The sequence below is a fragment of the Argentina silus genome, assembly GCF_951799395.1.
Source record: "Argentina silus genome assembly, chromosome: 6".
Lineage (NCBI taxonomy): Eukaryota > Metazoa > Chordata > Actinopteri > Argentiniformes > Argentinidae > Argentina > Argentina silus.
Window position 1 is genome coordinate 21,212,164 of NC_139660.1, and position 126,735 is coordinate 21,338,898.

At 43.2% G+C, this 126,735-nt stretch overlaps 8 protein-coding genes across 8 annotated transcripts; 5 read left to right on the top strand and 3 right to left on the bottom strand.

The window, feature by feature from the left end:
• Positions 1–6,363: 6,363 nt before the first annotated feature.
• LOC310806241 (transmembrane protein 26-like) lies at positions 6,364–10,541 on the bottom strand. The gene is made up of 6 exons (XM_083672284.1): positions 10,337–10,541; positions 9,789–9,885; positions 9,576–9,665; positions 8,616–8,824; positions 8,105–8,184; positions 6,364–7,179 (listed from the first exon to the last, which is right to left on the bottom strand). Exons 1-6 carry the CDS (start codon positions 10,528–10,530, stop codon positions 6,902–6,904), a joined length of 948 nt encoding a protein of 315 aa, XP_083528410.1. The 5' UTR covers positions 10,531–10,541; the 3' UTR covers positions 6,364–6,901.
• Positions 10,542–20,799: 10,258 nt separating this feature from the next.
• On the top strand, positions 20,800–69,621 carry LOC310805570 (AT-rich interactive domain-containing protein 5B-like; the record flags this gene model as incomplete). Its single annotated transcript, XM_083671309.1, has 10 exons — positions 20,800–20,820; positions 21,150–21,404; positions 27,624–27,858; positions 40,031–40,261; positions 52,686–52,840; positions 53,048–53,324; positions 56,478–56,530; positions 57,569–57,666; positions 65,301–65,496; positions 65,614–69,621. 10 exons carry the CDS (start codon positions 20,800–20,802, stop codon positions 67,612–67,614), a joined length of 3,522 nt encoding a protein of 1,173 aa, XP_083527435.1. The 3' UTR covers positions 67,615–69,621.
• A 1,333-nt stretch (positions 69,622–70,954) lies between these two features.
• On the bottom strand, positions 70,955–78,388 carry rtkn2 (rhotekin 2; the record flags this gene model as incomplete). The annotated part of the gene is made up of 12 exons (XM_083671676.1): positions 70,955–72,610; positions 72,853–72,960; positions 73,193–73,358; positions 73,829–73,960; positions 74,448–74,554; positions 74,792–74,886; positions 75,292–75,492; positions 75,832–75,949; positions 76,160–76,213; positions 76,378–76,436; positions 76,556–76,758; positions 78,239–78,388. 12 exons carry the CDS (start codon positions 78,386–78,388, stop codon positions 72,006–72,008), a joined length of 1,998 nt encoding a protein of 665 aa, XP_083527802.1. The 3' UTR covers positions 70,955–72,005.
• Positions 78,389–79,726: 1,338 nt separating this feature from the next.
• Positions 79,727–84,613, top strand: znf365 (zinc finger protein 365). The gene is made up of 4 exons (XM_083671351.1): positions 79,727–80,532; positions 80,882–81,053; positions 81,563–81,606; positions 81,929–84,613. The coding sequence occupies exons 1-4, from the start codon at positions 79,736–79,738 to the stop codon at positions 82,113–82,115; spliced, it is 1,200 nt and encodes a 399-aa protein (XP_083527477.1). The 5' UTR covers positions 79,727–79,735; the 3' UTR covers positions 82,116–84,613.
• Positions 84,614–90,041: 5,428 nt separating this feature from the next.
• On the top strand, positions 90,042–92,481 carry adob (2-aminoethanethiol (cysteamine) dioxygenase b). Its single transcript, XM_083671240.1, has one exon. It carries the CDS (start codon positions 90,299–90,301, stop codon positions 91,061–91,063), a length of 765 nt encoding a protein of 254 aa, XP_083527366.1. The 5' UTR covers positions 90,042–90,298; the 3' UTR covers positions 91,064–92,481.
• An 859-nt stretch (positions 92,482–93,340) lies between these two features.
• Positions 93,341–97,993, bottom strand: egr2a (early growth response 2a; the record flags this gene model as incomplete). The annotated part of the gene is made up of 3 exons (XM_083672371.1): positions 93,341–94,472; positions 97,587–97,692; positions 97,961–97,993. 3 exons carry the CDS (start codon positions 97,991–97,993, stop codon positions 93,493–93,495), a joined length of 1,119 nt encoding a protein of 372 aa, XP_083528497.1. The 3' UTR covers positions 93,341–93,492.
• Positions 97,994–100,377: 2,384 nt separating this feature from the next.
• On the top strand, positions 100,378–110,246 carry kif11 (kinesin family member 11). The gene is made up of 23 exons (XM_083671398.1): positions 100,378–100,493; positions 100,698–100,813; positions 100,917–101,049; positions 101,157–101,254; positions 101,361–101,439; positions 101,547–101,732; positions 102,148–102,272; positions 102,392–102,482; positions 102,665–102,907; positions 103,112–103,207; positions 103,325–103,413; positions 103,909–103,996; positions 104,214–104,402; positions 104,541–104,748; positions 105,154–105,326; positions 105,685–105,798; positions 106,301–106,459; positions 107,117–107,256; positions 107,657–107,924; positions 108,125–108,347; positions 108,725–108,891; positions 109,270–109,380; positions 109,948–110,246. Exons 2-23 carry the CDS (start codon positions 100,731–100,733, stop codon positions 110,056–110,058), a joined length of 3,174 nt encoding a protein of 1,057 aa, XP_083527524.1. The 5' UTR covers positions 100,378–100,493; positions 100,698–100,730; the 3' UTR covers positions 110,059–110,246.
• A 3,434-nt stretch (positions 110,247–113,680) lies between these two features.
• Positions 113,681–121,622, top strand: slc22a15 (solute carrier family 22 member 15). Its single transcript, XM_083671718.1, has 12 exons — positions 113,681–113,837; positions 114,317–114,463; positions 114,877–115,009; positions 115,260–115,424; positions 116,097–116,226; positions 116,973–117,197; positions 117,668–117,808; positions 118,477–118,562; positions 118,663–118,771; positions 119,026–119,098; positions 119,449–119,607; positions 119,988–121,622. The coding sequence occupies exons 1-12, from the start codon at positions 113,754–113,756 to the stop codon at positions 120,039–120,041; spliced, it is 1,506 nt and encodes a 501-aa protein (XP_083527844.1). The 5' UTR covers positions 113,681–113,753; the 3' UTR covers positions 120,042–121,622.
• Positions 121,623–126,735: the final 5,113 nt, after the last annotated feature.

Here is a 126,735-nt window from a genome sequence, read left to right on the forward strand (position 1 = left end):
ACTGTATACTCTATTTCTATTTGCTCTCAATTGCCTGTGGGGAACTCCAAGTTATTGTGTGACTTTGTAATTTCATAGTAATAGTTGAGTGATTATTAAATTAACTATTATTAACTATTATTATTATCAATGTTTCATTTAAATATTTTACCCCCCACATACTTGCTTTAGTGCAGTGGTTCTCAAACCTTTTCTGCTAGTGTACCCCCTTTAAAATATTTTTTCAGCTGAGTACCCCCTTCACCAGCACAAAACATTTTGTTAGGCACTGAACGGGGGAACCAGGCGCGAATACAGAGTCGGACAAGCATAGCAGGTTTGGGTATTTAATGAGGGGATAAGGGTAGGGGGTAGTCTGGCAGTGGACAGGCGGCTGGAAGGCAGGCAGCACCGGCAGCGTGGAAGGGTAGGCCGGTGGGCGGACAGGCAGGCTGGTGGGTAGGTAGGCAGGCCGACGGGTAGGTGGAATCTGATACGAGGAACAGGGAGATCAGAGTTAGAACAGGTACAAAACACCAGTAGCTAATACGACAAAACGTAGTAACAAGCCTCAACGTAGTAAGGCTAGAAACTACCATAGGAACTAGTACAATCTAGCGATGAGTAGTTGGAAAGCCAGGGTAGATAACTGCATGGTGATGAGGTGATGGCCAAAAGGTGTGTATTGAGCAGGTGGAGAGAGAGAGAGAGAGACAGTGGAACCGGAGCCTGGTCACGCCCACATAGAACACCAACCCAACAGACAAGATGGACAAGGACAAGGTGCACTGGCGCCCCTAGAGGGGCTGGGGGGTGTGACACATTTTTGGGAGAAAATGAACATAAATAATGTATGTGCGTTCTATTTGGCAGTGTAAACATGAACATTAAAAGGGTGCATATACTCACAATTTAGTGGGAAACATGGGCCTGTGCTTCATTGATGAGTTTAGTCATTCTGGGTGGCAGGGAGGCAACTGCAGTGATCAGGCTCTTTTCCAGGCATAGCTTGTTTCTTTGCTTTGTTTTAATTTGGGTCATTGCCGAAAAGGAGGTTTCACACAAACAAGTCGATCCAAATGGTAGTAGCTGCTCCAAAGCTTTCTTTCCCAGCTCAGGGTGTTCCTTCTTCACACACACCCAAAACTGTGTGAGAGTGGAGCTCTCAAACTTCATCTGTAGGCTACGGTCAGATGACACATCAATGAGATTTTCCTGAAGACTGGCAGGAAGCTTGATTCTCTTGCTTTCAGCCAAGAGAAATGGGTTTCTCACCCAGTCCAGCTGTGCAGATTTCTCTTGAATATCAGGGAAGTAAGATTACTTACTTTTTACCCTCTATTATTGCCTTCACTGGAGCTCTATCCACATCCTCATTGGAAAGGAAAGCATCCACCTGAGGAAAGCAGGTGAAATCCCCTTCTGCACATGCCTTCTTCCACAGCTCTGCTTTCTTGAGAAAACCCCCCACCTTGTCATACAGGTTCAGAACGATAGTGTCCTTTCCCTGCAGAGACACATTCAGTTCGTTGAGTTTGCTGAATATATCTGCAAGATAGGATAGCTTTGCAAGCCAGTGCAGGTCCTCAAACAAGGTGACATGGGGAGATCTATGGTCTCTCAGAAAGGTGCGCACTTCCGAGCGTAACTCAAACAGCCTGTTAAGTATTTTTGCCTCGGGAAAGCCAGCGCACTTCTGTGTGGAGCAGCAGTTGCGTGTGTTCAGCGCCCATATGTTCACAGAGGCTGCGAAACAGTCGCGCATTAAGTGGCCTTCACTTGATGAAGTTAATGATCTTGACAGCGTCGTTCAAAACTTCGTGTAACTCAGGACTCATTCTCTTTGATGCCAATGCTTCCCTGTGTATGATGCAGTGATTCCACAGCACATCAGGGTTCTTCTCCCTCACCCGCGCAACCAGCCCTTTGACGCGACCTGTCATTGATGCGGCCGCAACAGTGCAGACACTTGTGCATGATCTCCAGTTCAGACCGTTTTCACCGAAGAATGCATTAACAACATATAAAAAAAAACATACAAAATATCCTCTCCAGTTGTTTCCCCCTCCAAACTCTTGCAGAAAAGCACATGTTCACAAATGTCGTCAGTATCGACGTATCTCACAAAAGCAAGAAGCTGTGCCTGTCCACTGACATCAGTTGATTCATCCAGCTGGAGTGAAAATGAAAATGATTCGCCAAGTTTTCCCACTACTTGATCAACGATGTCTGTGCACATCGTATCAATTCTGCGGCTAACTGTGTCATTTGACAAAGGCACAGTTTTTAATTTGTCTGCTGCGGTTTTATCCAGCATAGTCTCCGCCAATACAATAGCGGCTGGAAGCAGCAGGTCTTCAGCTATGGTGAATGGCTTTTTAGCTTTAGCTACAAGCAAAGACACTGCATAAGAAGCCTCGAGTGCTTTGGCTGATGTTGTGGAGGCTTTTCGCATCACTTCTTGGGATGATCTGAAGTCGGAAAGTGTTCTCTTAAAAAACTCTGGTGGCTTACCGACATCACATTGATGCTTTGTGCTTAGGTGTCTTTGGAGGTGGGCTGGCTTCATGCAACTGTTGGCTAGTTTCTCCCCACAAAAGAAGCACAACGCCAGGGGAGTGTCAGAGCATGTGGAGGTGAATCCCATTAAAATATATTCTTTTTTATATTGACGGAATTTTTGCGTTTCTGGATGAGCTTTCTTTTTCACTGGTTCTCCTTTCTCATTGCTGTCAGATTTGCGTTTTAACCACTTGTCCATTTTCTATTATCTAGCTTTCAGAATTAGTCAGGGTGAAAAAAAATGTATACAGTTAGCTAGCTGGCGCGAAAGTATTTTTTTGATTGGCATACGTCAATCAATGTTGACATACGTCATTGTCTCGAACGTGATATGCTCATTGCTTTTTTAAATAAATTTAGGCTATCAAACTTTTATGTTGGTACCCAGATTTAACTGATTTTATTAACGTGGGATTATTTTAGAATTGTCTACAACCAATACCTTAAAAAGTACCAAATGTTTCTGAGCACCCCCTGCAGTACTCCAAAGTACCCCTAGGGGTACGCGTACCCCCATTTGAGAACCACTGCTTTAGTGGACCGAAGTGGCATTCAAAGTGACTCATTCAAAGTGACCAGCAGGAGATCTGTGCAAAGTTAACATTTAGTCTTGAATCTAGTACATTGTGTACTGTTTGTCTATGCCTTTGTGTACTAGGCCTATGCCTGTTTAGATACACTGTGAATTCCCACCTGCATAAAGGTTATAGTTTGTGGTAGGGGAGGCTAGTGGAGGTGAGGTAGGGCTCATCGTAATTCATGGAATGGGATAAGATGCGGTCATGCTAACAGTTTATTCAACTTGCTAGGGCTAAGTGAGAGTGATGGATATTAACCATGCGTTACCTCCGACCCTAACAATATGCATCATAAAGTTGGATATTCAAGTAAACGTCCTCAAATAAAGTGACTGGTCTGTATGTTACTGTATGAAGTCCCTGTAGTGCTTTACATGAATTATAATCATCAGTATGCATGTTTACTGTATGTAATAAACCACTGATAACACAGGTTCAATATGTTTTCCATCAACAACAATTTCTAAATCTGAGCTCTCTTTAGTACAAATGAGTATTTCTGAAAATTATTGTAGTTTAATGTATTCAAAGACACATTTCAATATCAAAGAGCTCCGTAGTAAATCATGTACTGCTTTCAAATCTAAAGCACACGGGGTAGGTCGCTTACGTTCTTTCTGCCTGTTCGGCTGCAGAGCTGATTTTAATTCAAACCAATTCTCTGACAGGCAGGAGGAAACAGTAGCGACCTTGGATAAGGGATTTTTCCTGTCTTTGTTCCAAAATGTCCGCCATCTCTAGCCTGCGTTATATGAACTAACAATGATAGTATCAGTATCATGAGGATGACACACCTAGTTATTCAGATATTCAATGTCAGGGGAGGCTGGTGGAGGTCGAAATCGGAGGATGGGCTCATTGGAATGGATTCCATTTATTCTGCCTCCACCAGGCTCCGCTGTTCAGTATTCAGATTCACTGGGAGAGAATAAACTACAAAGTAACATATTGTAGCGAACGGCGGGACAGAGCAGCTTGCCTTAAGCGGGTATCGAACTCGCAACCTTCCGCTTACAAACCGGCCGCGCTAGCCACAACACCAAGAGAGTTAACTCACTTGGCGGAGCTGCTAACGGGCCTTTTCGGGGCGGGACTTTTGGATGCACTTTGGACAATGAGAGCACACAGAAAAGATTATTGACAAAGAGAGATCTGACACTGGATATCGCATATGACATCGCCGTGTCAATGGAAACTGTTGCATAAGACGCAATTCAATTGCAAAGGAAAAATATGGGAGAATGCTCTGTGAATAAATTCCACACAAAACCGAATGACAGAACACAGTCATGCTTTCGGTGTGGGAAAAATTCACATGACCCAGCTGAGTGCTGGTTCAAAGATAAAGACTAGACAGTGCAACAAAAGAGGACACATACAGAAAATGTGCAAGTCAAAGCAAAGTGATAATAAATCATACCAAAGGAAAATAGGAAAGAGAGACAGAAATGTACATCAGGTCAGTGAAACTGATTCAAGCGATTCAAATGCAGATTTGTCATGTCTGGATGACAAATCTCTTAAAGAGACAGATCGTAAAATCATATGGGTGACACCTGAGGTAGAGGGAGTGAAATTAAAGATGGAGTTGGATACTGGATCTGCCCTCTCATTCATCTCCCACAAAGACTATGTGAGTACATTTCCAAATGTGAAACTGAAACCAACCTCAATAATGCTGAAAACATACACAGGGGAGAAAATCTCTCCTATGGGAAAATTGAAAGTCAAAGTGAAACATGAGAATGACAACCAAAAGTTGGAGTTGTATGTGCTGCAAAGTGAGGGTGTACCTTTATTTGGATGTGAAGGGCTGAGAAGTATTAATCTTAACTGGCAGTCAATAAAGGCAATGCAGATCACATCAAAGCAAAACAGAAGCACTACAGATGAAAGACTAAGACGGATACTGACACAGTCTGCACAAGTTTTCCAAGATGGAATAGGCACCCTGAAGCACCTGAAAGCACAGGTTGTTCTCGAGGACAATGCGACACCCAAGTTCCACAAGGCTCGCCCTGTGCCCTACACCATTCGCCCAAAGGTGGAGGCGGAGCTACAGCACTTGGAGGATCAAGGTATTCTCTCCAAAGTTGACTGGTGTGAATGGGCAACACCAATTGTGCCCGTGGTCAAGAGGACTGGTGCTGTACGCATCTGCGGTGACTTCAAGGTCACAGTAAATCCTGTCCTGCATGCAGACCAGTATCCCCTCCCACGCATAGATGATATATTTGCATCCCTGGCAGGTGGAGAGCGTTTCTCAAAGATAGACCTTGCTCAGGCATACTTACAGATGGAAATGGAGGAGTCTTCACGGAAGTATCTGACGATAAATACCACAAAAGGCCTTTACCAATACAACAGATTGGTCTTTGGTATATCTAGTGCCCCAGCGATATGGCAACGCGCCATGGACCAAGTACTCCAAGGGATATCGGGAACCCAATGCTATCTGGACGACATCATTGTCACTGGAGTTGATGACGAGACACACTTGACAAACCTACAGACAGTTCTGTCCAGATTGGAGGAGTATGGACTGAGAGCCAACAAGGACAAATGTGAGTTCTTCAAAGACTCAGTTGAGTATTGTGGTCACATCATTGACAGACATGGACTCCACAAATCTCAGGACAAAATCGATGCTGTTCTGAGAGCACCAAAACCGGAAAACGTGAGCCAGATGCGCTCATTCTTGGGCCTCATCAATTACTACCATAAATTTCTGCCAAACCTCTCCACTGTGTTACACCCCCTACACTGTTTGTTACAATTGGGCAAGAAATGGAAGTGGTCGAAAGACTGAACGAGCGTTTAAGACTGCTAAACAGCTCATCACATCAGAGGAGGTCTTAACACACTTTGACCCCAGTCTCCCTCTGCGCCTTGCCTGCGATGCTTCCCCGTATGGTATCGGCGCTGTGCTCTCACACAGAATGCACTACTTTATGTTGTCAGTGTTACCTGGGTGCGATGTGTGCGCAGTGTTATGTTACATGTATGTTGAACAGTAAAGCCACGTTGACTGCATCTCCTGGTTTAGACATTCTTATTAATGTTATTAGTAAAGCTAATACATAACAGTGGGATTTTACAGGGGAGGCTGTTTTTTAAAATGTGTTATTTAACCTTTATTTCCCATTTATTTGAGTCCCATTGAGACCAAAGTCTCTTTTACAAGGGAGCCCTGCATACACATAGTTTAGATAGATAGATAGATAGATAGATAGATAGATAGATAGATAGATAAATAGGTACTTTATTGATCTCCGAGGGGAAATTAAGGCGTTACAGCAGCTCACATCACAAACAACCAAACAACAACAACAAAATAAAATGACAATAGAATAAAAAAATAAAATAGACATTTGAAACATTATATACAGTAGGAACAGTCCAGTATGATTTAACATCCCCCCTGACTCTGATAACCCCGATCGAGCCAGCCAGTTTACAATAATAATAATAATAATACAATAATACAGAATATGCATAAAAAATTACAACATAATAAAACCCAATCAAGAAAAACAATTTGGTGGAGACCCGAAGAACCTCAAGAGTTAACCAGCTCTGAGAACGAGTTAGGTAATTGATGTTTTTGAATTTCAATAATGAGATTAGGTACCTGGGAGTTTATGCCGCAAGGGTTTATACACAAAAATGGGGGTAATGAAGAGATCTATGGGACTTTAACAAGGTCCAGCCAGCTTTTAGATAAATTTCTGCCTCCACCAGCCTCCCCTGACTTCCACCCTATCCCCCCTTTCCTCCCCCAATCAGAGTACGGCACTGCTTCTGCTGGAAGGTCTGAAGTCCTGACATATGATGACCAAGCGGTATAAGTTCAGCATGACCACCAGGAAGTTTTTAATGGCAAAAAACCCCAACATCTGGTGGTAGGTGTTGATGTAGGTCAAGACGGTCAGTCGCACCACGAGGAAGGGTCCGTCCTGGATGAACAGGCTCTCCATGATGCTCCATATGTTCGTGCTGTGTTTGGCCAACAGGGACTGCCCTTGACCCTCGATCTCACTCTCCGTTTTCGAGTTCACCACTATGGACAGAGACACACACAAACGTGCACACACACACACACACGTTAATTAGACATTGTCATGTGTTCTTGTATATACTGTGTTGTTGTCTTGTGACATTTTGCTTTGGTGAAGGAGCTTGCTCCGAAAAAACGTTAGCTTTGAGTAAGTCCTTATGTATGCTGTTTTCCTCTTATGGTTATCCTTATTGATGATAATACCATCAGGGTTAAATAAAGGGTGCTTTTTATCTTTGGTGAGATCACTGTGGTTCAAGTTCAGAGAGTGAAAACAGATTTTTGGATTAATAAATTCAACAGTGATAAAATAATTTTAGAAAGTCAGCTCAGATCATTTTCATTGTTTATGTACTGCTGCATCTTGACCAAGATGCTGCTAGTTTTTCTCATTTCTCATGATGTGAGAAATTCTTAACATATCCCATATCAAGTAAGGTAATGCAAAACATTATCAATGCTCCACCAACTATTTTCTGACCACGGTAATGCTTAAAAGAGTTCATACAGTAAAGTTGATAGTAGACATTGATCAGGAGAGGCTGGTGGAGGCAGGAATCGGAGGACGGGCTCATTGTAATGCATGGAACAGGAATGAGGAATGGTATCATACGTTTCATACCATTCCTCTTTCCAGTCCATGCATTACAATGAGCCCATCCTCCGATTTCTACCTCCACCAGCCTCCACTGATCTACATCATATCCTAAATAAGGCCCAAAAAGTTAATTTTGACACATTCCCAAACAGATTCCCAAACCGATTTGATTTTCTACAATATACTTTCCCACAATTCAATGTCCAGTTAATTTATTAAAATGAAAATGGATTTGAAACTGTCTGTTGGCCAAAATCAAAAATAGTTATAGATTACGTTCCAATTCACGGTGGATTAGGATTATTATGAGATTGAGAAATAGACACTCACCAGACAGATGGAGGGGGAACTGTATCATGCTCCAGGTCCACACAGCTAGGATTATATACACCATATGAGGATTTTTCTCCCTGGAGTGGTCCGGAAAAGGACAGAACAAGAACAGAACACAGCCAAATGCGTCAATACAGGTCAAGTGGAGTAGATATACACATCAGTGGAGGCTGGTGGAGGTAGAAATCAGAGGACGGGCTCATTGTAATGCATGAAACAGAATGAGGAACGGTTAGATACGATTCCTCATTACATTCCATGCATTACAACAAGCTCGTCCTCCAATGTCTACCTCCACCACCCTCCCCTGATCCACATTTGTCTTCCATTACACTTTAGAAAGACATTTGAGGCAATAAGATGAAGTTAGTGATAATGAGTTCAGTTAGTTTTAGTAATGATGGTGATTTGTAATGCAATAGCATGGTAGTGTGTAACCACTTTTTAGAATTTCCTCAATATGCAGAAATTGGGATTTAGTCACGCAGAATGCTTAATCTAGACGCACTTGACATCCGACAGAGTTTCGCTGGTGAACTCCAGGATGTCCGCTGCCGTGCCCACGAAGATGAGGAGGAGTTGGGACAGCTCGTCTCGGGTGACTCCGCCCCCTCGGGGGAGGAGCCACTTCCCCACGATGACGAGGATGAGCAGGACCTGGTGGAGGCCCATAATCCAGTCGTTGGGGCACACGGTGGACAGTAGTTGGTCAAGACCCTGACAATTAAAAAGAGGTCAAACACAACAGAAAGCAGGGTTCTGCTCTGTGCTGTTCCCTAGCCTTCTCAACAAAGTGTGCATTTGTTCCCTCTCTTTTATGGAGGTAAAAGCATTGCCTTGCTGTGTAAGAAAATATACACCCAGAAAAGGAACATGAACAGCAGGGGGAAATACTTCTCCCAACCCCTTGAGGACTCGGTTACTGGCGTATTGGAGCTTTTAGAGGCTTTTAAAGTAGGCCTATGTCAAATCATGGGAAGAAGAACACTTTGGATAATGACCCTCAATCTCAAACTGACTGTGAATCAGGGGAGGCTGGTGGAGGTAGAAATCGGAGGATGGGCTCAGTTAGCATGCATGTAAGCAGTTTTGTTTCTGGATAGAGATCAAAACAGATGGTTTCCTCTTTATTGGTTGACCTTATTTACCCAGAAGGAATTGCCCCACTTTAGTCAAGTATTTCCTAGAACGTCAGATCGGAGAAGTGAAACTCACACACTATATCAATAAGTAGGTTATGTAAGACATGATGATGATTCAATGGCATGATTCAATGGCATCACAGCATCACAGCAGTCAACATCATGACACTTTGGTCAGGTGATTAACAGTATAGTACTATGAGTGACAGGACATACACTACCTGAAGTCCACAAGTAGAAATATACATTTAAAATAAAAATAGAAATTCTAATAACATGTAAACTTGTAACAAAAGGGAAACTATGATGACATGTGCTATACTCACCTTTAGGTAGGTTTCATACGATTGATTCCCAAAAGTTACATTTGGAGAAATCATGCTTCTCAAATTTTCCCACGAGTCCAGTTTCTTGCACTGAAACGAGACAAGTGAGGTTAACAAAGTCAAGCCTGCATGAAGCTCTACTTCCATCAGTACTGGAATTGCAAGTATTTTCTAATACTGGCATACATGTTGCAGCATGCCTAGTGTTTCTACCTGAGGGTTGCTGCGTTTGTTCTGCTGATGATCCAACTCCAGAATCCAGATGGAAGGAATGATGCTGATCAGAAACAACAGGATGGCTGGAGAGAACCTGGGAGAGGAGATTAAATGCAAATGTATCGATCAATATTATGATGACTCTCCATTCATTTCATATTATACAGTGCTGCTTGAAAGTATGTGAACCCCTTGTGAAATCTTTATTTATTCAGAACCAGTCTTTTTTTAATCTGACATAACAGGTTTGTTACCATTTGCACAAGAATGGGATAAACAAGATGTGGATTCTCTACTAGGGGAGGGGTGCAGTTTCAGTACAGTAAGAAAGAAAGGGAGAAAAATAAAAAAAATAAAGAAAACTGTGAAAACAATGAAAAATAACAGCCTAGAGTATGCAACATATACAGTTCATTTAATTTCTGACATAATGCCAGATTTATGTGAAATAAGACAAAATAACGGACAGTATATTACCGATGAACTGCCATTAGAGTACTGTGAGATAAAATCCCAAACGACAACATAAATGTATAATAACTTACCATTTATAATCCTCTCCTTTTCTTATTTTTAAGATAATGATCATTTCGACAACGAGAGGTAGAAATAAAAACGTCAGAAACCAGTACATGTAATCATCTTTAACCAATGTCACTCTCCAGACTCCGATGAGGGAGACCAGAATGAATAGCAGTCTAGTAATAATTGCGGATACAAATTTCACCAAAGTTATCATGTTGCTTATTGATCAAGTTCTGCACGAGTTGCACACCAAAGTTAACAGTCGACCGGCGACAATCAATGATTAACTTCTATTTTCTCACACAAGTCACCAAAGTTTTCGCTCCGCCCCTAAAAAGCGGGGCTGTCTGACGTCGTCTGACGACAACATTTTCTTTCTACAGTATTTGCATTGAGGAAACTTCGATAACGTGTTGCTCACACAACTACCAAAAGCAGTTTGATTTGATGCGATTTGATTTGATTTGCACTTTAAAAACAAGACAGAAAAGAAAACCAAGATGAATAGATGAAAAACAAAAACACATTTTGCAGATTGAAGCTAAAAGGCCTCTTGAAAAGCAAGGTACTTCCATAAAATTAGATTAGATTCGATTAGATTCAACTTTATTGTCATTGTGCAGAGTACAAGTACAGAGACAACGAAATGCAGTTGGCAACGAAGTGCAGTATATGAGCAGTATAAGTAGTGCAGTATAAGTATAAGTATAAGTAGTGCAGTGTAAGCAGTATATGTATTTGCAGTAAAATTATAAGCAGAATAAATAGAATGCAGTATGAACAGTATAAGCAGCATATGTGCTGTATAGGCAGTGCAGTATAAGCAGTATATATGTATTAACAGTAACATTACAACATCTTACAAAAGTCTCTTCATTGTTAGCCCGACTGTATACTCTATTTCTATTTGCTCTCAATTGCCTGTGGGGAACTCCAAGTTATAGTGTGACTTTGTAATTTCATAGTAATAGTTGAGTGATTATTAAATTAACTATTATTAACTATTATTTTATCAATGTTTCATTTAAATATTTTACCCCCCACATACTTGCTTAGTAGACCGAAGTGGCATTCAAAGTGACTCATTCAAAGTGACCAGCAGGAGATCTGTGCAAAGTTAACATTTAGTCTTGAATCTAGTACATTGTACACTGTTTAGATACACTGTGAATTCCCACCTGCATAAAGGTTATAGTTTGTGGTAGGGGAGGCTAGTGGAGGTGAGGTAGGGCTCATCGTAATTCATGGAATGGGATCAGGAATGGTATCAAACCAGTGTGTTTCATACCATTCCTCATTCAATTCCATTCAGTGCATTATAATGATCCCGTCCTCAGTTTATTCAACTTGCTAGGGCTAAGTGAGAGTGATGGATATTAACCATGCGTTACCTCCAACCCTAACAATATGCATCATAAAGTTGGATATTCAAGTAAACGTCCTCAAATAAAGTGACTGGTCTGTATGTGATAATCATCAGTATGCATGTTTACTGTATGTAATAAACCACTGATAACACAGGTTCAATATGTTTTCCATCAACAACTTCATAATTTCTAAATCTGAGCTCTCTTTAGTTCATGCTGTGTTTGAATATTATTTACAAATGGGTATTTCTGAAATTATTGTAGTTTAATGTATTCAAAGACACATTTCAATATCAAAGAGCTCCGCAGTAAATCATGCACTGCTTTCAAATCTAAATCACACGGGGTAGGTCGCTTACGTTCTTTCTGCCTGTTCGGCTGCAGAGCTGATTTTAATTCAAACCAATTCTCTGACAGACAGGAGGAAACAGTAGCGACCTTGGATAAGGGATTTTTCCTGTCTTTGTTCCAAAATGTCTGCCATCTCTAGCCTGCGTTATATGAAATAACAATGATAGTATCAGTATCATGAGGATGACACACCTAGTTATTCAGATATTCAATGTCTGGGGAGGCTGGTGGAGGTAGAAATCGGAGGATGGGCTTATTGGAATGGGTTACAATGAACACTTGTGTTTGATACCATTCCTCATTCCATTTATTCTGCCTCTACCAGCCTCCGCTGTTCAGTATTCAGATTCACTGGGAGAGAATAAAATACAAAGTAACATATTCTCTATCATGTGATTATAGATAATTGTGAGTCTCAATCCTGTGTAGGCCTAGTGTGTGGTCAGACTGGGCCGGTTAAATTCGTATAAACGGGAACATGAGCGAAAACATAAACGGGAACATGAGCTGCTATGTCGTTTTACTTCCCCATATGAAGAGTGGTATACATACTGTATGTTTCCCACATTTGGTTGTGTGGGATTTTATAGGGGAGGCTGTTTTTTAAAATGTGTTATTTAACCTTTATTTTAGTAGGGAGTCCCATTCCCTGGGAGTCCCAGTCCCTGCATACACATAGTTTAGATAGATAGATAGATAGATAGATAGATAGATAGATAGATAGATAGATAGATAGATAGATAGATAGATAGATAGATAGAATAAAAGAATAAAAGAATAAAATAGACATCTGAAACATTATATACAGTCGGAACAGTCCAGTATGATTTAACATCCCCCTGACTCTGATAACCCCGATCGAGCCAGCCAGTTTACAATAATAATAATAATAATAATAATAATAATAATAATACAATAATACAGAATATGCATAAAAAATTACAACATAATAAAACCCATAATGAAACGTTCTCTGCAGATTGTTCCAGGAGTGCGGATTTACCCAATTCGGTGGAGACCCGAAGAACCTCAAGAGTTAACCAGCTCTGAGAACGAGTTAGGTAATTGATGTTTTTGAATTTCAATAATGAGATTAGGTACCTGGGAGTTTATGCCGCAAGGGTTTATACACAAAAATGGGGGTAATGAAGAGATCTATGGGACTTTAACAAGGTCCAGCCAGCTTTTAGATAAAGTATGCAATGATGAGTATTATACCTGTGATGAAGCGAAGGGTGCTATGGTAGATGGCATCCAAAAGTTTAAGAGTAGTGGCTGCTACACTTCGGTAGATGACATCACCATAATCAAGCACTAGCATGAAGGTTGATTGTGCAATCCGCTGTCCGCTGTTCAGAGAAAGGATCTATTCCCGTAAAATAAGCCCACCTTAAATCTTAGCTTTTTAACAAGCTCCTCTGTATGTTTTCTGAATGTCAAGTCTTTGTCAAACCAAATACACAGGTATTTATAAGTGGGGACACGCTCAATGGGGGCTCCACCATCTACATGTATATAAATCAGATAAATGTTTATGTGATTTGGTAAATAACATATATTTTGTTTTTCCAGCATTAAGCACCAACCTTAGCCCAATAAATGCTTTCTGCAGGACAGCAAATGCAGACTGTACCTCAGAAAGTGCCTGGTCAATCGTGGGGGCAATAGCATATACAGCAGTATAATCGACATAAAGATGCAGGTACAATTATTTACAGATAATCCAATATTGTTGATGTAAATAGTAAAAGGAACTGGACCAAGAATTGATCCTTGACACCCTTTGTTATGTCCAGAATTGTGGTGATTTAACAGCATCAGTTAAGACACATTGCCTTCTGTCTGTTAAATAATTTTCAAATCATCTACATGTAGCCTGACCCAGGCCTATTTCGGACAACCTCTAAATGAGTAGGTAATGGTCGACCGTATCAAAATGGAGAGATCTGTAAATAAGGCAGCACAATGTTTTTTCTGATCTAGGCAATTTAACACATCATCTAAGACAAGCATACCAGCTGAGACTGTGCTATGATCAGGTCTAAAGCCAGATTGGTGCACATTTAGAATAGAAAGGGGAGATAAAAAGGTTTTTAGCTGGAAGTTGACCAGGGACTCTAATACTTTGGAAAGATAGCTGGGATATTGGACGGTAGTTATCTAGGTCGGAGGGGTCACCACCTTTATGGAGAGGGAACACATGTTCTGACTTTCAAACCTTGGGGATAGCACCTCAGACAACAGTCAGATTAAAGATATTTGTCAAATCAAGCAGATCAGCCCCCATGGATATTTGACATCAATTTTAAGCAGGGCATCTAGTACATCACAAGTAGAAAATTGTTTAAATTAAAACAAAGATTCACTAGGAGTTGACTGATCTCCCTTCGAGCCACCTGGGGGCTGGGGGATGGGAGCACCGTATGACCAGGGTTGGCCAAACCACGTTTCTCTCAAATAAAAAGCCTACCAAGATAAAATGTTGGTTAAATATATTACTTATCTACATTTTCTCTGTAATGAGGCCAGAGTCTGACTAAACTTCTTTCGGTAGGGATGAAGAGGAATTTCCACACTTAAATGCTCTAAATGTTTTCCAAAATGTTGTCGGATTACCAGCAGAATCCAAGATAGCATTTAAGAAGTAGCTTGATTTTGCTTTCTTAATTGATGAGGTGCATCGATTTCTCAGTTGTCTGAAAATCTGCCAATCAGCTACTGAGTCTGTTTTTCTAGCTTTGGCCTAGGCCTGGTTTCTCAACAAGAGGAGATCTGAAATTCTGTGGAATATCAAGGACTATTTCTATTGTTAATTCTAAGGCATTTAAAGGGGGCTTGTTTGTCTGCCAGACATGTAAATATAGATGAGAAATGTTCTAGAGCCAAATCGGGGTCAGGTATGCATCTGATAAGGGAAAGATTCGACCAATGATCATGTAAAAAACCTTGCCTGCTAAAATAGGCTAGTTAGGATAAACATCTGACTGTTCAAATACTGTCTTATGTAAACGTCAGTTGGAATTTTTTAACACCACTGAAAAATCAAAAGAGACAATGAACTAAGTGAAGGGGTGACATAAGGTGACATCAGCCATAAGGTACCTAAAGTGAATTGGTTACATGCAATTTCAACTGTCAGCCAGCAGGTGGCAGTCAATTCCATGTCTTCCAGGGTCTGCAAGGTGAGAAATGGGAATTGTTCCATATCACGGTTCTTGTCTGTCATTTTAGAGTCAACAATGCACACTGGTACAAGAGAATAGTGAATTGCGCCATCATTGACCAATATCTCTTCTCATTGAAGAATATTAGCAGCATCTGTTGTCCAAAGGCACATATATATATATATTGTTTGTCATTATGGTACTCATTTTATGGTGAACCATGTCTGCCTTTGTCTGTTCATTAATTGTACTATATCAGTGGAGGACAGGCTCATTGTAATGCATGGAATGGAATCAGGAATGGCATGAAACCTCATTCCGTTCCATGCATGACAATGAGTCCATCCTCCGATTTCTACCTCCACCAGCCTCCCTGGTCATAGATGACCCTGAATGAACATTCTGTGGACTGCTTGGCTCCAAATATTAACTGTCTTTCAAAAAGCAGTTTTAGGGGTGAGCAGGTGGTATTAACGCTTTAATTGCATTGGCCTTAGTCTCACTCTCTCCTCCCTGTTACAAAGGGCTTCATTTCAACTGTAAGTCACACATGTCAAGCATTTGCATGGGGATAAATTGGACACAAATGGGTAACACATGACTCACTGGCTGAGCCTGACTCCAACAGCTGCGCAGACTCCACAGTTATTGGACAAATATGATTTCCCTCAGAGGGAATCTTCAAAGCATTTCAAATGTGGAATTTTGTATGTAAGCTGAAATAAAGAGATATAGATAGAACAACATTGGGGTCGCATGTATTATATTTATGGGCATTTGACAACTCGTATGTTCAGAACTAAAAACAAAGACTGAGGATCATGTTCCCTTATAGTCAACAGCTCACAGATGTTTTACATTGATACCAATGACCTACATTTGCAGGATCATTATTTGAGAGATAATTCTCAAACATATTCCAGACAGCGGTACCACTTATTTAATTTAGTCTGAGTGAAGTTTACAGCGTGTTTTTTTCTGCGTAGGTCATAGCTGTCTCAAAATACCCTGTCACCATAGCAACTTCAAGTGACTTCTAAATTGCCATATAAAATGAGATCAATTATTAATACAGAGAGGTTTTCTTAGGGCACTGACTGCATTCCGAATACAAAGTTGTATTTCCTTGTTCACTGCATTGGCTATTTTTCCAAACTGAGCTAGATTCTGTGTCAGCTGAGATTCTGTGTTATTGTGTTACCACCACCAGGGTAGTGTTTGATACCATTCCTGATTCCCTTCCATGCTTTACCATGAGCCCCGTCCTCCGAATTTCTGCATCCACCAGCCTCCCCTGACTACCACTGACCAAATGACTGTTTAATTAAACATGCAATGAAAATGCATGACACTAATGCAGCAAAAAGAGGTCAGCCTTGATAGTATTTGCTGCCCCGAACTGATCTAGTGACCTCACTAATGCTGTTTTCAAAGTAAAGGTTTAATAATCACTATAAGGTTCACTGTAAAATGATTAATTCACCCACAGCTTTTAAACCAATCTAACAACATGCCTCTCCAATCGCCCTCATCTCTTAGAGGAGAGACCATCTATTAACATAAATACATTATTCATTATTCTGATCCCAGTTTTAGATGGAAGGACGCTGTGACAGTGCAGAAGCATTTTGTTGGTGGTTTGCAAATCCAGATTCTTGCAGTGCTTTCATTCAATATGCAGTTTTGCATTTGATATGGCTGCAGGCTTCAGCACAGCCGTGCTGCATGATTACATTACTGTGATGTTTGATAAATGAAATCACTTGACATTATCAAACAATTCAGCATTACAGTAATATGAACTGAGAATATCAAACTGCATTTTGCAGTCAGCTAATTAATTACTATGGCAGCCATTCAGACTGTGTGTACTAATGTTTGTGTTATAAATTATGACAACTAACATGCATAAAAACATAATGGTATTATGCATGCTCACTAACCCCAGCCCCTAATGGAGAGAGTAGTGGCCTTTTAGTGAATATGACGGTGGTGTAGTTTCATAATAAACCAGTATTTTGATTGTAAGGGGAGATTGAATGAGAGCCATTAGGCTAAATCCATTATCATTAAAGAGAGGAACTGAAAGCACAAATAGTGTAATCTTGTTTGAGAGGGAAATGGTACATTGAGATGTTTGAGTCTGTGGACTGAGGTAACACCGTAATACCAAGGTTAAAAGCCTGAACTACAAGCTCAGAAAAACATCTAAAAATGGCCAAACATCATTCAACTTGACATTAACATTGGATTCATCCGTTTATCGTGAGCAGGGGGGTGATTTTATGTTCAAGGACTTGGTAAAACTGATAACACAGTACACTGACTGGGCAATGTGTGACTCTCCTAAGACCCCACTCAATCTTTATAACAGGGGATTGTAAAATGAGACTCAGTGTGCATGGGTCCTGTATGATTGAGAATGAAATTCTAGTCACTTAAGCTCTAAGGTGGCTTAACTTAGCCTTAAACGCCATTCACGTCTCCTCCTGTTACCATTATTGAATGCATCTTGCTGGCCCTGCCATTGTCATGTAATTATGTGAGCGCCAAGTCAAGTGTTAGGTTACAGCAGAAACGTGTGGGGAGGACAAATTCACCTGATGGATTTTCTATGGCAGAGTCCTTCAGCAGGCTTTCCATTGTTACTGGATATCTAATCACATGTGGGTTTCTGAATGAGGCTAAATGTAAAGGAGACATGATGATATAACCCACACGATAAAACAAACAAGTGTTTGATACCATTCCTTATTCCGTTCCATGCATTACAATGAGCCTGTCCTCCGATTTCTACCTCCACCAGCCTCCCCATATATAACACACATTAGTTTCCAACACCAGTCTATTCTCACAGTTTGGTCATATCATAGTTAAACATGTATGCCTCACAATACACCAACCTCATTGTACCCCTCATAATTTAAATGCGTATACATCAGGGGAGGCTGGTGGAGGTAGAAATCGGAGGATGAGCTCATTGTAATGCGTGGAATGGAATGAGGAATGATATCAAACACGCTTGTCCTCTGATTTCTGCCTCCACCAGATAGGGCACAGTGCCACATTCCATAGTTGTTGACATAAGTGATTATGAAGGTGTTATGTTCTGACTGTGAAAATGCTAGCAACGTAATCATTATGTAGGGCCCTACATTCTCAGCCTACGAAGCAACAACAGTAGTATCAGCCCTAACAGATGACATATCAAGTAGCAAATCATGTTTATAAAGTACTTCAAAACCCCATGTAAACCCGGTTACGGGTGCATTGGTGCTATTGGTGCTATTGCAGTGCTACATGTTGGAGATAGGATCTGCTGCAGTGTGGTGGACAACACACAAATTAGGATGTAGACTGTCCCACTATAGTGAAGCCAGGGGAGGCTGGTGGAGGTAAACATCGGAGGACAAGCTCATTTCAATGCATGGAATGGAATGAGCAATGGTATCAAAGACACATTTTTGATAATATTCCTAATTCCATTCCATGCATTACAATGAGCCCGTCCTCGGATTTCTGCCTCCACCAGCCTCCCCTTTAATGAAAGTGTTGAAGTAAGCAGTGTCTTTGCGTCATACGTGCCTTGCCTCTCATTGAATTATGCATAACTGGTGTCAATAAAGATGCGCATGTGGCTAAATTCATCATCAGCAAACTGAGACTTGTTGGTGACCACAGTCAAGTCATGCCTATCGACAACAGGCACATTCCATTACTAGATAAGGGTTTAAGTAGTCCTATTGATTCACTAGAAACTTCATTATGTCCTCTGTCATTACCACAGGTCCATTGATTTGGTCATTTCAATGGGTCGGGGGATTCTGAAAAGATAGCAGTATGACTTACAGTGGGATTCAATCAAACTCGCACCGCAGGAAAACCACAATGCAGAAGAGAAGCCAATAACATCGTCATGTCTTTTCATGCAAATTAAATGAAACTTCGTTGTTTTTGTTTACCGTATAAACATTGTGAATGTTATCTGGTTAATTACAACATTTAAAATATGCCTTTAAGGCTTTGGAACAATTTATTGTTCTGCAGTGTAGGGTACTGCAATGCAGGTGTGTAGGTGTATAGCATGCACATATTGTCCGCATTTAACTTCCAATCCCCTGTCAGTATAATATGTGTGAATATATAATGGAAAAATGTCCTATGGTGACAATGAGATTTAGTGTTTTCTGTTCCATAGCAGCCTAGGTAAGGTGAAACATATGAAAACATATTGTATGACAAATAGGCCGGATTTATCGGGTCAGGTCTTTCTTGGAAAAATATATGCTTATCTCAATGAGACTAACCTGGATAAGAAAGTAAATAAATAATTAAATAAATAAAGGTTAAATAAATAATTGATTCATGGTTTCAATGTCTTGCTGTGTTTTGTTTTTTTATCCATGTAATGATGCTCTAAGATAAAGCGATCAGCCACATGGGTGAAATGTCAATTTCTCAGGAAAGAAAACACTTAGAACATGATTGAGATCAATGCGCCCTGCCCCCAGTAATTTCAAAAGGCATATTGCGTAATACTGTACTTAAAATAGCCGATGTCATAAGTATGTCGCTGTTGCTCTGATCTTTTCCCCCGGATAGGGCAGGGCAAGGGTGGAAGAGACGACACAGTGGGGCACTGGGAGTAGACTACATTCATTCCAATCGATGAATGACCTGAATAAAGCACATCAAATTATACATGTTAAGTTTGGGGGCATTAAGCTTCCAGGCTTTTATGCGACAATTTGTGTCAGATACTCTCGAATCGGTGTTGTTTTGGTTGAGTGATTGCTTGCACAAATTTCATCACACACTTTGTAACAGTGTGAAGCGAATGACATGTTTTTCATATTTCCAAAATATCTCTTGATCACATTGCACTCTTTCTATATTGGCCCTATAACGATGGAGAACAAAATAGACTACATCGGGTTCGATCATTTGGTTTTTAGCGATTGTGTGCTGCCTGATATCGCTCTATTTATAATGCCTACCTTGTTACAGAGCACAACAGAACGTCTCGTTTCCAACATTGCCTTTTGAGGAAACATTTGCCTATTAACTAGTTCATGTTACATTGTTTCTTGAAGGCGTCCGTACAGCGAGGAGCTCCCTGCTATCATTACTGGGAGAAATGTGCTTTCATACACACCGTCTTTACATAGGTCCTTACAGACATATATCGCGGAAGCGATAAAAAAACGATTAAAAAACTCATTCAATATGAGCTACATGCACATGGGTGAGAGCAGCCTACGAGGAGCTCTCCGCTATTGATAACGATCCTCTTTGATATGTAATTCGTATATTTAACATAGTTATGTGCCTGGATGTGTTTTCCTGAGAAATAACGGACGTTTATGGATACATTAGGATTAATGAGGCGTTTTTCATGAACTGGATTAATACACAGCGTCAAATACCTACAACATTTGGTTATTTCAGAGGAGTATTTTTTTTTTTTTAGAGTTGCCCTATATTTGCCAAAGACATATTGTAAACTTGAGGTGCTGTAGCGCTCTTGCAGGACCTTCAGCAATCCATTCAAGCCAACAAGTTTGGATAGCGTGTTGAGTTTAATCAATTCACAACGTCGAGATGGAGCCCAACTCAGTCAAGGTAACATTGGAGCCTAATGATTCATCGATAGGTTTATTTTCCCAATTTAATGTTAAGTATTTGGCAGACAAATAGGTGTGTCTGTAGATCATTCGTAAAACTTTGATATGTTGCCTTGGTTTTTACAAATCTTTTTTATTTATTTTTTTAGGAATTATTAAAAAATAGTTACACGATGGTGCTAATGTGTCCTAAAAGCGTACGCAGGTGGTATTTTGTTTGGACTGGTACCTGTGTCCATGATTGCCCATACAAAGATTACTGTATTTAGTGCGTCTTAAAATGTAATGTGAAAAATTCATTTATTAACTTGCTGTTTTTTTCCACAGTGGGTAGGCTCGTCTTGCGGTTTACACGGACCATATATATTCTACAAGGCTTTTAAATTTCACCGGGAGGGTAAATCAAGGATTCTGTCCCTCGGAGACTTTTTCTTCGTGAGATGTAAACCAGAGGAACCAATTTGCATAGCGGAGGTACAGCTGTTGTGGGAGGAAAGAACAACTAAGCAACTTTTATCAAGCTCTAAACTTTATTTCTTGCCCGAAGATACTCCCCAGGGAAGGACAGTGGGCCACGGAGAGGTAATAACTTTAATTTTCTCATATGCATTATTGCTTTTCGCCCCCTATGAAACACAACTTTATTTAAAACATAGATCGGGTAGCCTATGGCATTGTCTTTATCATGTTGTCATTGTCGCATAGCATAATGCATGCATTGACATTGATCCATTACAACAGCGCAAGCTTGAGCTATTGCTGTATTTTTGTCTGCTAAGCTCATTTGTTCATTGTGTCGACTGCTGAATGTGCAACTCAATCTTATCCAGCTGTGCGCAATAAGGTTCGTGCGCTCTGAGTTTAATTGTATTGTGGAGGGGGAAATCCGTAACCAGAGCACAGGCTATTTCTTCATGATGCGTGTCAAATGCTGACATATGGGCGATAATTGCGAAATGGCAATGCTTGAGATCAACCCCCCTCTCTATTGAACAACACAATGAATATTTGTTAACCATGATGGTGCTGAACTCGGAGCAAAACCTGGTTTTGAAAGCAGGTGGTAACACGTCTAACTTTGCATAATTTAATTTCCATAAAATCTTCCGCATTCCTACCCATATGATATTGTCAGCTCAAGTTGACTGCGTTCACGGTTATCCTGGAATTTGAAAGGTCGAATTGGAAGAGCCCCACTCGTATACGGACAGTTTAGTCTGATATGTTATTGACATTGGTAATAAACGTTGGTATTTTGTTAAGTGGACAAATAGGACGCTTGATTATCCGGCTTGAGGGCTGCCACATTTCACAAGCGTGTGCCAGAGAGCTTGATTTACTAGTTGATGAAAAATTGCTACTCCATCGTTTGCCATAAACCAAAAACTATCTAGATATGTGCTACCATATGCGACTATTTCCGGAATATGATGATGATATAGATTTAAATGTTCTATTGAATCACTGCATTACTAGGTCACATTAAATATGCCTGCGGTTGCAATTGTTATTAGCGAAGGACAAAGCCTGGTTTGTATTTGACTATTCTGCTGATGGGTTACATTCTTTCCCCTTGAGTAGCCTAATACAGTAGAGCTATCACGTTTCCTTCTCATGAGAAAAGGTAGGCTATTTATGCACTAGCCCGTAATAGGCTGCATGTCACTTTTACTTGCATCTCTTAACTTCTATCAACCACTAACGTCCTCGAAGCTCTTGCTTTAGCCTTTAACACAATGTAATTACTTAGTCATTACTTAGAAGTGCACGCATCGTCGATCATTTAGGAGGAACCTGCTCGAGCAATAAGGACAAGTCAAACCCCGCCCCTTGAGAGAGGGCTGATTTGCATTTCAAAGCGGTAACATCCACTCGTTTGGATATTTGGACAATATTCCAAGATCAAAGGGACAATATAACTCCCAAGTGTTTTCATTGGCAAATGAATATAGCAATAGCCCTGAGTGCCTCTGAAATGGAGAATGACATAACAAACCTATATCTTATTATCTTAATACCGATGACCCCATTGGATGCGATTTTAAGCCTCAAGCCCTCAGCAAATCGCCCTAAAATTAGATCACAAAGGAACTTACTCAAATAGCTACAGTCACTGTGATTACTATCAGGCAGTTTATGATCCTCAATGGCTTTAGCCCCAATGTCGTAATCTTGAGTCAGCTTTCAAGCCCATTGAATAGGCTTACTATTCTGTAATGGGTATGTAATAGTCTTAATCGTATATGATGTTTACGGTGCAAGTGTGAGCATGAGTTTAATAACAAGTAATTCTCTCTGTGTGATAAAAAGAAGGCTGTAAATCTCTCTGGAAATCCCTGCTTCTGCTCTCTGTGCTAATGTATGATGTCATTAGTGTTTATACTGTATGCTCTTTGGCCCTCCTTCACAGTACATGTAGTGACACGAGGAACATGTCCTACGGAGCTCATTTAGCCACAGCTGACAACACTCAACCACACCTGTTCAAAGCGGCGTCCTATCTGTGCTCAAAGGCATTGTGGTGGCACTCCCTGTTGTAACACAGCCTTGATTTGTGCGTCTGCGTTTTTAGCTTCAGCAGAGGTGCCTTCTTCCTAAATGGTCACATGAGTTAAACTAGTCATTGAGTGACACAGGATTAAGCCTGGCCCTGGACGCCCCCCCCCCCCCTCCAGTACACGCTGGCTTAATACTGTACTGTACACGCTGTCTTTTTTGGCTCATGTTTCAGAGGAGCTGTTTTAGATAACACTCACCGTGCTATAAGCACTTCAGCGCTGCCACAGCTAATTGCTTAGCCTTATCTTTGCCCTGTTTTAGGTACCCCTGTTGTAGGAATAGAAAATTGGCTAATAGTCTGGTATCATCTATCAGCTCTGATTTCACCTCCTTCTTTTCCTTCCTATCCCAGTGAATGCTATCCCAGTGAATGCTATCCCAGTGAGTCCTATCCCAGTGAATGACAAACCATTGAGGCAGTGTATCAACAACTGCAGCAGCAGTATTGATTAACTGTGGAGAGAACTGTGGCATCTACTGTTTCCAGACCCATTTTTTGTTCATAGCAAATATACACACTTGGGTTTTAGTGCTTGAGACCGGTTCACCTGGGTAGTAATTTGCTTCTCTTCTCTGATTTTTTCCCCTAGAGGGAATATAAGTTTGAATGGATAATTCTGGCCTCAGGAAAGGTATGTGGACATACCAGTAGTCCAGATATACAACCAGTAATTACAAATAAATGCACACATGGCATGTTCCATAGGCCTACAGTGACTTAAAATGAGACTCATACTGTTCACTTGGGCAGTAAGCATTACACCAAATCACCCTATTCACTCTATTCAGGCAACAATGGCAGGAATTTGAGACAGGGGGGCGGCATGCTATCCCTGCGCTGCAGAACAAGCCATTAAGTCTGAAGATTGCCCTCAAGTGAATTCCTTCTGCAGTTTGAAAATCCATGCAAATTGTTGTCAGGCTTTTAGGGGTAGTACAGACTCATTTTGAAAGATGTTATACGGAATACCCTGCAGTTCAAAGACCCCCAAAATACATCCCGTCACTGTGTTATTGCCAAATGTATAACATTATGTAGCATTGTGTACTATTCCATGTTATATTTATATTCTTTATAACATATCATCACATATAAATATTATAACAGCGAGTCTTCCCTCAACACATAAGAGACTAGCGCTCCTTGGCTTGGTTTACATCATGTCATTGAGAAACCACTTTAACATCAAACATTTAACATGATGCATGGCTGGAAGCCCAGGCAACAGAGGATCATTATAACCTCTGAAGGAATGAAAGCTCACATGAGCCTGTTCTTACTGACTGTGTCTGCCATCGTTTTCATTCCTGAGTGAATGTTCACGGCATAGTTTAAGCACCACTGCACAGCTTAAGCCTGGTATGATTTGCACCCTGATTATACACCTCATAGTGAAAATAATTGAGCTAATGTATGGTTATGAGTTTGTTCTCAGTGCTCTACAGTTTCCAAATTACACGCTATACAAAACAACTCTAAATAATTCAAGGATTGCTTGTGTTTTTTTCCCCCTCCCTTTTACAAATATGAAAAACAGTCTCACGAGATTAAAAAAAAGCCCTCTCTGGCTCTTTGTTTTATAGATAAGTTGCGTTTGTTTTGAGACCGTAGCCAAGGTCAGTCCTGAGGAGGACGGATAATGAACTCGTACTGCGTTTCACTCTCCCTACGGAGTGCACCAAGGAGCATTGTTCATGTCACCATGTCTATTACTCAATTACTAATCTCCTTTGGCCCAAGGAATTCCTGGCTTGACCCCCCTGAGCCACCAGGCTGAAACCCTCACAGCGTGACAGGGGCTATCTGTGGGACGCTGACTCTGACACTGAAAGGCCTGTCCAACCAATGTGCCACCGTGCCGTATAATGGTGACATAGAGGAATGCCCCGTACTGTTCCTATACCGTGCTGGAATAATATGGATGATATGGAGCTTTTTGAGATCATGAAATTCATTGTGTGATTTAATTTCAACGGTTATTGAAATGTTAACAGTTTTAACACTCTCTGTTTGACCGAATGATACAGTTGACTTTCTATACACACAATATGAGCAGTCATGTTAATCTCTGCAACAGTTTGTGATTGTGTAAAAGTGGGGTTGTCTTTCGAAACTGTGTATCCTGGCCTTCGGTAGAGTTGATAACACATTGTAATATATCAATGCTTCATAATTAGCAGCTGTGGTTGCTCTTAGTTAGATGTTGGTTTTCACCTGAATGACTCACTTTGACTTAATCCTCTTGGCCCCCTTGGGAGCCTAGGGCGTCCACCATGGCTCTCCACCTCCCTCTTTTCTGTGCGAGGGATTTTGCCTCTTGCCAGAAGATCCCCATTTTACTAAGTTCCTTCACCTCAATTCTGAACACATTTTCGACACCATTTAAATGTACTAAGTAATCACATCATTACCACACAAGTATAAGGGCAGCCATGGATGACTCGAATGTGTCTATATGGAATTAACAAAGAATTAACAAACGTTTTATATAAATAAATGATATAAACATTAATTAAAGTCGTCCACGGCTAGCAAAAGAGCAACTGTCTGTAATATAGTTTTACTCTGCCTGTTATGTTCATATATGTTGAGGTACCAAGCTGAGCATAAAACAAGAGCACCAGCCAGGCTATGTATGTCAACAACCTCTCTTTGGATCGGTTCGTTTGGAGTGTCGCCCTTTGTCATTGGCTCACAGCCCTCTGACCTACGTGTTTCAAGGTGGTTTTAAATTGCACTTCCTTTTTGTAAACCATCAGGACCTTAACTCGCCATGACAACTGGGTTTGGATTTCTTATTTATTTAACCTCCTTTATTTAGGCAGGGAGTCACATTGAGACTAATGTCTCTCTTACAAGGGAGCCCTCCCTGCATACACACATTTTCCAACATCCATAAATGACTAATTAAAAAAACACAATCAAGGGAAAACAACCACGTCCGTCAAATCCACTCGCTGCGTCTAAATGTGGTCTGTTCATGAATTGATGATTTAACAACATGGCAGCTGTTGAGTGGTGCTCACCTGTTGTTGCACAGCTTAAGCAAATCAAGTTTCGAAATAGGATAGTTAGTTACATGGTCACACACACACACACACACACACACACACACTCTCACAGCCTACACAGTGAGTGACTGTGTGGCAGAATCAAGTGAATAATGTAGAGGAAAGATGCTGTTCAATCAATACATGCTCCCTGTGAGGGAAAACTGTTTTGTTCTACTCTGTTATCAGAGTGCTCCGTTAAGAAATCTTTTTGAGTGACTGCTATCAAATTGCATATATCCTCTAAGAATGACCCATTTTGGATGTTTATGTACTATGCAATTACATCAAAGCATGCATGAAAATTTCTGAGGAAATGTATTTGGCTGCAGGCATCAAGTTATGTGCAGTTCACTGGTACAAATCTGCAGTGCTCCATTATTCAGATGTCCTCCTTTTTTCAAGGAAAGAAAGAAAAGCCGTCAGTGTTTTTCATGCATTGAGCCAGGACAGCAACCAGTTTCAACCACCAGCTACCACTTGACATCTCATGATAGCTCATTATAGAGGGAGGCTTGAAATCGCAGGCTTGATGTTTCTACTCACTGAAAAGACACAGATATAATAAGCTGTTTTAGAGCTTATTTTTTATGGATGACGTAGGAGTGTGTGTGTGTGTGTGTGTGTGTGTGTGTGTGTGTGTGTGTGTGTGTGTGTGTGTGTGTGTGTGTGTGTGTGTGTGTGTGTGTGTGTGTATTTAAAGGTTGCTTCAGGGGAGAGAGGTGTACAGACACATGCAAGGTAAACGGTGGAAAGCTCGTTTCTCCAGATGGACACATCTGTCCTCCAGATTATACAGTTTAATAATAATCTCCTACGACTCCAGCCTGATCACAAGCACTGCAACCATTATTCCTCCGATTGGAACCACATTTCGACATTTTTATGCCACACTTTTTTCCATTGGAGTTGCAGTTTCTCACAAATGAAAGTTATTTTTAAGTTGCCCTCGATGGGGTTGAAACAACCTCCGGTCTGACTACCCCGTTCAAGAGCTGGGAAGACTTAACTCGACTAAAAAGTGCTGAATTTGAACAAATTCTCTGATTACTCCGGCCACCCTATCTAAGTCATCTCTGATAGCAGCTCCATATCTCTGACTGGTGTCGTAACAGTTGTAATTTACTGCCTCACTATCGGTTCGCTTTCTCGTTCCCCTCACACACGGCCTCCTCTCCTCTCCCCCACTAGCACGAGGTCATCGCCGTGTCAGAGAAGGTCATCGTCCGGTTGCAGGACCTAGTGAAGTGGACCGTGCCAGACTTCTCAGGATGGGCCCACGGGCTGCGGGCGGCGGCCCTGAAGCCCTCTGTCCTGAGGGAGCTGGGTACCAACGGGGGCAGGGAGGCCCTGCACCGATACAGGGAGAGCACCCTGACCAGCGGCCTCAACTTCCGAGACATCCAGAGGGAGAGGGCACAACTAGGTGAGGACCACTGCCTTTTTCTCTCTCTCTCTCTCTTTCAAAGCTGTTGGTTTGATTGTCCATCAATTTGAATAAGTACTAGGATTTTGACAATACAGTTTCAGTTATGACTGTATTTCCACAGATTTAACAGTACTAGGATTTTGACAATACAGTTTCAGTTATGACTGTATTTCCACAGATTTAAAAGTACTAGGATTTTTTTTTTTACGATGCTTTTTTTCTTTTTTATCTTCAGTTATGACTGACTATACCAGTTATTAGTGACAGTGATTTGTCATATGGGGTCTTTAGTGATTTGCAGGCTTTATTTGCTATTTGGACTATTTACTGTTGTTATAAACCCCTTCAAGATGGCGGCTTGATGTAGAAGAGTTAGCCACCAGTTTGGATAATACATTTGTATGAGAACCCCCTAAAGAACCGCATAAAGTGTTTATAAACTAATCGTTACATTATGGTTTTATTATGCGTGTATGTTTGTTCATGTTATATGAGTCAGAATCAGATGGGCACATGCCGGAATAATCCACCCAGACCTCTGCTTTTCATCATTTGATGTCATTCAGGTATTTTATTTCTGCAGTTGAACATGAATCAAAGTTATTATTAAGGCAACAGTCAGGGATGAGTCACACTACGCCTTGCAGATATAACAAAATGTTTCAGTTTATTCAAATGGGAGAATTGTGAAGAACTAAACGTTTGAAGGCCTGTTTTTCCCGACTTCAAATGGTAGTGAAGTAAAGCTTTTCATAATTGCTGTGTGACTTTTATGACACATTAGCCTGATGTCACGTTGTCTTCTTTTGGTGGTCATCATTCTATCATTCTATTTTCGATTGATTCTACTATAATTGCTTTTACATTATTAAAAATGTTTCCTTTGTCAACGACTAAAGCGATAAGGCACGAGGGAACACAGTAGTTTTAGAACATGTAGACAGATAATTGATGTTTTGGGGTTTGTGTTTTATGATCCTACTGCAGCGGGAGAGCTTGCTTGTTTTGTCCTTTTTGAATGTTCTATTGCCCTTGAATACACTCCATGTTGTTACAGTCTCATACAAAGTGGATGGCAGAATCAATAATGGACGCTTTGTCGCTCTATTGCAGGAGCAATCAATAGTGCGTGTGTGTGTGTGTGTGTGTGTGTGTGTGTGTGGGTGTATGTGCTTGCTTGTTTGTGTTTTTGCGTGCGTCCGTGCTTCCCGATGTGGGTCTGTGCTGACTGTGTACGAGGGATACTGTACAGATAGATTGATTTGATGCCAGCCATGTGACCTGATGGTGATATTGTTTGACTCTGGGATGCTAATGAGCGCTGTAGCCGTTAATGACTCCATTAGCCTGTTTATAAATGCACTTGTCACTCCAAAAGAGGCTCTGCCAATGAATGTGGCTGGTCAGCAGCATCAGCCTGGCAGGACGCCAGCAGCCCTCTCTTTGTAGTGTTGGGGTCTCTCTGTAGTGTTGGGGTCTCTCTGTTGTGATGGGTCTGTAGTGTTGGGGTCTCTGTAGTGTTGGGGTCTCTGTCTCTGTAGTGTTGGGTCTCTAGTGTTGGGGTCTCTGTAGTGTTGGGGTCTCTGTAGTGTTGGGTCTCTGTAGTCTTGGGGTCTCTCTGTAGTGTTGGGGTCGGTCTGTAGTGTTGGGGTCTGTAGTGTTGGGGTCTCTGTAGTGTTGGGGTCTCTCTGTAGTGTTGGGGTCTCTGTAGTGTTGGGGTCTCTCTATAGTGTTGGGGTCTCTCTGTAGTGTTGGGTCTCTGTAGTGTTGGGGTCTCTGTAGTGTTGGGGTCTCTCTGTAGTGTTGGGGTCTCTGTAGTGTTGGGGTCTCTCTGTAGTGTTGGGGTCTCTGTAGTGTTGGGGTCTCTCTGTAGTGTTGGGGTCTCTCTGTAGTGTTGGGTCCCTGTGTAGTGTTCAGCCTCTCAATAGTGCGTGTTCCCTAGGTAGCGTTTGGCCACTCTGTTGTCTGTTAACGATAAGAGAGGAATCATTAACGAGCAGAAAGGGCCCCCTGCACCAACGAGTAGATGTTTGGATAGAAATACAGCCCTGCTGACAATTGCAATGAAGTACTGTGCTAATGGAGAATAGTTATTGCACATGTCCTTCAAGAGTCCTCCCACTGTTCTCGTGGTCGTTTTGATAGCATCATGTAGAGTTATTATTATGTGGGAAATGATAAATCATAACATAATATGTCTCGTTCATCGGCTCTCACTGTGTAAATACAGTAAGTGCTTTCCTGCCCGCTGTGCTGCTCACAACATGGATGGTCTCTTAAGCCAAGTGTTCTCATGGCACGGTTCTCTCTAAAGGTACATTTATGCTTTGTCCATCCACACTGCCGACAAATGTCGATCGACAGAAATGACGTCTAGTCAAGTCTAGTTTTGACTTCTGAACTTCCTTTTTACCTCCTGAACTTTCTTTTTTTCCGCCATAGATTGTCAACGACGTGTTTTGTGGAGCGACAGTATATATCGATTGACACATATTAAAAACCATAAAACAGCCTTTAGTTGTGACTATTGCTGTGTCCTAATTCTCTACCCTGCTGTGCACCCCCCCCCCCCCCACACACACACACACATGGGTGTAAAAGATGTGGACTGTTGTACAAGATGTGGTGGAAAGTCCCTCAAGCCCACTGAGTCCTCCTGCTTTTAAATCCGTGTTGCAGACTGCCGAAGTCCACACTTCAGGGAAACTGGGACGCAGCAAAAAAAGAAATGTCGAAGCATTCGGGTTGTTCAACAAAACAGGATACTGTCATCCTGTATCGGAACACAATTGTGGGCTCAAAGGTAATAAAGTGTGCCATTGTTATGGAGGGAAACATTTTTTTCAGCAAGCATATCCTAATGTTTCCTGGCACACTTCCAGCCAGAGACACAGTGCGTGGTGAGGGGAAAAAAAATGAAAGAAAAAAAAAGACTACTAATTTATCCTCAATAGCAGGACCACAATGGTATTCTTCCTGATCTGAAGTATATGTTGCGTTCGATTCTGGCAATTGAGCAAAAGCTGAGGGAAGTGGAGGTCCACCACAGTAATAGGTTTGAGAAAGAGTGACCTTGTCTGCCGTGCGCTACCGACCACAGTTTTTCTTTTTATGGGGAATCAGAGTGGAGTTTGGTACTCTTATTCAAAAACCATCTTAAGGAAGACATTTTAAAGGCACTCTCCACACAGAGAGCCGTGGCAGGGTCAACAGTAATATTAGACGTATCTGGACCGGCAGCTGCAAGGAAACCAACCGTTAGCGTTAGAAAGGAACGTTTACATTTTGTCCATCAGGGGAGGCTGGTAGAGGTAGACATCGGAGGACGGGGCTCCTTGTAATGCATGGAATGGATTGAGGAATGGTATGTTTGATACACACGTTTGATATCCTTCCTCATTCCATTCCATGCGTTACAATGAGCCCGTCCTCCGATTTCTGCCTCCACCGGCCTCCCCTGCTGTCCATCCGTCCCAAGAGAACTGTCCCAATTTCTCCCTGTCAAAATTGGTTTCTTGTTTTATCCAACTGGATTGGGGCGTGAGGCTGCAATATGTCAGGTTATGCAGTATGAGAACAGAAGGACTCAAAAGAGAATCTAGTGTCGGTAACACTTTTCTACACCCGTATTACGCCTGTAGGTTGGAACAGCAGGGTACGGAGAGGTTCATACAATGTTGTCACCAGAGTAATTAGTGTTACCGTACAGTTAGCATCACAGGATGATACGATCGGACACATCAACTATATCTCCATCTACTGCATGTTGAGAGAGAGAGAGAGAGAGATTGAGAGAGAGAGAGAGAGAGAGAGAGAGAACACACCATATGGGCACCATTAGAGTCCTGACTCACCCTTCGCAAGTGCAGTTCCACGACCGACCAGATCTCCACAGTGAGATGACGACGGTGACTGTGCAAGGTCACCCTCCACCACCTGACACGTAGCTTGAGGACGAAGATGACACAGTCGTAGAGTAAGCCGCCCACACCAATGCCTTCTAGACAAGTGTGCTGACACACACACATTCCTATCTAAACCGTACACCCAAAAAAACAATCATAATAACAAACCAAACATTTTTTTTCTTCCTAGAAATGGTATTAAGCCAGAGCACGGCATGTCGTCTGTCTGTCTGTCCAGGTATGCAAACAGTGCCGCCACGTTGATACCGCCGATGGATTCTGTCCTTTTGCAGAATCGCTCGGAATATTTATGTTGACACAGACAGGCAGAGTAATAAGAGAATATAAAGCAGATCATCTATCTTCGCCTGACTGATTTATCCCGTTGTATATTCTGTATATCCTACGTGGAGTTGATATATTGCTTTTCTATTGCACCAGTTCCCTAGGAAAGACCTATGAAATAATGCAATGCTACTGTAAAGAGACAATAACGTGAGTTTGAAAGGGAAAAGGATGTCTTGTGTAGTTGTGAAAAGCAGACTTTTCATTCCCGTCTGTGCGAGATTGTATCCATACGCTTTCCCCATTTGACTTCTTTCTTTTTTTCTTTTTTTTTTGCCTAATTCCATAACTGTGCCGTATTGATTATTCGCCTCTCCACCCTCCACTCTGGTAGCAGTGGCTTTGGTTTATGGCCATGTCCTCTTCATTATTCTCAGACCTGTTGGAGAGCGCATCACAAGCTGTTTTTCCTCACTGATCTGCTCATATCATTAATTCCCTTATGACTGAGGTCTGGCCGGAAGCCAAAGAATTCTAAATCTGTAAGCAGTAAATTGTGTGGCGGGGTGGAAAAATCTATTAGATGTGGGGAGCGTTTGAGCATGCCTCGAATTTGAATGTGGGACTCGGAAAAGAAATTCTGTGTCCTGTTCTGGCATGTGCTTTGTAATCAAATTTGGAATCCAACGGCTGTGTATTAATTTATTTTTTTTGTTGTTAAATGTCACATTCTGTTTCCAGCTATTTTCACTGTGAGCCCGGGGGCAGATAGGCCTGTCTGGTGGCCTGTTTAACAATGAGAGTGGAACACAAGGGGTGGACCTCTGAGGAAATGAAGGGATCTGTCTCTCCATTAGCACACTCTGAAACAACAGACCTGCTATTGATGTGACCTCTCCAGTAACACGCAAGACATCTCAAACAGACTGCCAAACACCCACACTGAATAGTAACGAGAAAGAGAATGCCAGGTCGCTCAAATATTTCCTAATCTATTTTTCGTTATTTGATTTGTTTTTTATTGAAGTCAAGACAATTCAATAGAAAGTTACATTTACTGAACTTTCACAGAAGATCGCTTTCCTGAGTGCACATCAAAATGCACACACACACACACACACACACACACACACACACAGGCACACACACACGCACGAACTTCTCTTAGCGAATCCATTATTCACGGCATTATTAAATTCAACCTGAGGGTGTGCACTTCGTTTAAATATTTGTGAGTATTTACAAATGTGGCTTGTATTTCGTTGTCAAGCTTTACAGAGTTGGCACACTCCCCCGTAAGTTGTTATTGTAAGCTGATCATCTATTAAAAGGTGCATTCGGGCTGTAGTAACCACTCTCAATTTCATAGTATGAGCTATGGATGTTAGGACTGACCATCCATGAGATGAAAAGTAGAATTTTAACCATGTTTGCTATACAGTGTTTTTTTTACCAGTTGCATTGTTTACAAACAATGGAGTAAAACAAGTTTATATTTTGGGTTCTGATGGGGTAAGACAGTTGATCTAAGCTCATGAGGCATTTATAAGTTATATCCTTCAAGAATCATTGACTTTACATCATTCATTTACAAGTCACAAAAAAAAAAAATATATCAATTCCAGATTGCCCCTTTTAACATCTGTGAATATTTCATGAGAACATGTATCAGTCCATCTGTGTTAGAGATGCGTTTCTAACTCTGTTATACCAGCTGCAGGCTGCTTGTGCACATCCCTGTTACAAGCAGGAATTCAATCAACGCAACTCTAAAGGGAACTAGCACTGCCAGACAACACTGCCTTACACTACTACATGTTCATAACACAACTTTGAAAACGGACTTAAAACAAACTGCACAAGAACATACCTTGTGCCTTTTGGAAAACGTTGTTTTGACTCCCTGAACCATTTTATTGTGGCCTTTCTTGGGTCAGAATTGTCACAGGGAGTGGGAAGAAAGACAAATTGCACAATAAGTTCATTGATTGTTTTCTATCCTGTTGTTCAGGCAGCCGTTTCATTTCCGCCTTTTTATGTGGGGGCCGTTTGGCCAATCAGGTTTATTCTGCAACACGGCTATTGTCCTCCGTTTCCTCCTGTAGTACTAGGATATCTTGTGATAATGTCTTTACCGTTGAGAAGTAGGAGTGAACAAAGTGTTTTGACCTTGTACAGAATGGACCTTTTTATGGAAGTTGTATCTGTTCTGATGTATTATATGCAAGAATATGAACAGATGGACCGATAAGATATATTGGTATCTCATGCTTGGTATCTTAAGCCAGAATGAAAGCTTTTCTCCTTTGGGAACTCAATTATTTTGTTTTCTCATATGCTACTGATGCCATTACCCGCATTGTAAAATGAGGCGATTCAGAAGCTTGTCTTAATCCATGCAAATTGCACATTGTACTGTATGTCATTATTGAAACAGTTGGCTAACTTGGCTGGGTTATCTGCTGTTTATATGAAGCTTCCCTGTACAAATCTACTGATATGAAGGGCTTCTTATATAATGACAAGAATTCACAATGGACTCCTGTGACTGACAACCCCCCCCCCCTCCCCCCACACTCTCTAATTATACTAACTTAGAATGGGAAACACGCTTGTCCTAAATAGCCTGTAGTATTTTACCCTTTCCTCTTTGTCCCTTTGCTGAAAACATTAAATCATGTTTCTTTTTATACTGTGCGTCCCCCTAGATATCTGTCATGATTTGTAATGGGGGGCCTTTGAGGATATACACAGCAAGTTTCATCAAGACTGACATGTAATTCCCTCCCTGACCCAATTCCCCAATCTTCAGATAAGATGTTTTTTTTACCCCTTCCCGGGGAATTCTCTGCCTCAAATAGGAACTCTGTATCCCATTAAGGATCCATTTAAAAGAAACATCTCATCCATTTCATTCCAGAACGCACGGAAAATGCACAGGCCTGGGACTCTGTCACGATCTTTATGATCCTGGATCGCAGCTGCTCAATTGAGTTTGTGTCGAACTATATATGGCGCTGCGTGACAAATGGGAGAGGCCGTCTGAGGAGATAGAATATCATCACCTGGGTGAAGAAAGCCGTTAGACTAAGCAGGCAAGTAGTAGTGGACAGAAATGACTCAGAAACCTCCCCAGCTTGTCCTTGTTGTCAGAACGGGTCTTTCCCCATAGAGCCTCGATGTTTAATAACAGCGTGGCCATTGTTGATAGTTAGTGAATGACTAATAGCACTACAATGTCAGTGTTGTTGTTGTAGCTGTATCGCAAAAGGCAAATGGTGGCATTTTAAACCGCACTGAATTGAATCAGCCAAAAGGCACACTTTTGGGGACAGCTGATCAAAAGACATTTCTTTAAAAAAAACACAATGTTTTTTGTCTTAGGATACCGTACATGCTTGTTTATATCAATGATGCCTCTTTGCTACAGGCAATTATAGCCTTAGGTTTTACTATATGATTGGGTTGATGCCGAAACTATAATTTAGTTTCGGGCATGGAAAGACACCCCACCGGAACGTTCCGATGGCTCGTTTGTAACAGCTATCGTCTTTGATAGTCAAAGGAACCAATTTGGCTCGAGAAGCTCTGAATAATTTCAACATGTATTACAGAGCCTATTAAATGCAAACTTTTCAATCTAGCAATCAATAACGCCGACAGCTTACACTGGCGCCATGCCAGCCACATTAGAGCTGCTGGCGCTTGTTGCTAGGGAGCGGAGCCCGCTTAGGGGATGGAATGTTTAATGTAATAGAATCACATAAATCAACTCAGGGAAAGTGGTGTTTTTTTTCCCTCTCTCTCTCTCTCTCTCTCTCTCTCAAAACCATTTGAAATGGGAGTATGTTTTTGAAAATGTGGTTTATTGCCATTTTTTCGTTGTCAACTGTCAGAACATCTGGAAGCAAATTAAGAACAGTGTGGCCGGATAAAAATAAATAAAAAGTGGTTCACAGAAGGAAAAAAAAAGAACAGGAGGTAGCCTACATTGTGTGAGTGTGCGTATGAACGTGTTTTCGAACGTGTCTGTATTAGTAGCTGCCTTGCGCAGTACATTAGAACAAATTGAGGTGAAAATTCTATAAACGTTGCCTTTTTTGTCTTAGAAAGCCCCCCCCCCATTATTTTTTTTTAGAGCGAGGCACTTTAGTTATGTTGGATGATTAAGACCCCCCCCCCCTCTCTCTCTCTTTCTCTCTCTCTTTCTCTCTCTCTCTCTCTCTCTCTCTCTCTCTCTCTCCCTGCCCTCCACACAGTTTCAATAGAACATTTCCTCTGGGTGTTTGTGCCCTTTTGTGAGAATACGATTCTCTTTGAAGGGCTCTCCGACATGCCTGATGAATGTAGAGGGCTGATACAGCTCCTTAAAGGCCTGATCTAAACGGGGGAGTGTTCAGCTGCAGCACATGTATTATGCTGCTCTCACTCTCTCTCTCTCTCTCTCTCTCTCTGTGTGTGTGTGTGTGCGTGTGTGCGTGCGCGTGCGTGCGTGTATGTGTGTACAGGCAAGCCAATACAAGACAGCAATGCAGCCATGGTCCAAGACCATTGAGTCATTGTAGACACAGCATAATTATGGAAGTATGAAAAGCAATGATTTTGTCACTTTTCATCGAGAGGAAAACAAGAAAAGATACTAGATATATGTAGTGTAGTCCTCACTGAAACCAATTGTATTTTTTCTATATTCAGTATTGGCAGATGCTGTCCTCCTTTTTTTTCTTGGTTCAATAAAGACAGCTTGAGAAGCAGCGTACATATAATAGCCTTCCATGTCATGTCCTTTTTATGAGAAGTGTAGAGGCTGCAGGAAAGCGAGGCGGCTGAACCAGATGAATGAGATGTGTTATGCATTATGAAAGGAATCTTGGCTAAATGGAAACCTCTGAAATCAATACACAGCACAACAGCAGAAAGGGAGCGTATGGAGAAAGAATACCAAACAGTTTCCCCTCCTTAAAGTTGAAAGCTTTACATTTTGTTGTGATATCGCTGCCGTACATGCGTCAAATCAGGCCTGTACTGTAAAAGCAGATACAGTATCAATGTGATGTTATTGGCTAGTACAGTACATGCATAACATTGTGCCAACCCCCATATAACATTTAGACTCTGTAAATTCCTTGGCTGGTTAGATAATGTGGAAATGTTGACAACAGCAAATTTCAGCCCAGTGAGTGATTTAGGACTTAGCCACTGACACATAGTAGGACTATGAGAGAATAATGGTTTTCAACATTTATTTTCCCTCTGTGAACAGAATTCACAGAGCTTGAAAGGTCTTGTCAAAGGTTATGCCTGGTTTTGAGATTTTTGTAGCTTAAATGTAAGATACAGTGTACAGAAGTAACATTTGCCTTGCACATGCAGTTTTTGCCTGGTGTTGGACAGTTATTTATATATATATATATATATATATATATATATATATATATATATATATATATGTATATTGTCTATTTTCCCAGTAATATTCACCCTTGCTACCAAAGCATTGTCAGAAAAATGATTAAATGTTTCATCTGAAAAAGCTAAAATATTCACTTTTCCAGTGATTATTCAGTGACATTGTGATGCTTAGCAAAGCAATATTGTTAACCATACATCTTGAATTCCATCAACTTTGTCCTTGAATTGTCTTATTGTAATTCTGCAGTTGTTATTCCTTAGCTGAGAACGACGACTTACCATCCATTTACTCGAGTCAGGGCTGAAAGGCACATTGTATAATACACTCCTGCTTCTCGGATACTCAGTGATTGCTGTCATGAATACCGAGGAAGTGTCTTGAATGAATGGTTATGATTTCTGGTGTCCCGTGGTGTTTATGATCATGATGCAACCGTGGTGTTGTTTTGTGTTTACGATGCTTTGTGGTGGATTTACGATGCATTCCTGAAATAATCTGTTACATGGTCGTTTAATCATCTCCACAGTTCTACTCTAGGGCCTGCACAAAAGGCTGTTTGTCAAAAAACCAGCAGGTTCGGTCGTCAAAAAGTATGAAAGAGAGCGAGAGGAGGGGGGGGGGAGAGAGTGAGAGAGAGAGAGAGAGAGAGAGAGAGAGAGAGAGAGAGAGAGAGAGAGAAAAGAGAAGAGAAAATTGTATAATGTTCTGTCTATCTTTCAGCTCTCCAGTGATCATAGAGCTGGAGCCCCAGCTAATTAAAATGCTTATGTAAAGATAAGGACGTCCTTTATTTAGAAAGGTCAGGCTTTATGAACAAAGGAATTTAAAGTGTGCATCTGTACAGACAAAGACTCACTCACACACACACACACACACACACACACACACACACACACACACACACACACACAGAGCTACATACAGTTAAAGCCCCAAAGCATCTCTAAATTGAATGTAATCAGTTGAATGCTGCAGGAGCCTTCAGGAGAGCTCTACGTCCAGAGATGCCTCGCTAGTTGAAATAAAATCCTTGACATTTTGAAGCGAACCCTGTGCTACAACATCTATAATTGCCCACGACAACAGAAACCGTGTGTGTGTGTGTGTGTGTGTGTGTGTGTGTGTGTGTGTGTGTGTGTGTGTGTGTGTGTGTGTGTGTGTGTGATGGGGTGGGGGGTTCTATTCCTTGCCTTTGAAGTATTAGTATTAGTCAGTTGAGTTGTCACTTGGTTGTATTTGGTACCTAATAGGGCCATGTCCCAAACAAGGCACAAATACGCCATGTTGACAATGTTGATGTGTGCTACCACGCTCTGACCGTGACCGATATGAACGCTCACCTATGTATCCAAATAATACTGGATTTCATTATCATATCGTACAGTATGCACATTCATTAACATGGTCAATATCGTCCTTTATGTCCGACAACAAAGAGATTGGGGATTTTTTTATTTGAAGCACAACTGCCGGTCAATATTGGCACAATTTAATATGTAGTGCTCATATCGACCGGCAGTTGTATATCGTACCCGTGCTGAGTAGCAGTTGCTCTTCAAATAAAAAAATAAATTAAAAAAAATAAAAAATCTCTTTGTTGTGGTGTTTTGGAATAGTTGGCCAGGTGCCACACAGTATTACAGAGTGCCATGCTGCTCTCAACTCCTTGTTACGCCAAACACCTCTGGATGGCTGGAGAGCTGCCTGCTACACTTCTGAACACAAAGCCTATCCCACCCAGAAGTTGTCCCCTGGCTCAGGGGAGGCTGGTGGAGGTAGAAATCGGAGAACAGGCTCATTGTAATACACGGAATGGGGATGAGGACACACGTCTTTGAAACCATTCCTCATTTCATTCTGTGCATCATAATGAGCCCGTCTTCCGTTTTTCTAGCTCCACCAGCCTCCCCTGTCCTGATTCGGATGGCTAGATATTCAGTCTATTTAATGCTATTGTATGCTAACCTTTTGAGTCTCTGCCACAGGGTTAGCAAATCCAATTATTTCTTGTTTACTGTACTCCTGTTTTTCTATTGCTTTATATCAGTCCATTAAACCATCTCAACCCTAGTTTTCTGCGTGGCTTTGTGTACGAACATTGATGGATACGTTTTTGTTTGGTCAATCTGAATGTGGAAATTGCAGCCTCGCCCTTGATGCTTCGTTGCCCTTTCTTCTCAGATAATGTTATTTGCAATGTAATCACTCATTCCCACACACAGTTAGTGTGGGTTAAAGAACATGTTGTAATCGTATTCAGAGATTATTATCTTCACTAAGAGAAAGTTCCCATGTTGATGCATTTTTTTTCTCAGTTGACAATTAGCCCATGTTTCATTCCAACAGTTGACATGTTGGTGCATATGTCAGGGTTTAACAAGGGCTAATTCTGTCTACATGTTGAGTATTATCAACAAAGACATTAACAGCATTAACACTTGAACCATGTTGGGGTGTAAAAAGGGCTATTCTCTCTACATGGTGGCTATTATCAACTACGAAAAATGCCCCAACATGTTAACTGGGTGAAAGCAGGACTAACTGTGTCTCCATATCTCCCTCCCAGGCCAGGAAGACGATGGCAGGAAGGTTCTGGTGCTGAGCTACCTCCAGTACTGCCGGTACCGCTCGGTTCTGGCCCGCCTCCGAGCGCAGCCGTCCTCCCTGCTCACAGACCACACCGTGCTGGCGCTGGGCGCCATCGCCTCCCTCCGCGGCAGCACCCGGGTCCTCTACTGCAGGGACACCTTCGAACATCCCACCCTGGTGGACAACGAGAGCGTCTGTGACCAGTTCGGTGAGTCTCCTGTTCAGCCACAGCAGAAGACATGAGACGTTGGGTCAGTCCATCCCTAAGGGGATGGATTGAAATTATCGCCTGTCATTTTCTCTGAGAAAACCTGGCCATTCTTGAATTGAATCTCAGTTCACCTCCTCACGTGTTGACCCAATTGAAATGGAATTGGCCCCGATACCCGACAGAACACACTAAGCTAATGAGTCACATCTGTCCTGAGATGGTTCTATACCGCGAGCGCTGCATCGTTGAACAGTGGAACAGGTCCAACGTTACGAAGAGATTTGCGGCTGGTCATATAATTTGAAGTGTGAGGTGAAACAGTTTTATGCGTAGGAAACTATGCTCTGAATAGCTTCCTCGCTTCCTGCTAGGTTGGCCCGTACTGCTGCCTCATAATTCCAGGCTTAGGGCTCTCTCACATCATGACTGAAGTGTGGAGAGGTAAACACCATTTCCCTGAATGTGCCACATAATGCGTTGTGCTCATATAATCAAACATTCCGTTCTCCCTCATGTTTAATCCACAGTTTACGACGTGAAGTGCCACGGGAGTGAATAAAAGGCAACTGTAAAAGCTGAAAAAGAGCTGGAGAGCATTATTCATGCTTTTTCAATGCTAATTCTGACCTTTTTAGTTTTGGCCCAGTCATTTTCTGCCATCCCCCCCCTTTAAATAGACATTCCCTTGTTATTCATAATAGTGTTTTGACAAGCTCCACAGGGTGTGTGAGCAGAATGGCATTCAGCAGAGTTGGACCACTGGTGGTACAGTACAGTAGGAATCCTGCTATCTGATGCGTTGCTACCGTTATTGTGTCATTCAGAATAACTTGGAAGAGTTTTGTATGGGTTTGGTTACGTGATGGCACCGGACCTGCTGTGCCCCTTCATTTAACCAAGGGAAGCATGAAACGTTGTGTCTGTTAGCCTCGTGTTCGGTTCTAACGTCCTCTATCCGTCAGGGGAGGCTGGTGGAGGTAGATATCGGAGGACGGGCTCATTGTCATGCATGGGATGAGCCCGTCCTCTGATTCCTACCTCCACCAGCCTCCCCTGTTCATATTAATGTACTGTAGCTTCCTATCTACTGAGTTGTGCAGATGATGATGATGATGATGATGATGAGAATGGGACTATTGCATGTTATGACCACATTTTCGATTGACTACACTCTCGTCCAATCACACAGATGTGATGGAGCCAGGACGAATTCAGTGATATGTAACGTGATCTGGCGATGACAGTGTTTGGTAATAACAACAGCCTTGCTAGGCAGTCCCTCAGAGAGACAGATAGACAGACAGATGGAAACAATTATTGACTGTTTGATCTGTCGGGATGGCGTGAGAGTAAAACATTCATAATATGATTACATTATTATTCTAGTTCAATCATTGATATTCAGAATTTAATGCTTGCACATGGCAACTACTGTATTGGGATCATGTGTTTATAGTATATAGTTTATAGTATAATTTATAGTATAATACACTCCAGGCAGAGTTGCTTAGCCTCCCTACCCCGGCCTCTTAGAGGCACATTACCTATGCATACGCATTCGCTTAAATCGGCAGTAATTTGAAATGTGATGAGGCGTTCATGTTTTGGGAAAAAACTGCAGGCTCAATCCTTCTCTGTCCTACATCGCAACATCATCTCCTATTCGGAAAGTGGAAGGGGAATGTTTCATGTTTGCGTGTCGGATTGCTTGCTTGAAAATGTTTCTGCTCCGATATCGTTTGTTTATTAAAGAGGAGCATTTTCTTTTTTCTTTTTTTTTCTCGGTGTCCATCTGAATCCTTTTTGTAATCCTCTGAAGGGAAGAGAAGGGAAGGGGGGGGGGGGGATTTATAGCTGGATATTAATGCTGTCCAGGTGCGTAGATACCAATGCAGGTCTATTTTTAAAGTATTGTGTGAGAGGCTGGGGGGGAGTGGAGTCCAGAGGGTCCACGGGGTTCGTGTTCCCAAGGCAGTGTGGCATGGCCAGGATGAGGACAGAACGTAAACATACTGATAAAGGACTGATTTCCTTTGTGTATTTGTGTCACTCCCCTCCGCTGGCTCCCAGTAGAGCTGCAGATTGCTTTAGGACAGACCCCCATGTTTATCCCCTCTCTAAACTGTTCAGATGTGCTGGTTTTGCTGGTTTAAAAAAAATAAAAAGTCACACAGTGCACCTGGATCTAAATGAAGGGTTCGATGCTATCAAATAATTCCTCCCAAGCTAAAAGCAGGTTTATGTGTTTCTGTGGATCTGGGACTATTTGTGTGTGGTTTGTTAAAATGGCGAAGCTCTCGTTTTTCTCATCTCTTTGGAATTGTGTGAACAAGCACTCATGCATCTTTTAATATCCATATGTCGTATCATTGAGAGATGAGCTGGCAGAATGGAATGGGGAGGAAACTATGAGTGTGGTAATGGTAGCAGGAGCCTCACACTGATATTGTATTCAACTAAAAGCATTTTTTTTTGTCCTTTTGATAGAATAAGTATGGCAGTGTAGCAAAGTATGATATTCCTTATTTTCTGTTTATAATGGGAAACACATAAGCTGTCCAGATGCACTTTATTACAACCTTTTCCCCCAGTAAATAGCCTGGAGAAAGATACCATTCATCTGGACAGAGAGAGGACTCTCAGTGGTTTGATGTGGGGTAATTCCTGAACGCACATCTTCCAGAGGTTATGGAGTAACATGCTGAAGCCTGGAGTCATCATAGTTCTGTGACTGTAACCATAGATGTTATTTACAAACCCTTGAAGTTGGTGTTGAAGTAACCCTTGAAGTCAATAGTGGGGCTGCTTTGTATTCTAACATAGTGGCACTGTCGGGACATGTCGGACTTCTCTTTGAAACATAGCTGATGTGTATCTCAACTAACATCAATTTCACTCACACTCCGCCCCTACATCCTCATTCCCCAGGATAGTACAATAGAAGAGGAAAGCCTCTGTGTTATTTAGCGAGGGGAAAATCATACTCATTTCTCATAGGAAGAAATTGCCCTACAAAACAGACAAAAGGCAATGGAAAAAAAGTATATCCTGACCTATTTGAAAATGACTATGATTATTTATAATCACCACAGGTTTTTTTTCTTGCCCGATTTTTTTTTGTTTTTAAATGACAAAGTCGTAACAACAGGCCCGTGGTTAACTTAATCCTATCAGATGTAACTGGAGCGTGTTCTATTAGAATGCATATGGGTTATTGATGTATGGGTGTGTTTATCCGGGCATTCATTTATTTATAGGTCTTTGTGATTTTTTTCCCCTTGCAGTAATGAACAGCATAAGCCTTCAGCTGCTCCGCGACTCCCCTCAGTACTTCTATACAAAACAGATTGTTGGATTTAAAAAAAGCCCCGGCCCCGTTTTTTAGTTTTTGTTTCAGTCCTGTCAATAGCAATAATCTGGAGACGTTTGAAGGTTAGCCAGTTTTTGGAGCTAATCCCACGTTACGTAATTTTTGCTCTGTTTTACATTCGCACTCACGGAAAAGACATGGAGTATTTGGGACACCCCCTCAGTGAGTTGTTAGGTCCACTTTTATCCCTAAAAGGGATTTTTTTTCTTCTTCTCTCTAAACAATAGCCGTTAAGCACCGCTGCCAATGCAAAGGCATCAGGCAAAACTTTGACTGTTCAGGCATGTATTTATAGACCAGGATGTACTGTTTGTCACAGTATCTGTTTAATCTTCTCCTCTCTTCTGACAGCCTATCAGCACTGTATCTTTACTAATGGTACGGGGGCAGAGGAGATAATTATACTAGCGTTGGGACGGGGCCAGAGTAGGCTGCCTGATTTGTAAAAAGACACTCACAGTGTGTCTGGATCATGAATGAATGGTGATGTTATCAAGTACTCTAAAGGTCAGAGGTCACTGCATTCCCCACTCTGGGCCGTCAGTCTGGCCCTGGATAAAAGCTGGCAGAGGATTGAGTATGATGTGTGTTAATGAGTCCATATGACATGCTACAGAGATCATGAGTGTATCACATGAGAGAACAAAAGGGAGTGAGAGAGAGAGAGAGAGCGAGAGAGTGAGAGTTTTAGGATGTGCTTAAGCTTGCTACATGTACGTATAATCATAATGAAATTAGAAGAAAGTGCTTGTGAAACATTAAGTGTAATGTTTGATACCGTACCTGAGGAAATGGCATAGTTGGAATTGCAGGGCTAAAGTACACAGACTTTATGAGTTTGCACAACGGTAAGCACACACATTCACACCCTCAAATACACACCATCCAATAAGAATGATTTCATAATCCCCACCATAATAAACTTCTTTGAACAGTTTAATTGGCTCTTCCTGGAATCGCTCTGTTTCACTTCATTTGATCTGATGAAAGAGTAATGCTCTCTCTCCCAAGGGGGCCATGCACAACACTGCATAAATTAAACCGCAGTTGCAAATGACAGCAATAATAAACAAGGGAAATTCATGCACTCTTTTGCCAATTTTTGATCAAATTGCTTTTATGTTTAATCACAAATCATGTTAATGCGCGAATCTTGTTGTGAATTTCATATCAATTCTTGGGAAGATGAACCAGTTGTTTGGCGTACGTGATGTACAGTAGCGACGGGCGGCGTTGGTTTAGAGGCGCGTGAGAGGCTTTCTCCGGAAACGCCACCTGTTTAAGACTTATCATTGTTCATACTGCTATCAGTGCTCTCTTAGCTTCCACTAGCCTTTACAACGGAGTTCATATCAATGACTGGCAATTAAGTTGAAGTTTATTCGGGTTTCTAGTGCATTTCACCAGTGTCACAACACGCTTTATTATCAGATAAAAACACACATAAAAAAAACAAAAAACGTACACATAAAAGAAAACGTACACATAAAAGAAAACGTACACATAAAAGAAAGTAAGTATGTGTGTAAGTATGAGTAAGTATGAGAAAATACAATTAACAACGATTAAACAGAAAAGGATGGAAGAAGGAAAATAATAGTTTAAAAAAAAGGTAGTAGTCTCGGATCGGACACTGTCTCAGACTCCTAACACGTGTTGGCAGGCCGCTCCAAGGGGACGGTGCTCTGTAATAAAAGCGCCTGCCATCCACTCTTAGTGATCCTGGAGAAGACTAACTCTCTGCTACAGTGATCAATCAGAGTTTAAAACTGAAACTGAGGGACGGATACCTGAGTAGAAAAAGAGAGGTTCCTCGCAGAGAAATGTGTCCAACGGTTATGAAACGAGGGGGAGGCTGGGAGAGGTAGAAATCACCAGGGGAGGCTGGGAGAGGTAGAAATCGGAGGACGGGCTCGTAGAATGCAGGGAATAGAATAAGGAATGGTATCACACACGCATTCCGTTCCATGAATTCCATTCCATTCCATTCCAATGCATTCCTACCTCATTTCTACCTCTGCCTGCCTCCCCTGACATCTATATATCATCGTATTTCTGTTACGTCTTACGCTGCGCCGATGGCTTGTATGGTTCTTATCATCACTTGTGCTTAACTCATTCTGAAAGAGTAGACTATTGGAAGTGTGTGTGCGTGTGTGCGTGCGTGCGTGCGTGCGTGCGTGCGTGCGTGTGTGCGTGTGCCCAGTAAAGAACAGAACAGGAAATAGTTCCACACGCTGTTCCAGTAGTTAAACTGTGTCCACCTGAACAGGAAGCGTAGAGGGAGTCTGAAGTGAAAGTAGGAGTAATTAATATCCTGTAAACACACATGCTGCGATGTGGGCCTGTTGCCATGAGGACTGGGGTCCAAGCAGCTCTCTGTTTTGACAGCATTTTGATGAAGATTGATAATTACTACCTGGCTTTTTGTCCTCATCTTCACAAACATATGGCTAGATTTGCCCTCCACAATATACAGTATCTGGCAAATTGTTCCCTTTGATGATAGGTTTTTAACGTTTTGTCGGGCATAGTAATCATTTTCTCATGTAATTACATTTGCCTACACGGTTATAGGAGTCCCAGAAATAGAATTGATTTAACGTTGAATTTATGCAACCCCATCCAATATCGTGGTGGCAGAAGTGCATTTTCAAAAGAAATTGGAACCAATCTTATTATAGTTGAGAGAGAGAGAGAGAGAGAGAGCGAGGGGGGGAGGAGGAGGAGAAGGAGAGAGAGAGAGAGAGATAGAGAGAGAAATTGGAACCAATCTTATTATAGTCGGGCATAGGGAGAGGACACTAACCTGATGAGAACCTCTCTGTGTAATTAGCATACGACCGTCTGTGACTGACTGGGTCATGCTATATGTAGCCTCGGTTCTACAGTTCCATATGTAGCCTACGGTAGGTTTCAGAGCCTGTGTTAGTACACCACATATATGAAGGAAGACAAGAGGCTGTGTTTCGTTGAGAAAGAAAGCTCTGTATGAATGACATGGACTTGAAGTCAGGAATGCTAAACCCAGGCTCTTGTCAGAGAGGTAATGATCATCTTCCCCTGTCAGACAGTCAGTCAGCACTGATGGAACGGTCTTTGAGGAACATGAAAGGGACAGTCTAATACACAATTTGTCTAGGAAATGATGGGTTTGTGGGAAAGCTTGTGAAACATAATGGCGGAGGACAAGAGAACAGGGGATCAGATTGTTGCCACCCGTATCATCTCCCTCTCCTTGCCTCTCTAAACTTACTGTGTGTGTGAGTGCGTGCGTGAGGACCGCACAATATGGAGACCATATCATATTGCGATCATTTTGCTCAATATTGCAATGGCGGTATGGTTTGCAATACACCAAACACTTGGGCAAGCACTTGATGTTTCCACTTGACATGGTTGAAAACAAGTGTCAAAGTAAAGAACAGGAACTGAACACGATAACCAAATGAAACAGGAGAGTGCACGTATTCGTCAAGCACACCTCAGTTCTGTACCGTGGCCATGACTTTTTGTTTTATTGAGTGAATGCCAAAGAAAGGGCAATATCGCAGCCTCTTGCAATATTGATATTGCACATGTGATTTTCCACCTGTGAGGGTTCGTGGTTCACACCTTTAGGGCTGTGGTTAACAAATAATTGATGCTAAAATGACAAATGATGCTCAAAGAAATGCTGTGTTCATCGCCTGTCCAAATGCAACATTTTCAGATCAAATACCAGTGAACGTCTTACCGTGCGCCTCCGTACATGATATCCGTTTTGAGGATTTAGAAAACCTAAATGCTTCCTGCTCTCCCCAAATCATTTCGACGATGGGAAGTGATTGTCTTAATAATTTATGTCTGAAATTGTTAGCATTATTATGCATGTACTATTCCACGCGCACCCTTTTCTAAATGACTAGGCTGGGAAATAAGCCTGGGGGGAGGCAGAGGGGGAATGTTTCACCTGTCAAATGGCAAAGTGAAAATGATCACTTGGATCCCTGAGCTTGTCAGGCAAGTCAGGTAATGGACTGCTGTTCATAACTTAATAACACAGATCAAATGCATGGTTCACCACATACTCATATCCTCTCTGACATCTGAATAGAACTAAGACTTGATGTGGACATTACCTTCTGCGGTTCTGTGCATACTCTGTTGGTCAAATAATATTTAATAGGCCAAGACCCGAAGTCAAACCTCAGGTGATTTTTCCACAATGAGGGACGAGACCTGTCGAGTTTTTCTGCAGCCGGCATCCCTGGAATACTCCACATATGACCTTTTGGTCTGGTCTGGGTCACGAGGAGGTTGAAGTGAAACCATTATTCCCCCTTTGCAATGACAGATGACAGAGAGAGTGGTGTACATGTAAGCCTTCTTCCTGATTCAGTTACACAACCATGTTAAACAACCCTGTCTGGTCACCTCAAGCCACCTCAGTGACCCAGATAAGAACAATGCCTACAATATTGGGTCGATTATCTAAAGAGGCAAACATGGATTGGGACAGCACATGACATTTTTAGACTTCTGAATAAATAATATTTAGCCATTTGATTCTTGGAAGAATATAACTTTAAATAAATGGCTATGATCTTAGTTTAACTCTGTCTCAGTTACACAATCATGTGGGATTAAAACATTGAGAAGTTGCTATTTCGGACTAGAGGAGTCAGTGGGGCTCCTGCATCAGCATTACTTCGGTAAGGAGGGCAGCTAATTTGTATGTGGTTGCGGAATTCTTCGAGCGAGCACAGCAGCCTTTGACATGATGTTGCAGCACCACTGTATCTGAGTGAAGCAGCATTTTAGTACTGTTTCGCAACATTGCCCTAAATACCAAAGCCAGCTCACTTCTGAATAATGCAGAATATACAGTATGTTGACCTTCTGGGGTTCAAGCAATCCCAATGTTGTTTTAAGAGACATTTAGATTCTATGCTGTTCTTTAGTCTTTTGTGGTCTTTTTTTTTTTATTGGTGTGGAATCTCTGTCAAATAGCTGTCAAATAAACGTGTGTCGTCGTCCCCCCCACCCCCGATGCTCTTCCCTCCCTCCTCCCTCCTCCCTCCTCCCTCCTCCGTGCGCTCTCCATGGCAGGACTGTCGATGTGGAACGTCACCAGCCATCTCGAGATTTCTAATGGCTTTTTCAATCACGGCCATCCTCCGAATGATAATGAAGCACAGGGATTCTTAATTGAATTGGAAAAAAAATACACAAAGTGCTGTCAGACATTAAGAGGAGCATTCGACTGCATCAAAAGATCAAGTTGTCAGCTCCGCAACGCCGCTGCATTCATAGCGACTTTGAAGCCTTGCAGGGTGGGTGTTGCTCAATGACAGACGATGATGGATTTGCCCTAGAGGGGGTTTATTTTATGTCTGCCTAAGCACTTCTATTCAAGGTGGAGATAGTTAGAGCACTAGTACAGCAGGGGATCGTAACAGCTGTGTGTGTATGTCCCCCTCCAGGGGATTGAACCAGCAACCCTCTCTGGTCACCTCAAGCCACCTCAGTGACCCAGATAATACATGTGTGCTTTTGTGAAGATGGGTCCATTATTTAAAGGAGCAGTGATGGATTGGTAAAAAAGAAAATGTTTGTTTTACTTTTGAATCAGAAGATATAAAGATATACAAGATATAAACTTGATTTACTCCAATGCAATTGTAAACAACCACTGTATAGCTTCAAAACATGGTTAAAGCTATCATTTTGATCTCATGGATGGTAAGTCCTTGCATACAGAGCTCTGTCTATGTCTCTGCCCCATCCCTCAAAAAAAATAAAAAGGTGGACAGCATTCGAAAATGATATGTTTCAATTAATTCAGTTCACTTATTTAAATGAATGATTGAATGAATTGAGACTTATTACTTTGAAATGAATAAATAAATGAATTTAGTTAATTGAAACATTATTTGGTAAATAAATGAATTGTAACTGCTAATTAGTCTCGAGTGTTGTCCATCTTTACTTCCCATGGATTACTCACAAGAGATCCACTCAGGAGATATAAAGCCTTCGAGAGACAGGGTTGTGTCTGTTATTCCTTATGCAAATCTGCCATGAGGCAACATGGTCAGTGGCACTCTGTCCCAGGATAATAAAAGAATTCCCCACATTCCTCCTCGTGACCTTGACTCTCATCTGAAGCCGACCTCCTCAAAGTCCCCAGGTCCCATCTGGCCTGGAGGCTATTCTGATGTCTGTAAACTAGCACAGATGTCCACACATCAGATGCAGCTTAGATGGCATCAGCTCATACAGTCAGATACTGGCTGTGGAGAGAAGTGTTGTCACACATGATCTAACCCATCATGAGTCGATGTGTTAGTTCTGCCCCAAATAATGTGTTTGCACGGTAACCCAATGGAAGTCTACAGTAAACATGTTGTCCCTCAGGAACGATGTACTGTAGCACCCCTTCTTGTGTGAATTGGTGACAATCAGTCAATCTGTGTCCTTTCAGAATTTCACTTCTTTACCATCGCACCCATCTTGGGCCAATCAGTGTAATTGTGTATATGTTGGATCTCTATGGCAAGACGCATCACTCACCCAAGTATCGCCAAAATTGTCTCAGTGGTGTTTGAGATATTGCGCGCGACATATGAACAAACAGACATACGGAGACAGGTTCACAGTCCCCCCCTCACCAATTTCACGGTGGGGGGGACAGTGATGAATAGCGCTTTGCCTCCCTGTCCAGTGGTGTACTCTGCTCTGCTGTGATGTGCTGCATGCCTGATTGAACAGAGTGAGCTTAGTTCAGGCAGGACACTCTAAGTCAGTGCTAGCTGTCTGTCAGGTGACAGATCAGCTGTCTACACCCGACACAATCACATGTTACTGTTGGTAATGTTGATATGGCGGCCTATTTAAGTGGTCAGTCTATAAAACCTCTCTGAAGCCTTGTTGCTAGAACTGTTGGTCGTTACTGTGCCATGGGAGTGTGGAACCCCCAGCCTCCACCTGCTTTGGTTCTGCTCTGTCTGCATCCATCAGGGGGTGGATCGACATATGGGCTCTCAAAAGAGCAGAGCCGTCCAAACACACCAAGCCTAATTGTATAACCATTTTCTATTCAATAAATGGTTAAACTAAGACCGTGAGTGTGCCTGACTAAACTATGGCAAACTACTGAGGTAATTGATTCCGGAGAAAGAACGGTGACACAGTCATGATGGGGGGATAACGGAAGTGCATCTGCAGCATTCAGCCTGATGAAATATGTAAACAGCACACCATGACAACGGTTGTTACGTAACTCTGTAAACACTTTTGCACCATCCGCAGTGTCATGAGATGACAGCTTGGGGTTTCTAAAAAAAAAAAAAAAAAAGTAAAAAAAAAAAAAAAAAAAGGCCCCAAATTGAGAGCATGAAGTCACTGGTGCCTACGTACGTCTGTTTCAGATGTATAATCTCTTGTTTAATCAGATGTCACAGGATGTAAAACAAATCTAAATGAGGTGGAACGCAGGTCAGCTTGACTGTATTAACTTACTCATTCATTACGCAAGGGAACAGACTTTGTGTTATTGTGAGACTTGAGCTTTTAGCCGAAAGAAAGAAAAAAAAGTAGGAGGGAAAGAGAGAGAGAGAGAGAGAGAGAGAGAGAAAAGAGCAAATAAAATTCAGCGGGTTGTTTTTCAGTAAAGCCTTGTACCCTGAAAACTGGCAGTTGCCAAGGCAATTACAAAACAGGGTGTAATTTTCCTTGCCGTTTTCTCTGGCTGTTTGTGAAATAACACAAAGTGATAGGTCACTGAGTCACTATAGCTCTCAACTCCAGTAATTACTTCTCTCTCCATTTCATTTGGCTTTTGCTATTTTAACATTTTCTTGATCCGGCAAAAAAACACTCCCATGGGGCCTCTATAACCCTGGTTGTGATTTAATTGTCATTGCACGTGGAATGTTACTCCCGAACGACTCGGCTGAACCTGGCTTTGACTCGGGGTGCCTCCTCCTCGCTTTGAGCTTATCGTTGTTTGTGTTAGCGTGGAAGGCGGCTTGCCATGTCGTTACGTTGCAGTTGGTGGTTGACAAGAAGATGTGGGTGTACAAAGACCTGGAGGTTTTGAATACTTCATGGTGTGTGTAATGTGTACTGTGGAATTATCTGCCTGCCTTTCTAACAATGGAACCCTATCTTACGAGTTTATGTGTTTTTTAATTAAGAATGCTAAGGCCCTCAGAGTAGCCAGCTACGAGAGAGAGAGCCAAGAACTGAAGAAATGATTAGATCAATGTGTACTGTATGTGTTGTGCAGTAACATGAACATAATGTTCTCTTGTATTTACCTTCAGTAAATTGGAAAATACGTCTAGGTCTTTGTGTTCTTTTCCCTCCATCAAAGGACTATCTATATATACTCACAAAACGCTTTATTAGGAACATATAACATATATATACGAATACTGGATAGGGCCTCCCATTGCTCTCAAAAGAGCCTCAATTCTTCATGGCATTGATTCCACAAGATGTTGGAAACATTCTTTTGAGATTCTGGTCCATGATGACATGATTGCATCACGCAATTCCTGCAGATTTTTCAGGTGCACTTTCAAGCTGTGAATCTCCCATTTTACCACATCCCAAAGGTGTTCTATTGGATTCAGATCCGGTGACTGGGAAGGCCACTGAAGAACACTGAACTCATTGTCATGTTCATGAAACCAGTTTGAGATGACTTTTGCTTTGTGACATGGTGAATTATCATGCTGGGATGCACATAGTCAGCAACAATACTCAAATAGGCTGTGGCATTCAAGCGATGATTGATTGGTATTAACAGCCCCAAAGTGTGCGAAGAAAACATTCCTCACACCATTACACCACCTCCACCATGAGAAGGTGTACAGGTGTTCCTAATAAAGTCCTCAGTGAGTGTATATACATACAGTAAAAAAAGGGTTTTCAGAAAAGGGTGTTTTTGACAACATCATTGTCGATAAAGTAACTCATCAGCCGCTCCTTGATCAAATGTGCACTGTATGTGCTTGTAGATCTTCCTTTTCCATCAAACTAAACAACCGTTGTTCTCCTCAGCCCCGAACCTGAAGGGCCGACCCAGGAAGAAGAAGCTGTCCGTGTCCCAGCGGAGGGACTCCCTGACCCAGACCCAGACCCAGAGCCAGACCCAGACCCAGGGGCCCCAGGGACCAACCGAACCCAGCAGCCCAGAGAACAAGCCTCCAACCAAGGTACATCACTCTACTACTAATGCCTCAATGTTCAGTTCACTTTGGATCAATTCAATTCATAGACTTGATTCATTTGGATCACACTTGTTTTTCTAGGCAGGTGATGTGATCAATCCTGATGACAGAATTATGCGTGCATGATGATATTAACCCCCACTTCCGGTTGAGCATTTCCTCTTTAACCCCTCACTCCCATGTTACCTGCAGGTAAAACCCTACTGTAAGGTGATGGTGGCCAAAACCAAGACTAGTACCATCTGTAAAAGGGCCTCTGTAGAGGAGAAGAAGGAGAAGAGGAAGGAGGAGAAGGAAGAAGAAGAGGAGGAGGAGGAGGAGGAGGAGGAGGAGAAGGAGGGAGAGGAGGAGGAGGAATGCTCGAAGGAGAGTCGGGCAGACGAGCAGGCCTTCCTGGAAGCCCTGTACAAATACATGAGAGAGAGGGACACGCCCATCGAGAGGATCCCTTTCCTGGGCTTCAAGCAGAGTGAGTGGAACCTGCTCCTCTTCTTTCATAGCTTTGGATACTGGAGAGAAAGTCCTAACACACTCGAAAGAATCCAATAAGGCTCTGAGGTTTACCTTCACAATGGTAGAGCACCACATATACAGGAAACACGTCGCTGAGAGATGAAACGCTTATTATTTAGGTCGGATGGTTCAGCTTAACAAGAGAAAACTACTTTTGTAGAGTAGAGAGACCCATGCAGTAACGGCCATTCCCTATTCACTGCACGTTCAATATTTCTCGTGACACTGAGGTGCAATTCACTTATAAGAAGGGAAACGTGTGCTGTATAAATGATTACAGTCAATGCATTGTTACATGGACTATAATAGCTCTCGCATGAATAAAAGCTGTACTGGTTAACCCTGACATGCCCTACCCCATGGAGATATTTTGACAGGGATGTCATCTTCACTACAAAGGTGTTGTTTTTATGTAGGTCAATGTGGTGGAGAGATGGTACGAAAGACTCTCAGTGTGTGCATACTGTAGTCTGGAGTGTGCAACGCGCTTTGTGCACAGGCGAAACGCCAACTGTTTTACATACAGTACATGTTTTGAATGGCAAACCGAGCGACTTCATAAGACTCTCCTCATTAAAGGCCCCCAATAATGCTGTTTAAACTCGGCCTTGGCAGGCATAAATGTTCAGACCCGTAACAGAAAATGTAAAACCATCATAACTAATACAATAAATCCCCTGCCGTGATGAGCTTTTAATATTCCCTTTTTTAAAACCACTGCAGCCGCTTCAAAGCAAAACAAAATGGTGTTATGAAATTAAGATTGTGTTTTTGCTGCATTTACTTTCATATAATTATCTATAATCATGTCAATTCTAGCTATGAAAGGATGATATTCCATACGCGTGTATTCCTGTCTCCATTTGATGTGCCTCTATATAATTGTTAACAGATACCAATCCATTACATCTTCCTCTCTCACCGTGAGCCCTAAAATTCACACACACAGACACACACACACACACACACACACACACAGCTACCAATTCCACTTCCTATAAAGCAGAATAAAGACCAAACAGCTGAACTCGGAGAGAGGTGAAATACTGTAAATGAGTCGATCAATCAAGCCACTTTTTTATTTGAATGGTGCGTTTTACGCGGTGTGTAGGCTATAAGCCTTATAGCTTAATGTCCATCTGTCTCAGCAGAGAGGAAGCTCTGGGTGTTTGCCTCCTGTTGGCTGCAGTGGTAGGTCATGTCCACTGGCTGTCCAGGACGTTAGATAAATGAACTTCTGAAGAATAAAAAAGGCCATTGGGATTTGATTGTCTTCCATTCACTTCGGGTGATGGGAGTTTATTGAGCAGGGAGGGGGGGGGCTGTGCGTGCGTGCGTGCGTGCGTGCGTGCGTGCGAGCGAGCGAGACGGCTCATGCTGAACATTCTCTTCAGGCTACCTTTTCTGAGGTTCTTGTATCCTTACGTCTAAGTGGCATTGTTAAACGTCTCTGTTGGTCTCCATTGTGTTGATCCGCATTGTGTTTGTCATCCTTATCTCGGTGATAATATGTCCTCCTGAATAGAACGCATTTAAGAAAAACAAGGAAAAACAGGCACCGAGACATCTAAAAAAAGGACGATTCTCACATTTTTCTTGTCTGTTCTTGCCAATTCTTTTTCGCTCTTGTGGTAATTACTGTTGTTGCATAACAAGCCCATTAGTGGGCCACAGCTCCCATACAGTAGAACACAATGCCAGTCTTTGCCGTTCAAATAAAAACCCACCCAGCACTCTTTGTTATTGTGCCTGTGCATTGACAACAGCCGCGGAGAGGAGCCAGAAAAAATCAATGCTGTCAAATGTGGAGATAGGAAAATGTCATTTTGACAAATGCAAGCCTTTGTGTACGCACAGATTGAATTTTGATGGATTTCTCCCCAGGCGAGCTTCTTTTTTTTTATAGGTCTTCATATAAAAATGTTAAACAATGATGTTACAGAAAGCAGATACAAATGTCATTGTTTGGAAAAGCTCACAATAACCTAATGCTGTCAAGAGATGGAATCATTTCCAGCGTTTCGAAATCTTCGTTTGAAGATCGCCTGCAAATGAATCTGTAATCCGTGTAATGTCATCTGTTGTTGAAAATTTGCATGTGAATTTTAATGCAAAGTGGCATTTGCATTTGTGCCAACCATGTTCCTGAGTGCTGTTGTATCAAGTGCTGATGGTCTCAAAGTCAAAGCCAAAGTTCTTTATGGTCACAGACTCTGTGAGCAGAGCAGTGAGACACTTAAAACACACTGGGTCTCAACAATGTACAGTACATATACAATAAACTTCCCGAGTGCTACAATAAAGCTTCAAATAAAATATACCCTCGCTAAACTAAATTGCAAACTAGTTAACAACTGACAGCAAGCACTCTAACACCTCCTCTGCAGAGGTAAGAGGGAGGATCATTCTGGATTTAGATGCAATTTAGTTTAATGAGGGTGTATTTTGTTTTCTATTTCAGCACTTATGAAAACTTAGGAAGTTTATTGTGTATGTGCATTATGGATAACATTGTTGAGACCCAGTGTGTTTTAAGCGTCTCACTGCTCTGCCCGCAGAGTCTGTGACCATAAAGAACTTTGTGACCGTCAGCACTTCTGTATGCACTGTTTCCCCTGGTATTTGTCTAGTATTTATTTACTCAACCATTCTGCGGTACCAATGGGTACTTTAGTGTCCTTACTGCAAAGAATACAACACAGCTGGTAACGACGTGGTACTACTGTACATCAGGGGGAGGCTGTTGGAGGTCATTGTACATTCATTGATGGGGCTCATTGTAATGAATGGAATGAGGAACACGTTTTTGATACCATGATTACCAGTCCTCATTCCATTCCATGCATTACAATGAGCCAGTCCTCCGATTTCTACCTCCACCAGCCTCCCCTGATGTACATACTGTAATGCCTAGTGGTGCTTGTTGAATCAAGTAATGAATCAAGTAATTAATAGGCTACTACAGTGCATACAACAAACAAAATAATTCTACCATTTAAATAGTAAATACTATGGTAATATCTGACCATAATGTGCTACAGTAGCAGTGTGTGTATGTGACAGTCTGACTATACATCATTGAACTCACTGTTTGTCCTCCTTCTAACAGTAAACCTTTGGACTATGTTTCAAGCTGCTCAGAGACTCGGAGGGTACGAGCTGGTAAGTGTTTACATCTGTCTCACGACACCAACTCTTCACTGTTTTTGTTTTTTTTAGACTCCCTTTGCAGTGGTATTTTCTCAAGAATATCTTGGTCCGACCCACATTTTGCATAAAGATGCCCTTGTTTTAGAAAAGCCCTTCCAAGTGGAAAACACGTTCCTCTCCTCTGTCAAGGCGCTTGGTGAAGTCCGTCACTTTTTCCCCCCACATATTGAGGCTGTAAAGTGTATCCATTACAATCACAGAGCCCAGCGAAGCCGTTTCAATTGGCAGCACACCTCGTATTTGGTGCACTTGCAATACGGGAAGCGATTCAAATGTACGTCTTTTGAACAGCAAACGTATTGCAAATACCCTGCTTCCTTCATTAGCCCACATACACAGTCATACACAACAGAAAGCTTAGCCAAAACTATAAACAGGAAGTGGTTCATGTAATCGGGACTTGTTTCCTTTGAAAGCTTTTTATCTGCTGGTGATTATCATTCTTTCATGCCCGTCTTTGTGAGCAGGAAGCCGTGCGGTTAGTCTGTGTATGTATTCAATGATGTAACTTGTCATTCAGCCGAGTCTATATGCCCTATCTGTACTGGTGCTCTTCTCCCCTGCTCTGGCCTGGACACAGATTATGGCTGTAGCCTGTAGCTACAGCTGGCACATGTTATTGTCAAAATGGTTTTTGCATGTGAAGAGAATCATTTTGTCTTTTGTTCTCTATGGCACACTGAATATTGAATAACCAGATCATTTTAAACCAGTGACTCACTGTTATCGTTAACGGCCTTGTTACAACCAGTTTATTTATTTCTCTCTCTCTCTCTCTCTCTCTCGCTCTCTCTCTCTCCCCCTCCTCTTTCTCTCTCTCTCCCCCTCCTCTCTCTCTGTCCCTCCTCCCTCCCTCTCTCTCTCTCCCTCTCCCTCTCTTTCTCCCTCTCTCTCTCTCTCTCTCCCTCTCTTTCTCTCTCTCTCTCTCTCTCCATCTCCCTCTCTTTCTCTCTCTCCCCCTCTCTCTCTCTCTCTCTCTCCCTCTCTCAGATCACAGTTCGCCGACAGTGGAAAACTGTGTATGATGAGCTGGGTGGTAACCCAGGAAGCACCAGTGCAGCCACGTGCACGCGCAGACACTATGAAAGGTGAGTTACTGCTCCGCCCTGGCTCCTGTCCTCCCTCCTCGTAGATAGGGGAGGCTACTGTTAATGATAGCATCGTGTGCTGCACTGTGTGGAGTGGACACAAACACTGGATTTTGAAGTAAGGGCTTCCTAGTCCCGACATGACACCCTTAGCTGTGTTCAGAGACACACACACTCACTCTCACTCTCTCTCTCTCTCTCTCTGCGGCTCTGCGCATACTAACACAGATCTCAACCATGTTCATTAAACCAGTCACACTCCTCTCTCTCTCTCTCTCTCTCTCTCACCAACCACTATTACTAAAGGGGGGTGTGAGCCAAAGCAAATAAATGGGTATTATCTTGGGAGAACGTGCAGGGATGTTATGTACGCACACATAGCTTTTCAAGGTTAAACAAATGGCAAATTCCTTGTGCTTAGTAGAAGAGAGCCACTCTTTCATAAAGCCTGTTTCTGTCTTTGTAAGGCTGGCATTCTCTAGCAGGTCTGTGGCGTCCATGCTTCAGCATCCCAAAGGAAGGCTTACCCAGCAGTATTGTATGAGGGCACGCGGGGCAGGTGTAGATGTGTAATGGAGGAAAATGACAAGCAAGCAAGTACTTAGGCTGAACGGCTTACTCTGCTCATTCAATATGTGTTTGTGTATATATGTTCTCTGTCTGGGCGGAATCCTAACTGGAGATCCGCACTCTGAGGTAGAATCATCGTGCAAATGTCCCCGTTGACTTCAATGCAAGATTTACGCAAATGACGGAGTGATTACGCGCATGGATCTTGAGATCTCGATTTGTATTTGGAGAGTTTCATTTGGAAACGCTCTACTGATGTTTGGTCGCATTTCCGTTTATCATGGACACACGTGTAAATAGTCAAGATTGATTACAACTTCAGGGATATTAGCATGTAAGCAAATAACATAACATATGACAGAATAACATAACCAATAAATACATACCGTAGCCACTGTCCAAATGTTACATAAAGAGTTAATGTCATGACAGCTATCATTTCATAATAAGAAAAGGCCTTTTTTTTTTTTTAAATAGCATTTTGCAATTTGAAAATTTCATTTTCGAGTATACCAAATTCCACTGCAGCCATTCCAACCTCCTGGTGCCAGCTCTGTATTTTGTCTGTGTTTTGTGAAGGCCTTTTTGCACATGGAAGGAGGACTTGCATGGTGTCAGCAGAGGGGTATGGGGGGTGGGGGGGGCGACCAAGTGTGACTGCTGCGCTGGCCCTCCACACTACAGCCACACCACGCTCGGACAATACTGCTGAATCAATACAAACCAATAATATCCACACTGCAGTGAATATCACCCTGTCAGACGCGGAGCTGGAAATATCAGCCGGAGCCCCAGAAAACACCACGGAAGGGAGAATTTTAGCTGAAGCTCACTGTTTTCTGCAGCTCGCAGGGCAATTAATGTCATTGTATTAGCTCAGCAAACAGAGCTATTCGTTCTCTCTGTTGGAAGCATTTGATAAATGAGGCTGTTTGTGGGTTTGGTGGAGCATATGTTTGTTCCCTGGTGGCGTCTTTGTTTTCCCTTAATGATTACTCGGCGTTGAGAAACACAATGAGGAATGTTTAACTGGAGCAGAATATCTCGCCACGTTTTTTTTTTTTTTTTTTTTTTTGGGGGGGGGGGGGGTTGTTTTTTTGATTATCGCTGATAAGTCACAAGCAGTGGAACGTTTGGATGTATACGCGGTAGATTGAATGTGTTTTTTTTGTCTTTTTGTTCAAGAGCCTAGCTAAATGTCCCAGGCACTGAGGCTAATTGGAAATGATTCACTTAATCAATGTTCCTGCATTTCATGTCATCTGAAATGGTTGCCTTGGAGACATTATTGTGAATGATACAGAGCTCTCTCTGTATAATAATAACTATTATTGTTGTTGTTGTTATTGTTATTATTATTGTTATTGTAAGGCCTTTTATTCTGATTATTTGAATGCTGTTGAAGAGCAGATACATTGGACAGAGGTAGAGTACATCGTTTGACTAGAACATGAGATAATTATACATTTTGAAAGTTGCTTCATTGCAGTCATTTGACTGTTCATTAGCTTAAAGGGGAAAATCAATAGTTAAACGTCCACCCAAGGTCTGAACCTCCAGCTGGGAAGGCTTTAATGATATTTATTTAAACCGTTTCCCAAGATTAGCTGTCAGGGCTCAGCTCTCTGAATTAAAAATGAGGTCATGAAAAGATGGCATCAGTAACCTTGAAATAGACTGCTGCCTGCCTGCCTGCCTGCCTGCCTGCCTGCCTGCCCTGCCTGCCTGCCTGCCTGTCTGTCTGCCTGCCTGTTTGCCTGCCTGCCTGCCTGCCTGTCTGTCTGCCTGCCTGTTTGTCTGCCTGCCTGCCTGCCTGCCTGCCTGCCTGCCTGCCTGCCTTTCTGCCTGCCTGCCTGTCTGCCTGCCTGTCTGCCTGCCCGCCTGTCTGCCTGTCTGCCTGTCTGCCTGTCTGCCTTCTGCGGTATCAACAGCACTTAGTTGTTGCTCTCACTTCATATGTGAAGTCTGTACAGGAACATTACATTGTAACATACACACTGTTTCTGCTAATGTGCCTCTGTAGACTTGAATACTTGCCTTGCCTGCACATTTTAATGTCATTGTACAGGGGGAAATATCCATGGCAACAGTGAAGCAATTTAGAATCATTTTTCAATTTAAAAATCTCTGAGGGTAGACTGAGTCAAGCATAGGAGAAGATTGTTAATTATACCTCGCATCTTGTTTTGGGGTTTTTATATATATATATATATATATATATATATATATATATATATATATATATAGCAGATACTGTACTGAATAATGAACACCAGATTGTATACACCAAAGGTTTGGTTGCTTGTTTTTATTTGTGTTAATTGGGACAGTTAAAGCAGTAGAACAGTTCCCATGGTAGACTGCTATTAGCTTTTTGTATTGATCATTCATTCCTTGTGGTACTAATGTGCATCTGTACCTCAGACAGAGAGTAGAGCACAACCCCACAGTGAATAAGACTCGACTGAATCTCTTTTTTATTTTTTACTTATATACGTTATATCGTCTCGTTCTTCTCTCTGCTACCGACTGACGGCTTCGCTCACGTCACGGTAATCAATCACCCCATTTAGTCCCATGACATGACGTCCCAAACCCAAATGATTCCTTTTTCCAAACTCTGGACTTTAAAAACACAGTTTGTGACAATGAGACCGACTGAAAGTGATATCGTAAAGAGTTATTTAATATCCCGGATATTGCTTCTGTGGCAGTGATCCTCAGATGAAGGTCACTTGATTGTGTCCCTCTTCTTCCACCTGCCATAACAAAGACATAACTGACCTACATGAAAGATTAGAGTTTTATTCATTCGAAATACCAACAAAAATAACCCTGTGCTTTGCCTCAATAGGCAGATATTTACAAGTGTGGGTGAGTGGAAACAGGAGACGTTTGTAACATTCTTGCCTTTTGTTCAGTCGAGAACGGAATTTTGATGAAGCACACATAGAAACAATAAGTCCTACAGTGCTATTACAGACTGTTTTTTCATAATAGGCGATCTGGTTCAAAATGTACAAAGTGAATCATTGGACAAAATGTTCTTCACAGTGAACAGTTAATCCACACAACAGTTAATCCAAACAACAGTTAATGCAGACTACTGTTAATAATCCAATCACTCACCACCCTATTGCCCAACACCTGCCCTGATGAGCGTTGACTGTATGTAGCTAATGAGCGTTAGCCTTGGGGGACTGGTAAAGGTCAGGCTCGATCTGGTGTTTCCAGACTTGACAAAAGGCCCTAGCTAGTTGAACATTCCTCCGCTGCCCCGTTTAACTGCGTGAATCAGGATCACCTCAAGTGGCTGACTGCTTGACAAAAGAGAACCTTTGAAGCCTGATCTTTTCTAAAGCTGAGAGAACAATGTTCTGTTTATCCCTCCCCTGACTGTGCTGTGAAGATTGGTATTTGTTTTTCCGACAGACAGGAGTTATTGTTTTGCCAGTTCTTTGAAGCAGCCTAATCATAACAGTTGGTCGTGAATATGGATTTTTTTGTATTTTTGCTTATTTTCTTCCTGAAGGTGTCATAAAAAAATATGTGTTTTCTTGTTAATACTTTCGACAGCCTCTGGGCCACGGGCTCCTAGAATAAGGGTTTATTTAATGCATTTAGAAATAACTCTGAATTAAACACAACGCGAGCTAAAATTAATTTCAGAATCAAGAGAAGTTGAGGCTGATTTACATGGCTTTGGTGAGTTAGGCATTTTGTTGGATTCCACAAGCCTTTCATGCATCTAAACTCAGATGAGAGCAGCACATTACCGGTTTACTCACCATATGTGTTTACTGTGTGCCTGGTTTCTTTTTTGGCATGTAAATCTGTTTCATTGGCAGAGACAGTCACTGAATTAGAATTGTATAGATTTTTTTAAAGTATAATTAACTGCAATGTACTGCATCATATTGAGTAATGTCTTTGTGTCCTAATTTGATTCACATGGTGGAAGAGATGTCTTTGTCTTTTTTTGCCAGTTGAACAGTTTTTGGATCACTGGATATGTAACATGCTGAAAAATGCATCGACCGAGAAAAATGGCTGCTGAAATAAAGGCTCCATAAATAGAGGAAGTTATGTATTTATTGTAAGCTCTTGTTCTCACACTTTTTGTCCCCAATTTCATTCAGTGCTCTTTCTGCCCCCTAGTGAGCAGGAACATGTATTACACCTGCCCTGCTATATTTATTATCAGAAGTGCTCCTCAGAGCAGCACCCTGCCTTGAACTCAATTTTTAGAATTGAAAAAACCCTACATTTTTATAAACACACTCTCTTTTTTGTTGAGGCAATATACTTCATATGGGTATTGAACTTTGCTGGCCTCCACATTTTGGAAGTGCCGGTGTGTTGGCTTCCACCCTCCCCCGCCTTTTCAGGAAATTACTACTTATATAAGTCTCATTGTATTGTCATTGCTGTAGGCTATTACGTAGTCATTAGTAGGTTATTTGCACACCCTGTACTTATTTCTTCTTTTTGTGGGTTCTATTCAGAGTTTTGCATAGAGTTTCACTTCCTTTCAATATAGGGACAAGGGATCTTAAAAGACGTACAGTAAGCACCCACAGCTTGAGAAAGAGCATGCAGTTACTTTGTGTCAATGTTTCTGTTCAGGGTAGATTACATGAAGAGCCATTATATCTGTAACAACATACCTGGGTTTAATACATCCTGTATGGTATTAGCTGTGCTTGATTTAGTTTGCCAGGCACAATTCAACCAATGGAACATTTTCCAAAGAGAACATTTTACAGTGTGAATGAAAGGCTTGTGGAAAAAAAAATAGCCTGGCACAGTTGAAGCAATAGAACATTTTTAAAAAACTCCTTTGTCCCCCCCCCAGGCTGTGGGTCTCTTGAACATGTGATGGATGTGTATTTATTCGGGGCAGGTGCAAATAAGGCCAGTGATGAGACAGGACATGATTTTGTTTCTTAAATGGGTAGTGTCTATTGTGTATGGTGACCGATGATGATTGTATGTTTTTATGTTTAATGTGGCTGTTGTCATATGTGGTTGTTTTTATTTGTGGCTGTTTTCATTTGTGGCTGTTTTCATATGTGGCTGTTTTCATATGTGGTTATTTTCATATGTGGCTGTTTCATACATGGCTGTTTTTATTGGTGGTAAGCAAACAATACACATTTCAATCCCTGGATGGACAATAAAGTTGTATTGAATGTAATCTAATCTAATCTAATGGAATAGTCCAAAAAATGCAAGGCGCTAACTAGATAAAGCACACCTCCGATGCTGATTCAAGTGTTTGACATTCATGGATTTGACCCTGATCTGCAAATACTGATTATGAAAATGATCATATAACCGGCAGTGCCATATATGTGTATACAGGGCCTTCAGTAACTATTCACCCCCTTGGACGTTTTCCACATTTTTTTGTGTGTCACAACGTGACTTTAAAATAGATTCAATTGAGATGTTTTGACACTGATCTACACAAAATACAGCACAATGTCAAAGTGGAAAAAGTCCAGAGGGGGTGAATACTTACTGAAGGCACTGTATGACTCTGGTAACAAGGAATGTTGAAAAGAATAGAATGTTTTCCGATTCCAGAACCTCCCACAGCCCCATATTTGTATTCTATCCCCCTGATGCAGGGCAAGGTTGTCAGTACAGTAACTCACCCAGAGATAAGGCTGGTGCTGCAGGTCTTTGTCTGTGGCTCAGCAATGCTTGATGCAGCAGGATTGTTTCATGACCAATCCTGCCTGGAGATACAGTAGGGTCCGCTTCCTGATTGGTGATAGGTGCTGCTCTGAGGCTAACCACATTAGATATCAACCTTGGCCATGGCATGATTCATTTGCCACAACAGACTGTATCCTCACAGATTTGTACTGTGCACTGGGAGAGCAGGAGCAAGGGAATCTTAATCTCCTCGCTGTTTTTCTTTGCTCTATTTTTACAGTCAGTCGCATTGAGTTCACTACATTATTTCTCAGTGGTTTATGGTGAATCTTTTTTTCTTCTTTTTTTCTCCCCCTCCATTAACATGTCATTCCTCTCTCTTCCTCTCTCGCCCCCCCCCCCCCCCCCCCCTCACTCACTCACCCCTCTCTCTCAAATAAGTCACATTTAATCATACATTTCCTCTCTTGCCCTGGGGCCTGGTGCCAGCTGTATGAAATGTAGTTTAACGGCTTTCTCTGCCAGCACTTTTCTTCTGAGGAAAAATAACAAAAATCCCACAGAGCTACTTGAACTCTCAGAGGCATTTTCCTTTTGAAGAGGAGGAAAACCACTCTACATTCACTGTTTGTTTTACCGCAGTGTCGTTTGAAGAAGAGCTGAGCAACAATTTATCATGTTCTTACATGAGAGAGCCTTATTTGTTCATGATTGAGAGGCCATGTTTTCTCATTGGCTGCACATTGTTATCATAAAATCTAGCAAAGGAGTAGGTTGGGCCTTTCTAAAGAATTTTGGAACTAAGCGGAAATGTGCCACACTGATACTGAAAGCATATTTGATTTCACACATCTGATGAAATCGTGGTCATAACAACACGCCACAATCGACCCTGTAATCATCATCATCAGACGGCCTGGCTGTTGTTTCACCAGCTGTAATGTGTTGGCTTTTGTTTCAGTTATGTGATTTAGAGATTACCACCACTCCTAGTGGGGGTCTCTGCCTGGCTTCATCTCCTGGCTCAGTGCCAGGTGGGGGCTCCAGTAAATACCAGCTCTGTGTTGGAGCATGCTTCGTGTAAACTCATTCACGGTCACATGTGCTCTGGTCAGTCAAGTGTTAAAAAAGTTAAAAAGTCCCTCGGGTCATTTCAGATGTAATTCTTTTCAAAAATATTTGTCTTTTGTCACAGATGTATTCCTTCCATAGCTAATTTATCCAGATACTGTATAACACCCTAGAGTGAATTTCCTCTGTATTGAATGAATACAGGAGTGAATTTTCTTTCCTACTGTGTCTTTTACACACACAGGGTAACAGCCGTCCAAAGTTGCGGTGAATATTGCCTATGGTCATGTTCATGAACTCAGTGTTCCTCTCTCCCTTGTCTTTTCAAGACTCCTCCTTCCATACGAGAGACACTCCAAAGGAGAGAATGACAAGCCCCCAGTCCCCCTGGTCAAACTCAAGACACAGGACCCCAGTCCCCCAGAGGTGGCCGCCAAACCCAAAGGACCAACGACGAAGCGGACAAAAGGTCAGGTGACCAGGAAGGAACGAGACAACAGAACTAAGGCCCCGGAGCACTCACAGGTCTGTGATAAGATACTCTTTCTCTCTCTCTCTGTCTTTCTCTCTCTCTCTCTCATTTACTCATTTACCAGACATGATCATCAGCTAACAGTGTGACTATTGTCCTTTCCATTGAAGGTGCCCGAAGTCCCGGAGGTTCTCCTGGAGCCTGCAGCCGTGAAGCAGGAAGGCAGGGTCAGAGAGGATCCAGAGGAAGAGGAGGAGTTACAGCTCACCCTGAAGAAAGAGGAAGCTCTGAGCGAGGAGGAGAAACCTGAGTCCTCCCTGAACCTCCTCCAGACAGACCACAGAGCCACGCCGTTCCTCCACAGAGACTCGTGTCCCCAGCCCGAGTGGAGGCATCCAAAGGGACCGATCCAGCAGCAGACGGACAAACTCTGCCCGGAGAAAGGGAACCACCCAGGGGACCGCCAAGCTGACAGAACCCCCCCTGAGAGCCAGTATCCACCCCACTGGGACAATAGCAAGCCTGGCCACAGCAGTCTACCGGAGCCAGGGTCACCGGAGACTCCTGCAGCTGCATCTACAGAGGGTCTTGGAGGAAGGGTGGGGAAGGTGCTCCCTGTGGGTAAGCAGACCCACCCGCAGCAGCAGCAGCTGGACTCCACTGGGCCTGAGCCTCCCACAGACAGACAGGACTCCCCCAGTCAGAAGGACACCCACCAGGATCACCTACAGACAACGGCCTACTGTAAGGTCAACCAGGGGGTCATGTCCCCACTAGCCAAGAAGAAGCTCCTTTCCCAAGTCTGTGAACACAATAATTACTCCTTCAGCTCCCCTCCTCCTCCTCCTCCTGCTCTTCCTCCTCCTCCTCCTCCTCCACTTCCCCCTGCTCTTCCCGCTCCATTGGTCAGTGTTAGTGATGTGAGTGATGGCTGCAGTGAGGAGGTGGTGGGCACAGGACAGAGACAGGTCTCTGTGACAGACAGCCCAGACGTGGCTCCCGTGTTCAGGCCCTCCGTCATCCAGCACGTCCAGAGCGTCAAGCCCCAGGAGAGGAGCCCTCTGGGGGACCTATCGGAACCCTACACCTGCCGCGTCGCCCACCTCCAGCCCCGCCACAACCCCCCCTGGCAGCCCTACCTCCACAGGACCACGCCCCAGGACGGAGTAGAGAACGCTGGGGCGGAGAAGCTGATGCAGCAGGTCCCCACCCAGACCCCCAGCTACGGAGGGGACTGCTACTCCTCCCCTCACCTGCACAACCTCTACCGCCAGACAGAGAACTGCCTCAGTCAGGAGCGAATGACAAGCTATGCCAATGGAGAGAAGAGGGGCCATTATATCAGGGACTGCAGTGAGAACAGCGAGGGTTTCCCCCCCACCAACCCTCCTGACAGAGAAGGCTTGGCCTACAGAGCTCCGCATTACACTGAGAGGACACACACACCTGGGGAGGAGGAGCCCAGAGACTTCACTATGAACAGGACTATGTCTCAGAGGATGTCGTCCTACACAAAGCCCTCTTTCTGTGGCCTCCAGTACCCCATGCTGCATCAGGGTCTAGACTGTCACCCCAAGGCATGCAGGGTCCCCCCCATGACGGCCCCCAAACAGAGCCCGGAACCCCCCCAGCCCTTTCCTAATAGTAACGTCCACCCCGAAGCTGTCGGTGCCTCCCGGACCAACAAGAGGAGCCTGGGCGAGCTGGAGGACGAGGGCATGCCGGAGTGCAAGGTGCGGGTGGTGACGCCCATGCACCCCGCGGGCTCCGTCCGACGGGGCGACCCGCAGGGGGAGGAGCTGAAACCAGCCGAGCCGGCGTACGCCATTCACCTCCACGGCCACATTCCCGAGGGCCACACGTACCCTCCCCACGCGCCCCTCTACCCAGGGATGTACCCCGGCAGCCTGGTCTCTCAGAGGCAGGATGCCCTGCAACACTCCCTGCAGTACCTGAAGAGCCAGACGGCCGTGTCCGCCCTGGTCCCGCCCTTGGCCTTCCACTCCATGATGCTCCAGAGGCAGTTGATGGCCTCGGGCCCCAGCCCGCACCACTACTACAGGCACCCAGGGGGTGCTGCCTTGTACGGGGACCTCCTCCCCCACCTGTACCCCCTGTCCACCTTCACCCCCCCTTCACTGTCCTCGGTACACCCCAGCACCAGACTCTAACAGCCAGGCCAGGCCAGCATGGATTCCCCCAACCCCCCCCTCCTCTCACTGGGTTTAGTTGTTCCATTCTTCAGTCAGCATGGCAACACTGGTTCACATGCAGACTGTGGACAAAACTCCATGCGTTGGACAAATAGCCCTGTGTTTTGTATGTATGTGTTTGTGGATTTTTGTTTTGTTTTGTTTGTTGCACTGTTCTGTCTGCTGTTTCACCACTTAAGTTTGTTCCAATTTGCACATGATGCTGTGTTTGTGTTCACCGACCAGGTTGTATCTGTCACTCAACAATCAGGTTCTTACTATCTTTGAGTGGGAGAGACGAGACAGAGAACATTTATTGGCATGTTTGTCTGAAGGAGAATCACATTTACTGGTTTTCTCAAGGATTGAATTCCAAATCACTGCAGTACAACAACCTCATTTTCTAAATATGTGTTCTGAAGCTTTTAATGTTGAAACCGGTGGAGGCAGAAATCGGGAGGACGGACAGGTTCATTGTAATGCATGGAATGGAATGAGGAACGGTATCCAACACGTGTGATTTCTACCTCCGCCAGCCTCCACTGGTTGAAACACAAAAAAATAACATGATAGGACTTTATAATAAACTCGTTACGCAAGGTTTACCATCGGAAAAGTTGATGCAGCTGCGGAGAATTACTCCACCTTCTGTACATTTCATCAGCTTACTTCTCTCTCGTGTGGTGCTTGGGCCTGTTTGTGTTACAGTAAATTAACGTGCCCCAATTCTTAGGAATGACACTGCAAAAGCACAGTGCCAAACCACAATGTCCCATGGTTTCTGTTTTTTCCTGTGTCATTTTCACCAGAACAGCTATTAAAGCTGTTGTTGTGAAATAACTTATTTTGGGAGGTTGGTTTTGCCAGGAACATTCGTATCACTTTTGAGTCATACATCCGGATGCTAATCTGCTAATCTACTCATACGATACATTGATCACATAGGATTTGTTTTTCACGTCACGCCTAATCTAACATTGAGATGTTTGCTGTTATGACAGCTCATCACTGTGATAGCTCTGTAAAAACATCTCTTTCTCACCCACTCGATGTAGCTCCCATTGTTGACACAGTAAAATCAAGGTTGTCTATGGGGAGACAGTGAGGCCCTTTGTTTTACTAGAGAACTTCAGCAGAGCACCTAAAAGCCTCTAACATTTCCAATGATGACATCATCGTTGGCAAGGGATTTGGCATGGGATATAAAAACATTCTGAAGGTTAGGGTTATGAGAGCGCATGTCGTTTTGCTGCCCCCGCTGGCCACACTGAAAATGTGTAAACATGCATATGCTATGTTTTCCTTGTAAACAAACCAAACGTGAAATAGGCACGTAAAGGCCAGTGTCCTACCGGACACCAGACTTTAGAAAACGCTTTGTTTGGACTAATGCGGCACACTTCACTGAACGTTATGTCATCATGTGATCTCATTCCTTGATGGCTACAGATTTATTATGGCCACTAACCACTGTTTTTAAGCTAAAATTGACATACTGGACCTTTAAATGGTAAGGGTTGTAATGATGTCCTTTTCAGTGAAAAATAAAGCATGATGAAAGAGCGTTCAGCTGCTGAATGCTCACAAATCACAATCTGTAGCTTTGTTCACGACTTGAAAAGCTGTTGTGTTAGCAGCTGTCTGCTCACCCCAACCCTGGTTACTGTATAACTGACTATGAATGTGTCTTGTAGACTTTTGCTTTGCGAATTGTGCCTTTCGTATCCTTTCATTAGAGGTAGTGCCACACACAGTTAAGGTTTACCTTAAGCAACATAGAAATATACATTTTACTATAAAGTCATTGGACTGTACAAAAGCATGTTTCGTGTCAGGGGAGGCTGGTGGAGGTAGAAATCAGAGGACGGGCTCATTGTAATGTCTGGAATGGAAAGTGGAATCAACACACGTTTGATTCCATTCCACGCATTACAAGCCCAACCTCTGATTTCTACCTCCTCCAGCCTCTCTCCTGTTAGTGTGTACAGCACTGGGATTGGTGAGTGCATCTAGGTTCTAGAACAGAGACTTCTGTACCAGACGCTATGATCAAAAGGCTAAATGGACTGCCTGAGGACTACAGACAACACCTGGTCTGGGTTTACAACCTTCACAACTGCTGTTAATGGGGATTGGGGACATTTGAAATACCTGTAACACAATTGCTGTTAAAGACCATCGTGAAGCCTACTCATGGAGATTTACAAGACACAATAATCATTCATCTATATGAAGTATATGTTCTGTATGTCATGTTTGCCTCAGTAATGTTAGTTACTGCATTTTAGCACTCCCTAAACATTCAAATCCATTTTATGGCGACATTCTCTGTCTGACTTCTTGTGTAAATAACGCTGTAAATACCTCTGACATTAGTTGTTATCTTGAGTATGCTGTAATCAGGGGAGGCTGGTGGAGGTAGAAATCGGAGGACGCGCTCATTGTAATACATGGAACGGAATGAGGAATGGTATCAAATGCGTACTATTCCTCATTCCGTTCCCCGCATTATATTGAGCCTGTCCTCTAATTTCTACCTCCACTAGCCTCCCCTGGTTGTAAATCTGTAAATAGTATAAGTGGGTACAGCTGGTGACACAAACTTGTGTACTTTTTTTGTTCCATTTTGATGGTCACTTAAACATAAGATCTGAACACTAAAGTGGACACACTATCTGCTTGTTTCATGTTATTTTTCACATTCTTTAAAGTGTTTTGGATACAAGGTGCCATCTGTTTACCAAGCATTCAGCTGGCAAACATGAAGAAAAACATTTTGTATTATATGACCCTCTGTATATTTAATTAAAATATTTTACTATCTACATATGTCTTTCTCCCCTTATTTGTAGTGCTTCTCTACCACATATTGGGAGTTGGGAAACAAATACATGGCTATATTGGACTGTGCAATTCATTGACTATACGTCTGGAACAGAAATTCATTAAAAAGTATGACTATATCCTAACTATGGATGGGTATATGCTAACATGATTCTGGCCATTCTAAAGGGGATAAGATGACATCTGAGACGATAGCAGTGTTTGCTACAGTGTATTACTGTATGTCTAGTCCAGGTGCATGGTGGCCTATGTTTAGGTTGTTGGCGCCACCTCTTGGCACAACTGTGTCATATCATCATGATCAATACCTTTAGCCAGGGGAGGCTGATGGAGGTAGAAATTGAGGCTCATTGTAATGCATGGAATGGAATAATTTCTACCTCCACCAAACCTCAGCTACTTGTAGCAACAACTATTCTGTCAAAACCAAGAGAAAAATCTGTGGGCGGGAAAAAAGAGCACAAACAGAAGAACAAACTGTTAAAAGATTTTAAGGAATAAGTCGTGGTCAGAAGAGAACTGCACATGTTGGAACAAAAAAAGGATTTTGCAAACAACAACAATTCATAGGTCTAAGTAATCTGACAGAACACTTTACATGTAGACATTATTGTACAACTACCTTTTTAACTACTACATACAAACAAATGCCAACTACTAAACAATTACTTTTGCAATGACAAATGCCTTAGCAAGCGATATACATCTACAATTATAAAACATTTCCTCAAAATGGCCATTGTTCTTATCCTAAACTTAAAAAATTCATTTAAATTGTTTTTTAAAAAGAGTTATTGGCTCAGGCCACAGTGTTAATGTGCGTTAGTTTGGTCCCTAAAGTGCCACCAGTCCAGTTAAGCCATTCAGCCACAGGTTCTACTGAGTCGAGTATAATGCTGATATTATTTCCTTTCCTCTACTGGCCAATCAGATCATTGTATGCAGCATTCCCTCCAGACCCACCGTTACCATTGTGTTTAATATATACATAGCGTTTTAGTGTTATGTTCTGGTTAGCTAGACCCTTTGTGCAGCTCACCAACCGTGAACGGTTGAAGTAGATTAGTAGTTTAACAATAGTGGTTTAACAATAGTGGTCAGGAAATCATATCAGGGATGGTCATAATTCACCCTGCATTCCATCAGTCATGTCTTTGCAGTCCATATATGATTGCAACAGTGAGCATTATCTTGAATGTAAACACGTCGACATAAATCGAACAATCAAGGCAACAGTATGCATGGACGAAGGCTAGACTATGTACAATGTAATTGTGTAATAAATGCATTAATGTTCCAATGAGACATGGCACAGAATGAGTTTGGAATTAATGAGCCACTACTGGCGCTATTTAGCATAGGAAAAATGAAGCCGCCGCCGCCCCCCGCCCCCCTCATGACTGATTTTCCTTAATTTCCTTCTCTACTTCCTAATGAATAGGTCACACTAGTGAAATCAGAGACATGGCGTAGTCATGGTGTAGTCTTTGGGCCCAGGCGCCCCAGAAGCCTGAATCCAGCCCAGGTCACCAGGCTTTAGGGTTCATCTTCTCCCTGAAGGACTTCCTCAGTTTGCTGCGCGGAGCTGGGATGGGACCGGGCCTGGGAGGGGAGTCCGGGGTCTGGTGCTCTTGCGGGTCCTGCTGGGGAGGCTCGATCTGACCCAGTGGGGCGTTCTTACGGGTCAGTCCTCCTGGGTTTCTCTGTAGCTGCTGGATGATGGCGGAGAATTTGGCGTCTAGCGAAGGACGTCCGGTCTTGGTTTTGGTTTTTGCCCCCGCATTCGCGTTCTCCTTCTCCTTCTCCTGATACTGAAGAGGCAGAGGGGGCCGGGCGGGCCGGGTGGGCGGGGCATAAGGCTGCTTGTCAGTGGGTGGGGGAGGAGCACGTCGCTTCTTGTTGCCGTTGGAAACAGGGCCGGGGATGGGGCTGGGGCTGGGACAGGGACTGCTTTTGCCTGGTGACAGGACACTCTTCTGCACTACCATGGGGCAGGACCCGTCAAACAGAGTCGACCAATTAGGAGGCTTTCTATCCTCCTCCTGACCAATGAGGAAGCGGCCCCCTGTCTCCTCAATCTTGTTGTGGATAATGTCAGTGATGCTTTCAAACTTGTCTGGGGAATTTATACCTTCAGAATGAACGGCAAACCAAATTAATGAATCGTATCAACACAAAAAGTTTTAGAATGTTCTAGATGCAAAACAGTGCAGAATCAAAATGTGAGATATAACATAATGCTGTATTCCATTTCATTATTGAACATACACTGTACACCTTGAAGATGAACAGATGATTGCACAACAGCTTCTGTGTCAAAGTAGTGCTGCAAGCAACGTTTGTGTGAAGGGTTTTTAAGGGCATTGGACTCACTGAGGTCATTGTAGACAGAGTCAGCCTGCTTGGTGAGGAAGAGTGGAGGTTTTCGTGGCGATGTGACCTCGATCTTCATCAGCCCACTACAGCAGTGTTGCCACTGACCTGAGAGACAAGAAAAGCAGGGAGTGAAAATAGGAACATATGGTGAATCCGGTGAATAGGAGGATTCAGACATTCGTCAATACATAAATCATAATCATTGATTGGTTCTTTGACTCTACTCTCTCCTGTTTCTTCCCCACACACACTCACTTTGCTCCACAGACACACAGTACACACACATAGTACACGCACACACAGTACACACACACACACACACAGTACACACACTCACTCTGGTCATAGAAGTGTTGCCAGAAGGCCTCCAGCCAGTCCTCCAGCTCCTCCGTGGTATCGATGGTGAAGACGTGAGTCAGGGCCCCGCCTGCCACTGGGTTGATGATAGTCAGACCGTTGGACCTCTTCTTGGGGTCCTTATCCACCACACGGATCCTGGTGTCCTGGAGAGAGGAGGAGGGGGGGAAGGGACAGACAGACAGACAGAGAGACACAGAGAGAGAGAGAGAGAGAGAGCTAGGCATTGATTGAATGCACTGACATAACCTCTTTTTTTTCTATCAAGTGTTGAATTATTGCTGAAAAGTGCTGGCACTCAAGAGTTATTCAATTTCAATTGGATTGCAGAAGGGGTGCTAAGTCCGCGGAATATGAAGTACACGTATAAATTAAAAAGAGAGGCTCCGCACGGCAACTTGATCCCTTGAAGAGAGCTTTTATTTGCTGACGGAGCGAGCTCCTTCATCAAAGCGTCACGGTTGTCGAGTTACCCCAAGCGTTGCATTACGTTTCATTCGGCGAGGAGAATCTACGTGATCCTCCTGTACCATTCTACCGTACCGTACGTGGTCATTTGGTGACTGTGGCTTATTTCCAGCGTCTACCCCTAGACGGCAGATCTAGCCAGGTTTACCTTGGAGATGGGGATGAGGAGGGTGGGCTCCACCTTGGCAGAGATCTCCTCAGGGGTGAAGTAGCAGGACAGAGACCCGGCGCTGAGCACACAGTACAGGCTGCAACACCGGACCATGCCGTCCACACATTGCTGCAACCAAGACCATTAAACACCTTCATCGTTAGACTGTTTCGGGTTTTTTTACGAAGTTGTTGAGATATGGTCAAGCATGGTAAGGTACAAAAAACAAACCATGCATCACTTTGCTACGCCACCATGTGGTGGAATGTGGTATGACAATGTTTAGCTTGGCGTTGTGATCACACGGACAACTCCTGATCGGTGGAATGGCTTGGGTCTGTGGGGGAATGCGGGGTAAACTAAACCACAGCGTGCAGGTCATCAAGATCACGGACCTGGATTTGGAATCGGTGAATGACCCTGCACTTGAGCTGAGGATGCACTCATCTGTGATGCACCATGAGGACGGCACATGGAACAGTACGGTATGGAATAGTGTGGTATGGAATGCTACTATATGGAATGGTGCGGTATGGAATGGTGTGGTATGGAATGCTACAGTATGGAATGGCAACTTCTACAGGTAAGGGAGAGGGAGGAGCCTTGATGAGCTCACCTGCTGACTCAGGTAGCCACTCATCATGCTATTGGTCATACAGACGGGCTGGGCGACCAATCGGCAGCACAGGTTCCCATAGAGTGGCAGCCAGGAGGACGACTCCGCTAGGGAAACACAGATAAACACGGAATAACACGACTGTCAGGCAAATCGCATTCAATAAAACCATGTAAAGAAGTAAACACGTAAATGTAAAGAAGCAGATCAGGTGAGGCTGGTGGAAGTCGAAATCGGAGGACGGGCTCATTGTAACGGAATTTCCGCATTTTCCGATTGCTGCCTCCGCCAGCCTCCCCTGAAGTAGAGATATGAGAATAGACACGTCCGACTGTTGCTCTCACCATCCTGGACGACGATGAGAGAGTGGGACTGGAAGCTGCCTTCAGCCTGGGCCAAGCTCAGAGAGGCATACGCCAAGAGGCTGTACCTGGAACCCCTGGGGTGAAAACACACACACACACACACACAGACACACAGACACACAGACACACAGACACACAGACACACAGACACACAGACACAGATTTAGACCAACTAGATGACTGTCTGAATAAGACAGAGCCCGTTCGGAAATGTGCACACAAGAAATGTTTACATTTACGGCATTTATCGAAAGCGACTTACAACAAATACATTTGTTTAAGTAAGTGAATCATCTATCCATCAGTCCTCATAAGATAAAGTAATCAATGCTCAGACCAGGGGCCGTAGGCAGTCACAATGCTAGAAGAAGATTTATTTATTTTTTCTCAGGAGAGAAACTTTGTACAGGGGGGTAAGTGGGGGTGAAGAGGTCTTTAGGAGGGAAATGAAATGTAACTGGGCTTCTAAGCTCACGTACGGTGGTATTGGGTTGGACTGAAGGAAAGTGTCAGGGTCTCCCGCCTCCAGCAGGGGGCTGAGTTTCCTCCCCGAGGCTCTGCTGAAGGAGCTGCGTAGTCTCTTGGCCAGTTTCTTTGGGGTGTTGACGAGGGTGGTCTCCTCCTCGATGGCACAGCTGTAGAGCTCCACCTTCAGCTCAAACTGGGGTCCAGCCTCGTTGCTGGGGGACAGGGGGACACATGAGGCTGTCATTCTAGATTCATCTAGAGACTAGATAACACTCAGAACATGGTAGGGTGCTGTAGTGGAGGGGAGGCTGGTGAAGGAACCTGTCCTCCGATTTCTACCTCCACCAGCCTCCCCCTGCTGAAGTGAAAGAATCAAGGTGTCGTTCCATGGCTCATATTTACTTAAATGCTGAGATTGTATTTTATTTTTATATTATTTACTTCTAAATACAGTATATGGGTCAACCAAACAACAAACAAAAGTTTAGTGTAACAATGCTTTCAAAAAGGAATATACAGTCCAACATGCTTCATGTTATGTCAATACTTACAAAATTGTTACACCCTCAAAACAAATGTCTGTCAACGATCTGTCCACAACCACCATCTCAGTGTCAAACACTTCAGATCCAATTCTCATCAGGCAGAATACAGCCACCCGTCGAGAGCCTAAAACCAGGGTCCATAATCATGACTTTACCATCTCCAAAAATAAAATACATTCAAACAATTTCCATTTTGAATAACTGCAAGGATATGTACAGAATGCTGTGCACATGATCCTTAAAATGTTTTAGTTAGGTTACTAACAGTCTCAATCCATTGAACTGAGTAACACGCTCTGGCATTTCAAAACACTCAATGACAGAAGGCACTCACTCCCTTTGTTATCGAAGTGGTCAGAGTCTTTCCACATTAACAGTATTCTCAGCCCTACAGAGGAGGGAGAAAAGCCTATCAGTTACATAATCCCAAAACAGACTACCAGACAGTTCTCAGCAACAACAAAGATAACAAAAGATGCAGTTCAGCTCAATAATCTCAGTAGCTAGCTACATCTTCACACACATGACAGCAAATGAAAACTCTGATTTTACCTGACAAGGCCACTTTTCCCGTACAAGCCACACGATCAATTGAAACTGGATCTGATAAGCTACAGCACAAAAAAAAGGGTTTGTATTGAATTACATTCAGTTTCACTCCACTGTAACCCGACTACCAACCCATACACAGGACCATACAGGGTCACAATGTAGGACCTTGCTCTCTCACCTCATCTGAGCTGCACCCCTCATATCTTGGTCCTCTTTCTTCTTCTGCAGCTCTGTGAGGTAGGCCTTGATCCGTGTGTTGCATGTCAGCAGGTTCTTGGAGGCGTCGAGGATCTGCTCTCTCTTGCTACTGGCCACCAGGAGCTTGTAGGCCCCTTCCCGCATGCGGATCTCAAAGTCGATCCTTTCCTGGACGTCACTGTCCTGTGGGTGTGAGGAACACCACAGAAACAGAGAGTGAATCACAATATCATCATCCAAGTTAAAGGGTTGGTTCAGGATTTTTAAATGTATACTTAGATGGTTCCTTATCTTGAAAGTAGTTTATTGGGGCAGAAGAACCTGTTATCCATGGTTCAGTGTTGCTTAAATAGCCACTACCACTACCAGCAAACTTATTATATCAAATCTATTGTTTAAAATTAAAAGAAATCATTATTTGTAGCCACAATCACCACAAATAAACTCTCAGACATGGTTGGAAGTTACATTGACGTGATTTGGCCACAAATGTTGGCGGTGGCTAAAGTCAGCTAAAGTTAGGAACCATCTGAATATAGGTCGGAAAATCGTGAACCAACCCTTTAACCATCGTAGGCTAAAAGCCGTGAGCTCATAGCAGACAGGTGAGTATGGGACTTTTGTATTGTGTCATTGCAGGCAGAAGGGATGGGTTGATGTTGGCTGGGAGAAGTGGTGATGACATAAAGCCTAATGAAGGAACATGAAAGGGCGGACGAGACAAAGCACAGACTAGAGGCAACGGTTGGAACTGAACCAATACTGCCAAGGGCAATACTTACTTTCTCTTAGTAGCTACTGCATTCTTAATGGGGCATGACGTTGTGACACACAGCAACTAGCTAGCTATAACATTATTTATGTGCATGACTTTGGATAGGTCAATTGACAACTCTAAAACAGGAAATCTAACAAATGAAACATTGATTACTAAAAGGATTATGATGATGTTCAGTACCCCTATAGGCTACATTATTTGGTGTCATTCAGGCATTGAGTTCTGATGACAGGTCAGACCTCTCTGGTAGATTACAGATATGTGAAGACTGGAGGTCAAGGGGCATACTTATTGTATGAAATATTGATCACAATGACACATATTGGTGTAGTCTCAGAATTGTGTGGTTATCTTGCTGATTAAAACTAGATATGGGATGTAAACATCATCATTCTCCCTCTATATTTCGTCTACTACCTGTAGTTTCTTAGAAATCTGTCGTATATACAACAAATTCATGTCCTCTATAATTTGAAGCTTGTCATTCAGACTTGTACACCTGTTCATGCATTTTGCCTGGAAGAACATAATTGGTTGTTAGAGCAGAAAATAATATGTACAGATCAGAAAGAAGCGTACACCCAGTTGAGCAAAATACAGTTGTTTAACTTGGAGTTTAACTTGTACAGGAGTTTAACTTGGTTTAGTAATTAATAGGGCACACAATGCAATGTAAAGCGTGTATATCACGAAGTTTTACATCCCCACAGTTTAGCTTAAAACTTAGTGATATACAAGCTTTAAACAGCTAAACTGTGGGGATGTAAAACTTCGTGATATACAATCTTTACACTGCATTCTGTGCCCTATTAATGACCCCCGAGCTCATTAGCCAACGTTCGCCAGTCCAGCATTGGCAACAGAAATCAGACATGTGTGCGTTACCTCGGATTGCAAAAACAGAGTACTCTGTCGTATTTTCTTTCTTTTGATCTCCATGGCGAGAGAAGAGCACGATGAGGATGACACAGTGGATCTAGTGCTTGCATTTCTCCTAAAAGTTTGAACGTCCCGCGGATATTCCATATTCGCCATTAGTCCAGGCAAGCCCCTGCACACAGACCAACCAAAGCGGCTGCGGTTCGGATTCCTTCCATCTGCCAAACAAAACCGGTTTGTACCATATTCAAATTCGAATTTTCGAGGTGTTGTAAAATGGCTTGTAGGGTGTCTACTCATCAGGTGGCATGGGTTTGATCTTATCCTTATGCATATGCTCATACATGTAAGTAATAAGTAAAATACTAGTTTGATGATTGCTTTTTTTTACAAAGACATACTCTGAGATCGCCCCCCGTCTGTTACCGATTGGTATCGCCCAATTGTCTGAGACGCACAGTGCGTGATTGTTGAACGCTACAATATGTCAGTCTAGGGGGGGTTGTAAATTCGGAAATAAGGTTGTGTGTTTCTTTCATGTCATTTACTTAACGACGCATATTATGGCTTAATATGCCAGTTGCCGTCATGTGCAAATAAAGACATTCAAGCAAAAGTGCGAGCCAGTGGGGCAGGGTTCGAACCTGTTTACGCATAATTTCCCTCGGTGACACTGACAGGCGTGTGAAACTGAAAAAAATAGCTTATTGTATGAAGGTTTCATTTGCAGATACCATACCGCCCCCCCACCCCAGCATCCCACCCCACTCACCCACCCACCCACCCAGACGCGTCAACTGTTCAAGGTGGTAGGTTTCGACTGCGCTCTTCTTTAAGCTGCTGAGCCGCAGTTTTGCATGTAACCAGAACACTAAGGACATTTGTGAGTACAAATTCGATGGCAATGCTCGTTTCCATCACATCGGCATGCAAATTCAGGTTCAACTGTCTGCCGAAATGGCATGCATGTATAGAAAAGAAAGAAAGAAAGAAAGCTAGCTAGCTGGGTTAGCCACGCCATAGCAGACATTGCTAAACATGGACAGAATACCTGTTACATTCGTGACATTGAGCATTACAGATTGAGAAAGAGAGAGGGGAATGGGTGTCGTTTGTGTCTTGGCTTAAAATGTGTCCTTGCACCTTTGTTGAGTGGCACTATGGTCGCCTGCTGTCAATGTCACCTATTGGCTAGAATGCTGATGATCTAGATAACAGACCTAGCAGGCCACCTTGTATGTCAGTGGTTATATTAGGTTATCCATGTTTCTATAACTAACAGTTGTGGGTTGTCCATTTTATGGTGATATTGCATTAAGGAAAACTCACCTCCTCTCAAACACAAAATGGCATTATGTATTAACCGGACAGATTTGATTAGATCAGTGTTAGTTGTATTTCAATGGAGTGACTCTCAGTCTTGCTATCAGTGACTTCTGTTATCCTTGTCTACTTGGACTTCAACTTGCAATGTTGTTCTTTGGCGTCCAGGTCGCGGGTGAAATGCAGCAGAAGCTTTGTGCCAGGAGTACCTCTCTGTTCACTGAGAATGGGCAGGCGTGTGGGGCGGCCGTCATCCCCCAGCTCCCGTTCCGGTGCCCCCGGTGTGGGGAGCACGAGAGGTTCCGCAGCCTGGCCTCGTTGAGGGCCCACCTGGAGTACAACCACACCTACCACACAATGTATGAGCTGAGCCTCCCAACCCGCAGGGGGCACTCTCATCCAGAGAGAGCCCTGCATGTGCGTTCCTTGAGCGACCCCCGAGACACCAGCTGCATCGAGAGGTGTCGTACACAGAGTGTGGGCACACAGGCGGAGGAAGAGACACAGACTGAGGAGGAGGAGGAAGAAGAAGAAGAAGAGGAGGAGGAGGAGGAGGAAGAAGACACTAGTAAAGATGGTCTCAAATTCAACAAGTCCAACCACGGGACAGATCATCCCATCCCCTTTCCCCCTGCCCTGGACCACCCTCCAGACCCGGGCAGCGAGCCCGTGGCTGTATCCCAAGAGCAGAGTGCCTGCGCTGGGGAGGTGTCGGTCCGACGCAGGCTGGCCAATGTCCTGCGGGCGGCGGACAGCACCATGCAGAGGAGGCTGCACAGGGTGAGCACGGAGCTGGCCCAGACGGACACAGAGCTGCTGTGTGAACGAGCACACTCCCAGCACCTGGCCCAGGAAAGGCAGGAGGTGAAGGAGAGAGAGAGGGCGCTGAGCCGGCAGGTGGACGTGGCGGTGATGGTGATCGCCACGCTGAGAAAGCAGTTGAACGAGTCAGAGGACGAGCTGGAGAGGAGGGAGCAGTAAGTGCTGTCCAGGGCCCAGTGGTTCAAAAAAAGTTGAATCTGGATCCGAATTCTTCTTCTTTTGCTGTCCAGGTTCAGATCGAGCTGGCTGATTCCTCCTCCCCGTCCCCCCCGTCCCCCACCTATACTACTCAAAATCTGCCAGATAGATCTGATCCTGGATCGCAACAAAAGAATCCGGATCATTCTGATCTAGATTAAACATTTTTGAAACACTGGGCCCTGAACCATGTCGAGCATTGTCTTTGTCAGCGACTTTGTCTGTGTGAGCTACAACGTCTTGCTCCTCCTCCTCCTATTTTCCGACATTGAATTTCTCTGTTCTTTTGGTTTTTGTTTTTTTCAGGGAAGTCCTCACCATTCAGAACTTCTTGGAGACGGCTGCCCAGCACGAGATGTGTGGTAAAGTCCGTATCCAGCATTTTATTGAGAACCTCCTGAGACGTATCACCCTGGCAGAGAGGCTGCTGGATTACTACCAGAGCGCCTCCAGTCCAGCCAACTGCACAGACTACATGGTACTGTACAATATCAAACCTGCTGCCTACTGTACATACAAAAATATGTTTGTAAAACAGTTCTAATAATAGGTGCTTATCATGACTATTCAGAATGGGTTCAGAATGATGATGATCAGAATGACAGAGTAACGAATGAAAGAGAAACGAACTTTGTAATTGTTCCACTTTTGTAAAACCCTTGAGATATCATGTAATGTAAGCAGGGCTCCACTGAAAAAGAGAACTCGGTCTCAGTGGGACACCTTGTATAAATAAAGATTTAAGACAAAGGTTGAATAATAATAATCATACTTGTTCCACTTTGGTAAACCCCTTGAGATTTGATGACTATAAGTGGCGTCTTGAGGGAAAGGGAGCCCATAGAAATGCGTTCTGCCTTCCTGCCGATCTGATAAGAGAAACGTGATAGCCTTTCAAACATTCCCGGAACTGGCCAATCTCAGCTTTTGTGCTTGTCTGCAAAATGGTACAATTCTCGGTACAATCTTTTTCCTCTTTCCCCGCAGCACCAGACAGTTGAGAATGGCCCTCATAGAATCACCAAAAGCAGGCAAGTTTTCCCCTACTCACCCACTTTTACATTAGTGATTGGCTTCAGGACAGCAGCTCTCGCGAGTCTCTCTCTTTGATTATGTTGTCATGATTCCACTTTCAAAGGGTAGGACACAGGATCCGCATGAATGATGCAGAAGGATCTCATGTCGTCACTGACAGCCTCATGTCAGACTCATGTATAAGTAATGACCCCCCCCGGCAAGGGGCTTTATCTCCTGGAATCACCAGTGTCTGCACCAGCGACTGCCTCTGCCCGCGTCGTGGCCTAGTTGTCGTGTCGTGTCGTGTCTGACGTCTGCTCTGTCTCCTGGTTGTAGGTCAGCAGGTGGCCAGCTGTCACAGTCTTGTCCCCAGGAGGGGAGAATACACCCGGCCCAGCTAGGACGGGCTTTCCCCAAACCCCCCAGGGAGAGAGTGGCTCAGTTCTCTGGGTACTGCCGACCCGATCACCGCAGAGACGAAGTCTGGACCCAGCGCCGCAGGTCAGCAGGGTATGAAACCTAGAGAACCCTAATCAAGGCCCAAGAAAAATGTATATAAGATATATATACATAATGAATGTATCTAGTCAAAATGTATAGATTATAAGGAACAGGGAATTGCATTTAGTGGCTTTAGGGCCATGTGCATGCTGGTTGTTGCAGCCAAATGTATGAATAGGTGTTTCTAAACCTTCTCCTTTGGTTTAAGTAGCGTTCTGTGATGCTCTTGGTGAGTAGATCAAACTGTCTATCATGCATGTGGACAATACAATTGACCTTCAATAATGTTTTGAAAATGCTCACAGTAAGGGACCAACAAGATACCTTACTTAAACATGAAACAATCACAATTGACAAGAGAAAATACGTTGAAATAAATCAATGTGTTATGTAAATAATGTATACTGTACAACACAATATAGACATGAAAATGGTGGAATGGTTGAAAACCAGCATACCCGTGGCCTTCGAGAGCGCAAACAGCTGAGACAATATATAGTAGTTTTTTATTTCCCAAACCCAGCCCAGGAGTACTACAATATACAGTAGTGGTAATTAATGGTGTAATTAATCCAATTATTCCTAAATGATCTAGCTTTGTAAAAAAAAAAAAAAAAAGACGGAGGATCTCTTATCGTTGCAATAGACATCAATGAATGAAAATCATTCTGAGCATGCAGCTTTGTTCCTCTTGCAGCCCAAAGCTGCAGCTGTCAATCATAGGAGACAGATCATGCTGTCAATCACAGGAGACAGATCATGCTGTTCTGTATAGAGACGGTTGTCTCTGTCATTTCAAGACAGGGTTAGTTCCATGACACAGTATTCCTTTTGCTACTAAACAGAGAAGTGTAGACTTTGAATCCAAGGCCTGAAAGTTGAAAATGTTCCACCGCCAATTGCGATATCATGCTTTGAACTAGCTGGGCAAACAGGTTATTTTTTTCAGGCCAAACAAGCAAAACGGGTCTAGTTATCCCTTGTATGACAAGTGTTGATATGGGAGTCTCCTCTCAAGTGCAAAGATGTGAAAGCACACAAGTGAATGTAGCAAAATGTAGAGGCAAATTTGAATGAAATCCTGTTTTATGGAGTCATAAAATCCTTATTTCATGTGATGTATATCTGTGTTTACAATGCACTCCATCAAACAATGAGAATGTATTAGAGTTGAAGTCAATGTAAAAAATATTATTATTATTATTATATCTTTGGTATTTGTTGTAACTCTATGTTTTGTTCGAGGTGTTGATTGATATTTTGTATACAGTTAGTGTTCTGTTGGTGTGGAAATGTACTTTTACTGGTTTTATGGGGAGCATAAAAACCTGCAGACTGCAGCAAGCCCGAACATATATCCAGGCTTTTCTCTAGTTATTCCAATGGTGTTCTTGATATGGTGCTGTTGTATAGACCAGGGTTGGGGCCAATCACATGACAGTCCAAAATCAGGGAATCAATGGGATTAAACTCCTGAATTGAGTGGAATTTGAACTCCCAAATTGAGTTGAATTTAAATGGTATTAGCACCAATCCACGTCTAGACCAAGTTCTCTGTTTTCATATTGACTGTTGAGCAATACTTTGTGGCTGAGAAGACCGTTTTATTTCCATTTTTCCAACATATCATAATCCACCTGTCATCCATCTGTCTTTCACACTGGACATTTAAATGGAGCATGGAGGGTGTCAGGGGAGGCTGGTGGGGGTAGAAATCGGAGGACAGACTCATTGTAATGCACGGAATGGAATGAGGGATGGTATCAAACACATTACAACAAGCCCGTCCTCCGATTTCTACCTCCACCAGCCTCCCCCTGGAGGTTGTCTATTGGCCAAAATCAGAGCCCTCTATGTTGATTGTCTACAATGCATAGAGGCCGCTGGCCAGACTCCAGTCACCGAAAGAATGCATTTACGTGGTATCTGATGCTGTGATGTAAGGATTCTGTCGTGTGTTTTAAGCTGTGTCCCAGCTGTTCAGTTCATGTTCTGTCATGCTTTTGTGATGCAATGTAAGAGTCATCGTACGTTGATCGTAAGACGCATGAGGTGCATCGCTATTGTTTACTGTGAGAGCATGTTCCTTAAGTTGCAAATGTAAAAAAAATATTAACTGATGTAACAGTATAACTTGTACGTGTACTTTTGTAGCAGAGCCAGGTATATTTTAATGGTTACAGAGAGTTGCACAAATGGTCAGAGAGTAAAGAGAGAGTAAAACTGGACAATCAGAAGGAGAGAAGAGGAAAGGAAAAGTAGGTTTAAGGAGGTGATCTAACCAGATATCTAACTGAAGAAAAAGTTAGTTGAATTCTGTATTACTGTTATTGCTGCCACGTTTCGTGTCCTTGGTTTCATGTTTGTAGGTGGGGTTTATTTGCGAGAATAATCAGTTGTTTTGTGCCTTCACTTAAAACACTGTAGTATGTATAACACTGTGCAAAATGCAATACTGTGAACAAACTACTTTTGTAGTCTTGCCCGTCTGTGTGTGACATCATGAAGATTAAAGACCAAAATGACCCCACTCAACCTTTGTCGTTAATAATTACAGATTACTTATGAAAATGACTGTGACAATTACATTTTAATGTCTTGTAGATATGTACGTTCACACTCCTGTCTTTTGCAGCATTTAGAGATGTGCATTTAGAGATGTGCGGAGTATCAAGAAAGGGATGTGTAATAAACCACTACCAGTGCTCCATCACGTACCTTTATGAAACGAACAACGTTTCGATCTGACAAAGATCTTCTTCAGGTCAGGTCAGATGTTCATCGTCCTTGTCGGATGGAAACGTTGTTTGTTTAATAAAAGTATGTGGTGGAGTATTTGAGTGTGAGGACTCCCTTCATTCTATACTGACCTTTTCTCTGCCCTGCACCCCACTTAAAGGATGTGCCTTTTGACCATTCTTGACTAAACCACTACCAGTGCCATACAGGGCATGTAAGGGTTCTGACTACTGTACTTCAGAACCACAACACTGACCATCAATGCAACACTTAAAACCATGACTATCTACAGACACATGTAAAAGAAGGGACATCACTGAAAGCATTCATCCGGCATGCGTGTCTGTGAGGACTTGAAAGGTTACAAATGGAACCGAGGACAGGATTGTCATTTGGGGAATGAATGGGCTACTCTCATCTCACTTTCACAGTGCGTCACAGATTTAGATGTCTGACGTCAGTTCTACACAGTCTCATATCCTGTGTAAAGCCTAGTGGTCGGGCCAGCCAAGTTGAGCAAGGAGTAGGGGGGTGGGGGTGGGCGGCTGTGATGAGGGCTTGTAAGGGGGGGCTTGTTCTGTGAGCGCCATAAATGTGCAATACTCCCCAATGACCACTAAGTGGCGCCTCTGCTGCATTTGTAATAGAGACATAGTCCTACAGTACTAAACAGCCCAGCTAAATGTCCCTTATTGTTTTAGTCTTGGTCAGGATCTGGGGTGATCTGGTGATTTATGTTGTGACGGAACTGCAATACTCTGCATTGTCAGTAAGAAAACGTACAAAGCCATTAGATATAAGCTCCTTGCTTTGGGTGTTTGAAGTTGCAATCATTGCAATACTGACAACATTGGACATAGTAATCTGGACATGGGGTCAGGGTCATGGGTCATCATGACGTAGGGTCAGACTAGATGCTATGCAAGTCCTTTGTAGACTTCTGCCATTTGATTCATATCAATCCTTTGTATCCCCAAAGTGCTCCTAAATGTGCTGTAATTGTTGATCCATTCCTTGAACCCATTAGACAGCATTTTGAATGAAACTCTTATGAAGTGCTCTCCAATTGGTGAGACAATTCCCTTTCTCTCAGCTTCCCATGGAAAGGTTGGCGAGTTCAGAACCTCGGAATGAATGAAAGTGTTGTGAATGGATGGAAAAGAACGAGAAGAAACTCGGACATTGTCCAGTCCAGACAGGAAGTTCAGAGGCTAGGGTGAGATCTGTGAAATCTGTGGGGATTGCCTTGAACACTGACTTCAACACTGCCACCGAGCTGCTGTTTGTTGAAAATGGCATTTCACAACTGACTCATTCTCATCAGAAGTCCATGGTGGAAATGGAGGGGGGGGGGGGGGGGACGACAGCACCACCGGTGAACGTGTTGGTGATAGCTGTTGTGTATACAGCAGGGGAGGCTGGTGGAGGTAGAAATCGGAGTACGGGCTCGTTGTAATACATGGAACGGAATGAGAAATGGTATCAAACAGGTACCACAAGTTTAATACCATTCCGTATTCCACGCCATGCATTACAATGAGCCCGTCCTCCGAATTTCTACCTCCACCAGCCTCCCCTGGTATACAGTAGTTACACTTGAATGGTTATTATACTGTTGTTACCAATCTACAGCAGTCATGTTAGATTGACAAGCGCTTCACCTGTAATAATTTGGGGCAGGTTCATTCTAATTCCACTGATTGGATATCAGGTGCACTACACGTGTAAAACACTGTTCAGATAATGGCCGCAAGCCAGGAGAAGGTTTGCCACTCTGTTCCAAGATAGACAAAAGCCTATTGCAAGATGATTGCATTGTTAGCTGTCGGTAAATAAATGAGGTTGAACTTTATTTGCCGTTTTCTTACTTTATTGTTGATTTCTCAGAATAACCTGAACTGAAACAACAGCTGTCACTGTTGAATGTTAGGTGGAAGAAAAGGGAAAAGTAAGTTTCGGCAGAATGACATCATTTATAATTTATAAGTACTGATTGTAGTCCAAAGGACGGGCAAAGGGCAATTGTATTTTGGCTGTATTCCCATGAAACACTGTCATCTGACTTTGGTAAGAGTGTGAAAAGAGAACTGCCGATGACCAGCACATCATCCCTAGTCATGTGTCAGGGGAGGCTGGTGGAGGTAGAAATCGGAGGACGGGCTCATTTGTAATGCATGGAACGGAATAAGGAATTCCTTATTCCATTCCATGCATTACAACGAGCCCATCCTCCGATTTCTGCCTCCACTGATCCCTAATCATGTGTGTCTCTGATTAGTGACATTCTGCTGATTACTCACCAAACATCAATGTTGTTGATGTCACACTTCCTATTTTTAGACATGAGAGGCGAGAATCCTGTTGTCTTCCCCTATGACAAACACCCAGATGATGTACCAACACACACACTACCCTCGCTAATAATAACCTGCCTTGATGCCAAAATATGTTGATCAACAAAAAACAGGATCTATGTGGGATGAGTGTCTGTGTGACAACACAATGTTGTTTGCATGGTGGTGACAACCATATGTGCTAACTTCAATCAATTCACATAAAGTGACTTCTAATTAAAGTGAAGTGAAATAAAGCGACATTTATTTTCACAAAACAGGCTCCCGCTCTGAGAAAAGCACACATTACCATATGGCAAAGGATGACCCTCACACACGCACGCACATACACAAACACTCATATCGTCTGCTTATCATCTGTTTGAATACTTTCGACATTCTTCAATGGCGACTGCGTCAGGGGAGGCTGGAGGTAGAAATCGGAGGACGGGCGCATTGTAATGCAGGGACCGAAATGAGGAATGGTATCATATGTTTGATACCATTCCTTATTCCGTTCCATACATTACAACAAGTCCTTCCTCCGATTTCTAACTCCACCAGACACCACTGGACTGTGTACATGTCCATTCTCCCCTGGGGTGTGTGTAGACTATTTTGAAGTGATATTCTAAACATACTGTACATCCTCTGTTCGCTGATGTAGCCAACACATCATCATTATGTCTATTGTTATGATTCCCCACAGTCACATGACAGGGTGCCGATGATGCTGCTTGTTTATATTTCATTGAGCATGTCAACATACAGTCACAGTTTGACCTGGTTACGGGTGGCCACAAAACAATGTTGTTTTTGTTGTTGTTGTTCTAATGCCTGTGTTAAAAATGTTTTTTTTTCATAAACACACATGAGTGCTAGGATATGAATTATTATATGTTAACCAGTTTTTATGGATAATATAGACTCCTGTTTTTAGTCACTATTGTAGTATATCTTTGGTTCTGCATTTACCTTTGTATTCATAGGTCACATTTAATACAGTGTTATACATGGAGCTAAATGGTTCAAAACAAATGACCTTTTGAAGCACTTTTCCTGTATAGCAAGCAGCACAACACTAAACAGACAGACACTCCAAGAGCTTTTGAGTGGCACTGGGCCAGAATGTTTTATGAAGCCCCTGCCAGAGATAACAAACCTCTAAAAGGGATATACACACATTAGTAACAAGGCCCAAGTCCTCTTAGTCCTCTGGTCACAAGGCAGGGACTGCGCTCAGGGAAAAGCTGAGAGGATGGGCTGTCAGGCGGTGGGGGCCACAAAGGCCTGCACTTGCAAGCCCATGTCTAAGCTCACTCTCCGCCCCGCCACCCTCTCTGTCCCTCTTTGTCTTTCTCTCTCCCTGCAAGGTCATCTTGGGCCAAAGGCTCCAGCTAGACCCTTTGTTTTCTTTGGAGGCAGTGTAAACACATTCAATGACTTTCTGACTCCAACAGGCTGAGTCATGCCAAGTCTATGATATATTGTCATTCCAATCCTGTTACTGACAAAAACAAAAAATCGTATTTCTTTGTTGACAGACATTGTGTGTGGAATTGTTTTCCCGCCAAACCTTGTAAGAGCAGGCCATCATGAGAGAGTAAACATTTTTTATGTTTTATTTGGTATAGATTCAAAATGCAGTGGCAGAAGCACTACGTCACACCGAGACAACCATGATATTTTTCTATTATATATTAGATATATATTATATATTTTATGTTTTTGAGACTGCACTCGAGGAGTTTGCTGGCGAACCATCGCCATTGATAAACAGCTTCTAGCAGAAAGAAATTGTGTCAAAAATATGATTTGAATATGCTAGAAAATGTGTAGGAACATAAATACCAGCTAACACCTTTTAGGGTGTGAAAACAACTTTTAACATGAGGGTTGTCTTAACATGTACCATGGGAGATATATCTGAATTTAGCCCGGAAGAGGAACATGGAACTGAACGTGGGTGATGCGTGTTTCCTGGGACGTGACTGTGTCCTCTTTTTATAGATACATTGGCTTGTGTGTGTGTGTGTGTGTGTGTGTGTGTGTGTGTGTGTGTGTGTGTGTGTGTGTGTGTGTGTGTGTGTGTGTGTATGTGTGGGTGGGTGTGTTTGTGTGTGTGTGTGTGTGTGTGTGTGTGTGTGTGTGTGTGTGTGTGTGTGTGTGTGTGTGTGTGTGTGTGTGTGTGTGTGTGTGCAAACAGATGATGTTATGAACAGATCAGAAGAATCTTATGAAGACTAATGACTAAATGCTTCACCACCTGTCACGCAAAACAGAGCTTCCAGGCCAAACATGATTCATGGCTGAATTTCCATGAGGCTCAATCAAAAACAAAATGTTCATAATTATCTCTAATATCCTGAAGCATATTGACATCACTTTCTGAATTGCATCCAGACACAAATCTATTTGAAGCAAAGATATTTTCACAGTGTATAGAGGGGCACGCCTTTGAAAACATATAATAAAGTTTCAGCCCAGTGACCGCAGCTGTCAGTTGACCAGCTGGTCAATTTTATATTAGGAATGCCAGATTGATTAGATTGCTGCACTGACGCTACCATTTACGTAGAAATGTCAACAACCTTGCTTTGTTTGAGAGAAGGGGATGGGGTGTTGTGTTTTGGTTATTGTAGTGCATAAGTTAGTAAAATCGTAATCTTTAACCAGGATTTCAAAATTCTGATTAGGGCTTAACTCAATATCAAAACCAATATTATACAAATATCGTATGTATGTCATTATTTGTATCTATAAACATGTATTTTGGAGCTTAAGATAAATACCTATACCCAACAATAAACCACATTTCCCAGAATGCCACGCACACCGTAGTGAAGTGTTTTCTTTGCGGACGTGTGTGACAGGAATCCGTGAATGGGGTGTCGGCGAGTAATTTGTGCCTGTCCCAGCGAACCTTTACTTTAAATTTGAATGGAACTGTCTGCTTTATTTCATTAATTTGTCATCTTCAATTTGAGAGGACCCAAATATTGCAACGAATCATTCTCAGCGAACGAGGGAGAGGAGCAGCTGTGTTGTGCGTGGAGGTGGAGGAGCACCAGCGTGCTAACGCTAGCCACCACGAGACCAGTGGGAGTACAAGACAGCGTTTCACGGGCTAGATATGATGCCCCGGGACAACATGACCTCCCTCGTTCAGAAAATCGCCAGACAGGCGCTTGTAACTTTCAGGAACGCTTCTGCCTTAGGCGAAACCAATAAAGCATTCTTGGACAACCAAAGTAAACTCAAAAGCCTTATGACGGAAATCCGAGCGGCGGATCTGAAAATTGCTCCAAGGAAAGTTGACAGCTCTTCCACACCTCTGCCACACAGCCCTCCGGTCACGTACATGCACATATGCGAGACAGACGCCTTCAGTATGGGGGTGTTTCTGCTGAAGAGTGGCGCTTCCATCCCCCTGCACGACCACCCGGGAATGTACGGCATGATGAAAGTTATGTATGGCAAGGTCAGGATCACCTGTTTCGATAGGTTGGACAAATCCCCTAGTGCGACCGGTGAAACTCAATTCAACCCGCCCTTGCTACCCTACCAGAGACTGGCCGTGAGGCGGTCCATACTCCGCTCGGTTGGGGAGTACACGGAGGAGAGCGGCCCGTGTATTTTGACCCCTGACAGAGACAACCTTCACCAAATCGACGCTGTCGATGGACCGACCGCTTTCCTTGATATCCTTGCGCCCCCGTATGATCCCGACGACGGGAGAGACTGTCATTATTACAAAGTTCTCCAGTCGGTCTCGGACGCCGACGACAAAAAGACGGAGCCGCAGGACCAGAAGGATGTTTGGCTAATGGAAATATCCCAACCATCTGATTTCTGGTGCGGTGGCGAACCCTACCCCGGGCCTGAAGTCTCCATATGAAGATTAGTTCATGTAGGGCCTGATCAGTAGCAAGTGCAACCGAGAGTATGAATCATGTGAATTCTCAGGACAAATGTCATGACATTTGTGTACGTTATCATACCTACAATGATGGGAATGGGATTCGTCACTATGGTGTGTAGGGAGAATGTGTTGTCGACTACATACACTAAATAGACTGGTTTGGGTGGGTGTGGGTGGGTGTGTGTGTGTGTGGACTCTGTCACTATGCATTTTGTCTGTAATGAAAGTACTTGTATTGAAAGTAAATTGTGATCTTTGTGCATATTATTTCTGTAATTTATTTTAAAATACATCAAGCCTCTGAATTACTGAAACCATACATAGGCCTAATGCATTTTTTTGTAGAAAAGAAAAAAAACTGATGTAACACAATGAAATTGGTAATGGCAATGTGCTCAGACATTTTGCTTACCAGTCATGACTTGGAAATGTTGAATGCTTTTGATTGGATTGATTTCAACTCGGGCTCCAGTTTGAATACTCACGCATCCTTTCCAACTTCCTAGAACAAATCACTGATCTGACATGATTTCATTGGTGGAAGCAACTGAGGAAATCATTTTAGATCAGTGATTAATTCAATCAGGAAAGAAAGAAAGGATGCATTATTCAAGCGTTGGAACAGAAGTTGGATTCATTGGTAAGTCCTATTAACGTGGATCAGGGGAGGCAGGTGGAGGTAGAAAACATAGGATGGGCTTATTGTAATGAATGGTATCAAACACCAGTTTGAGATCATTCCTTATCCCATTCCATGCATTACAATGAGCCTGTCCTCTGATTTCTGCCTGTCCTGACGAGCTGAATGGCCATGTTGTAGGAGATCCGCAAAAAGATAGTATGTCTCCTATTCTCTGGTTATGGTCAAGGAACCTCTTGTGGATGAACTGGGTATTACATCAAAATACTAGGACACAATAAACTACACATGAGAAAATGTATACCAGTGTGTATTAACAGTAGGATGAGCGCTTCAAATGAGATGAAAGTAAAATGTTAATCTAATTGAATCCACTGGTTGTTTGAAGAAAAGAGATACAAAAAAAAAATGTTTTCATTCATGTCATTTGGGGTAGGCTGGATTTGGAAAAACATTGAGACAATTATGGACAGTTCATAAGCTTGATTCTGTAAAAGGCATAAGCAAAGCAAGCCAACAGTTAGCACTAACTTTGCCTAACGTGCAATAAACAGTATCTCAACATCTTCCAACCTGCATGGGCTAGACGCATCAATTCAGTCAAAGCTCAGTCGGTAAAATCACATGATAACACTAATTGGGAGTCTGCTCATACTTTAATCAACAAAGAAATTACAATTTGCATTGATTATGTGCCAAGACTCTTCAGTTAAGTGTCATATCCTGTATAAGCTTGTGTGGCGGATCCTTCAAGTTTAAGCACTTTTTAATTCATTATTAAATAATAATTTAAAAAAAAACAGATGAAACTGCCATTGGCCTCTTTATTTTCTTTAGTTAACAATCGTATAGCCGTGGTCCTTGTAAATATACTGTTCGCTGTCATCCACCTAACAAGTCAACAAGGCTGGTGGAGGTAGAAATCGGGAGGATGGGCTCATAGTAATGCATGGAAAGGAATTAGGAATCGTTTAAAACACACATTTGATACCATTCCTCATTCCATTCCAAGGATTATAATAAGCCCATCCTCTGATTTCTGCCTCTACTGCCTCCTCTGTAACAAGTCTAACAGAAGACACAAGAGACCATTAAACACAGACATCCAGTTGTTGCACACATCTGACTGCAGGCTTCAGTCTTGTTGTGGAGAACTTTCCTCTATGTGCTGTCAGTGATCAGACCGTACACCAGGGGAGGCTGGTGGAGGTAGAAATCGTAGAAATCGGCATAGAAAAAAGTGAGAAACGTGTTTGATACCATTCCTCAATCCATTCCATGCATTACAATGAGCCCGTCCTCTGATTTCTACTTCCACCAGCCCCCCCAACTGAGACATCTATAAGTTACAACTGCTTTCCCACCAGCCCTGACTGCCCTCACCTGAAACAATGAGCACATTTTCTATATTCTGAGATCTTCTTTCTAAAACGGGTTAGCCTACTGTAGATGTTATGACTGGCTAACTTCTACAGGTGGTTTTGTGGCAATAGGCCTATTTCATTATAGCCTCAAATAACACAAAGACCACAGTGGTTCATTTGCCATCTGTTTCCAGTGTCTCCTCCTTATCAGTAACTCCCTCTATTTCTCCATTATAAAACATCACAATATGATGCTTTTGATAGGCTAATGCTTCTGATAATGCTTTTTCCAGCTGCTGTCAGCCCAATTCAATGACAATGATTTGACAGGTGTTGGTTTCACTGGAGCGGCAGAGGAACACATCCTGCGGCTAAATGTCAAAACAAATTGTCCAGTGTCATTAGGAAGATTTTTTATCTTTCTGTCTTAAGTGGATCTTCGTGTGCCTCCTTCTTTCATCGCTCCTGGCGAACTTTCTTCCACAGTGGTCGCACGAGAAGGGTTTTTCTCCCGTGTGCGTCCGGATGTGCGTGGTGAGGTGGTCGCTGCGGCTGAAACTGCGCATGCAGATCCGACACTGGAAGGGTTTGTGACCGGTGTGGATGCGGAGATGTCTGCTCAGCTCGTCCGACCGGGAGAACCTCCTATCGCAACTCTCTGCAGGGCAAGGGTATGGTCGCTCATGGACGGGCGTCTTGCTCGGTCGGTTTGGATACTTCCTCGGCCTCAGTATTGGCCTCAGGGATACATTCTGAGTGTTGTAGGCAGCGGCTAGGCAAGGGCCCTCCGGCGCAGGTCCCCCAAGCGTAAAATTCCTTATTGTGTTCAGTGGTGTAAGAGGTGGGGGGACTCTCAGAGAGTCCAGGGAGTAAAGTGATTTCATATCAGGAAAGGTCTGAATGTCCCTTTGACAGTTTGGCTGGTAGAACCCGCCGTAGTCTGGCATAATGGTAATGAGCGCGGTGTCAACCGTCGATTTTGGTGCCGTGTAGGACGGCGGTGGATAAGACATGGGGCAGGTCGACGTTGCCAGGTAGGCTGATTGGTCCTGGTACATTTCCCCGCTGCAAGAGTAGGATGGATGGGGAGCATACATGTGGTTGATATCGGGTTGATTCTGCGCCATGATGCCCAGAGTGCCTGTGTAAATATTCGATGGTGCCAGTGAGGCTGGTGAGATAGACCCCGGGTCTGTGGTTGTTATATCAGCAGTAACCACGTTAATTACACCTTCCGAATTCCAGTTTCCACTTGTACCTCTGGAATCGATTGAGAACTTCCCTGTGTATGCCACAGCCTGAGTGCGTAATGCCGCAGGCTGCGTAAAGTTGTTGTGGAAAGACGACTCGAGGGTGCCCTTTTGCTCACTCAAACAGCCACCTGCGAAACAAAGAAACGGAATACAGTCAGTTAGGCTTTAAACAGTGCCTTATCACTTTTTGTGCAGCTTGCGCGGTTGGGCATGGTCCCATAATTGATCGATATCTGGAAGGATTTATGCGTAAACATGGGTTAAAGTAATATAACGCTTCAAAAAATACATTTCACTCTGAATGTATTCGACAATTATCATAAAAAATCTACCTAGAAATACGATTAAACCTTACCCTCCTCTCCACCACTCAATTGGCCGTGGTATGACCCTAGAGACTCAACCTTAAACCCAATCCCCATTTCAGGCAACGATGTGGACGTATCCTCTTCGACTGTGCAGATCCCCCCAGAAATATGTTGTCTGACACCACCAATAGATAGCGAAACTTTCCCCATAGTTTGAGCTGTCATTTCTAGCCAAAGGCGTAAAGGCTCCCTCAATAATCGTCAAACTATAGGGTATAAAACACATAGGCAAAATCGGTCTTCTCTGCTTTCTAATGTCACATACGCATGGGGACTCTCATCTCGCTATTTCGCCTCTCATCTCTTAATAGACATTATTCATTGTATGAATTTAAAGGGGGTCTCTGACTGTCCAATTGCGTCATTGCCCATAAAAGGACGTGACTTAAAAAGGGCAAAGATGTTCTTCTTCCATTGGACTGCGCTTGATTACGACATTGTACGACATATAACAAGTAGGCCTGTTCTAGCGAAAACGACTAATGTTTCTCTTTGAGTCATTTTCATTCTGAGAACATATAATTTCCTGTGTGGTTGGCTTCATAAAAATAGTCCTACCACCAAAAATCTTTATTGACTTGAATTCCGTTCACCCACTCCTCACCAAAAATGGATATTTTATCCGGTGAAGTAAATGACACCCCTTTCTACTTGTATGGAATGTATCCGCCAAATTGGGTTCCTGAAATACAGTATGGAATCATGCCAAGAAAGCCCACACATTAGGCAGAAACAAGCAATTTATATTCTCTGTGGTTGTTGGATCATTGTGTAGCCTATTGTGTAAATCACCATTATCCCTGTTATTGTTTGGCTCTGGTTTCTACTCAAGTGTGTTGCAATAAACAAACATATTTATCTGTGGCTAGAGATGAACGCAGCCAGCCTACTTTAAAATATATTCACACAAATGATGACATTTGTCATTGTCCATAATGATCTTACAAAGACTTTGAAACACAGCAATCCCCCACTATAGAGACCCCTACACAGATGGCTCCATGTTGTTACGTAGGCCAAAAGGCTACATCATTAACAGAAACATTCATATTCCAGTCAGACAGTGCAAAAAATAAACAAATATGAAGATATATTGTTGTAACTGCTCTCAGAATAGGCTACTCAGTGACACAGTGAATAGTTGTTGCTCTTGCCACATGAACTCACGACCACCACCACAGTCTATTTCTGAAGCTGACGGGATCATTGTGTTGATTGTTTGTCACACCATACATTTCCTCTGTGCATTGCCAATCTGCCCCAGTCAGTGTAGCCTGTGGCTGATGCTCTGATGTCAGTGGGTAGGTGAGTGACAGGGTTGGCCCTGGATGTGTTGATCGAAGGGCTGGGTTAATACTGATAACACAAGGGGAAGCCCTTTAAACACTGTCTGTAGGTCTGCACAGCTACAATGACATAGAGGTAATGAGACTGCTACTCACACAAGTCAAGCTTATTACTAATCTGTCACAAGGGGACACGTCTCCTGATAATGAGTGTGATAGTCTTATGCTAAATGTGTCTAATTACATATTCTTACTGACATCCAGTGAAAATGTTGACACATTTGTTCCTGAATTTAGAGGAGTATTGAAAAGGTGACTCAGAGCACATCATTTGTCAGAACAGATATGGTAGCAATACAAAAATAAACATCAGTATTTTGTTTCACATTCTAACAACTTAAATGCTTTAAACATGATACTTAAATAAGACATCCCTATGACAAGTGAGTTGTTCAGGAACCGTCTTTCTTCACTCCCACCTCTCCGCAGGAGGGAAAAGGAATCCCTCTATAAGTGCCCTTTTTAACGCCCACAGTTACAAAAATGTTTGTGTATTGTGTGAACGCCGCCTCCCTCGGGCAGATGGGGGTTTGTCCAGGTCGAATGTCCGTTGGTTAGGCTGCACAGAGTGCCTCCGTGGGGAATGGTGCCCTCTCTGCACCCCTCGCCCACGCTCAGCCACGCTGGGCGGGATACAGAGGGGGGACGTTTTGTTTTGTGTACGCCTCAGTGTCACCCTGGGGTCTGTAGACCCCTCCATGCCGATTAATCATATGTCATGTGTGTTTTTTGTTAATATGGATCTTTGTCTTTTTTCACACAAGGCTGATCGAGGAAGCTTTGTTGTCGTTTTTGTTCTTCTTTTGAGCCAATAGTGTTGAGTAGTACATGGCACAGATATCAGGTTTGTAAGGTTGTGTACACTGAAATCAGGGAAATATTTATTCAATAAGGTACACGCATGAATGGGATTATATGCATTATGTCATCGTGTATTTAACCCAGAATCGGTCACAGCAATAGAACTCTTTCGCATCACAAACATTCTACGTTTTGAAACAAAATGACCTTACTGTCAATGACTCAATAGTTTGCCCGTCACCAAACTCTATGTAATCAGGAGGTTAATTGTACCTAGAAGGCTCTGATTATCTTTGTAGATTTCTAAGCAGCAATACACTAAGAAGTCTACAATGTTGCCTATGAATAGCATGGAGGACTAGTACTACTTCATGAGAGTTAGTGTGTGTGTGTGTGTGTGTGTGTGTGTGTGCGTGCATACGTCCATGTGTGTGTGTACTTCATCTATAGTGATTTATAGTTGGAGTAAATCCTACTGTCTTCCCCTATTCCCCTCAAAATACTATGAAGATGTGATTATATTCCATCTACCTCAATGCATTGAGAGTTTCCATAGAAGATGAATACATTGCAATAGCTCTGATTTACCACATCAGGAAACTGAGATTTATCGCTTTCATGTTCAAAAGAACAATATTGTTGCAAACATTTCGCCATGTTCAAGAAACAGCAGGAGACCAACGAAATGACACACAAATGCACACAAAACAACCGTACGACGTCTTACCTGTAGTAGTTAGCGAAGATAGACATATGTTTTGGCCTTGGGCCCTCCAAGTTGGTGAGAGAAGGCTTGTCCATGTACAGCAGATAGAAGAGGAGAGGTGCTTCCGCTGTGGCAGTCCTCACACGTCTGGCACAACCAAAGTTATCCGCTAGATTCTATACTCCTCCAGTGGAGTGGGTCATAATACGCCTTATTCTAAGTGGCCGATGGAAAGAGAGAAAACAATAGGATTGTTCCCACTTCACTTTGCTTCCACCCTCGCAGTTAAAATTGTTATGATAATGAAGTGGATTTGTCAGACCCAGCAGATTGGAACAGAAGAGCTGTCTTTGATCGGTGGATCCGGAGGTGTTCGGGTCACTTTAGCCGCATGCCTCGGGCGTGGCCTGGGTGACAACTGCTCTCATGACGATGAAACACCAGGAGAGGCTCGGGGGAGGCTGGTGGAGGTAGAAAACGGAGGACGGGCTCATTGTAATGCATGGGATGGAATGAGGAGATACCGTTCCTCATTCCGTTCAATGCATTACAATGAGCCCGTCCTCTGATTTCTACCTCCGCCAGCCTTCACTGGAGAGGCTTAGCAGAGAGGCTGAAATGACCATCAATGCAGGAACTGTTTTAGATGCCTCCATTTCAGATGAATGCATTCATATTTTCCCTCACTCTGTTCATTTTTCCCATCAGGTACCCTTAGCTTTGCATGGATAAAATACAAGTGGAAGCAAAGTATATCTTATTTGTTGTTCTTTGACCATCCCAACCAACCAAGCTGTCATGTCTGTCTTGTTATTCATGAATTTGTATGTTTGTTACGTTTGTATCCTATCCTTTTCCTTCTATAGGTAAAGCCAATATCTTATATTTCTGTCTGAAAATCAGACAGTGAAGAAATATTTAATCTAATCTAATCGTATTTGATTTGTTTCTTATAATTAGCCGTGGTCAACAACCTGGTGAGGGACACAAAGGACGGCAGTACAGGTACCCTCTCTGGAAAGCGCTCTGCTGCAGCCCAAATATGAAGGGTCAGATTAGTTTACAGAGTACATTTACATGTATATTTGAGACATTTAGCAGACAATCATATATTATCCAGAGTGACTTACAATAAGTGCAGTATGCTCCAAATACTAAATAATCATTGTAGGGTAAGATGATGATGATGATGATGATGATGATGATGATGGTGATTAAGATAGTGTGTGTGTGTGTGTGTGTGTGTGTGTGTGTGTGTGTGTGTGTGTGTGTGTGTGTGTGTATGTAAAGGGGTAGGCTCTAACACAAGGGGCAGACCCACAGGGGAATTGCCCCCCTCCCCACCACACCAGGCTGAGTGGGTGGCTGCCTCCCTGGAGATGGATGACTCTGCTCTGCAGGGTTGATGGGTAGTGGTCATGTCATACATATGACAAGACAAGAGAAAGAAGGGGATCTCAATTGGCAGTTAAGAATTAAAGCAATTCATAATAGAGGTTTTTGGTGGCTCATGAAATTTAAAGTGTGAATCAGGGGAGGCTGGTGGAGGTAAAAATCGGATTGTGGAATGGAATGAGGAATGTTAGCAAACACGGATGTCTTCATTCCATTCTATGCATTAAAATGAGCCCATCCTCTGATTTCTACCTCCACCAGCCTCCCCTGATGTAAATATGTACTGTATATCATGTCCCTGTCGCATTTTCCCTTCGGTTTAAATATGGATATTGCAGACTTTAGACAGTCAAGCTCAGATGAAATTATATTCTGGACCTCACACAGAAAGACAGATTCCTTATTTTTTAGGAAAGACATCTCTCTGAATGTGTTTTTCTTGTGCCTTTTTCAAACCAGGGTTCATGTACTTCGCTTTGCCAATACAGGCAAATCTCAAAGCTACAAGCTGCACACTTCAAGTGGCAGTTTGATGCATTAAATCCAAATAGGTCACAATAGGTTATCATCATATTCTCCAGTGGACTTGGCTAATATTTCCACCTAAACAGCATCACACATAAATCTGTCTCTATTAGCATTAGATTTATGACAAATAAGTTGTCCATCAAGGACATGTAATGTTTTGATAGCGAATGGGAATTATGTTCAGTTGTAGCTGAATGAGCTAGGTATCAAAGTAACATGTAGGGTGATTCCTGGCACCATAATTGACATGTCAATCACACAGAGCGATAACAGAAATGGACACTGCAGCGGTTTGTTCAGTTTCAAGTCTGCAGGCCGACATCAGTGAACTGATGAAAGATACTGTAAAACAACACCATAGTTTACTCTAGATAATTGGCTGTCTTAAAAGAGGCAAGTTTATCTTTATCAGGTTTCATAATGAAATGACTCGGTCACTCCATCTTATGCAATACATCTTGCACGGAGATGCTTTGCAATGCAATTTTCCCACAGGATTTCATAATGAATTGCCATCGTGCAATGTTTCGTTCATTGTGCTCTCCATGCAGCGTTTGACAAACTGGATCACCAAAGACCAAAGATCAGTCTCTTTGATGTAGTGGACCCAAAGAAAGTAAATTGGTTTCATCCTCTTTGGTGGACCAGACATCCTGGAATTGAACACCAAAAAGTGGGCATCATCGCCATCAAGTGGTTGGATTGATGCACTTGATTAATTTCTGTCCCATTTAAATATGTGCTCCCGTGATGCATCAGCTTGCATGTGACCACTGCTGCCAATGAGATCGTTGTTGGTAAATCTCTCTTGGTCATTGGCGGTACTTCTTGGACGAGCGATATTTAAAGTTTGAAACGTTTATCCGCGATAAGTGAAACAGCGCCAGCAGTAATAGTTGACCATCAAAGTCAAAAACTTTTCAACAATATAGCTTGATCGCTGAAGTCAACCACAGGATAATTATCGAAGACTGCGAGGAGGAAAAAAAAAGATTTCATCATCTGGTATTGGAGCATTTTTTTTTTTTTTTAGCTATGTTTAGCTAGCTAGCATACTAATGTAGCTAATGAGCTAGTTAAGTTAGCTAGCTGGCCCCGCCACATCTTTGAAGCTAGTCGCTCAGATAGCTAGCAGTTTTCTTAGCGATTGGCCAGCCAATTGACTCTAACTTAAGGTAAATTAATCTAAAGTGTGTTTTTGTTCTACAGCGGGCGTTTGCAGGATTTCGGTGTTCTGCAAACATGTCTTCGCATAACTCGTTCAGTAGTATGAGCAAAAAGGATGAGAAGCAGGGGAGAAACATTCAAGTCGTTGTGAGATGCAGGTAATTCAACCTTTACGACCAGCTAAGTCGATCATAAATGATTTGCATGAGTGATGTTTAAGTATGGCTAATTTTGGTGTCTGTCTATCCTTGCCTCTTTTAGACCTTTCAACAACAGTGAACGCAAGTCTGCTTGCCATGGAGTCGTTGATTGTGATGAAAAAAGAAAAGAGGTGATAGTGCGAACAGGAGGTGCGAACGACAAGGCAGCCCGAAAGACATACACTTTTGACATGGTAAGTGATCTATTGCTGATGGATTAACCACCAATATATTTAGGGAAGTCAGCTATTGCTCCACATTGCTCCACTTGGTGAAACTTGTATGTTTTTAAAACCTCCAGGTGTTCGGTCAAGGGGCCAAGCAAATTGACGTGTATCGAAGTGTTGTCTACCCTATTTTGGATGAAGTAATCATGGGATACAACTGCACGGTTTTTGCGTAAGTTGTGACAAAGTGGCCCTAACAGAGGCCGACGTCTGTCATGTCTTGTCGTTCTTCCTCTTTCTGATTCACCTTAATGTGTTTTTTTTTCTCCTTTGTGCAGATATGGCCAAACTGGAACAGGAAAGACCTTCACAATGGAAGGAGAGAGATCTCCAAATGAGGAGTTTACGTGGGAAGATGTATGCTCTAACTCATGAAATATCTCGAAAAATGTTGTTTCGGTCTTTGTTCTGTTCATATTGCCCTCAGTAGCTCTAACCTGTGACATAAACATGTCCTCTCTCAGGATCCTCTGGCTGGTGTCATCCCCCGAACACTTCATCAGATATTTGAGAAGCTGACTGCCAACGGGACAGAGTTTTCTGTCAAGGTTTCCCTGCTGGAGATCTACAACGAAGAGCTGTTTGACCTGCTGAGTCCCAGTACCGATGTCACTGAACGTCTTCAGCTGTTTGATGACCCACGCAATAAGGTACCATCCAGACTCTCCAGGAAAAGATGTGCTTAACCCTCAAAGTTGAGTTTCTATTAAAGTGTCTTTGGGTGCTGTATAGCCCAGGGTTTATCCAATAAGTACATTCTGTAAATGTAGACTCCGCAATATGACCTGACCACAAAATCAATCTTTCAGTGATAACTGTGTATCGCTGAGTCTACCTTGAATTGTTGAATGGTATATGTTCAATCGGCTTACTTTGAAATTACCTGTATCAGAGGATGGACTTACAAATCTGGTCGGGGGGGGGGGGGGTGTATGAGTTAAATTCAGTATGACACTCCCCCTGCCCATATAAAAAGTAAATACTACAGTAATGTAATATGAGTTAATTTGTACATTCTCCAATGAAAATGAATGCTGGACTGAGTGTTATTTGTTTGTCCATCAGCGTGGGGTCATCATCAAGGGCCTAGGGGAAATCATCGTTCACAACAAAAATGAAGTGTACCAGATTCTGGAGCGTGGTGCTGCCAAGCGAAAGACTGCCGCAACTTTGATGAATGCCTATTCCAGGTAAACCAGAGCCTATTATTACAAGCTATCCTGCACTCATTCCAATGCCTAGGAGGACCTAATGCCATTTTCCATTTCTGTATGAATTAATATTAGTTTTTCCCTTTTTTGTTTTTCAGTCGCTCTCACTCAGTCTTCTCTGTCACGATTCACATGAAGGAAATCACCATCGAAGGAGAGGAACTTGTCAAAATCGGGAAACTGAATTTGGTATGGCGACATGTCTTGATGACTTGGCACACAGTCCTTAGTTATGAGAGTGAGAACGTTGCTCTTTAAACTCTTGTGACCTATAACACTTTTATTTACTGTATGCACAGCATCACTTTGGCCGTTTTCTTCCTTTTAATGCCGATTTAAACACTAGCCAACCTAACGTCATCCTCTCCCAGGTGGACCTGGCTGGCAGTGAGAACATTGGCCGCTCAGGGGCTGTGGACAAGCGTGCTCGTGAGGCAGGCAACATTAACCAGTCCCTGCTGACGCTGGGCAGGGTCATCACTGCTCTGGTGGAGAAGAGGCCCCACGTGCCCTACAGGGAGTCCAAACTCACCCGCATCCTCCAGGACTCTCTGGGAGGCCACACTAAAACCTCCATCATTGCCACCGTGTCCCCAGCCTCCTCGAACCTTGAGGTGTGTGTGTGTCAGGCTGTATCTGTGTAAATACATTAGAGGTTGTCTACTAATCGGTAATTGCTGGTGTGTTTTGGAACTTGGAGGGCGAAGTCACTTGTAATTACATTTTCCTCACGTCATTAGAAAAGGTTTAGTGTCCTGTGATACCCACATCTTTAAAACTTGAGTTGTATTTCTTCTTTCTGTTCATGATGACTTCAGGAAACTTTGAGCACACTGGACTATGCCAACAGGGCCAAGAACATCATGAACAAGCCAGAGGTTAACCAGAAGTTGACCAAGAGAACTCTGATCAAGGTAACAGAAACTGAATGTAATTTCTGTCTGAAAGAAGCTCCGTGTATACACTGCTACTGTAAGAAGGTATATTTTGATATGCAAGAAGTCTAATGAAAGCTTGCATTTTGTGTTCAGGAATACACAGAGGAAATTGAGCGTCTGAAGCGGGATTTGACTGCCACTCGTGACAAGAATGGAGTATATGTATCATCTGAGAATTATGAGTATGTGACTACAGTACATTCATACCCTCTGAGAGCAAAGTGTTTTTTTTGTTTTCTTTTACAATTAACATTTGTTTTCCTTTGGAAAGGTTCATATGTTATATTATTTGTAATGAAACACAGAAATAGGAGAGGGTATAGGGCAGCAGTTCCCAATTGATTTCCTCAGGGGACCATGTGTGGTCCCCTGAGGAAATCAACCTAACTTCTATGATTTTATAAATAAGACAATGGTTTTCTTCATACTGAATAGAAATGTTTGTCTGTGTATTGCACCTGTAGCCTATATTGCAGTGTTTTGGGTTTCTTGTCCAACCAATTAGAGCATCTTTTAGCTGATTAGAATACACTTGGATGTCATTTATGTATTGGTATATTCCACAATCATGTTGTTGGTGGGGGTCGCGGGAAATGATTGATGTCAATTCCAGGTCACAAGACAACAGTTTGGTAAGAGCCGATGAGATGATTGATTATGTCTCTCTCTGACCTCAGGAGCATGAACAGCATGATCACCTCCCAGGAGGAACAGATCACTGAATATACTGAAAGAATATCAGCTGTGGAAGAGGAACTGAAGAGGGTAGGCATCTCATGTATTGTGTGTCTCATATTATACTTCAGGGGAGGCTTGTGGGGGTAGGAATCGGAGGACGGGCTCATTGATGGCATTCCGAATGCATTCGGAATGCAGCCCAGATATGGCACAACAGCTAAGAACTGTCCTCCTCAGTCAGACCGGGAATTGACTTGAGCCGTTCACTAGAAGGTGACTGGTTTGTTTGTTCCACTCTCCCCAGGCCTTGGAGCTCTTTGAGGACAGCAAGTCTAAGCTGGACCAGTGCGCAACGGACCTGGAGGAGAGGAACCAAGAGCTGCAGGAGACCCACAACGACCTGCAGAACACCAAACAGAAGCTCACCGAGGAGGAGCTCGTGGTCTCTGAACTGGCCACTACCGTGCAGAAACTCTACACCACCGCAGATACGGTCAGAGGACTAGGGATTGGGAATCGCTGCATTTCTGACTAATATCGTTTTTTTGCCAGATTTGTTATTTTTATCTTCATCACATCCCTCTAAGTAATCGTGTTTTTTTGTACCTCTATCCTGTGATTGTGTTTGCAGTTGCTGACTACTGTCGATGCCAGCACAAAGGATGTGTCGGGCCTGCACGCCAAGCTGGAGCGGAAGAGGAAAGTGGAGGAGCAGAATTCTGACCTCCAGCACCGTTTCGCTGACCACATGGAAGCCATGTTCAGCCAGATGCAGAGCTCTGTGGGGGAGCAGCGCACCAAGCACCAGGTCATGTTGGACTCCTGCAGAACCTCTGTTGGTGAGTGGCTTGATGCCGTTGAAGAATCAGGCCCAGTATTTCCAAACTTTTTTTTTGTAGTATAGCGGAAATCAGACAGCTCAATCTGATCCTGGATAGCAAAAAATAATCTGGGACAGTCTGATCTAAATTAAATGTTTTGAAAGACTGGGCCCAGGAGAATATGTTCTGAGGTGAGGGGTTAGGTGAAGGGAAAGAGTGACACCTATTGGCCAAAAGATATATTATGTGGGATATTCTGGTGAACATGCCTGCCTCTGGCAACAGGATTGTTGGGGAGGCAGTTTGGATTGTTTGGGGAGGCCATGGAGAGGACTGTTTGTGTAAGGTATTAGAGGTCTATTGTTCTGGCCTTGAAACGTATGCAGGATATTGTATATATTGTCTTCTGTCCTTCCCTTTCAGAGGGTCTTCTGACTGTCAATGACAAGGCGTTCAAAGGGGCTATGGTTACCGTCGCCACCTCCTTCAGTGGCATCAGAGACGTGGTCGCTGAGGGCTTGACCAAGTGCCAGGCGAAGATGATGGAGCAGGAGACGCTGTGTCTGGAGTCCAAAAACAGTCTGCAGCACGTTTTCGTAAGTGGCTAAGAACATATACTTCTCCACAGCAGGGGAGGCTGGTGAATGTAGAAATCAGAGAATGGGCTCATGTAATATGAGGAATGGTTTGATACCATCCATTACAATGAGCCCATCCTCTGATTTCTACCTCCACCAGCCTCCCCTGTTCTCCACAGCCATGCATGTCCATGGTCCCCATGTTCTGTCAACCCATCTCAGCTTCTGGTACTGTTATGTATGGATAAAACGATGCAACGTTTGGTCGTTATATGATTTTGGCATAGAATCAACTAGCTCAGTCTACACATGCCCTGACAACAAGTCAAATGAGTTGTCTGAAGGAACCAATCTGTAATGTAATGATGATTTCTAGGAGGAGCTGGAGGACGTCCTGCTGGCCCGGGTGTTGCCTGGTGTCTGTGCCGTCACGGCGATGAACGAAAGCATGAAGAAGACACTGGCAAGCCACCGTGATCTGGCAACAAAGGTAAGGGGATGAGGGGGGAAACTTGAACAACTGCAGGCTTCTTTGCAGAATTTTTTAACAAGGTGGCACTGGATTGCATTATAAAAAACGACTTATTTATTTAAGTCAAAATGTGCAAAACATACAGCTAAAATACTGAATTAACTGAGGAACATAAAACTTAAGCTTTTAACAACAATGTCATTGGCAATTGTAAAGTCACTCTACCATTACTAATATCTGTTTAATTTGTGCTTTATTTTTATTTTTTATTTTTTTATTACCTCAGTGTATAACCTTTTACGTTCTTTGGGGGAGAACCCTGAATTTGGGGCATACAATCTGTATAATTTGTGTACTTTTCTGCACTGATCCTAGTAACTAATGATGGTGACTAGTAGTGACAAGTGAATAATGATTAGAATGTATACAGTGCTCTCCTCAAATGCATGCATTACATTTGATAGGTTTCAGTGTATTCCTTCCAGTATGTTAGCTTCATTAGATCTGGATCTTTCCCCAGATCGAGGCCATGAAGCAGGAGATGAACTCATTCTTCACCAGCCACGTCCAGGAGCTGGCTGCCCTGAGGGAGACCGCGACTGAGGGCTTTACCTCCCTGAAGACTGAACACCTGAACTTCAAGAAGCAGATCAGCAGAGCAGACCAAAAGCATGAGACGGTACAGCCTGTGTTCCAACCCTCTAAGACAGGGGTGCCCAATACGTCGATTACGGTCGACCGGTCGATCGTGAGAGTAGTGCCGGTCGATCGCGTGACGCGTATTACGACGTGATCTTCTTTTCTTTCTTTTCTTTTTTCTTTTCTTTTTTTTATAAATATTTTTTACGACGGACATTTGTGCTTCAGCACGGTACGAGGCAATTCAGCCAGTGTGGGTGCGCCACTTGATTGACGTACAATGCGGCCAGTCTGAGATCTCTTCTACGGGTCACGTGTCACCATGCATTCGCATGTATATATTTCGCAATATATATTTAGCATTTTTTAATGTAGGTAGATCATTTTGACCTGGTCATTTTGAAAGTAGCTTGCAAGCCGAAAAAGTGTGGGCACCCCTGCTCTAGGACAATGTTGGGTCCCAAGCCCCTAGTCTGTTAGAAACTCTGTTCCTCATGTCCTTTACTCCACTCACTTCCTTCTCAAAACTCATTGGAGGTGAAGAACTAGGTTTCTCCCCATAGACATTTCTCCTCCAATGCTTTTTAAGAAGAAAGGGAGTGGAGGACGCAAGGTAAGAGTTTTCTAACAATTGGGTTTGTCGCCACAAAGTTTGGTTTAAGCATGCTGTTCTCTGACCTTGTGTCCTCTCCCACAGGGCATGTCCCAGGTGATCCAGTGTTTGCAGAACCAGCTCAACCTCCTGGCCATGGAGACCCGGGGTGACTATGCTGGGCTAATGGGTGCCCATGACGCCCTGCAGGCCCCTGTCGACTCCCTGCAGCAGTCCCTGCAAACGTTAGTGCAACAACGTTTTCTAATGGCTTTCACCAATTATTTTTTTTACAGATAAATAAGGCACACTCTGGGATAATTGTCTTATTTCATTTTTTGGTTTTGCGGGTAGGAACTTTTTTTTTGGTACCAGGAAAAGTGATATTACAGATTGCACCTTTAACTCATTTAGTGCCGAGGGTGAATAAAGTTATCTGAATTGTCAACTAGAGTGTTTTTCTAACTTTTGGGTATTCACCAAAAATGCGTAAATTCTGATGCTTAATTTTGTATCCAAGCAAAATGTTGTTGCTGGGTAAATACCACAAAACACTTGTCACTCTCGGTGGTTCCAGAGTTTTTTAGCATTTAGTGAATTAACACGTAACACCCCCCTCCCCCTTCCCTTCCCTCCCCTCCCCAGGAGATGCAGTGCAGCTGAGGGCCATACCACCACCCAGCAGGAGCTCATGGACTCCACCTCCAGTTCCCTGGTGACCGAGGTCCGGCAGACGGCGGAGGAGGCAGAGTGCACGGTCGAGGAGTGCGCTGGGGCCTGCGGCCACCTGCAGACGTCCCTGACCCAGCTGGCTGAGTGGTGCTCCACCACGAAGGACAGCACCGAGACCCAGGCCCAGGCTCAGCTCAGCCTGATCACAGACATCACTACATCCACGCAAACCCTGCAACAGGTAGACTAATACATTGAAGCAAGTGATGCCTAGTAGCCCTTTACTAGCTCTGTCATTAAATTGGTCATCTCTTATTATTCCAACACATTTGCTAGGTTTTTGCAGATCATTTCAGTTAATATTACAACTCCTGAGCACATTTTGTTCAAAATAAGCATTGGTAAGTGTCTAATCTGTGTTTCTCTCGTGTGTGCCTCCAGGGTCTGGAGCAGAGCTGTGAGGAGAAGGTCCAGGAGATTAAGGGGAACCTGGAGCAGCAGCGGAGGGAGGTTGAGGCTGGTCTGGGGGCCATGCGGGAGCAGACGGCCCTGGACCAAACCGCCCTGGAGAACCACCAGACTCAATTAGTGGCCCACATAGAGCACAGCCTGTCCAGGGTCAGCTGCTTCCTCACGGAGGAGCTCAGTCAGGACGTCCCAACTGGTAAGCCTGCGGCCACAACGGTACACTACAGAAGGTTCAGATCAGAAAAGTGAGAGGAGTCGTCTTCACGTAACATTTCCACCAGCTGTGTTCTACCCGTGCGTTTCACCCCACTGAATACTTCCTTGATGTGTTGTAGACTATCTTCTATGGCCATCTTTATTTTATTGAAATGGTGCCCTTTCTGCAATCCATGAGACTGTGAATGTGTAATGACCATTTGGACGTGCTAATATGCAGGAGTGAATGTAACCAATCAGATAATCATCCTGTGTCTGTATTTACTCCTCCTTTCTCCCTATTTGCTCATTCTGTGTCCACTTAGAGAGGTTTCCAATCACTGACCTTGTTCGACTTGACTCTCTCTTCCACCCCAGGCACGACTCCTCAGAGGAGACAGTACGTCTACCCTGGGGTCCTGCCCAAGTCCAAGAGCAGGGTGGAGCTGCTGGAGAGTCTCCGTCACCAGCAGGAGCAGCTGCAGGCAGACATGTCCCAGTGTGACACTGTGGAGGAGGAGGAGGACAAGCAGCCACTGGATCAGGTAGGCTACACACCAGGGGAGGCTGGTGGAGGTAGAAATCGTCGGACGGGCTAATTGTAATGAATGGTATCACGTGTTTGATACCATTCCTCATTCCGTTCCATGCATTACAATGAGCCCGTCTTCTGATTTCTGCCTCCTAATGCTGCACATGGCATGGGGAACCATTAGAGAGGTCTGTACTGTGGGTCTGGGGCTTATCTGTGGCAGTTGGGCGGGGGTACATTAGTACGAATACATTACTCAATGTTACTTGAAGTTTGCTTAGATTGATGCTATTGACAGGAATATAACAGGACAGAATGTTTTCGACTGTTTCTCTATACTTGACTAGAGTAAGTTCTCGCTTGCATTTTGACAACTGTCCTGTTGCCTTAGGACTCTCTGGAGGATGAAGTGAGTGGCTACAATGACAGCAATGTCACGGAGCCGTCTTACATCGACGAGAACCTCATGTGCTACGAGATTGGAAGAGTGCCTTTCTTTAAGGTGAGACTACACTTGTGATTCTGGCTGTTTGATTAAGAAGAGCGGGCGGCTGGTGGAGTTGGAAATCGGGCTCTATTGTAAACGCGTGGAATGGTATCAAACACCTTGTTACAGGCCATGATCAGTCCGTACACCAGGGGAGGCTGATGGAGGTAGAAATCGGAGGAGCCCTCATTGTAATGCATGGAATGGAATGAGGGACGGCATCAAATACACATTCCTCATTTCATTCCATGCATTACAATGAGCGTGTCCTCTGATTTCTGCCTCCCCTGGTGTACGGTTTGATCACTGACAGCACATATAGGAAAGTTCTCCACAACAAGACTGAAGCCTGCAGTCAGATGTGTGCAACAACTGGATGTCTGTGTTTAATGGTCTTCTGTTAGACTTGTTACTGAGGAGGCGGTAGAGGCAGAAATCAAAGGATGGGCACATTGTAATGCTTGGAATGGTATCAAATGTGTGTTTTAAACGATTCCTAATTCCACCCATGCATAACAATGGTTCATCTCTTGGTAAACATAGATATGGCTTTGTTTGTAATGGTGTCACCTTTCCTTTCAGCAAAAGAAGGCCAGCAAGAAGGAAAGCAAGAGCATAAACCGATCCAAAATGGCAGAAAATGAAACTCAGGCAACACCGAGGTCCAAATTGCCTCTCAGGTGTCAGAATTAATACAGCTTGAGTGTTCTTCACTTTTTTAACTCTTGGTGTGTCCTTTTACTATACTTGTTCTTACTTATATATGTAATAATCTGTTCTGTTTGTGATTCTTTGAATTATTATGCTGTCATTGATTGTCTAAATGAGCTAGAAAACATGTTTTATTGTAACTGTCTTTGGTTAAGTGTAAAAATATTAAAGAGATGTTTTTAATAAGATTGCCTCCTTGAATTGTTTTACTCTTTCTGTGATTATCTTTTCAAGGCAACAATGGAACATTGTTAAATGTAGAACCATATCTGGCAGAGCTGTGTGAGGTAGTCAGGCCATGATTCAAGTGATGGATTAAAAATAATGCCAGCAGGTGAGCTGATTGGGCATCAAGCCTTTCCTCCTGAGCCCAGTATTTCAGATCTGATCCTGATAGAACTTTTTATTTGGCATATTGAGTTGTATAGGTGAAATCAGCCATCTTAATCTAATCCTGGATGGCAAAATACTTTTTCAATTTATTTTTTATTTTTTTTGCTATCCAAATGGATAAACAATAACTTTTTAAAGCTAAATGAGGACAACTGAAATCCTCTTACTTGGCCCCAAAGACAAACGGGCTATGCTTTTAAACAGCCTTCGGAATCTAACTCCCTTGATTAAGTCAAAGGTTACAAGTCTTAGTGTTATCTAATTCCCACATTAGCAAGGTGACCAAGACAGCCTTTTTTCATCTGAGAAACATTGCCAAGCTTAGGGTTAGGCTGTTTTTAACTCAGCGGGATGCTGAAAAACTGATTCATGCTTTTATTTCAAGTAGACTTGACTACTGTAATGCACTTTTTTACTGGCCTCCCCAAGAAGTCTATAGATAGGCTCCAACTAATTCAAAACTCTGCTGCTAGGCTACTGACACAAACTAGGAGAGAGCATATCACTCCAGTCTTAACTGCTCTGCACTGGCTCCCTGTATTGTTTAGAATTGACATCGGAGTTCTTCTACTCGTATTTAAAGCACTAAATGGGTTGGGACCATCCATCCTACCTTACTGATTCGCTGACAATCTATACGCCCCCGAGAGCACTCAGGTCCTCTCCTACTGGCTTATTGAAGGTTACTATCAAAACCCAAAAGAAGGTTGGTGATGCGGCATTTATTAACTATGCCCTTAAACTGTTGAATACGGTACCTCAAGAAATCAGGGAAGCAAGCTCACTAAACATCTTTAAGCGACAGTTAAAAACTAAATCTCTTCAATTTAGCTTTCAATTAGCATTTTATCTATGCTGCTATCTCTGTTGATTTTATTGTATTGATCAAATATGTTATAGTTGTTTTTGTTTTTAATCTGCTCTTGCACTGTACAGCACTTTGCTGATGTTTTGGTTGTTTTCTCGTTTTTTAATCTGTTCCTTTTTCTTTCTTTTGCGCAGTATTGTACAGCACTTTGAGCTTCATTCTTATGTATGAAAGGTGCTATATAAATAATAATTTTAAAAAATTATTAAAAAAATGTTTGTTTTTTTCCTTCCAAAACATGAAATACATTAATTCCTCACCCCCCATTTAAGAGTGTTTGTTGCCTCCTACAGTGGAAGGTCTGTGTTGCTGCGTAGTTCAAAGTCATAGTCAAAGTGGCTTTATTGTCAATTCTTCACATGTCAAGACATACAAAGGAATCGAGAGGACGTTTCTCACTCTCCCACGGTGAGACAGATAAAGTGCACAGGCACAACAGATAAGACAAGACATACTAAAAGTGAAACATTCAATGACAGACAATAAAATAATTTAAACAGTGCAAAAAGAACAGTCAGTAAAGACAGTTAATACAGTAAATAGCAAATGCTGGTAATACTAATAGTGCAATAGATCGGTAGATTGTCCAGAGTAGTGTTTTTAGGGGGGGGGGGGGGGGGGTTTCAGCTTCCTGGCAGCCTGGAGGATGTGGCTGGGGGGGGTGAGGGGAGAGAATTTAGCTTCCTAACAGCTTGGGGTATGAAGCTTGTCATGAGTCTGGTGGTGTGGGCACGGAGGCTCCTATACCTTCTTCCAGAAGGAAGGAGGCTGAACAGTCTGTGTGCGGGGTGGCTTGCGTCGCTCACAATCGAGGTAGCTTTTCGGGTGAGGCGGGTGGAGTAGGTGTCTTGCAGGGAAGGGAGTGGAGCACCAATGATCTTACCAGCTGTGTTCACTATGCGTTGCAGTGCTTTCCTGCTGTGTTCGGTGCAGCTACCACCCCACACAGTGATGCAGCTGAACAGGATGCTTTCAATGGTGCCCCGGTAGAATGTTGAACAAGAAGAGCTGGAAGAGCTAGAACTGTCATGATAGAATAATTGACATCAGAGCAGGAGGAGGAGGATGGCAAAGAGGGGGAGGGAGAGAAATATGTTTCATATGTTTCATTTCGAGATGAAGATCTATTGTGTGAATAGAATCCATGTATGTTGAGTCTTCATCTTAATACTAAATTAGACAGTGACATCAAATCTAATCATGTTAGCCACAATGACTGAGACATACGTATGACTGCTGTCAACACTTTACTGTTGTGCCACAATGTGCATCTGTTCCGTTGGTACCCACAATACAACACATACAACCATGACATCACACATGTCAGTCCAATACATGACAACCAATGTACATATGTTTATTTTTATTTTTCCAAAACATGAAAGATACAATTGACACCAGTGAATAACCCTCACCCCCAAGAGTGTGTTTTGCCTCCTACAGTGGAAGGTCTGGATTGCTGCATAGTTCAGCTCCCACAACCAGACCTAGCACCACAGTGTGAGTATCAGATGATCTCCAGTGTAACAAGGCCTTGGAAGACCAAGAACTGTCATGATAGAATGATGGCAGCAGAGGAGGAGGAGGAGATCCAAACAATTAAGTATGGGTTATACTGAGTGAAGCAGTAGTGACTGGTGAAACGAAGAAAGGATGATGCTTGGTAGTTGAAAGGTTAGGACAGATATAAGGCTGGAAAGAATGTTAGATAGATACTATGTTAGAAGGTCATAGATAGAATGTTAGATAGATAGATAGATAGACAGATAGACAGATAGATAGATAGATAGATAGATAGATAGACAGATAGGTTTCAATGAGGGTTAGGGGAGCTCAGAGGACACAGATGGATAGATCTGGTAGGAAAGAGAGTACTTTATCTGTCTCACCGTGGGAGAGTGAGAAACGTCCTCTCGATTCCTTTGTATGTCTTGACATGTGAAGAATTTACAATAAAGCCACTTTGACTTTGACTTTGACATTGTTGTGTAATCACTCTAAAAACGTGTTCTGCAGGTCTCCTGTTGTCTTTATTGCTCTGTGTTGGCGCCTAAATTGACAGTCCACCATGTTAAAAGATAGGAGTTTTTGAGATACACAAAGCTGAATAGTGTCAAAAGCATATGGGCTTTGAAAGCAAGCCCACTCATAAAACCAGAAGAGACTCTCAAAAGAGACTCTCAAAAGAGACTCTCAAAAGAGACTCTCAAAAGAGACTCTCAAAAGAGACTCTCAATGTGAACTGCGCATGCGCTACTGTGTTTGTATGCGTTTTGAGCGCCCCATTCTCATTGACCAATCAGGGTCTCGACATGATGGCACGTGACCCGTAATCCACGTCTGCGAAAGGATGCATACAGGCTGGAGTCTTCAGAAATTGGTGTGATGTTATGCCAGAATACCGTGTCCTCTTGGAATGGATTTAGAGGAGGCATATCAAGTTGTAGGAGAATTTGGATCATATCAGAAACGGGTGGTGGGAGTCCTCGTCTTGCTACAGGTTTGGGTTTTTTTTTTCTCTGTTTTTTTTTTCTGTTGGGGAGGTGCATACAGAGCCAGGTTGGCAGTGAGCTAGCTCAATGTGCTAATGTTAAACTTCTGTCTTCTGCATAGTACCTTGATTAAAACCTTTGCTCCTACGCCGGGAAACCTGCGGTTTTACCTGGCGTAGGAGCCAATGATTTTAGTTATCGGTTGAAGCTAGCCAGTGATAATGCAAATGTCACTTCCGTGATATGATAATTAACACCGACCTTACTTTGAAGTAGGCTTCCAGAAAATGAACAAGGTCAGCTTGCTAGAAAGCTATGCCTGTGTTTCTGCACTCTCCCTGCAGGTCGTGCTTGTCTTGGTAGTAGCCTAGTATACTTTAGTCCATTTTAGTTTCACGTCCACGTCGGAGTGCACAGGTGCGTCCTTTAGGGAAGAGATAAAAGAAAGATATTGAACTGATCCTCATCAAGGTTGGTGTGCTTCCAGATTTATATGGCATGGCAGGCCATGCTCATCGTTCTCGTCGGAGCTGTACCGGAGTACCATATTGAGGAAGGTGGCCACACCAGCAGCCATGAGGAGCTCATCAAACATGTCACGTTTACAGAGGACGTCAACTCCATCGTGACCGAGGTGAGTATCCAGACTTGACTACTCTGCTTGCCGGGCCGGCTCAACTTATTATGAGGCCCTAAGCGAGAAAAATGTCGGTGGGACCTCCACCACAGGCGCAACCAGGACTAGCCAGGCGTGCTTTGCTTTGATGTAGATGGAGAAGGGTCGTATTATTTCCTCAATTCCTAAATGCATTGGAGGAGTAACATGGCCAGAGACCATTGTATGGCTTACACGTATGTGTTGGTGGAATTCAACTGTATTTTGGACACTAGCTGGACTTACTATTACTATAATGTACCAGGGGAGGGTGGTGGAGGTAGAAATCGAGAGGCTCATTGTAATGCTTGTAATTGAACTTCTACCTCCGCCAGGTTCTCCTGTAATGTAACAATGTCATTAGTCAAGTCACTCCCTCCTGTCTCCCATAGTGGTTCCTTGTTAAGGATGAGGCTTACAAGGTGAGCTTGGCTGGCTCCTTGTTCTTCGCTGGGGTCTTGTTTGGGAATGTTCTGTTCGGACCCCTCTCAGACAAGATTGGGAGGAAACCAGTCTTCCTGACAGGTAAGGATCTTGATGATCACAACTTTGCTGCTTGTTCTCACCTGCTTCCTGCATCCTACTTTCCAGCATAGTTGATAGTGTTGGTAAAAAGCTCCTGGATATATGGTCAATGATTGATGAATAGAGACACTATTGGAGATTTGATAACATGTTCAGTGTGAACTAGTTAGACCAGTTAAATGTGTTTCAAGCAGTGGAGGCAGAAATCTCTCTCTCTCTCCCCTCCTCCTCCCCCCCTCCCTCCCTGCAGGTCTATTCTTTGAAGTGTTGATTGGCTATGTCACAGCCTTCGCTCCCAGCTATGAGGTGTTTGCGTTTTCGCGCCTGCTGGTGGGGTTGATGAACGGAGGCATGGCCCTGGTCTGTTTTGTCCTCACCCAGGAATACGTGGGCAAAGCTTACTGGGCCATGACGGGTAAGAATGCTCATCATTACTACTACTACTACTACAACAAGTTGTTACCACAGAAAATACCACAGAAAACTATAGATACACACATTCCTTTGTAGCTTTTAGTTCACTGTTACTCTGAGCAAAACCCTCCAGCCACATTCATATTCCAGCGGTCACCCTCTCTTATTGGTCATTATTTACATACGTTTAGGTTGCATGTTTAAGATATATTCATACTTAAAGTTCTGGGTTTTTTTATTCAACGGGTCAACTTACCACATTTTCCTTAGCAACATTCTATGTTGCTATGTTACTGATATCATTAGGCTTGTTCAAGAAATCTAATCAGAAAATAATTATATTGCTTGGGCTTGTTTTGGCTTGGTTGGAACATAGCAACATGGAGCGTTGCTAAGGAACATTTGGTCCAACAGTTGACCAATTGAAAATATTATTTATAAAAAAATATGAACTTAATATAATATCTCTGACATCTCTTAAACATGCCACTTTCAGAAGTTTTGGACCGCATTATGTGAATGTACTAATAATGTGCCCAAGAATGACCACTGCCTAGCTCATAGCCACAGAAGGGCCTTTTCTAAAGCACTATAAAACATTGGTCTGGGCTTGCTCTAAGGGAAAGAGGTTGTTCAGGTTTTCCCCTGTTTAATGTTTTATTTATTTTTTCAGGCACCTCGAGTAATATGACCTTCGCGGTGGGAATCGCCCTATTTGGAGTCCTTGGCTACTATGTCAGATCCTGGCGTAACCTGGCAACTATAGCCAACTCTCCTGGTGTTCTGTTTTTTCTTCTTTGTGTGTAAGTTACTGTAAAGAGAAGTAAACTTTGATATATATATATATATATATATATATATATATATATATATATATATATATAGATAGATAGATAGATAGATAGATAGATAGATAGATTCAGGTAACTACTAACTGCCCAATGGATTTCCTATGAGAGACTGGATTGTCGCAGCTATAGTGTTTATAGCGACATCTGATTGGTGGCACCTGCGCTAAAGCAGAGGTTTGCTAAAGTTGCCAAAGTAGAGGTTTCTTTCAGTGTTTTTCTGACCTGCGTCGGTTTTACTGTTTTTCCCGACACGCGTTCCTTGGACGTGCGTGTATGCTGGTGACTTGCCTTTCTTCTTACGTGGCTTGTGCACGATGAAAAAAGAAATCGTTTTGAGGGAGAAGACGACATATAATATTAGGAAATAATAGCACCCCGAAATCGTTGTCAAGAATAGTCTTATTTTGTCTTATGGTGTATGAAGTTTAACGGGCGGGGGACGGGGGACGACATGCTTTTTGGCACCAGCTGCCGTTCTCCCCATGGCCACAGGGTATAGTCGGCTTCAAAATGTCACCTTGAATTAAAGAGCAATGGCATTAAAACTTCCAATACCCTGACAGTCTTTCCTGCGATGACAGTGTGATATGCCACCAGTGACCAACGTACGACACTGCTACTTGTTATGGATAGAACACGTACTGTACCTAACCTAACCTGTTTTTGTTTTGCGTCCCTTCTTGTTGGGGCTGCGGCAGGACTCTTCCGGAGTCTCCCCGCTGGCTGTACTCGCGCGGTTACACGGAGCGGGCGGAGGAGGTGCTGCAGTACATGGCGCTGCAGAACGGGAACACCGGCGCCAAGGTGAAGCTCCGCAGGTGTCCCGGCTCAGACAGGATGGGTAACCAAGGTAACCCTGGCATCCTCCACCTGGCCACGCACCCAATCCTCCGCCGGAGGACCGTGGTGCTCATGTACGTCTGGTGAGTCATAAAACGGTCCTCTCTCATCTGAACCGTGATGATCTGAGCCCTATCATCACACGGTAGTGACTCGCTTGAAGTGGCAGTTTGTTTTGAAACGACATCGTTTAGATTAGAAGAAGCAGAAGCAGAAGTCGTAGTAGTAGACATGCCTGGACATGCCGCTTTTCAAAACGGAGACGAATCAAGAAACGACAGGAGACGATCGACTACGGCACGTGTGTCTCGACGGTGCGCGTCTAACGAGTGTCTACCGTTGTTCACGTCTTTCCTAACTCCAAATATCTCTGGTATAAATTACCGTGACTTCCTGGCATCACCTCAAGTTCCAGAGTCCACCTTTAACAACCCCCTAAACACACAGTAAATGCTTTTGTTTTTAGGTTGAAGTATACCGTACTGTAAAACCTTTTGACAAGGAAGACTGTCATCACAGAGTTGTCTATACTGACGGTGTGGTTGTGCTCTAGGTACGCCTGCAGCCTGGTGTACTATGGCCTGACGATGAACGCCAGCCACGACACGGGCAACCGGTACTTCAGCGTGTCGATGTACGGGCTGGTGGAGCTCCCGGCATACCCTCTCTGCATATACTTCATGAACAAGCAATGGTGAGAGATCTTCATCCATTACAACACGATATGAATTAACCAACGAAGGAGTATGATCATTATTATCTGGTGAATTGAATAGTTACTATAGTTAAGACATTTAGTTGTCTTCCTTTATGGTAACAAGTGTGCACTGTAGTCTACACTTTGACAAGTGTATACTACCGTGCGCTGTACTTTTGGGAGTCATCAAATCCTCCTGTTGGGATGTAGTTATGTGAGGGGTGTAGTGGTGCTGTGTGGCGCAAGTGGTTAGAACGTGGCGTTAACAATGCTAATGTTGGGGGTTTGAATTGGGGTTTTGGCTCAGTTGGTAGAGCATGGCGCTAACAACGCTTAGGTTGTGGCTTTGATTCCCGCTGGGACCATATATGCTGAAATGTACGCACTCACTGCAATGTAAGTCGCTTTGGATAAAAGCGACTTAGCAGCTAAATGGCATATTGATGTTAGTATTATTGATTTCTGTTGGGATCATGTATACAAAAAATGTACGCCACTCACTGTACTGTAAGTCGCTTTGGACAAAATGGCTAAATGGCATATGTCTATACAGTTTCAGTTGAATTTTATGTGATATGTCATTAGCAGGAGCGTAGCGGCTGTTTTTGTTACAAGATGCTCATCCCTCTTGTGCTCAACGCTTCAAATTTGCGCTTGTTTTTTAGGGCTGGGAGACGTAAAACTATGGCCTGTTTTTTGGGATTCGCCGGCTTGTCATGTCTTTGCACCATGTTTATACCCGAAAATGCAGGTAAACGCCTTCCCATCTTTAAATGACTCTTTATGGTGTATGATTCATTGTCAGATATGTGTTACTTTAATCTGTGTTATCCTCATCTCCTACTCTTTAGGTGGGTTGTTCAATACTACTTCGTTAGCGTTGTTAGGAAAGCTATTGGTCAGTGCGGCTTTCAACATAGTTTACATCTACACGACTGAACTGTACCCCACTGTCATAAGGTGAGTTGCTGTACCCCTCGATTGCAGTAGAGGGCGCTGTTTTACTATTGCTTGGAGATAGCCTTGCTTTTGTTCTAACTGCAAATTCATAACATTTGCAAAATAACACATCTGACGAGGCTTACCTTTCCTGACTATGGAGGGAGACGGAGAGCAGATCAATACGTTTTTTTCCCGAAGTCTTCTCGTGTGATGTGAAATTGTATTTTAGTTATTTACATTTGAATTGTTAATGTGAATCATTTTATTCCTAGGAATGCTGGTCTTGGGGTCTGTTCAATGTCGTGCAGAGTTGGGGGGATCTTGGCACCGTTTGTTCCCTCTATGGTATGTGAGCAACACAGAGATGCAGTCATAACGGACTAAGATGTTGTTAAAATGTGGTCCTTATTGACCAACAACCAATCATGTAAAGTCAACCATATTTTAACATCAGTGTATTCATCTTCAATAAAGATGTTCTGGTCCAGGATTGGTCTTAAGGGAGATGAAGACCAATCCTAGACCAGAACATCTTTATTGAAGATGAATACACTGATGTTAAAATGTGGTTGACTTTGCATAAGGACCATATTGTCAAAGTGTACTGTAGGCTATCATCATTGGTGGAAAGTTTGGTTTTGCCTTCTATCAGGGTGGCTTGTATTGACGTGTGTGTGTGTTTTTTCTCATTCCAGACAGCGTTACACGTGTCCATGCCCTTCATGGTGTTCTGTCTCAGTGGGGTCTCTGCCGGGGCTCTGGGGCTGCTCCTCCCTGAGACCCTCAACAGGGCTGTGCCTGAGACCCTGGATGAGCTCAGCAGCCCTGCCTACCATCGCATTGTAGAAACAGAGGTACAGAGCACTACTGTACATACAGTAATAGTACCTCATCCCATTTATCTGTTTGTCACTGGAAAGCTATCCATATTACGTAGCTGACTGGTGACATCTTGGCAAAAGTCAGTCACTTCACCAACGTTATCAAACATTTTTACAAACAAGAGAAAGAAAAGAAACAGATCTCTCTCCGCCACTCCTCCAGCGTGTGTGTGTGTGTGTGTGTGTGTGTGTGTGTGTGTGTGTGTGTGTGTGTGTGTGTGTGTGTGTGTGTGTGTGTGTGTGTGTGTGTGTGTGTGTGTGTGTGTGTGTGTGTGTGTGTGTGTGTGTGTGTGTGTGTGATCGAGAATTACACCTTTTAGTCCCCGTGAGTTCATTTGTGTTCCTTTCTACAGGTGCACTTGTTTGCGGAGGACCAGTTGAAATTTAAAAACAAACTCAATCAGTGATTTCAATCTGGACCCAGGAACAACAGTTGGATAAAGGCAATGGGAGCAGAGAGACTCAGTGAAGCCTGTCCACTTCCAAGCCCCTCCTCACCAGGGACCAGAGAGCTGCTGTGTGGGTGACCAAGGACAGGAGTGGCTGCCTACTACCATGGATGGTCAGACGTTTAGCAGGGAACAACGCACATGTTTACAATGTCTATTTTTCTATTTGTATGTGGACAAGCAAACCCCACTTTGTTGTGTATGCTAATGTTTGTACTGTACAGTCCAATGTAAAGTGCCTTCTGAAATACGCTGTCAAGTGTAAATTGTGTATCAATTGTGTAAACAAAAGGAACAAATAGTCTTTAGATCCCAGTTTAAAAGCTGATTTCACTGCCAAAGTTATGTATGTATGTATGTATGTATGTATGTATGTGTATCTGTACTGTAGACTGTTTGTGCCAACCCAAGATGTACCTTCTGTTTTTAATGTCCATACTGTATAGGTCCAGGTCCAGATAGATGTTGTCCCACAAATGGGAAATTCAGTTGGTAATATACCACACTTAAAAACAGACAACATTGACATAATGGGCCAGGTTTCCCTGAGGGAGATTAAGACCAATCCTGGACCAGAACATCTTTATTGAAGATTAATTAGGCTTAATCTGTGTCTGGCCCCCTATATGTATAATATATAGTTTAGCTAGTTACAGCTATATACACCTGCTCTGCTGGTCAGATCATAGATGAGAATATAGATATATATTTTATGTAGAGATGATGGGTCAACAACAAACATTTGGGGATAGTCTCGATACCTTGCATAAATCAATTGGGATGGATTTTGGTGATGAATTAAGACAGGACAAAGTACAGCAACCATGTTTTAGTCATATCTTTTAGTCATGTCTTGCATGTTCTGCAGTTTATTTATTCTCCCATAATTATGAAGATGAGTGTGGAATAATGTATTTAATCATCACAATTATTATTATTATACACATGTTCTAATAATGTTTCTAAAATAATCTGATGTTGAAGCCCGTCACAATGACATTTTTGTTCCATTTTAGCTTCTGTCACTTTTTCGCTATTGGGAGTCATTTTTTTTACACTGGAAAGGGGCAGTGTAATGTTCAGGACTATTCTTCAGTATTCCATGCGAGTTGACTATCTACTACGTGTATCTATAAACAGTTGTCTGTGTCTGTACTTTGTTTCAGTACTGTCAAAGAAAAATAAAGTAATACCGTGACACCAGAGGGCGCTGTGGTAAAAGTCACTGCCTGAACTCCGGCTGCATTTGGCCTTTTCCCCCTATGAGGTGATTGTGTCACCATTGACGCAGACAGAAGAGACACAGTTCAATCACAACCCCCAGAAGCTGTCTCATCAAAGAGAAGTAACCGCATAATGTTTTTTCCCCCCATCACCTATAATTATGCCTTGCGGCAGAGTTGGCCCATACACCCGGTTCAACAAGTAGGCTGAGCGAGTTGAAAAGTTGAAACAGTAATCATTGTTTTGATTATACCTGTATTCCTCTGACACTGGGCTTGCCAGCACAGAAATCCCCTATGTGAAGTAAATAAACAACTACCAACAAAACGTGTACTCTTTAGAATAAGGTGTTTATTGCCCTGCAGTTGTTTGTTCCATCATTGCATTGAATGATGAGCTTACTGTTTATTCTGAAATCCACAATTTATAAATGAGCAATATTTAAGGCACTTAAAGAATGCCTTTTATCGTATGTAATGCTCAAGTGCCAACCTCAGTTACACAAGTAACTCTAGCAATCAGGGGAGGCTGGTGGAGGTAGAAAACGGAGGACAGGCTCATTGTAATGCATGGAATGGAATGAGGAATGCGACCAAACACGTCTTTTCATACCATTCCTCATTCCATTCCATGCATTACAATGAGCCTGTCCTCCGTTTTCTACCTCCACCGGCCTCCCCTGGATTGAGCAACCACTGATTTGAAGTCATTCGCTTGCTGCACCTCACACTTCTCATCATCAAGCTCTCTGGATGACATATCAACAGGGAGATGTATAATCACACAAGCCCTTGATGCAGCAGCAGGTACTGTACTGTGGATGAAAGAGTACAGGTAGCAGCTATGGAAGGCAGCGTAAACAGCACATTGGGCTGGGCAGGGTAATGAGAAGCCAATTGAAAGGCATGTCAGATGATTCAGTTGAAGGGTTGTGTAAACTAAGAAACAAACAGGAAAGTCAGAAGCCTCGAGGTGAGCACAGTTTATTTCCTGTAAACTGGCACTTACGGTAAGGCAGAAGGCAGTGGAGGTAGAAATCCGAGGACTGGCTCATTGGAATGGAAAGAGGAATGGTATCAAACACAGGCCTCCCTTGACCCACACACATTCAAATGAAATTGTAAAGAACTAGCCTGCTAGCTTACTCCCTATCCATCAGGTAATACTACCAAAGTCACAGTTTACACCAGAAAGGCGTTCTGATATCTTCATAGTTAATTCCATTAGGTTGATGAGGCATAAGGAGGACAGTGTGTGTGTGTGTGTGTGTGTGTGTGCGTGCGTGCGTGCATGCGTGCGTGTGTGTGTGCATGTGTGCGAGCGAGCAGAGAGTGGGGGAGGCTACGAGAGTAATGGCTACACTGACCCATTGCTGAACTTTCCAGGAACAACTCTGTCACTGCTATAAACTGCTGTGTGTGTGTGTGTGTGTGTGTGTGTGTGTGTGTGTGTGTGTGTGCGTGTGCGAATGCGAATGCGCGCATGCGAGCGTGCGTGTGCGTGGGTGGAGAATAGTTTCAAGAATAGTTTGTGTGTTTATCACTGAGTTGAAGGTTAGATTAATGTGAGAGAGAGAGATTTATTTATTTGAACTATTATAAGAACTGTGTGAAGTTTTTTTCCTTTTACTATTATTATAATAATAATAATAATAATAATAATAATAATAATGATACTACTTCTACTACTACTACTACTAATAATAATAATGATACTACTACTACTACTACTATTACTACTACTACTACTACTACTACTACTACTACTACTACTAATAATAATAATAATAATAATGGTTAAAACCTCCTGATAAACATTTGAGGAGGGTTATCTTTTGATGTGCACTAGTTGAACTTGTTTGCTTTTTGGGGATAAAACATTTGTTGAGTGAAATTATATGACTGCTGACTTTCAGTGGCCCTGTGTGGAGACACAACTTTATCCCCCCCCCCCCCCCCCCCCCCACACACACACACACCTCTGCATACCACTGTCTCTACCTCTTTATTATCATCATCTGCTCAGTGGCTGTGGGGCTCTGTGGCTCTGGGGGTTCTGCTCTGGGACTCTGGGGCTCTGCTCAGTGGCTGTGGGACTCTGTGGCTCTGGAGGTTCTGCTCTGGGACTCTGGGGCTCTAGGGGTTCTGCTCTGGGACTCTGGGGGTTCTGCTCTGGGACTCTGCAGCTCTGCTCTGGGACTCTGGGGGTTCTGCTCTGGGACTCTGCTCTGGGACTCGGGGTTCTGCTCTGGGACTCTGGGGCTTCTGCTCTGGGACTCTGGGGCTTCTGCTCTGGGACTTTGGGGGTTCTGCTCTGGGACTCTGGGACTCTGGGGGTTCTGCTCTGGGACTCTGGGACTCTGGGGCTTCTGCTCTAGGACTCTGGGGCCCTGGGGGTTTTGCTCTGGGACTCCTACTGGGCAGCCTACTGAGTCGTGGTGAGTGGTGACTGGAGGGCCGGGCCACCGCAGCAGCAGTAAAACTGCGGCACCATCACTCAGCTGCCACTCCACTGCTTCCCTCAGCGCGGCTCTGCATGAACTCCTGCACGCCGGGTGACCCGATGTTATCTGCCGCTTTCACACTCGCCGCGGCTTCTGGTTGTAATTACACTGTGTACAGAGCATCCTGCCCGCGAGTCTCCCAGCCGAGGAGGCCTTTCTGAGGCTCCTGAGAGAGAGGGAGTGGGAGGGAAGGAAGGAAGGAGGTCTGCGGGTGGGGTGGGGGGTGGGGGGTGGGGGGGGTTGGGGGCAAGTGGTGATGTGGGGGGGGGGGTTTGGGTTGTGGCCCAGATGGAGATAGCGAAGATGAGAGGAGCCGAAGTCTGACCTGCAAAGAATGTGATGCACTGCTGCTTTCATAATCTCTCGCAAGGGGGAGGCTGGCGGAGGTAGACGGACTCATGGAGGACGGGCTCACGGTAATGCACGGAGTGGATTAAGGATTGGTATCAAACACGTGTGTATAATAACATTCCTCATTCCATTCCATGCATTACAATGAGCCCGTCCTCTGATCTGTGCCAGTTTTGAGCAAAACTCTACTGATTGATGAGGTAGTTTTAGGATTTCCATTTCCCCATTGTCCCTGTTCCTCATAACCCTAACTTGAATAAACTTGGACCTGACCTTTTTGGACTCATTGAGTCACTCTGGCATGAGTCTCAGCTCACATTCACACATTCCAGGAAGTATCAATAGTGTCATGTGACACTAATAGAAAGCTTTCACATCTACCAGAGGAAATGACTGTAGTACATCACACTAACATGAGATCAACATCGACAAGTCCAAAGCCAAGTGCGATACCATACCTGCTGAAACACGACCCTGTTCGACAGTGTGCATTCTCGTGATGTTTGGCAAGGGCCTCAAAAGGTTCTGGAGCGTGGAAAGATTCCTTTTGTGACAGGTGGAGATGGAAGGGAGCTCAATATTCACAGAGCTGCTATTTTCTGTCTGTCACAGGCAGTTTTAAAAGAGGGAGAAGACATGTCTCTTTGAGCGGTAGCTAAAAAGAGATCGGCGATAATGAACCCAACACATGGAGTTGATGGATGACAAAGCTGCTCGGCCGTTGGAAACAGTGATCAGATGATGAATGTGTGGTCAGGGGATGGAGGAGACAAGGGTTTCCCCCTCAGGAGTCCTAATGGATCTGGGTGATGCTTTTTAACTTGAAATGAAGTGCAATGTGAGAAGCGGAGGACGCTGGAAAATACACATCACGCCACGGGAGCCTCTGTCAGAGTGAAGTGGATTACAGAAACCCCCCCCATGTATGCTTTTAGTGTCGCCCAAGCAATGACAACTCCAGCCTATGGGTACTTCAATGTATGTTCCTCACTTACCGTGACCTATGGGACAGGAAGCGGAACTGACTTTGACATAAACATTTACAGCATGGCATTAGGGACGTACATTATATATCTCATTATCAGCTAAAACAAACCCACAAAGCCTGTGTGTGTGTGTGTGTGTGTGTGTGTGTGTGTGTGTGTGTGTGTGTGTATGTGTGTGTGTGGGTGTGTGTGTATGTGTGTGTGTTAGTGTGTGTGTGTGTGTGTGTGTGTGTGTGTGTGTGTGTGTGTGTGTGTTTGGTTGTGTTTTTCTGTGGTTGTGTGTGTGTGTGTGTGTGTGTGTGTGTGTGTGTGTGTGTGCGTGTGTGTGTATTTTTCTGTGGTTGTGTGTCTGTGTGTCTGTGTGTATCCATATCAATGTTTGCTTGCTTATATTTGTATGTACCCCAGAGCATTGATACATGTGTGTGAGGGACATTGTGCCTGTCTTCGATTGGCTGTGTCTGAATGAAGCATAGTGCTGTCCCAGGCATATCCCAGTGGCCTCTCTGTGACCTGCCTGGCCAGCCTCCCTCCCTCCCTCCATGCCTTGCCACCCTGCCTCCCTCCCTTGTCACCCTGCCTCCCTGCCTGGTCACCCTGCCTCCCTGCCTTGTCACCCTCCCTCCCTCCCTGCCTCCCTTGTCACCCTGCCTACCTCCCTGCCTCCCTCCCTCCCTTGTCACCCTGCCTCTCTCCCTCCCTTGTCACCCTGCCTGCCTCCCTGCCTCCCTTGTCACCCTGCCTCCCTCCCTGCCTCCCTTGTCACCCTGCCTCCCTCCCTGCCTCCCTTGTCACCCTGCCTCCCTCCCTGCCCTCCTCTGCCGTACTTTGATTCCCACCATAGCAGCTGTCTGAGGGAAGCAGACTGTTTAAAATACCCCTCATGCTGTTATATCAGCCTGCGCTTGCCAGGAAAAGCAAATGAACCTTTTCACAGAGACTCAGAGAGCCGTTGGGAAGCACTCTTCATACACACAGATTCACATACCACGATGACGGCTAAACATAACCCTGTCCATCATGTTGTTGTGTGTCTGATGGATGGGGCAACGTTCTCTTAAGTAGTCTACCTGCCATTCAAGCGCACTGGCCTTGTCTTAAAAGCTCCATGGAGGGATTTCACTGAAAGCAAGGCACTTATTCCTAATAGAGGGATATTTATCCTAACAGTGAATAAGTTAGGGCAGTTTCAGGTCATTGCACTTAAGCCATCACTATCTGCAAAACGCTCTCAATCAGCCGGTTAGAGAACCTCAAAGACTCACAGGTAAAAAAAATAAAAATAAAAAATAAAGTAAAGGTTGCATAAGTCTCGAACAACTGAGAACTGTCAATACCCCCCCCCCCCCCCCCACCCCCCACCCCCGACGCGGCCCCTTATCTCTCTCTCTATAGCTTATTTTCGAAAGATCCTAAATAATAAACCCTGTGGAAACAATTGAAACCAAAATGAAAAAGGCTATTATAACATGACACCCCTGGGGTCAGTCGACGAACAACATGTTATGTCAAAAACGGTACACTGATCGAGTTAAACACTCTGTAGTCTTTGATAATCCGGCAAAAAACATAAGCAAATTAGCTGTCA

Coding starts and splice junctions, on each gene's coding strand:
- LOC310806241 (XM_083672284.1), bottom strand. CDS start 10,530: ATGATAACTTTGGTGAAATTTGTATCCGCAATTATTACTAGACTGCTA. Junction 9,666..9,788: donor ACAAACGCAGCAACCCTCAG/GTAGAAACACTA, acceptor GTCTCGTTTCAG/TGCAAGAAACTGGACTCGTG. Junction 8,825..9,575: donor CGTATGAAACCTACCTAAAG/GTGAGTATAGCA, acceptor TTTAATTGTCAG/GGTCTTGACCAACTACTGTC.
- znf365 (XM_083671351.1), top strand. CDS start 79,736: ATGCAGCAGAAGCTTTGTGCCAGGAGTACCTCTCTGTTCACTGAGAAT. Junction 81,054..81,562: donor CCAACTGCACAGACTACATG/GTACTGTACAAT, acceptor CTTTCCCCGCAG/CACCAGACAGTTGAGAATGG. Junction 81,607..81,928: donor CATAGAATCACCAAAAGCAG/GCAAGTTTTCCC, acceptor TCCTGGTTGTAG/GTCAGCAGGTGGCCAGCTGT.
- adob (XM_083671240.1), top strand. CDS start 90,299: ATGATGCCCCGGGACAACATGACCTCCCTCGTTCAGAAAATCGCCAGA.
- kif11 (XM_083671398.1), top strand. CDS start 100,731: ATGTCTTCGCATAACTCGTTCAGTAGTATGAGCAAAAAGGATGAGAAG. Junction 101,440..101,546: donor AGGAGTTTACGTGGGAAGAT/GTATGCTCTAAC, acceptor GTCCTCTCTCAG/GATCCTCTGGCTGGTGTCAT. Junction 104,749..105,153: donor CTCCTGCAGAACCTCTGTTG/GTGAGTGGCTTG, acceptor CTTCCCTTTCAG/AGGGTCTTCTGACTGTCAAT.
- slc22a15 (XM_083671718.1), top strand. CDS start 113,754: ATGGATTTAGAGGAGGCATATCAAGTTGTAGGAGAATTTGGATCATAT. Junction 115,010..115,259: donor GAAACCAGTCTTCCTGACAG/GTAAGGATCTTG, acceptor CCCTCCCTGCAG/GTCTATTCTTTGAAGTGTTG. Junction 115,425..116,096: donor AGCTTACTGGGCCATGACGG/GTAAGAATGCTC, acceptor TTATTTTTTCAG/GCACCTCGAGTAATATGACC.